The sequence below is a fragment of the Lactuca sativa genome, chromosome 5 (assembly GCF_002870075.4).
Source record: "Lactuca sativa cultivar Salinas chromosome 5, Lsat_Salinas_v11, whole genome shotgun sequence".
Classification (NCBI taxonomy): domain Eukaryota; kingdom Viridiplantae; phylum Streptophyta; class Magnoliopsida; order Asterales; family Asteraceae; genus Lactuca; species Lactuca sativa.
Window position 1 is genome coordinate 154815932 of NC_056627.2, and position 144179 is coordinate 154960110.

At 37.0% G+C, this 144179-nt stretch overlaps 4 protein-coding genes, 2 long non-coding RNA genes and 1 other non-coding gene across 8 annotated transcripts; 5 read left to right on the forward strand and 2 right to left on the reverse strand.

Annotated features, from left to right (window-relative positions):
* The first annotated feature begins 54607 nt into the window (after positions 1-54607).
* On the forward strand, positions 54608-55752 carry LOC111879187 (uncharacterized). 2 transcript variants are annotated; one of them, XR_008224006.1, is made up of 4 exons: positions 54616-54753; positions 54828-55093; positions 55565-55660; positions 55741-55752. It is a non-coding gene; the product is annotated as an uncharacterized LOC111879187 (long non-coding RNA). The 2 variants fall into 2 exon arrangements; XR_008224005.1 differs by having other exon boundaries at positions 54608-55093.
* A 465-nt stretch (positions 55753-56217) lies between these two features.
* LOC128126238 (protein translocase subunit SECA2, chloroplastic-like) lies at positions 56218-56780 on the forward strand. Its single transcript, XM_052763999.1, has 2 exons — positions 56218-56535; positions 56630-56780. Exons 1-2 carry the CDS (start codon positions 56254-56256, stop codon positions 56687-56689), a joined length of 342 nt encoding a protein of 113 aa, XP_052619959.1. The 5' UTR covers positions 56218-56253; the 3' UTR covers positions 56690-56780.
* Positions 56781-63238: 6458 nt separating this feature from the next.
* LOC111879184 (uncharacterized) lies at positions 63239-67823 on the forward strand. Its single transcript, XM_023875662.3, has 15 exons — positions 63239-63668; positions 63835-63983; positions 64089-64160; positions 64252-64365; positions 64685-64753; positions 64846-64902; positions 65105-65158; positions 65252-65314; positions 65475-65537; positions 65761-65925; positions 66065-66220; positions 66336-66416; positions 66970-67031; positions 67125-67257; positions 67595-67823. The coding sequence occupies exons 1-14, from the start codon at positions 63503-63505 to the stop codon at positions 67204-67206; spliced, it is 1353 nt and encodes a 450-aa protein (XP_023731430.1). The 5' UTR covers positions 63239-63502; the 3' UTR covers positions 67207-67257; positions 67595-67823.
* A 33352-nt stretch (positions 67824-101175) lies between these two features.
* On the reverse strand, positions 101176-103072 carry LOC111879186 (uncharacterized). The gene is made up of 2 exons (XM_042902033.1): positions 101738-103072; positions 101176-101676 (listed from the first exon to the last, which is right to left on the reverse strand). The coding sequence occupies exons 1-2, from the start codon at positions 103070-103072 to the stop codon at positions 101176-101178; spliced, it is 1836 nt and encodes a 611-aa protein (XP_042757967.1).
* A 581-nt stretch (positions 103073-103653) lies between these two features.
* Positions 103654-104857, forward strand: LOC111879180 (uncharacterized). Its single transcript, XR_008224373.1, has 3 exons — positions 103654-104060; positions 104271-104661; positions 104782-104857. It is a non-coding gene; the product is annotated as an uncharacterized LOC111879180 (transcript).
* A 92-nt stretch (positions 104858-104949) lies between these two features.
* Positions 104950-106488, forward strand: LOC128125918 (uncharacterized). The gene is made up of 2 exons (XR_008224372.1): positions 104950-105291; positions 106195-106488. It is a non-coding gene; the product is annotated as an uncharacterized LOC128125918 (long non-coding RNA).
* Positions 106489-107594: 1106 nt separating this feature from the next.
* Positions 107595-109644, reverse strand: LOC111879192 (transmembrane ascorbate ferrireductase 2). Its single transcript, XM_023875669.3, has 5 exons — positions 109294-109644; positions 108453-108602; positions 108302-108350; positions 108036-108235; positions 107595-107967 (listed from the first exon to the last, which is right to left on the reverse strand). The coding sequence occupies exons 2-5, from the start codon at positions 108576-108578 to the stop codon at positions 107788-107790; spliced, it is 555 nt and encodes a 184-aa protein (XP_023731437.1). The 5' UTR covers positions 108579-108602; positions 109294-109644; the 3' UTR covers positions 107595-107787.
* Positions 109645-144179: the final 34535 nt, after the last annotated feature.

The window sequence follows — 144179 nt, forward strand, 5'->3', positions numbered from 1 at the left end:
TTTGTGAATTATGGGCTATTTCATCTGTTATGGGCCATGGATACTTTGGTTGGGCCTTATTGAGCCAAGAGGCCCATTAATAATTTTAGACTTGGTTTTTGGGACCATTAACAAGGGAACGATAATTTGGCTTCATGGATAGGTTTGGATTTTGGGTTTCCTTTTGTCTAATTTAAGGTCCTAACATTGATTAATATTTTATTCAGCACGGGAGATTCAGACTGTTAGGAGAGAAACTTTTGTATTCAGCAGACAGAGGTGGGTCTTCTCACCATACCCATGGGTCTAAGGCACAAAGTGTTGGATTAATGTCTAAGTCCATAACTTTAATTGGTAAGACTTGACCCGACCCGGCATGGTCCATTTGGGTTGCATACCATCATGCACTTGGATAGACTATAATGAGAGAAATAAGACACTTATGGTTATTAATATATTATAAGTTCTAGTATATTAATAATAAGAATAATAATATTATTTAATTAGTATTGATCAAGAATTAATCTAGGATTAATTAAGTGATCAAAAGAAGACTAATTAAATATATGGGTTGATTGTGTAAATCATCCATACTTGTATAGTGGGCTAATGCTCCATGGATAATCAAGTTGGGCTAAAACCCATAGGATGGTCCATGGATGCTCCATGGTGTATTTGTACCCATGGATCATGGAAATGAAAGGCCATGTCAATTAGGGTTTACATGGTGTAACCCTAACTATATAAGCATCTTATTCTTGACCAAAATCGGTCACTAGTTTGTGAAAAGAAAGGGCTAGCCGATTTCATGTGTTGTAGAATTCTCTCAAGCTATTCTAGGTGTTTTGGTTATTGTGATTCCACTTGAGGCTTCCACACTATTGGGGCTAAGCTCTTAAAGCTTGAAGACATCAAGCTACATCAAAAGGTATGTATTCTATCTTGTTACATTAATTGATTTGTATGCTAGATTAGGATAATACCTTGGAAGTTCTTATTTGCATGTATAATAGAGAAAACATAGATCCAAGGTATTTAGGGTTGCATGTACACTTAGGAATGTTAGAATGCTCAAAACCCAACAATGGTATCAGAGCCTAGGCTTGTTTTCATGTTATACCTGCAATAGAAGCTGAAAAAACGAATTTTGGTGCTGTCTGATCATCTGACTCGGCGAGTCCATCAGGAGACTCAGCGAGTCCATGCCTAAAATGTGATCAATTCGATCCAACTCGCCGAGTTGGTTCATGCACTCGACGAGTTGGACCCCTAGACAGCATATTTTCGAGTTTTTTTTGGCTAGAAATGGACTAGGAACATTACCCTAAGTTGTTTTTGAACTTATAAACTTGTTTTGATGTGGTAATGTTCATGCTAATCCATTTTCAAAGATAATTGTCAATAGATTCATGTTTTGTATTAGTTTAAGGTTTAACTAATTACATGAAAAAAGTTTGATTTGAATTATCTTGTTGTTATGAGTTGCTTAGATTAATAGAAAAGTTAAGTGAAATTATTGTTTTCAATCCAAATTAATCTAAGAGTTGATTCTAAAATGTGTTTGTGTAACTTTTCCTCAAGTTATATGAAAAGTCACATTTAAGTTTCATAAAACTCATAAAAGTTGGCAATGGTTACAAAATGAAGAGTCTTGTGTCATTGAATAATTTTTTATGACTCCATAACTTGTCCTCAAGTTATGGAAGTTCAAGAGTCACTTCATTAAAGAAAAATATGTAACCATAATTAAATCCATAAGTTATAAAATAAAGAAAAAGTTAGTTCTTTTATTAGTTTAAAGTCTTCCATAACTTGTCCTCAAGTTATGGAACTTGAAGAGTTTTTGGATTAAAACTACTTTAAACACATAAGTTATGGAATTAATTAGTTTTCAATAGTTTCAAAACTTGCCCTCAAGTTTTGGAATTTGTAAAGTTTTCACTTATGAATACTTTAATTCCAAGTTAGCCCTTAGAATTTTAAAAGTTAAAAATTCAACCCTTATACTTAATAATATTATAAGTTAATAATATATATATGTATAAGAGTAAAGTCAGTCTTACCGCTAGTACGCCTCATTCACGAAGCCGGTCTATAAGGTGGGTATAAGGTTGTTGCCTATAAAATGGCAGCTTAATGGGTGTCCACTCTCACCCACCGTTTGCTTGACTGGTGGAGGGTCGTTAGCCGAACGGGTTTGACAGGACTAGAATTCTCCCTTCATTAAAAGTATTAATGATAATACTAAGTAACTAAACTCTTAATAATACCCAATCTTAGTTACTTAGGAAAAATGTGAATAAGGTGCTAACCCATGAAGTTACACTTTACACTTTGTCTAAGTCGTTAGTGGAGCGTGTGTGGTTAACCGGCACACTAACTTGGACTTAACAAGGTAGGTAAAGGGTGACTTAATATTTATCATAGTATCGATGGAGCGTGTGTGGTTAACCGGCACATCGATTGAGGGGTAATTTATTAAGGGTACCAAGTGATTTGCATGGTTACTTCACACCTTGTTTTGTGATCCTCGGCATCCCAGTCACAAAACCTGAAGGGCACACTCGAGATTGAAACATGCCTTTGAACAGTTCAATGAATCTCAAAGATCTAGGAGTTTAAAAACCAATTAGAACCTAATAATACATTTCGTTTATCTTGGTGGAAATTGGTGAATCGTCATTCACCTACCTTCAAATATTTTATAGCTTGGATTACGGCATACCTCTTCTAAGTTATAAAATAGTTTGTTGGGTCCTAGCCTTAATATTTCATATTGGTGTCATATTAAGGACTTTAAATCAACTATCTTGAATATCTCCCAAAAGATGTCTGGTTTAGACACCTATGATCTTCCCAAATCTCTTGAAACACGCTTTCCTAATGAAGATGATGTCCCATGGATATCATACTTCTTTCACCTCCTCCAATTATTCTCCCTAACCCACAAGTTCTTGAAAAGTTTAAGGTCACTCAAGCCCTATTGGCAAGGCAAGGTCTAGGTGTGGTCACATCTTGGAGATGTAGTCACATATTGACAAGCCGGGAGAGTTGGGTGTCAAAGTCTTGAGAAAGTTGGTGGTTCAATCACTTTCTAAGTCACATAGTGAGTTCCTTTGGGACACCTATGAAACAAACTATGACAAGACCCTTATGATCTTATCTATTTGTTAAGATCAACTTCCTTAAAACTTGATGGACATTGACAATAGTGACACAGGAAATCCGAAAAGCATTCTCTTCCCAGTGGAAAGGGATCGGCCATAGTCAACTCGGTTGACCAAATGGTAAAGAGAAAAGCTAAGTCTGTGATAGTCCCGTGTACCTTTATCAAAGGGTCCATATGTTTATATTGCCAAAGGAAGGGGCATTGGTTGCGAAGCTGCCAGATTTACCTAAGGATGTTAAAGTCAATAAGTTTGACTCTACTTCAGGTAAAGTCCACTATCTAACTCTGTTAAGTTTCTATTCTGAGATTCTTGATACATGATGTGACTGGGTCACATGGTGATGTTTTCAGAATCAAAGAAAAGTGAAGAAACTTAAAGAAGGAATATGCTGAATCTGATCGCATAGATGGATTTCTATCGCATAGTTTGAAGATCGGATTCTTGAGCTACTTCTTAGGAGTTATGAGATATTGCTTAGGAATAGATAACAACAAGTTTTCATATGGGTTGTAAGGATAAGTTTTTCCGTAAAGTTTTAAAATAAAAGAAAATTTTTTATTTTATTTATTTTAAAATATCCTTACAATGGCATTTGAGGAAAAATTGTTGCTTATATGATTCCATTAATAGCAAGAGTGGAAATATGAAATTGATTCTTTCATTTGTGGTAATGTTTAAATTTACCAAATAAGGAAAGATTCTCATCACCCAAGTTTCAATTGGACCAGAACTTGGAATCATGCAAGTTGTATAGCATGATGAATGAGAACTTTCAAGTTTTGGAAAAATTAAGACTAATTACTTGTTCACATGGATGTATGAGTCAAGTAAAGGACTAAAGGATCGAGTACACATTCTTGTGCACTGATTAAGTTCACCACAAAAGTTTGATAAGACTATTCATCATAGTTTACTAAAGCTCAGTAAATATGATTATACTTACATGCTTAAGTGTAATTCTGAGACATTGGAAAAAGGTTCCAATGTATGGCAGAGCGAATAAGAAGAATCAACTTAGGCAGAAGGATAAAAGTTTCTCAAATCTGAAAAGATGGGAGAGTACTTTAGTATCAGTTTTGTGACCATCTTAATGATTAAGAAACCATATCAAAATTATTTCTCAAAGGAAATCTTAGTGCATTCTTATGACTTAGAAGAGGAACTTGAATTGTTGAAATGGTTAAATCAAGAAGATGAGTCATACTTCGTTCCAATACAAGTCTTAGAGTCATACTCCAAGATTGTAACTTGAGTGACATGTATTAAAGAAGGTGTAAAACACTTGTCAAATGTAAGAGTAAAAGTTTCCTACTCTTGTACATTTGAAATTGGTAAGTTGTGATGTTTTGGATAAAACAAAGACCAACTTAGGCCAATGTTGCGAAGTGTTTGTCTTGATTAGAATCCGCACTATCTCTTGGATGTTTGACAAGGGAGTCTTATATGTCAAGAGGACAGTGGGAGTCTGAAAAGTCTTGAAAGTCTCAAGAACTAATCAAGAATGGAACCTGAAGTTCTTCACTAGCACACGACTTGAGGTTTATAACCTATCGTGTTGACATATCTGTGCCCATTCCAGTTAAATTTGGCTTTGCATATGAGTTCTTATAGTTCTCAATTTGTTGCACAACAACTTGGAAGCAATGGCAGGCCCTTGAGCTGCCAGGTGGCAAGAAATTAAGATTGAGTTCAATCCATATGGTTTTGGATTTGTCATTATCTTTGTCTTGTGATTACGGTTTTGACAAATTCATATGGGTAGGAACTCATACACCATATAAATCTAAGTGTCATAAGGTTTCTCTCCGATTCATGAAAATGATGGTGAGGAAACACTTTCACTAAGTAGAGTTTAGCTAGATAGCAATTGTGATATTTGCATTCTCAAAGTCGTTAGTGGAGCGTGTGTGGTTTACCGGCACACTAACCTGGACTTGTGAGAAGTGGCAAAAAGGTCTAACCATTATGATTACGGCATACCTCTTCATAATTGTTTAGACACACAAGTGTGCTATCTAAGGGAATGTGTATGATTTTGATAAAGTTTTATCAAAACAATCTAGTATCAGAAATCTGAACTTTGGTAAGAAAGTCAATGAAGTATTGATTTCTTGAAGTCCAGGTGATTTCTGAGAACATGTCAAAGCTAGTGGGAGCATAAGTGTTATGCTAATAATCATCATGTTAGTGGGAGCATGATAATTATGATAAGTATTGCAAGCTAGCAATGTTAATTATAGAAAACAAAAGGTTTCAATTGGGAAAAGGTTGTTTTGCTATAATTAAGGGAGAGGAAATTATACTTCATCTCAAATCTATAAGCTTAGATCGTGAGGTTTTAATCATTTAGTCAAGGATATATATATATGAATTTCATGTTGGAATGGCTCAACATAAGGAAATTCTGTATATGGGTCCATTATTTGCGTTCTAAAATTCGATTATGATTACGGCATCCCTTTTCATAATCTGAATTATGAGAACTTGGCAAATAGAAATGGAAATGTTATAGCAAAAGACTGGTTTAGTCTTTATGTGAGACATCATGAATCGTGTCCCATATGCTTCGGATATAGGATCGATTACATGTGATATATTCATCCTTTCTAAAATTTTCCAAATGCCTGGAGCATTAAGAAGGGAAAAGGTTTAGAACTGGATATGACTAAAAGGATTAAACAATTGTCGAGAACAATCTAAGGTTTTCCAAAGATTGGTTGCTCAAGGACAGTTAGGAAGTATAGTGATAATTCTGGAAGGACCATATTGACATAGTCTGTAAGGAGGCAACTCTTGTTCAGAAGTGATAGTCAAAATGGAATCTGGAAATGTTTCAAAGTTAGAAATTTCAATCTGTGTAAGATTAAGGAAACTTAATGCAAGAAGGATATTTCCAAGGAGTTGATCTCCTTTGGAATAATCTGTAATGATTGTTGCCAAGTCTTTGTGAGTTTGTGCATAATCCTTACAAGAGGATCAATGCATATAAGTTTAGAATCTAACAGATTTCAGTAAATGGCATGAATTTGGAATTCTTGCATTTGCAGTAAGGATTTGGGAGTGTGAAAAGAGAATCATTGAAGGTATGTTCAATTGATCTAGTTCACAAAGTAAAGATCATAGACAAACATAGTATGCATACTTGGTGTATGGCATGACTAGTGTTTAGAAAACATAGTGTACATGCTTGGAGCATGGGACAACTATTGTTTTAAATTCAAGAATAAAGTTGATAGCTGAAACAGTATACAATGAATAATGTGTAATCATATGGTGATAAATAAAAGGTGTTTTATTTATGTTCAAAGGGTTGATACCATATTGGATTCAATTATTATTGTGTTTCACTTTGCATGTTTTGACTTCCCGAATAAACTAGGTTATTCTTCCGGAATGACTAAGTTATTCAAACCATCCACAGTCGGTCATATGTTGGAAGTAGATATAAATTAAGACTGTCATGGGTTGGCTTGTAGAGGTCTAAGGTGTTGGACAAAGGGCTACAACACTCATGAGTGCTCATAAGTTCTGAGTATTGGATTCAACCCGCACTCATTGGAATCACTTCATGGATTTTATCACGAGTGATCATGAGACGATATTATCTTATATTCTTCAAACCTAGATATATGAGTTGTTACTATGAGTTGATAGTACATTGATTGCACGAAAACGCATACGGTAACTCGGTGTTATAAAACGTGCCTTTGTGTATGATTCAACAAGTAGTAGAACAAGCCATATGAGTCGAAGTTTATCCGTTCCTTTTACCTTCGGGATAAAAGCGATATCTGTGGGCCCCTCGATGATTTGATGATGACAAATGGAAGTGCTCGGCCGGGCCAGGACTGATTTGATTTGTTCAATTAGTCAGTCGTCATAAATCGCAAATCGGGAAACAACAAATGGACAGAGAGAATGATTATAATCCATGTCTCAGTCCATATGATATCTAGAATGGAGGAATATATGATCCCTTATCTAATGGACAAGTCATTGACAAAGGTCAGAGTTCATCTACAAGGTCAGAGTTCGACAGAAGCTTTTGAGAGCTACGATTGCCGGTTGGTTCCTGAAGTCATCCGCAATAATAGTTTTAGACTTATCCAAGTGGGAGACTGTTGGATTAATGTCTAAGTCCATAACTTTAATTGGTAAGACTTGACCCGACCCGGCATGGTCCATTTGGGTTGCATACCATCATGCACTTGGATAGACTATAATGAGAGAAATAAGACACTTATGGTTATTAATATATTATAAGTTCTAGTATATTAATAATAAGAATAATAAGATTATTTAATTAGTATTGATCAAGAATTAATCTAGGATTAATTAAGTGATCAAAAGAAGACTAATTAAATATATGGGTTGATTGTGTAAATCATCCATACTTGTATAGTGGGCTAATGCTCCATGGATAATCAAGTTGGGCTAAAACCCATAGGATGGTCCATGGATGATCCATGGTGTATTTGTACCCATGGATCATGGAAATGAAAGGCCATGTCAATAAGGGTTTACATGGTGTAACCCTAACTATATAAGCATCTTATTCTTGACCAAAATCGGCCACTAGTGTGTGGGGTAAAAGGGCTAGCCGATTTCATGAGTTGTAGAATTCTCTCAAGTTATTCTAAGTGTTTTGGTGATTGTGATTCCACTTGAGGCTTCCACACTATTGGGGCTAAGCTCTTAAAGCTTGAAGACATCAAGCTACATCAAAAGGTATGTATTCTATCTTGTTACATTAATTGATTTGTATGCTAGATTAGGATAATACCTTGGAAGTTCTTATTTGCATGTATAATAGAGAAAACATAGATCCAAGGTATTTAGGGTTGCATGTACACTTAGGAGTGTTAGAATGCTCAAAACCCAACACAAAGGTCGGCCCATTATGTGATTACATGATTATGATATATGTATTAGTCATTCTACGATTTGATATGATACGTGTTTGTGTGTTTTGCATGGAAGACCCCGGGGGGAGCCCGTGGCAATTGATGTAAGACCATGTAGAGTAGCCCATGACATTCCCAGGTGAAGACAATGTGGGGTAGCTCATGGTATTGGATGTAAGACCATAAGGGGTAGCCCATGGTAGTCCTAGGTAAAGAGCATGTAGGGTAGCCCATGGCATTCTTATAGGTGTTGTGTATGCATGGCTTATGTGATATGTATGTAGCTTTAATTAGCTAACAGAATATGTGTATGTGTAGTGTGTGGTATGCTCTAGGGAACTCACTAAGTATTTCACTTACAGGTTGTTGATTTGTTTCAGGTACATCTAAGCCCGAAGGCAAGGGCAAGGCGTGATGGCATGGCGTGCACTCTATCTCTCTCTCTTTCACTGTTAAGGTTTGGGGACACTCTGATGATTTGAATAGGTTGTAATGAATAGTTGACTTGAAAACAATTATGTTGGGATTTCATGGTTTATGCAATTAAGTTTTTTTAATTAAAAGTAAAAATTTTCTTTAAAATTTGGGTCGTTACAAGTTGGTATCAGAGCCTAGGTTTGAGGGATTCGGGCACACTCTCGGGTGTGTCAGGACTCAAACTAAGGAAATGGTAAAATTGTTTTCAAAAGTAATGTAAAAAGGGTTTCCAAAAGGAAATTAAAGATGAGAGTGCAACGTGCCTGATCAGCCGATCCAAGTAAGTATTTCCTTAATATGTTAGCCATGTTATACTGATATTTGAGCCTTGTTGAATATATGGAACTTGCTATGTGTATGTTCTAAAAATTGTATATGGTTAGCATTTTATAGCCTCAGAATGATCAATTTGGCCTTATTTCCCGTTCCTTGTTTGGTTGAGATCCTAGGGTAGAATCTTTAATTCAAAAGTCTTTTTGATCCTTTTTCTGTGTACAATTTGCATGCATAAGGGAAACCTGTCATGATTGGTTTGATTGATATGAGTAGAGAAAGTCTTAGTACATCTTGAGGTTGATGTTCTCGGTAATTTTGGGATATATTTTGGTTGTGGGACGAATTGGAGTTATCAGGTAGAGCGGTGGGGAAAGGTATAGGTGGGTGTGGAGGTTAGTATTAGGCCTATACTACTGGAAGCACAGGAACTGTACTCGAACCACTGTTAAATCTGATGACTTCAAGGAGGACCGGTGTAGGAAGATCCCTTATATGGAAATCCTAATCATTGTAATTTATGATATTTCAGTCCATCATGGTGGTGACATGATTTGGAGTAGGAGGATCAGGATCGGAATCTGGATCCAGGGAGGGATTAGGAGACACTACTGATGTCATCGATGAGAGGTTGCGCAAGCTCATTGCAGCCGAGGTTACCAGGGGCATCCTTGACGCGACCCCGGTCATTTTTGGGAAGGTCAAGGAGGGCATTATGGAGATTTTGGAGGAGAGACTCAGATCCTTTAGGGCTGAGATGGCGGCGGGTCAGCTCGGGGCCCGAACTCCCTCGTTTCAGGAGTTCAAGGCGTGCGGAGCGTCGGAGTTTTTTGGGGATAGGGACCCCATTGTCAACCGATGTTGGGTGGCAGATATCGAGAACGCCCAGCGCATGAGTTCCTGCCCAGATGTGGCAAAGGTTGGGTTTGCTTCTTGCATGCCGAGGGATATGGCCCAAATATTGGTGGGGCGAGGTTACTAGCCAGGTGGGGCCAGCCAGGGTAGCGGAGATGTCATGGACCGATTTTGTTCAGCTGTTTGATTCGGAGTTTGCACCACCTATTGAGGTGCAACATCTAGTGAGGGAGTTTCATGACTTGCAGTAGACCACCGAGACTGTGGAGGAGATCACCACCAGGTTTTGGGAACGAGCTTTGATGATCCCACATTCTGTTACTGATGAGAAAATGAGGAGGACCCGATATCATTCCATGTTGAGGGATGATATTAGGGAGTTTGTGAGTTTTATGGGGTGCGAAACCTTGAATGAGATGGCGGAGAAGGACCGTGAGAGGGAGATGGAGTTGGATACTCGCATAAAGCGGAAGACTGAGCAAGTACAGGCAGCAAGGGGTCAGGCTAAAAAGCCTAAGACCTCTGATTCTTCGGGTAGGGGCCAACAGGGTCGGGGCCGATGTGCAAAGTGCGGGAAGTTTCATAGTAGGGCGTGTCGAGCAACTGGGATATCGGGATGTTACTCTTGTGGTCAGCAGAGCCACATGAGCAGGGATTACCCCAAGAAGGGTCTGATATGTTTCCACTGCAACCAGACTGGCCATAAAAAGGCCAACTGTCCGAGGTTGCAAGGAGGGGGAGGAGCAGTGGCGGCACCTGCGTCCACCACACCGAGGATTACCGATGGCCGCCCTGTTATGGCGGAAGCCCCGGCGATGAAGAGTCACGTGTTTCAGCTGACTACCGAGGAGGCTCGGGCCACGCCAGATGTTGTGGTTGGTACGTGTTTTCTACCCTCTACTTTTTTTATTTTGTATGACTTATGTGGATTTACGTTTGTATAGAGACCTTTTTGGTCAATGGTATGACTGCTCATGTCTTGTTTGATTCGGTTTCTACCCAGTAATTTGTGTCTTTTACGCTTAGCAAGAAGTTTAGGGACGCGCCGAGGACCTTGGATTCCCCGCTCGAGGTAGAGATTGCTGATGACCGCACCGTTAGTGCGGCGAGGTTATATCGGGGATGTGTTCTGAATGTACTGGGCGAGCGGTTTCGTGTGGATCTAATTATGATACCGTTACGAGGATTAAAAGTGATTGCCGGAATGGACTGGTTGGGGGCCAAGAGGGCCATGGTTTATTGCGAGCGCCAGTTGGTCAGGGTTTGAACCCCAAGTGAGGGAGAGCTGGTTATTCATGGAGAGAGGGCCTCGCAGGGACCGACACTCTGTTCGGCTGCAAGGACAAGGAAGTTTTTACAGCAGGGTTGCTCAGGATTTCTAGATTATGTTTCAGATACGAGAATAGAGGCCATGACAGAAGTGGGCAGTGTGCCGGTTGTACAGGATTTTCGAGATGTGTTCCCCAAAGAGTTACCAGGAGTGCCTCCGGAGAGGTAAGTGGAGTTTCGCATTGACCTGGTGTCGGGTGTCGCCACGATAGCAAAGGCACCATATCGGTTGGTACCATCGAAGATGCAAGAGTTATCTGTGCAGCTTCAAGAGCTGCTGGACCAGGTGTTCATTCGTCCGAGTAGTTCCCCGTGGGGTGCACCGATTCTTTTCGTGAAGAAGAAGGATGGATCGTACAGAATGTGCATCGATTACAAGGAGCTGAACATACTAACGGTGAAGAACCATTATCCGTTGCCGAGGATCGATGATTTGTTTGATTAGCTTCAGGGTGTGTCTTGGTTTTCCAAGATTGACCTTCAGTTTGGGTATCATTATAGGAGGATTCGGGTTTGAGGATATACCGAAGACGGCTTTCAGGACTCGGTATGGGCACTATGAGTTGTATGGTGATGCCGTTCGGGCTCACCAATGCCCCAACAGCATTCATGGACCTCATGAACCGAGTGTGTAGGCCGATACTGGATCGGTCGGTGATTGTTTTTATCGATGATATTCTGGTCTACTCTAAGACCAGAGAGTAGCACGAGCAGCATTTGAGGGAGGTATTAGAGACCCTGAGGGCGGAGGAACTTTATGCGAAGTTCTCCACATGTGATTTCTGGCTGTGGGAAATACAGTTTTGGGGCATGTCATCAATCAAGAGGGTATTTCGGTTGATCCAGCCAAAGTCGGGGCTGTAATGCGGTGGGAAGTACCGAGGAGTGCATTAGAGATTCGTAGTTTCTTGGGCTTAGGGGACTTCTATCTGAGATTTATCCAGTATTTCTCCAAGATTGTCGTGCCATTGACCCGCTTGACCAAGAAAAGTGTGTGACTTTTTGGTGGGGACAGATCAGCAGATGGCGTTTGAGACCCTGAGATGGAGGTTATGTGAGGCTCCGACTCTAGTACTACCTGAGGGGTTAGATGATTTGGTGGTGTACTGTGACGCGTCAATCTCAGGGTTAGGCAAGGTACTGATGCAGAAGGGGCATGTGATAGCTTACGCCTCGAGGCAGTTGAAGCCTCATGAGGCCAATTACCCCACTCATGACTTGGAATTAGGGGCAGTAGTGTTTGCCCTCAAGAATTGGAGGCACTACTTGTATGGTGTGCGGTTCACTATATATACCGATCATAAGAGTCTGAAGTATCTGATGGATCAGCAGAACCTCAACATGCGACAGATGAGGTGGCTGGATGTGCTGAAGGATTATGATTGCGAGACTCTATACCACCTAGAGAAGGCCAACGTGGTGGCCGATGCTTTGAGTCACAAGACAGCAGGGTCCCTGATTAGGGACATTTATATGAGGATGACCATGATTTCGCCTTTGTTGGATATGATCAGGGAGGCCCAGGTCAAGGGGGAAAAGAAGGAGAATTGGAAGATAGAGAAAATTTGGGGGTTGTATCCTTTGTTTGTCAAAGATAGTCGCGACCTTTTGACGCAGTGTGGTCGGGTATGGGTACTAGTGACAAGGGGAGTGAGACAGAGGTTATTAGAGGAGGCGCACAAGTTCAAGTTCTCTATACACCCAGGAGCTACGAAAATGTATAGGGACTTGAGGCTGAGTTATTGGTGGCCCTGCATGAAGCAGGAGATTGTTGGGTTTGTGGAGCAGTGCTTGACCTGTAGGAAGGTCAAGGCTGCGCATCAGCGGCCTCATGGCACAATTCAGCCACTACCCATCCCCATGTGAAAGTGCGAGCAAATCACCATGGACTTCATTACGAAGTTGCCTAGAACGGCGAGGGGAGTGGACACTATATGGGTGATCGTAGAACGACTAACAAAGAGCGCCCACTTTATTTCAATCTCCGAGAGTATATCCACGGAGAAGTTGGCAGATATTTATGTTCGGGAGGTGGTGGCTAGACATGGGGTGCCCGTGTCTGTAGTCTCCGACAGGGATGTCCAGTTTACTTCCAGGTTTTGGAAGAAATTCCACGAGGAACTGGGCATTCAGCTGCATTTCTGTACGGCGTACCACCCTCAGACTGACGGTCAGAGTGAGAGGATGATCCAGACGCTGGAGGACATGCTTTGAGCATGCGTGTTGGACTTTGGAGGGAGCTAGGATACGTACCTCCCACTGGCAGAGTTTTCGTACAATAACAGTTATCATGACAGTATCGACCGGGCTCCATTTGAGATGTTATATGGACGGAGGTGCAGGACCCCGGTGTGTTGGGACGAGGTTGGGCATCGGGTCATGGGGAGCACTAAGGTCGTGCTCAAGACCACAAGGCTGATTCAGCAGGTGTGTGACCGGTTGCGAGTCGTGCAGAGCCGTCAGAAAAGTTATGCTGACCGGCGGTGTTCAGACCTCGAGTTTTAGGTGGGGGATTTGGTATTGCTGAAGGTGTCACCATAGAAAGGAATTATTAGGTTTCGAAAGAGGGGCAATTTAGGGCCCCGGTTGATAGGCCCGTTTAGGATCATGGCCCGAGTGGGCAAAGTGGCATATCGTTTAGAGCTTCCATAGGAGCTTAGTCAGATTCACAACACCTTCCATGTGTCACAGCTTCAGAAGTGTGTTGCTGACGAGTCTGCAATTGTTTCCTTGGATGACATTCTTGTGGATGGGAGCCTGAATTATGTCAAGAAGTCGGTCGCCATCATATATAGGAAGACGAAGGGTCTTCGCAACAAGGAAGTGAAGTTGGCAAAGGTACACTGGCAGCACCGGAAGCGCTTCGAATGGACTTGGAAGCTTGAGGAGGAGATACGGGAGAATTATCCCGATCTGTTTACAGCTACGGACTTCAAGGACGAAGTCTAGTTCAGGTAGGGGAGAGTTGTAACACCCTAAACCTGATACGTCATGAAACCCTCAAGAATTTGTGTTTTATATGAAACCTTTTATAGTAATTTTCTTTTTTGAAAAATGGTACCATAGCTTATTATATGCATTTAATAATCATGATATCACATGTTTTTTTTAAACTAGAATTAGAAAAACATTAAAGAACCCTAAAAAACCTCAAATCTATGCAAATGTATTTCAATAAAACTTGTACGTCTCTAGATACGCTAATGAAATAAATGATATCTAACCGCTTAGTGTTATCTTTGTTGAATCTATATGCCTAATAATCATTATGGAGTGATATTGCTAATAATATATAATCATATATAGTCACACATTTATCAAGTTGACACATTTTTAATATTTATTATTAATATGATTATTAATAAATAATATCAATTCTTGTATTTAATTAGGGAATAATTATTGTTTTGTGAAAATAATAATTATAAGAGAGTATAACTAGTATATTATTTCATATAGTATGAATTAATAAGTCATGCACTGTTACATCCCAAAAATCATAGAAATTTAAAATTTTCAAAAACAAACATTAACCATCATTATTTACAAAAAAGAACCATTATTTCAAAAGTAAAGTCACATCAGAGTGTTCCAAAAATCAATATTATGAAAATAGGAAAATGTGCAAGATCAAGCATTCGCTTTCCCATAATCCTCATAAGTACTTAAAACAATTAACTAAAACTATAAGTCAAGGCTTAATGAATTGCCCCTAATTACCACCACACATAACATATATCATATAACATTATATACTGGGCCCACAACTAAAAGACTAGATTACCCCTGAGCTAACAGTATGAGTTTGGCTTGCCCTCGGGGTCCACAGATCAAATCTGGCTTGATCCCGAGCCCACAACATAAGTCTGAATTGCCCTCCAGGCACACATCTTATGTCTGCTGGCTTGCTCCTGAGCCCACAACATAAGTCCGGTTTGCCCTCGGAGCCCACAGTTTATGTCTGGCTTGGTCCTGACTTTGTTGGCTATCGCACAAAGTCGTACAACCTCAACCCAACCATACTATCTTGACATGTACATAATAGATAACATGTATCCAACAAATAGAACCAGTCAAACAAACTGGCAGATCTACAGACCACCACTGCATAATAACATCCTATATCCCATAATATAGATATAACAGATCACTACATAACAACACCCGATATACCAGAATACAAAATCCACTGGGAAAACATTGGTACCTTCGACCCACAATTACAGTGAGGAACACTCAACTCTCAGTACGAGCACAAGCTGAATAAATCCCTGCTCCGAAAACCGGCTCTACCTGACACATATTATTCAAAATATTGCCCAACTTAAATTATACCAATTTACCCAAAATATCCTTTCATCAAAATTGGTAAGACTCAACAAACAAGCTGAGTCAACCCAGCCGAGTCGACCCAGCCTCGTACGCGGGTGTTCTCAATCGCTAACCAGAATACGGGAACTTGACAGTGTACACGCGGCGTACCATCTGGTATGCCCAACGTACGCAGCTGGATGCTTTCCCAACTCATTAAGTGCTTAATACTTAATTCGTAATTACAAATCCAAGCCCCAAATGTTGTCCTTGACCATAAAGATTCCAACCTTATGGTCTTGCATGGCCCTTATGTAACGCCCTAAACCTGGTACGTCTTGAAGCCCTCAAGAATTTGTGTTTTAGCATAATGGGTACCTTGAGTATGTTGGGCATACCTTTGAGTACGCTTAGCGTACTCTGCACGAATGATCGCGGAGGAGCCTCACATACACTGGGCGTACGAGAAGGTACGCCGGGCATACGCATCAGTGGGTCAAAACCCTAAATCCCAGACTTGTCCCCTATTTAAACGTTTCTTAGCCTCTTGGACCAAACCCTATCAGTCTCTTTAGCCCCAATTTCGTCTTCCTACAACTGAGTTAGTGTGTGAGTTAGAGTTGGAACCTAAGAAGAAGGTTGTGTGGCCATTTTGGAGTTCTTTCAAGAAGGAGAGTTGTTAAGCAAGCGTGGATCAGTTTGGTGCTTCAAGAATCTGCATTGGGGTCATCTTGCAAGCACCTTTCCATTTAAATCTTTAGATCTAGCTAGGGTTTTCTAGTTTTGTCCATTTGTTGGATTTTGGACCTCTTTTGGCGAGTTAAGCAACTCCATGAGAGGAGAATGGCAGATATGAGGTCCCTTGGTCGTTTTAAAGCATAAAAATGGAGCCTTGGTGGAAGTATAGGTCTCATGCATGGGTTATAGACCTTGGAAAGGTCTTAATGAAGGTTTTGGGTATATGTGAGTCATGTAAAGGCATAAAGTTGGCAACTTTATTCCTTAGGACGTATTAAACAACTCAGATCTAGCTTTTGGATGTAAAGGAATCGGGTATTAAGCATTTAATGGAGAAAGTGCTTGATCTGGAAGAATGTTGGGATTTGTGTAAATGAAAGGAAAAATCATTCACGGTAAAGGTACAACCTATGAATACGTCGTTAGTGCTCTCTGTATTTCCGTTAGCCATCTCGACGGTGAGCATTTCAGTTAGAGGTTGGGATTTGTGTTTGTGTAGGTGTTTAAATGCATGACTGACAAAACTCCTCACCGCACCACTGTCAAAAAGAATGCATGCATAAGAGTTGTCGAGGAGGAATGAACCTGTAACTACGGTGGGATCAGCGACTACCTCCTCCTGGACCATAGTTAGCACTCTCCCTGTGTTGCCAGCTGTCGTTGCTTTAGGGAAAACCCTCTTGAGGTGCCCGGTTTCACCATAATCATAGCAGGCTTGGCTTACGCCAGCTCCAGGAGCCTGATTGGGTGGTTGGACTTGTACTTTGCAAAAACAGGTTGTATGCCCCTTTCTGCCATAGTTTTTACATTGCATATCACGGCACGACTCGCGGGCAATATTCGGCGAGCATTAGATCCTTCATATCCTCCCAACTCATGGCATTAGCCACCAGAAGAGTTAGGAATTTGACTTGGCCATTCCACCAAGTTAGCACTCTGCCAGTGAATGTGCTTGCAGCAAACTTCACCTTGCTGGTCTCGGGGCATGCATATATTTCAAAAATTGATTCGGTCTTTTCGAACCACCGAGTTAAAGCAATGACACCTCTAGTGTCATCGAAAGACTGCGGTTTTGCGTTTTTGAAATCCTTGTACGTACACTCCTTTGTGTGACCATGACTGTCACCAGGATTGGATGTAGGGGCACCACTACCCGTCCTACTTGTGCCATTTTCATTGATTTGGGACATGATAACAGCCACAGCGGCTGTCACTGCTGCTTGAAAAACAATTGGATCGTACTGAGGAGGTGACGGCGATGGATCTGTCAGAGGGTTGTTGTTCTTTCGGTTGGGTCTCTTCTTCCTTTATGATTTAGATTCGGGTGATATTGAACAAGATATATCTCAACCCGATAGATAAAGTGTTCTACTAAGCGATCACAAAGGAAGTCTACTAATACTAGTAAGAAATCGCTAGAAAATAAATAGAAACACTTGGGATGAATGATCTACAATGTGTTTGGTTCTAGATAAAATACTCCTATTGTATTTTAGGTTATGTGTTCTATTATATTGTTCCCTTTTTGTATAGAGTTAGGTAAGTTTCAGACTTTCTGCAACACCACGGTCACTCCCAAATACATGTTGGTCGTATCTCAAATAAATATAGTAGATCAGGCTATATTTATTCCAGATATGATTACATAACTATCTAGGTTTAACTCAGTGTCCAACATCTAAATACTTTTGTTTTGTTCTCCTTGTGATATTGTTTTTGGTATGTATAGATACTTGTATACTTCTTATGAAATACTTAGATTTTTAAAGTATACTTTTAGTTTAGAGCACTTTGGCCCCTTAGTGTTTATAGTTGTATACCATGTAAGGTTTGATATACTTAGTTCACTATAAACAATGACTCTGATACCAATCTGTCAGACCCCCAAATTGAAACGGCAGAAACGTTCGTGGGTGGAGGACATCATGTATAGTATCACAACAATTTCATCATAGTAATTAAAGTAAACACAATCATTACATTGAATATATAAGGTATTTACATATGTTTGATACATAGTTTGTATACATCAAAAGTATACAAAAGAGTAAAAGACATGACTCTATGTGCTCTTTCTCCTCAAAAGCTCGTGGGATTACCTGTCTATTAATTTCCTAATAATACAAGGGATTTTGAAAGTGTATCAACATTTAAGTTGGTGAATTCATAAGAATGATTTTTGTAATGAAAATCCTACCATTGAATCTGTAAAAATGTTTGTATGTATCTCAAGAAAATCCAATATTTTCTTTAGTAATGAATGGTAGTCTTAAACCCTAAGACCAAAATGTTTGTTCGTTATTGTATTCTGTTGTAGTATATGAAAATGTTAGTTTGTATGCCTGGTTACCACCAATTGTACCGTATAACGTTTTTTTGGATGAAAAACCCTTGTATGAAAGCCTTGCCTCCCACCAGTATGTATAGTAGTTTTATTACTTAAAATAAAACTAATGAAGAATAAAATCCCGTAAACATATGGTTATTTTATACTGTTGTGAGTTTGGTATAACCATGCTTGATATGACCTAGTGACCTCTGCGACGTTCTTCAGGCGTCAGAATGGTATGATATTTGTCAACCCAGACATGCCTTCCTAACTGTAGCTAGCAATTTCGGTGTGGGATTGCCAGTCCTAAATAGATCTATTCACAAATATCACGCTCTCTCTCTCTCCAGGATAATCAGGTTATACTGTGGTAGGAATTAGTCCGCACCCCCGAAGGGTACAATTGAAGTGGTGCCTCACAACCATGTATTAACTAGTTTACGTGTAGTGTTGTAGTGTTCTCTTGTACTTGAAGTTGTATGCATACTTGTAGAGTAAAAATAATTATACTTAAATAATTATTTAGTGTTGTACTCTTGTGTTCAGCAAATAGTATCGTATGTCATAAGCTACATCTATCATAGTTCATATATTTGTTAATGTATAAGCTCTAGAATTGATAAAACCACGTGTTGGATCCCAAACTATAACTATTATAGTTTGCATGTATGTTATGTATTCGATTCACGTATTGTTCTGAAAACTTTGCAATTATGGTTGTAAGTTGAAAACTTCCCTTATGCTCAGCATGTTATAAAAGGGATAAAATATCTAAATATTTTATAAAAACGTAGTGATCTCTTGGTTGTATCAATTGCATAAGTTTTATAACAACACAAAATTTTCCATGTGTTTCGCTTGTATTCCTCCCCCCCCCCCCACTAAAAATGTTAAAAATAGTAAAAGTGTAGGGATATGAACTCATAGTTGATTATGTGCACGTGCTCGACATCAAAACCGGGAAGATGACCCTCGAGTTGGAGTACATGGAATTAATGGTATCCTAATGATAATTAAACACATAAATGAATTTTAATTAGCGAAACCATTAATTATAGTGTTAGAAAACACTTGTTTTTGGGCTATGAATGTTACCGAGACTTGTTAGAAGTAGGAAAAGAGGGTTTTCAGCCAAGGTTCACGGTTCAAGGCTATTTGCGGTTGGGATCCTGGGTTTGCGGCCTTGAACTAAGTTTGCGGCTTTGAACAGGTTTGCAGCCCTTGAAGATATGAAGGCTGTTCTTGGTGTTCTTGGTGAAAAACTTGAAGATTTAAAGGTGTGATCTTAAAGATGTGAATGTTCTTGGGAGGTTCTCGGGAGCAACTTGATAGAGTTTTTGGGAGAAAAAGATGACAAATGAAGAATCTCTCCGGGAAAAACCTTTATACCGGTCGGGTTTGCGTTCGGAATTGGGTTCTCGACAGTAAACAGGTTTATGGCCGTAAACGGATGGCTGAACGAATTTTGCTGATTTTTCGAGGGAAAACTTGATTTTTCGAGTGTTATTAGTACCGACACTTATATAAAATTTATTTACATATAATTTAAATGATCTTCCAACCCTTATGAACTTAACGGAATACGCAAAATTTGGAAATTTATTTAACGGAAACTTGACTTTTGTTGACCGAAAAGATTCGGGTTGTCACAGATCCGAACCCGCAACTACTATTTTTTTGTTTTTTTAATTTTCTATTGATTTTATTTAAATAGTGAACCATGTGGTTTTACGTTCTAGACTCGCCACTGTTTGGTGATATGTTATTTCCTCATTATTGAACCTTTTCTACCCGTGGTGATGGTTTATAAGTCTTATGTGACCAGTTTTTATTGCTATTTTCCCTTTGGAGTTTTGCTAGTGTTCTAGTTTCACTGAGTTATTCATATTTGGTGGGATATTACTAGCATCTCACCTTTGATGTCAATGTTGTTGTTGAAGCTTGTTAAAAGATGTAATCTTTTGATGCTTAATGACCTTATGTCCCTGAGTGTTGATGTTGCTGGAAGGAATGAGAATTTGGCCTAAAAACCTGAATCGAATTGAACCGAATTAGGCCCGAATAAGCAATTCGATTGGGGTTTTGGCTATCAATATTATGCTTATTCGGTTCTCGGGTTATTCAGTTTAGGCTACCCAAATAAGAGCTTATTCGGTTCTAAATACCCGACCAAAATAAGCATTCCTCGTCCTCTTTCTCTGATCGACAGAAATCAAAATCGTGATTCACACTTCTGTCATCATCGTTCATAACAGAAATAAAAACCCTACGCTCGTTCTCGTCATTTCAAAATCAACCTATCTTCTTACGTATTTCCAAACTCGAAATCACTTCTGTCGATCCTTCCTCTTGTTTTAGACTTTAAAAAATCGATCCTTTTTATTGTCTCTAAGGATTCACGAATTCCTACATTGTCTAATCATGGAAAATTAAGCTCCAACTCAAGAAACTCAAGCAAGAAATTATTTCTCTTTAGTTAATCTACTATGTAAATGTTATTCTTTCAATGTATTATTGTGTTATCTTATTCTTTGAATGCTTTATATTGATGTATAAAAGTAAATTGTTATTCTATTATTTGGGTTATAGAATCCTAATACGGTTTAATCATCTTGTACATGTTATTCAGGTTATTTGGGTTGTAAAATCTGTCACACCTCCAAACCAGAACGGCGGAAACGTTTGGGGGAGGAGGATGTCATATGTAGTATCACTACACATGCATCATAGTAATCAAAGTAACAAACAACCATTGCATTAATATTAAAGTGTTTACAATGTATGATTCAAAAAAGATTGACTCCAAAAGTAGATAACAAACCAAGAAATGAAGCTAATATACTCCACCTTTGGAATCCCAATGCGTGTACTTGTTTACTAGTTTCCTGAGAATACAAGTTATTTTGAAAGAGTAGATCAGCATTTAAGATGGTGAGTTCATAAGTATTTTAGTTATGAAAGTAAACTATAAGTTCTTGTGAAAAGTTCGTCTGTTCCTCTAGAAAATCTTATATTTTCTGATGTGATGAAAGATACTTAAAAATGACTCTACAATTCATTCTATGAGTACTAAATGGATACAAGTTATATACAAATTAAAGTAAACAGACAATCTATTATGTGAATCTACCTTAAGCCCACAACCAAACAAGGAACAGGAAATGAAGCGGAAGTCACACATCCCATTGTTTGTTAGATCATCATTGCATACAACCCTGACATATTCATTTGGTACTTACGGAGTTAACTGTAATAGTTCTTATATATTTGAAAAAAAAACATTTCTTAAGAAAATCATATATTTCCTTTAGTAAAATGGTAACCACAATAGTTCCTTCTATAATCACTTAGTTTATACTAGTTATATATAATCATATCGAACGAACAGTTAAATGAGTGAATCTGCCCTAAGCCCACAACCAAACAAAGAACATTACTTCATATTACTCCTCCGCTTACCTGATACCTGAGAATACAAGTTATTTTGGAAAAACGTCAACATATGAAATGTTGGTGAGTTCATAAGCAATGTTAGGATAAAAATGATTTGTATAGTTTTGTAAAAACCCAGAAAATCCGATATTTTCCGAAAAGACTTTTGTTTATCAAAGTGTGAAGATCCATAAGTTGATGCATAAATGATTTAAAAAAAACATATATATATATATATATATATATATATATATATATATATATATATATATATATATAAGAAGGGTATTTTGTATTATAGTTATAAGATTTCGAACGAGTAGTATTGAATTCCCCCGGAAACCCGATGTTTTCCGATATTGAAATGTATTCGTGATTATTGATTTTTGTATTGTCTTAACGAATGAATATTGCTTAATCCACATTGTAGATCGTCCTAATTATGTCTACTTTAATTTCTTGTAAGCCTTAGCGAACGAAGAAAAGGGGGCATTATGTCCCACTACTATCGTAAGTACCTTAGGCTATCGTGGATGCAAAAGACACGGTGGTCCAACTCGCATTTGATTACTGTGACCTTACTAGCTTTTCTAAGGGGACACTTTGGCCCACTAGCACATAAAGCTATTGAAAGTCCTTTTATAAAATATTGGGTCATTGAAGGCCTAATAACATATAAGCGTTGTCCCTTTGGGCCCAAAGATCATGTTGGTGGGCTTGCAAGGCCCAACAAGCGTGATTTGAAACTCATAAGCCCAAAGTTTGTAGGTTTATTCATTTTAGTCGTCACATAACTCATTTGGATAGTTTTTGATTTAATGATTATTGTTTTGTATTGATTCGAGACCGAATCAATTCGTTTATAACGATATTTGATATTGAGGTTGTATTTGTTTTCCGTTTTGTCACTAGTCGGACATCTTGTGTTTTGGTCTTATTGAGTTACTTTGTTTAGAAGTATTGACTTTGACCTTTTCACTACCTTTCTTTTATAAAATAACATTTTTAGTCCTTTATATAAAAGAATTTCATTCTTAGTCCTTAAAAACATTTTCTTGACACTTTTGTATCATAAACTTGTTGAAAAGACATTTTTAATCCAAATTGTATTTAGTAAATAGTTTTAGCCCTTCCAGAATGGTATTTCTCGGTTAGAACCCCAAATTTTGCAATTTTTACAGTTTTGGCCCAAAATACAAAAAGTTTACATTTTTTATCCTTTTTGGAGTTTAAAAGCATTTTTGACCTTAGAAATAGTTTTATTTCACTTCATGTCCCCTGTTTTACAGAATGTTACAATTCAGCCCCTTAAAAACTTCAATTTTCTCAATTTTGGGCTTGTTGGGCCGAAAAGCCCATATTTAGCCCAATAACTTAAATTTTTGCATTTTAAGTCCTTTGAAAATTCTAATATTCAGAAAAATGATTATAAAAACTGTTTTGACTCTTTTGACCCTCAAGAAACCGTGACTTAACAGTTTTTACCCCAAGTTTTGTATTTTTAACATTTTAAGTCCTAAAATGGGTTTTATGTTAAAGTATATTCCTCATAACCTTATAAGCTATTTTTCTTAACTAGCTTAGTGTAAAAGAACTTAGTTTTTGTTTGTTTATTTTCTCATGTCATAGATCTCGAATTATCACCCATTTTTGTTTTTTCACAAAAACACATAACATCACACACATACATGCATAAAATCACACATAGCATACACATACACATAGATATACACATTTTCTTGTATTCTCCCCCATAAAACATATGAAAACCGAAAATAGAGGGGTATGAAGCTCACCTTGAGTTGTAGTTTCGGTTTAGAAGAAGAATAGAAGAGGAAATTTTGATCCTAGCAAGTCTTCTTGGAGGATCTCGAACTTAGATGCTTCTAAGGTGCAAGATCACAAGATTGAATGGATTTAGAAGAGATTTTTGGATGAAATGAATTAGCTAGATCATGGATTTAACATCAACTTACCTTAGATGATGTGTTTGTGGGAAAAATCTCCTTTAAAGCTTCCTAGATCTCAAAATTTTAGAGAGGAGTGGAGAGAGTTTCTTTTGAGAGAGTTTGAGTAAAGTATGTGTGTGTGTGTGTGTTTGGGTTCGGACGAGAGGAAGAAAGAGAGGAGATAAGAGAGAGTGAGTGATGAGATAGGTGCATGGAAGTATGAGAGTATTCATGGAAGTCCACTAAATAAAAATGAGTTGGCACCACAAAGTCAACTCTTTCTTTCTTTGTGGGCTTGGGACAAGATTGGAGAGGGAAAAGAGAAAATTTGGGCTTTTGAGTGTTTAGCCCATATTATGACACACTTAGATGATGTTTGGGCCCAAATAAATCAAAGTGTAATTTTTATGACCTAATAGGGCCAAATTAATTTGGTTGTGACCCATTAAGGCCCAAAATATTATGTTTCATGTATATGGGTCCATTTAGGGCCCATTAGAGAGTTCTAGATTCAAGATGGATAATTTGGAAGTTTATTAGTCCATTAAGCCTAATAAGGAATCCTAGTCCAAAATGAATTCAAATTAGGATTTCAAAGGTTTCCAATTCTTTGTTGACCATTTGTAGGGCTAGAATGTAGTATTTGATGGAGTTTTGTTGTTATAGAATGAGCATCATGCATGCTTTCATGTTATTGATTCATAATTGTTATAAGTGTTGTAGTTACAAGGCACCAAAATTCCAAGTTGTGACATATAACTTGACCCATACCTGATACACCCTATGATTACTTGGTGTATACAAGATATATATATATATATATATATATATATAGCTAAGATCGAATAGATAGTAGACTGTATGAATCTACTCTAAGCCCACAGATCGAATAGATAGTAGACTGTATGAATCTACTCTAAGCCCACAACCAAACAAGGAACAGGAAATGAAGCGGAAAGCACACATCCTACTGTCTGTCAGATCCTACTAATATATATCCCTAATGTATCAACCAAGGAATCATAAAGTGTAACATTATAGGCCCCCTTATACTGAATTTTCATGTTACTAGGAAGTAGATTACATTACTCGATGTGAGAATATCACTATATGAATGTAATGGGAAAATGAAAGTGTACAGTAATGTTGTATAAAGTAACTACTGAAGCACTAACTACCTTAAAACAAATTTGTTAATTAAGGTTAAAATGTGATGTGGTTATAACCATGCTGATTGACTAGTATTTAACACGACGACCTGTTGGCGTCAAAACTGATGTGACATTTGTCACCCTTTGGCTTGCCGGCCAAACTGTAGCGAACAGTCGAGATGTAGGATTTTTAGTCCCGTATAGATCTATACACACAATGTCCGCTCTCCCTACAGAAGACTTTGGTTACAAAACGCGACATAAAAAGTATATTGCTATGCTGTGAAGTAGTGGTTTCACATTATTGTTATCTTGTTCTTATTATTGTATGTTCCTTTCTGTTCTTGTTATAGTATGTATTAACTGACTCGTCTAAGAACCGATTCATGTAAGTTTCATTTTTCTAGAAATAGGAATTAGTAATCCTCTAAACTATACCTATCATAGTTTTACTAATATGATTGTTTGAATTGTTACTGACTTGTAGAAAAGACTCAATCATCTACTGAGTTAAGCATGTACTTTTAAAAACGAAGTTTATAAACAACAATCTAACATCTTGAAAAAGAGTTTTTGAATTGATTTACTAACTTATAAAAGCATAAGAATTTTTTTAATGTGATGGCTATCACAGGTGAAATATTAACACAATAATATTGTGTTCAACTTGTATTCCCCCCCCCCTTAAAAGCATTTAAAAACATTTAAAATATTGATTATCGGGGTATGAACTCACCTTATGTGGGTGATTCACTGAAGATTCGAATAAGGATGATAAGTTCCACGAATGAAGTCCCGAGGCAAAAACGAGTCCTAAATGACATATACTAATACATATACACATGAAATTAGTGAATCTAACTATGAAGGTGCTTGGGAAACAACCTACAATGCAAGAATAACTCACCAAAAGAGTGTTAGAAGCAAGATAGGAGGCTGATAGAGTGTTCACGACCCAAAGGAAGGATGGTTCACGGCTGGGCTTGAATGGTTCACGGCCTAATGGAGTTTACGACCCAATTTGATGAACACATGATAGGTTCACGGCTCACTTGATGAACACATGAAGGTTTCATGGGCCACTTGATAAACACGGCCCAAAAGATGAAGAATTCTTGAAGATCTTGGTGTTTTGGTGGGTGTTTAAAGTTCCTAGTAAGCTTCTATGGAGTAGCAAAGAAAAGGGGTGTTTATGATTGAAAGATAGAGTTCTTGAACTCTGATACTTAAGAGAGAATGGAGTGATTGTGGCCAAGAGAAGAAGAAGTGAAGGAAAAGTGGCAAAAACTCATCTATATACAATGAGTTCAAGGCCTAAGAGGGGTTCACGGCCGTGAACATGGTCCTTGGCCGTGAAGCTCACTTGTTGAGGTTTTATGGCTCAAATGTTGTTCTAGGCTCTTGGTTCTTATGTGGTTCACTTCTTAACGCGCAACCCTTATGTATACTCAGTCTACAAGCCTATAAATGTGACCTTAAGTTGATGTGTTTGACCTAATCCAATAAAAAATTTCGGGTTGTGACATCATCCCCCCGTTAGATGGAATTTCGTCCCGAAATTAGCTTTCTCAACAGTAATATTGGGGTCTTGCTCCTCTGAATGGTAGAAATATCCACTCGTAGACATGGGCAACTTTACCCTGACGCTCATGATAAGATTCATACCTGTTCCATCTATCATCACCTCGTGTTTACAATTCGTATATAATTAAGATTAGTAAGACGGCCGGATGTGCGACTCTGCCCCAGGTGATAGGTTGGATGTATTCGTTCTTAGTCCCTGTGCTTGAACTTGATCTGTTGGACGAGTGCTTGAGTATACATCAAAAAGGTTTCGGTGGGCAAGGTACTCCTTGCATAAGTACTCCAGGGTCAAGAATATGAGGGAGACAATTCTTAGGTCTGGGCCAGACTGTCGTTACGAATGATGTAACATCCAAAAATTTTCAACCAATTTAAACTTTTCAAAAACAACCCATATTCATTAAAAAAAGGTTTTCAATTCATTTATTATCAGAGTAATTCCCAGAACCACAACATAAGTACGTAAAACATGAGGAGCGGTACGATCATGCCTTCGCCTTGCCACGATCTCCTGAAGAACCTGAAACAATACACTGAAAAATGTAACCCCGAAAGCTTAGTGAGTTACCCCCAAAATACCAACCACATATAACATATCATATCATAACATAACATCCATGCACTTCGGTTCTACTGTGTGACTGGTTCGCCGCACCGGGCCTTCAGTCCACCTGGTCCACCCACCGAGTCTAGCCATATACATCGAGTCTGCAGTGTGGTTGGTCCACCCGCACCGGGCCTTCAACCCACCTGGTCCACCCTTTGAGTCTACAGTATGACTAGTCTGCCCGCACCGGGCCTTCAGTCGACCTGGTCCACTCTCCGAGCCTCGGCACGTCTGGTCCGCCCTCGCGGGGCCTACAGCCTATCTGGACCGCTCGCTGGGCCTTCGGAATATCCGGTCCGCCTTGGGTATGTTGGCCTACAACACAAAGCAAGCCGCCTCAACCCAACCCCAGTCAACCAACCATGTGCACATAAACATATAATCATATAGCAATTTCATCACTAATCAACCGATCTAGCAGAACACATACATAGAACACTCTAACCAGGATACCGACCTAACCAGTCACTAGCATAATATCATCCTATATATACCAAGATTCCGACCCTAACTATGTCTCTAACATACACCATCCTAACTACCAAGATGTAAACATATAGCAAAGCAGTAACGTAACAACTACCCGGATTTCCATCCGATAAAGGGCCGGCCTTGGTGCCTTAGACCCTGTTGATATAGTGAGGATAACTCACCTCGCAATTGCTGACTGAAAAGATAAGATCATGCTGCTCCAACCTTCGAAACGAACTCCACCATTGATCAATACCAAATGACTGAACTCAATAAATACCAATTATTACCAAAATACCCTTGGAAGTCAACTGGTCAACTCTTGGTCAAAGTCAAAGTCCTCAGTCAAAGTCAACCTTCCAGACTAACTCTACTCGCCGAGTCAACCCGCTGACTCGTCGAGTCCCTATGCTTTGAAAACGTCCCATGACGCGACTCAACTCGCCGAGTCGCCCCAAGACTCACCGAGTCCAACACTCTGAATCCCTTCACGCTCAACTCACCGAGTCATCCCTCGACTCACCGATTCACCGATCAACTAGAAAAGGTTAGGACCCCACGACCAGACTCGCCGAGTCCAAGAACAAACTCACCGAGTCCAATGCACTCTTCCATAGACTCGCCGAGTTGTTCTTCCAACTCGTCGAGTCCATGCCCACCTTCATCCAACTCGCCGAGTTCACCCATGGAACTCGCCGAGTCTCTTCAGTTCTCATTCCATACAGAGGCTTTTCAAGCCATGCAGGGACTCAAATCTATAGATCCACTCTTCTACAACCTATCCCTCACATATAGTTGCAAACTTTACGTGAAACCAAGGAGATATAAGCTCACAACACTCTAGGGCTAAGGATAAGGACAAAAGGGCTTCACCAATAACTCTTAAACAGGAACTTTATGACATATAGGACCATCACAAGCTTAGATCTGAAGTAGCATCCTCAGATCCAAGCTTCTATCTCGATTTAGCTCTCATATCAATCACCATACATGAACCCATGAAGAAATAGCTTAAGGAAATGGTTCCTTACCCTTGAAATGAGCCCAACCAACTATAGATTTCTGATCTTCCCAAGCTTCCTGATACAAGCCTCCATACCTTCAAGCTTCAATACCAAGGATCCTCCTCCAAGCTCCAATTCACTCATAATGGGGTTTCCTCACGAATTAGGGTTTTCTGGATCTCAAATGGGCAGAAAAGAGGATGAGGGGAAAACATAAGGCTCTTTAAATAGGATGCAAACCTTGAAAATAGGGTTTCTCATTCCAGCACCGACTCGCCGAGTTGGTCACTAAGCACGTGACCAAAATCGCGACTCGACTCACCGAGTCTATCAATAGACTCGCCGAGTCGATCTTCCTTAATTACACCAAGAACCCTGAACTTGTACTTCTGAACTCGGGGTGTTACAAATGACGAGGGCTTCGTTAATCGGTCGGTTAAGGCGATGGAATTTCGAAACACATGAACTTGGTAAGGTGAAGAACACGCCAATTTATGACGAATGATGGCGACGAAATCTTTATAGAAAAAAAATGTTAGGCAGATTTGAAAGAAACGTTTGTTATACGATGGTGTATCCCGAGTGTGCTCGACAATGTATTCTGTGCAAAATTTCTAGTGCTTTTAGTTTTCTCCTTGATAACACCACTGCCACAAATCGTACCGTGATGAGCGAGTACTAACAGTGAAAGTGCTTTAATAACTAGTGTCGATAATTTATATTATGATCCTCCCCGGTACCTCTATGATCACCTGGCATATACAAGTTATGCATAATTAAGATGAACAAGACGGTCGACTGAGTGACTCTACCCTAAATTGTGACAACCCGAAATTTCCGTTTTGTACGAACATTAACTATTCAATAGAAGCTAGTCCAGTTTCAATGAACTTCAGACTTTTCCGAATAAGTTTGTGTACATTAGGGTTTACATTTAAGGAGATATCAGGAGAGTGGATGCTCATGGGTTTGTGAAACTTGAGCATTTCAACACTTCATCACGTTAGAGTCCAATTCCAGAATAAAATATTTTCTGCCAAAATATTTCAGGACTATAAATAGATTTCTGAACTAAATTATTCATTATTCACATTTCCAACTAGTGAAAAGCCAATTTCTCTCTCACAGATCTTCGGGTTTTCATCCCAAATCGTGAGTCTACTTTCCTAGTTGTGTTTTAATGCATGTTATATGCTTAATAACATAGTTTACATGTCAAATTTGTAAGATCCGGGAGTTTACCGCCCAAGAACGTTCTTGGGGAGTAAACTCCAAAACGAAGCCTAAAAGCTACCTAGACCCATTTCCTTGTTAGGTAACTAGTTAAAGACATTATGTATGATCTTTTAAGGCTAGAACACAATCAAGAACACTTAGCTTTTGGAGTTTACGGCCCAAGAGTTTCTTGGACCGTAAACACCATTTTTCAAGGGCTTAAAGTGCCCTAAACACCCCTTAAGGCTTTAGACAATAACCCTCTATTACTTGTAGCTTGAATGGGGAGTAAATCACATCAAAATCATCCCTAAAGGGGAGTTTATGGCCATGAAATACTCTTGGGCCGTAAACTCCAAGTGAAGGTACCAAAGTGTGCCTAAAGTCCCCTTTAGCCTTAACTGAAAGTCTAGAATTTATCCTTTGTGTGCAAGAGGCTTAAAAGAATTAAAAACACCCACCCCATAGGAGTTTACGGCCGTAAACTCTAGGGGATATGGTCTTTAGGCCGTAAACTCCTCAAAGGAGCATTCTAAGGCCCTAAACTACCTAAAGGATTAAACCACAAATGCTAGGCTTATTCTAGAATTCATTTAACACTTTAAAACACCCAAAACCACCAAGTCAAGAGTTCACGGCCGTAAACTCTAAAGGTGGGGTTTGTTGGGTGGTAAACTCATACACAAGGTCATTTGGTACATTAAACCCCTTTAGCCTTGTCCCGTAGCAACTTAGATGCAACCATTACGACCTATAACACTTATACAAAGTGTTTACATGTTCCTAAGAGTCCCAACTTATTTCATTAAGGTATTATTTGGCTAATTAGTTATATATATGCTTATTATATGATAACTAGGCTCGTGCGTGTGGACAAGTCTCCATTTGCCACCTAGCACGGTATCCGACACTACAATCCAAACCACTCACCACATGTGAGTTCATACCCCTTTAAATTAACCTTTGAAATACTTTAAATGTTTTAAATAATTTATGGGGGGGATACAAGTTCAATGCTTATAGTTATTGAAACCAATCACATGTGATTGCATTAATCACATGTGATTAATAACTAGAAAACCAATGATTTTATCACTGTTCAAACTATTTATCAAACTGCTTTACTTTGAAATGTTTTACAAACTCTTTTACTTACCAAATACTTTTATTTAAACTTTGTTATACTTCTTATAAATTGCATGCCCATATATGTATAGATATATAAGCAATGTTTAAAGGGCTTAGGAAGGTCGTCCGCCCTATTTCCTTTTTCTCGATTTGGATGTGGTCTGGTGGGATTTCGGGTGACCATCCGAAGGTCGTTTCAATATTAGTTATATATCAATTATACATATATAGACATAAAAGTACTTCCATATTCATGCGTACTATACACATTACTAGTAAGTTACCATCGGGGTAACACAGGATCATACTACTACAACTGTTAGATCAATGAGTCAGTTCATTCATGAGTTTATACATTACATTACTATGAGAACATATACAACTATACTAGGAGGAGAACATATACAACTATACTAGAAAGAGAACATATACAACTATACTAGGAGGAGAACATATACAACTATACTAGAACGAGAAACATTACATATACAAGAATATGATAACAATTGTGATCCATTGAATCGGAGCATGCCTTAAATGTCATGGCCCGAGTTGTAGCCAGAATTCTCTTGGAGGGAGAGCGTGAGTTTGCGTATAGATCTATACTGGATTGACTATCCTACACCTTGCTGCTAGCTACAACCGGACCTGCAGGTCTGCGGGTGCCAAACGTCATTTCGTTATTATGACCATTCGTATGTCGTTGTTACCAGTCGATAGTATGGTGCAATTATCACATTATACCTTAATATAAATTCGGTTTAAGGTAGTTAGTACAGCAGTAGTTCCTATAATACAAAACTACAATACTACAATGATTTACCCATGACATATTTTTAGTGATAACCTCACTTAAACATTAATGTACAAACTATATTTGATAAATGATAGTTACACTTGGGAAATTACACACTTTTACAACAAACGAGCATACAAAACAGTTAAGCCTTGGTAGAAGGCTACTTTAATAGAAAATATAGGTTTTTCTGAGAGATTCAAACTTTTACAAACACTTACCTACATTTTACAAACTTATACTTGAGACACGTTCAAACGTTTTGATAACAAACATCGACACTAAAATACTTATGAACTCACCAGCTAAATGCTGATAAACTCTATCAAAATAACTTGTATTCTCAGGTCATCAGTAGACAGGTACCGATGCCAGCTTTTGAGAAGATGGAGCGCCTTCAAGACTCATCATATTATTTTGATTTACATTATATTTTTGGTGTCTAAAACTGTACAGAACACGCTTGTATTAAAATTATATATTTAATGCAATGGATAATGTTGTTTGCTTATTTACATTTACTGTGTTGTGATACTATACATGACGTCCTCCGCCCCAGAACGTTTCCGCCGTTCTTGGTTTTGGGGTGTGACAGATTGGTATCAGAGCATTGTTTATAGTGAATCAAGTATATCAACCCATAAAAGATATACTAAACTATAAACCCATTAGGGATTAAAAACACTCTGACCCAGAGCCTATACTTTAAATATTAAAATATTTAATTAAGTATACTAGTCTGCATTCATACTAAAATCAGTGTCACTGACAAGAACAAAAGTATTACGATTGTTAAATATCACAAGTGAGCTCGGGGATGTATGGTCAGTTCTGGGAATGGCATAGCCTGATCAACTATGCTGGTCCGAGGAATGATTAGCATATGCCCTAGAATGGTTGTGATGTGTTAACAAGTCAAAAAAAAAACTTACCAACAATACCACAAGAAGATCAGTAGAACTTAAACTTAAAAATACTATAAGTGTATTTTGTACTACTAGTACATGTATACTATATTCTTATACCTCTCTTCTCGTGTAGATTTAAATGGATGGATTCCATCACGGCGACCCGTACTTTCCAAATGAAGGCAATGCCGGGTGGATCGAAGAAGAGCCCGAAGATGAGCATCCAATTCCTTTGGATGACCACCTCGCAGAAGGCTTTTCTGATAGATCTGACTCCGAGCCTGAAGTCAACAACCTACCGCTAGTAGGTCAAGCCTCGAACAACAACCCCCGACTAGCTTTTCCAGGTCCTACTCCCTTGTGGGGCAACCAACTTGAGTCGCTGGAGTGATGAACAGGGTCAACCCTTACCATACTTTGGGCACCGAAGCTTTTACAACGTCAGTGAAGGTGGCTCTGCTGACCGAGCTCTGCCCGTCGTTATCCGCAGAATAGCTCGTAATGTTGAGCAAGGTCGAGCAGCCATCGACCGGGTCATGGAGATTGATGCCAACTCTGGTGTCAACACAGTCCGCATCCGCCGTCTTGAAGAAGACATGGAACGGACCCGGAGGACCAATGAAACCCTGCAGCAACAGCTGGCTGCCTCCCGAGCTGAAGTCTTGGAACTTCGAGCCTGTCAGAGGGCTCAGGTGCGACACCTACAAGAGGTGTTTCGTCAAGTGTCCGACCTCAGGGCTCGCCCGAGGAATTCCCATCGCCGTTAGATGATGTCTAGTACATCTCTGTCTTTTGGTTAAGGAATAGCTTTTAACATCTGTGCTCTATGTAGCACTTGTCTGTAAAATATTCCTAACTTTCAGTGCGCTAATTAGGGATCTAAGAGTTGTCGACTTATCTGTATGGTATGATGTAAGACCTACTGTTAGGTCGATTTTCCTTGAACTTATTACATCAGTAATACCAGTATTATTGAAATCTATCTAATCTGTGGGAAAAATCTGTACACTTGTGTTTTCCTACTAATATTCCTTGTTGTGATTTCAAACACTCATTCAACTGTTGGGCTATGGTTAGTTAGTCCATGTGTCACTTTCATGTTGCTTACAAATTGATTCTTACCATCTTTCTTATCTTTATAAACTTATAGCTGAAAGATGCCTCCTCGCAAATCTCCCAGGAATAACCCTGCACCTCCTCCGCCTCCGGTCATCGATATTGCAGCCCTGAATGCTGCCGTAGCTGCAGCAGTGGCAACTGCCATGGCTCAGTATCACTCATCTGATGCCAGCAGAGGTGGAACCCCTATTGAATCAACCCCGGTTGAAACCCCTGTGCGCTCGAGAGAGTGCTCCTACAAGGATTTCACCAATTGCAAGCCGAAGCCTTTCTATGGCACCGGCGGAGTCATTGCCCTCTCGCAATGGTTCGAGAAGACTGAATCAGTCTTCGAAATCTGTTCATGCCCTGCGGCGAGTAAAGTCAAGTATGCCGCATGCACCTTTGAAGGAAAGGCCCTGACATGGTGGAACGGCCATGTTAAGGCATTAACCCTCGTCGTAGCCAACGACATAGGCTGGGAAACAATGAAAGACCTCATGATTGAGGAATACTGCCCGAGGGGCGAACTCCAGAAACTAGAGCAGGAACTTTGGAACCTGACTATGAAGGGCACCAATGTGGTCGCTTATACTTCCCGTTTCAGCGAGCTGGTGGCCCTCTACCCCAATATGGTTCCCACTGAAGGGAAAAAGATCAAAAGGTACATATAGGGGCTAGTGCCTCCTTATCAGGGGAATGTTCTAGCATCAAACCCCGCTACCTTCGACAGTGCCAAACGACTGGCACAGCGACTCATTGACCAGGGAGTCAAAACCCCTGCAACAACAACAACCCTAGCCATCCCGGAACCCTCCAACCCGCTGACACTAAGCGGAAATTCTGGGATGAAAAGAAGAAGCAACGGGCTGCCAAAAAGCAGCAAATTGTGGCAATTCATGCCGCAATAACCCCTGCTGCTGCTGCTACTACTGCTCCGGTGGGTCAGTATGCTGGAAGTTTGCCCAAGTGCAACAAATGCAACTACCACCACAACGGCCCCTGCCGTGAAATGCAATGCTCTAACTGCAACAGGAAAGGACACATAGTCCGATTCTGTAAGTTCCCGGCACAACCAATCACCCAGGTCCCTGGCTCTGGCGCGAGCCCGACCTGCTATGGATGTGGTGAAGCAGGCCACTTTAAGAGGGACTGCCCCAAAGCAAAGAATGCTGGTGGAGCAGGGAGAGTACTAGCTATAGGCCACGGGGAAGCAGTAGCTGACCCGATAGTGGTGACTGGTACATTCATCCTCGATAACTCCTATGCATGCATTCTATTCGATAGTGGAGCGGAGCGAAGCTTCGTAAACCATAAATTTTCTCGCATGCTTAAACAACCACCACACGCACTCAAAGAACTATTCACAGTAGAAATGGCTAATGGAAAAACTCAAGGTACGAATAGCATATACTTAGGTTGTACCCTAACTCTAGATAACCATTCATTCCCAATCGACCTCATGTCGGTCTCAATTAAAAGCTTCGACATTATCATCAGCATGGATTGGTTAAGTCTTCATCGCGCCGACATCATGTGCTTCGAGAAAGCAGTCCGTCTAAACCTTCCGTCTAACGAAACTCTTATAGTATACGGCGAGAAACCTGGTGCGAGTCTTCGTATAATATCCATATTCAAGCAAAAAAGTATCTGCGCAAAGGATACCATGCATTCCTTGCTCACGTCGTCGACACAAGCCTCAAAAAGAAAGAACTAAAGAACATCCCAGTAGTGAGCGACTTCCCCGAAATTTTCCCAGAAGAACTACCTGGGTTACCTCCGCAACGACAGGTCAAGTTCAGAATCGACTTAGTCCCAGGAGTTACCCCAGTAGCCAAGTCGCCCTACCGCTTAGCACCAGCTGAGATGCAGGAACTCTCTGGTCAACTTAACGAACTGCTCAGCAAGGGCTTTATAAGGCCGAACTTCTCACCTTGGGGAGCACCGGTTTTGGTCGTTAATAAGAAAGACGGATCATTCCGTATGTGTATTGACTACAGAGAACTCAACAAACTGACGGTCAAGAATCGTTACCCTCTGCCTCGAATAGATGATCTATTTGACCAACTGCAAGGGGCAAATTATTTTTCCAAAATTGATCTGAGATCCGGATATCACCAGTTACGAGTACTAGAGGAGGATGTGCCGAAGACAGCCTTCCGAACTCGTTACAGACATTACGAGTTCGTGGTGATGCCATTCGGATTGACCAATGCGCCCGCAGTCTTCATGGATCTGATGAATAGAGTATGCCGACCTTACTTGGATCAGTTCATCATTGTTTTCATTGACGACATCCTGATCTACTCCCAAAGTAAGGAAGAGCATGGTGATCACCTGCGACAAGTCCTAGGGACATTACAAAAGGAGAAACTTTATGCGAAGTTCTCGAAATGTGAATTTTGGATCCGAAGAGTCGAATTCTAAGGACACGTGGTAAGCGAAGAGGGAATCCACGTGGACCCATCCAAAATTAAAGCCATTGAGAACTGGTCAGCACCGAAGACGCCTACTGAAATTCGTCAATTTCTAGGTCTCGCTGGCTACTACCGTAGATTCATTCAGAACTTCTCCCGAATAGCGAAACCTCTTACAACCCTGACCCAGAAAGGCGTGGCCTTTGACTGGGAAGAGAAACAAGAAAGAGCGTTCCAAACGCTCAAATGAGCCTTGTGCACCGCGCCAATACTATCCCTTCCCAAAGGTATAGAAGACTTCGTAGTCTATTGCGATGCATCGAATCAAGGGCTCGGGTGTGTTCTGATGCAGCGAGGTAAGGTCATCGCCTACACCTCGAGACAGTTGAAGACACATGAGGTTAACTACACGACCCACGATCTTGAACTAGGAGCAGTGGTGTTTGCTCTGAAGATCTGGAGACATTACTTGTACGGAACAAAAAGCACTATCTTTACCGACCACAAGAGTTTACAACACATTTTCGATCAGAAGGAGCTCAACATGAGACAACGACGGTGGGTCGAGCTACTCAGTGACTATGAATGCGATATTCGTTATCATCCGGGTAAAGCCAACGTAGTAGCAGACGCCCTAAGTCGAAAGGAATATTCTGGTCGCAAGGTCAAGTCATTGTCAATAACCATCCATTCACACTTGTCTAGGCAAATTCAGGCGGCCCAACTTGAAGCCATGAAACTTGAAAATGTGACAAGTGAATCCCTTAGAGGAATGGACAAGAATTTAGAAGCCAAAGGTGACGGAGCCTTATATTTCATGAACCGGATCTGGACACCGAAACACGGTGGTTTCCGAGACTTGGTCATGACCGAGGCGCACAACACTCGGTATTCCGTCCACCCAGGTTCAGATAAGATGTATCTGGATCTTAAAAAGCTATACTGGTGGCCTAATATGAAAGCAGAGATTGCTACCTTCGTAAGTAAATGCCTTACTTGCGCAAAGGTTAAGGTCGAGTACCAGAAGCCCTCTGGTTTATTGCAACAACCAGAGATTCCAGAATGGAAGTGGGAGAGGATCACTATGGATTTCATAACCAAGTTGCCCAAGACAACGGGTGGACTTGATACCATATGGGTCATCGTCGACAGATTGACCAAGTCTGCGCACTTCCTGCCTATCAAAGAAACTGACAAGATAGAGAAACTTACGAGAACATACATTAGAGAAATCGTACGGCTTCATGGTGTACCTATGTCCATTATCTCCGATAGAGATAGTAGGTTCACCTCAAGATTCTGGCAATCACTACAACATTCCTTAGGAACAAGGCTGGACATGAGCATAGCCTACCATCCACAGACCGACGGACAGAGTGAGAGGACCATCGAAACACTGGAAGATATGTTGTGAGCCTGCGTGATTGACTTTGGGAAGGCATGGGATACTCATTTACCCCTTGTCGAGTTTTCCTATAATAACAGTTATCACACGAGCATCAAGGCTGCTCCATTTGAAGCTCTCTACGGCCGAAAGTGCAGATCTCCTCTGTGCAGAGCTAAGGTGGGTGATACCCAATTAGCCAGGGGGCAAGCTTCCGACAATACTCTCACCGGTCCGGAAATCATTCAGGAAACGACAGAGAAAATCGTTCAGATCCGTGAACGATTAAAAGCCTCTAGAGACCGACAGAAGAGCTACGCTGATAAACGAAGAAAACCTTTCGAGTTTCAGGTGGGAGACAGAGTCCTTCTCAAAGTCTCACCCTGGAAGGGCTTGATACGCTTCGGAAAGCGTGGGAAGCTTAATCCGAGGTACATAGGGCCTTTCGAGATTCTTGCAAGAGTCGGCCCCGTAGCTTACAAACTCGACCTACCCGACGCACTTCGTAACGTACATTCTACATTCCACGTATCTAACTTGAAAAAGTGTCTATCCGACGAGACTCTTGTAATCCCACTCGACGAGATCGAGATCAACGAGAGCCTCAACTTCGTGGAAGAACCTGTAGAGATCATGGACCGTGAGGTCAAGCATACAAAGCAAAACCGTATCCCTATCGTGAAGGTTCGCTGGAACGCAAAGTGAGGACCGGAATTCACTTGGGAACGCGAGGATCAGATGAAACTGAAATACCCTCATCTTTTCGCTTAATTATTTGTAACTTCTTGTTTGCTTAAATTCTAATTTCGAGACGAAATTCCTTCTAACGGGGGGATGATGTGACAACTCAAAATTTCCGTTTAATACGAACATTAACTATTCAATAAAAGCTAGTCCAGTTTCAATGAACTTCAGACTTTTCCGAATAAGTTTGTGTACATTAGGGTTTACATTTAAGGAGATATCAGGAGAGTGGATGCTCATGGGTTTGTGAAACTTGAGCATTTCAACACTTCATCACGTTAGAGTCCAATTCCAGAATAAAATATTTTCTGCCAAAATATTTCAGGACTATAAATAGATTTCTGAACTAAATTATTCATTATTCACATTTCCAACTAGAGAAAAGCCAATTTCTCTCTCACGGATCTTCGGGTTTTCATCCCAAATCGTGAGTCTACTTTCTTAGTTGTGTTTTAATGCATGTTATATGCTTAATAACATATTTTACATGTCAAATTTGTAAGATCCGGGAGTAAACCGCCCAAGAACGTTCTTGGGGAGTAAACTCCAAAACGAAGCCTAAAAGCTACCTAGTCCCATTTCCTTGTTAGGTAACTAGTTAAGGACATTATGTATTATCTTTTAAGGCTAGAACACAATCAAGAACACTTAGCTTTTGGAGTTTACGGCCCAAGAGTTTCTTGGACCGTAAACACCATTTTTCAAGGGCTTAAAGTGCCCTAAACACCCCTTAAGGCTTTAGACAATAACCCTCTATTACATGTAGCTTGAATGGGGAGTAAATCACATCAAAATCATCCCTAAAGGGGAGTTTACGGCCAAGAAATACTCTTGGGCCGTAAACTCCAAGTGAAGGCACCAAAGTGTGCCTAAAGTCCCCTTTAGCCTTAACCAAAAGTCTAGAATTTATCCTTTGTCTGCAAGAGGCTTAAAAGAATTAAAAACACCCACCACATAGGAGTTTACGGCCGTAAACTCTAGGGGATATGGTCTTTAGGCCGTAAACTCCTCAAAGGAGCATTCTAAGGCCCTAAACTACCTAAAGGATTAAACCACAAATGCTAGGCTTATTCTAGAATTCATTTAACACTTTAAAACACCCAAAACCACCAAGTCAAGAGTTCACGGCCGTAAACTCAAGGGTTTACGACCGTAAACTCCAAAGGTGGGGTTTGTTGGGTGGTAAACTCATATACAAGGTCATTTGGTACATTAAACCCCTTTAGCCTTGTCCCGTAGCAACTTAGATGCAACCATTAGGACCTATAACACTTATACAAAGTGTTTACATGTTCCTAAGAGTCCCAACTTATTTCATTAAGATATTATTTGGCTAATTAGTTATATATATATATATATATATATATATATATATATGCTTATTATATGATAACTAGGCTCGTGCGTGTGAACAAGTCTCCATTTGCCACCTAGCACGGTATCCGACACTATAATCCAAACCATTCACCACATGTGAGTTCATACCCCTTTAAATTAACCTTTGAAATACTTTAAATGTTTTAAATACTTTAGGGGGGGATACAAGTTCAATGCTTATAGTTATTGAAACCAATCACATGTGATTGCATTAATCACATGTGATTAATAACTGGAAAACCAATGATTTTATCACTGTTCAAACTGTTTATCAAACTGCTTTACTTTGAAATGTTTTACAAACTCTTTTACTTACCAAATACTTTTATTTAAACTTTGTTATACTTCTTATAAATTGCATGCCCATATATGTATAGATATATAAGCAATGTTTAAAGGGCTTAGGAAGGCCGTCCGCCCTATTTCCTTTTTCTCGATTTGGATGTGGTCTGGTGGGATTTCGGGTGACCATCTGAAGGTCGTTTCAATATTAGTTATATATCAATTATACATATATAGACATAAAAGTACTTCCATATTCATGCGTACTATACACATTACTAGTAAGTTACCATCGGGGTAACACAGGATCATACTACTACAACTGTTAGATCAATGAGTCAGTTCATTCATGAGTCTATACATTACATTACTATGAGAACATATACAACTATACTAGGAGGAGAACATATACAACTATACTAGAAAGAGAACATATACAACTATACTAGGAGGAGAACATATACAACTATACTAGAACGAGAAACATTACATATACAAGAATATGATAACAATTGTGATCCACTGAATCGGAGCATGCCTTAAATGTCATGGCCCGAGTTGTAGCCAGAATTCTCTTGGAGGGAGAGCGTGAGTTTGCGTATAGATCTATACTGGATTGACTATCCTACACCTTGCTGCTAGCTACAGCCGGACCTGCAGGTCTGCGGGTGCCAAACGTCATTTCGTTATTACTACCATTCATATGTCGTTGTTACCAGTCGATAGTATGGTGCAATTATCACATTATACCTTAATATAAATCCGGTTTAAGGTAGTTAGTACAGCAGTAGTTCCTATAATACAAAACTACAGTACTACAATGATTTACCCATGACATATTTTTAGTGATAACCTCACTTAAACATTAATGTACAAACTATATTTGATAAATGATAGTTACACTTGGGAAATTACACACTTTTACAACAAACGAGCATACAAAATAGTTAAGCCTTGGTAGAAGGCTACTTTAATAGAAAATATAGGTTTTTCTGAGAGATTCAAACTTTTACAAACACTTACATACATTTTACAAACTTATACTTGAGACACGTTTAAACGTTTTGATAACAAACATCGACACTAAAATACTTATGAACTCACCAGCTAAATGCTGATAAACTCTATCAAAATAACTTGTATTCTCAGGTCATCAGTAGACAGGTACCGATGCCAGCTTTTGAGAAAATGGAGCGCCTTCAAGACTCATCATATTATTTTGATTTACATTATATTTTTGGTGTCTAAAACTGTACAGAACACGCTTGTATTAAAATTATATATTTAATGCAATGGATGATGTTGTTTGCTTATTTACATTTACTGTGTTGTGATACTGTACATGACGTCCTCCGCCCCAGAACGTTTCCGTCGTTCTTAGTTTTGGGGTGTGACATAAATCAAAAACCAAACAAGGAACATGAATTAAGGCAGAATCACTCACTCTAAGCCTGCAAAATCTTAGCTATGTACTGTTGGATTAATGTCTAAGTCCATAACTATAATTGGTAAGACTTGACCCGACCCGGCATGGTCCATTTGGGTTGCATACCATCATGCACTTGGATAGACTATAATGAGAGAAATAAGACACTTATGGTTATTAATATATTATAAGTTCTAGTATATTAATAATAAGAATAATAAGATTATTTAATTAGTATTTATCAAGAATTAATCTAGGATTAATTAAGTGATCAAAAGAAGACTAATTAAATATATGGGTTGATTGTGTAAATCATCCATACTTGTATAGTGGGCTAATGCTCCTTGGATAATCAAGTTGGGCTAAACCCCATAGGATGGTCCATGGATGCTCCATGGTGTATTTGTACCCATGGATCATGGAAATGAAAGGCCATGTCAATTAGGGTTTACATGGTGTAACCCTAACTATATAAGCATCTTATTCTTGACCAAGATCGGCCACTAGTGTGTGGGGTAAAAGGGCTAGCCGATTTCATGAGTTGTAGAATTCTCTCAAGTTATTCTAAGTGTTTTGGTGATTGTGATTCCATTAGAGGCTTCCACACTATTGGGGCTAGGCACTCAAGCTTCATGAAGACTTTCTACATCAAAGAGGTATGTATTCTATCTTGTTACATTCATTGTTTTTGTATGCTAGATTAGGATAATACCTTGGATGTTCTTATTTGCATGTATAATAGAGAAAACATAGATCCAAGGTATTTAGGGTTGCATGTACACTTAGGAGTGTTAGAATGCTCAAAACCCAACAGTGGTATCAGATCCTAGGCTTGTTTTCATGTTATACCTGCAATAGAAGCTGAAAAAACAAATTTGCTGTTGTCTGATCATCTGACTCGGCGAGTCCATGCCTAAAATGTGATCAATTCGATCCAACTCGCCGAGTTGGTTCATGCACTCGACGAGTTGGACCCCCAGACAGCATAGTTTCGAGTTTTTTGGCTAGAAATGGACTAGGAACATTACCCTAAGATGTTTTTGAACTTATAAACTTGATTTTGATGTGGTAATGTTCATGCTAATCCATTTTCAAAGATAATTGTCAATAGATTCATGTTTTGTATTAGTTTAAGGTTTAGATTAATTACATGAAAAAGTTTGATTTGAATTATCTTGTACTTATGAGTTGCTTAGATTAATAGAAAAGTTAATTGAAATAGTTGTTTTCAATCCATTTTAATCTAAAAGTTGAGTATAAAATGTGTTTGTGTAACTTGTCCTAAAGTTACATGAAGAGTCACATTAAAGACTCATAAAATTCATAAAAGTTGGCAATGGTTACAAAATGAAGAGTCTTGTGTCATTGAATAATTTTTTATGACTCCATAACTTGTCCTCAAGTTATGGAAGTTCAAGAGTCACTTCATTAAAGAAAAATATGTAACCATAATTAAATCCATAAGTTATAAAATAATGAAAAAGTTAGTTCTTTTATTAGTTTAAAGTCTTCCACAACTTGTCCTCAAGTTATGGAACTTGAAGAGTTTTTGGATTAAAACTACTTTAAACACATAAGTTATGGAATTAATTAGTTTTGAATAATTTCAAAACTTGCCCTCAAGTTTTAGAATTTGAAAAGTTTTCCTTATGAATACTTTAATTCCAAGTTAGCCCTTAGAATTTTAAAAGTTAAAATTCAATCCTTATACTTTATAATATTATAAGTTAATAATAATAATAATATATATATATATATATATATATATATATATATATATATATATATGTATGTATAAGAGTAAAGTCAGTCTTATCGCTAGTACGCCTCATTCACGAAGCCGGTCTATAAGGTGGGTATAAGGTTGTTGCCTATAAAATGGCAACTTAATGGGTGTCCACTCTCACCCACCGCTTGCTTGACTGGTGGAGGGTCGTTAGCCGAACGGGTTTGACATGACTAGAATTCTCCCTTCATTAAAAGTATTAATGATAATACTAAGTAACTAAACTCTTAATAATACCCAATCTTAGTTACTTAGGAAAAATGTGAATAAGGTGCTAATCCAAGAAATTACACTTTGCACTTTGTTTAAGTCGGTTAGTGGAGCATGTGTGGTTAACCGGCACACTAACGCGTATTTAACAAGGTAGGCAAAGGGTAACTTAATGTTTATCATAGTATCGATGGAGCGTGTGTGGTTAACCAGCACATCGATTAAGGGGTAAACACTTAAGGGTACCAAGTAATTTGCATGGTTACTTCACACCTTGTTTTGTGATCCTCGGCATCCCAGTCACAAAACATGAAGGGCACACTCGAGATTGAAACATGCCTTTGAACAGTTCAATGAATCTCAAAGATCTAGGAGTTTCAAAACCAATTAAAACCTAATAATACATTTCGTTTATCTTGGTGGAAATTGGTGAATCATCATTCACCTACCTTCAAATATTTTATAGCTTGGATTACGGCATACCTCTTCTAAGTTATAAAATAGTTTGTTGGGTCCTAGCCTTAATATTTCATATTGGGTGTCATATTAAGGAATTTAAAAATCAACTTTCTTGAATATCTCCCAAAATCATGTTTGGTTTAGACATTTATGATCTTCCCAAATCTCTTGAAACAAGCTTTCCTAAATGAAGATGATGTCCCTTGGAAATCATACTTCATTCACCTTCTCCAATTATTCTCCCTAACCCACAAGTTCTTGGAAAAGTTTAAGGTCACTCAGGCCCTATTGGCAAGGCAAGGTCTAGGTGTGACCACATCTTGGAGATGTAGTCACATATTGACAAGCCGGGAGAGTTGGGTGTCAAAGTCTTGAGAAAGTTGGTGGTTCAATCACTTTCTAAGTCACATAGTGAGTTCCTTTGGGACACCTATGAAAAAGACTAGGACAAGACCCTTAATGATCTTATCTATTTGTTAAGATCAACTTCCTTAAAACTTTATGGATACTGACAATGATGACATTGGATATCTAGTAAAGCTCTCTCTTCCCATTGGAAAGGGATCAGCCATAGTCAACTCGGTTGACCAAATGGTAAAGAGAAAAGCTAAGTCTGTGATAGTCCCGTGCACCATTATCAAAGGGTCCATATGTTTATATTGCCAAAGAAAGGGGCGTTGGTTGCGAAGCTGCCAATTTTACCTAAGGATGTTAAAGTCAATAAGTTTGACTCTACTTCAGGTAAAGTCCACTATCTAACTCTCCTAAGTTTCCATTCTGAGATTCTTGATACATGATGTGACTGGGTCACATGTTGATGTTTAAGAATCAAAGAAAAAGTGAAGAAACTTAAAGAAAGAATATGTTGAATATGATCGTGTAGATGGATTTCTATCGCATAGTTTGAAAAATTGGATTCTTGAGCTACTTCTTAGGAGTTATGAGATATTGCTTAAGGAATAGATAACAACAAGTTTTCATATGGATTGTAAGCATAAGTTTTCCGCAAAGTTTAAAATAAAAGGAAATTTTTGATTTTATTTATTTTTAAAATATCCTTACAATGGCATTTGAGGAAAAATTGTTGCTTATATGATTCCATTAATAGCAAGAGTGGAAGTATGAAATTGATTCTTTCATTTGTGGTAATGTCTAGATTTACCAAATAAGGAAAGATTCTCATCACCCAAGTTTCAATTGGACCGGAACTTGGAATCATGCAAGTTGTATAGCATGATGAATGAGAACTTTCAAGTTTTGGAAAACTAAGACTAATTACTTGTTCACATGGATGTGTGAGTCAAGTAAAGGACTAAGGGATCGAGTACACATTCTTGTGCACTGGTCAAGTCCACCACAAAAGATTGATTAAACTATTCGTCATAGATTACAAAAGATCAGTAAATATGATTATACTTACAAGCTTAAGTGTAACTCTGAGACATTGGAAAATGGTTTCAATGTATGACAGAGCGAATAAGAAGAATCAAATTAGGCAGAAGGATAAAAGTTTCTCAAATCTGAAAAGATGGGAGAGTACTTTAGTATCGGTTTTTGTGATCATCTTAATGATTAAGAAACCATAGCACAATTAGTTCTCTGAGGAAGTCTTAGTGCATTCTTATGACTACGAAGAGGGATCTTGAATTGTTGAAATGGTTAAATTAAGAAGATGAGTCATACTTCGTTCCAATACAAGTCTTAGAGTCATACTCCAAGATTGTATTTTGAGTGACATGTCTTAAAGAAGGTTTAAAACACTTGTCAAATGTGAGAGTAAAAGTTTTCTACTCTTTTACATTTGAAATTGATAAGTTGTGATGTTTTGGATAAAACAAAGACCAACTAAGGCCAATTGTGTGAAGTGTTTGTCTTGATTAGAATCCGCACTATCTCTTGGATGTTTGACAAGGGAGTCTTATAGATCAAGAGGACAGTGGGAGTCTTAAAGGTCTTGAAAGTCTCAAGAACTAATCAAGAATAAACATGAAGTTCTTCACCAGCACACGACTTGAGGTTTATAACCTATCATGTTGACATATTCTATGCCCATTCCAGTTAAAGGTGGCTTTGCATATGAGTTCTTAGAGTTCTCAATGTGTTGCATAACAACTTGGAAGCAATGGTAGGCCCTTGAGCTGCCAGGTGGCAAGAAGTTAAGATTGAGTTCAATCCATATGAGTTTGGATTTGTCATTATCCTTGTCTTGTGACTATGGTTTTGACAATTCACATGGATAAGAACACATACACCATTAAATCTAAGTGTCCTAAGGTTTCTCTCCGATTCATGAAAATGATGGTGAGGAAACACTTTCACTAAGTAGATTTTAGCTAGATAGCAATTGTGATATTTGCATTCTCAAAGTCATTAGTGGAGCGTGTGTGGTTTACCGACACACTAACCTGGACTTGTGAGAAATGGCAAAAAGGTCTAACCATTATGATTACGGCATACCTCTTCATAATTGTTTAGACACACAAGTGTGCTATCTAAGGGAAGGTGTATGATTTTGATAAAGTTTTATCAAAACAATCTAGCATCAGAAATCTGAACTTTGGTAAGAAAGTCAATGAAGTATTGATTTCTAGAAGTCCAGCTGATTTCTGAGTACATGTCAAAGCTAGTGGGAGCATAAGTGATATGCTAATAATCATCATGTTAGTGGGCGCATGATAATTATGATAAGTATTGCAAGTTAGCAATGTTAATTATAGAAAATAAAAAGTTTCAATTCGTGAGGTTGCAGGGGTTGAAAAAGTTGTTTTGCTATAGATAAGGGAGAGGAAATTATACTTCATCTCAAATCTATAAGCTTAGATCATGAGGTTTTAATCATTTAGTCAAGGATATATATATGAATTTCATGTTGGAATGGCTCAACATAAGGAAATTTTGTATATGGGTCCATTATTTGCTTTCTAAAATTTGATTATGATTACGACATCCCTTTTCATAATCTGAATTATGAGAACTTGGCAAATAGAAATGGAAATGTTATAGCAAAAGACTGGTTTAGTCTTTATGTGAGACATCATGAATCGTGTCCCATATGATTTGGATATAGGATCGATTACATGTGCTATATTTATCCTTTCTAAAATTTTCCAAATGCCTAGGGCATTAAGAAGGGAAAAGGTTTAGAACTGGGTATGACTAAAAGGATTAAACAATTGTCGAGGACAATCTAAGGTTTACCAAAGATTGCTTGCTCAAGGACAGTTGGAAGTATAGTGATAATTCTGGAAGGACCATATTGACATAATCTATAAGGAGGCAACTCTTTTTCAGAAGTGATAGTCAAAATGGAATCTGGAAATGTTTCAAAGTTAGAATTTTCAATCTGTGTAAGATTAAGGAAACTTAATGCAAGAAGGATATTTCCAAGGAGTTGATCTCCTTTGGAATACTCTGTAATGATTGTTGCCAAGTCTTTGTGAGTTTGTGCATAATCATTACAAGAGGATCAATGCATATGAGTTTGGAATCTAACAGATTTTAGTAAATGGCATGAATTTGGAATTCTTGCATTTGCAGTAAGGATTTGGGAGTGTAAAAAGAGAATCATTGAAGTTATGTTCAATTGATCTAGTTCACAAAGTAAAGATCATAGACAAACATAGTATGCATACTTGGTGTATGGCATGACTAGTGTTTAAGAAAACATAGTGTACATGCTTGGAGCATGGGACAACTATTGTTTTAAATTCAAGAATAAAGTTGATAGCTGAAACAGTATACAATGAATAATGTGTAATCATATGGTGATAAATAAAAGGTGTTTTATTTATGTTCAAAGGGTTGATACCATATTGGATTCAATTATTATTGTGTTTCATTTTGCATGTTTTGACTTCCCGAATAAACTGGGTTATTCTTCCGGAATGACTAAGTTATTCAAACCATCCACAGTCGGTCATATGTTGGAAGTAGATATGAATTAAGACTGTCATGGGTTGGCTTGTAGAGGTCTAAGGTGTTGGACAAAGGGCTACAACACTCATGAGTGCTCATAAGTTCTGAGTATTGGATTCAACCCGCGCTCATTGGAATCACTTCATGGATTTTATCACGAGTGATCATGAGACGATAATATCTTATATTCTTCAAACCTAGAGATATAAGTTGTTACTATGAGTTGATAGTACATTGATTGCACGAAAATGCATTTGGTAACTCGGTGCTATAAAACGTGTCTTTGTGTATGATTCAACAAGTAGTAGAACAAGCCATATGAGTCGAAGTTTATCCATTCCTTTTATCTTCGGGATAAAAGCGATATCTGTGGGCCCCTCGATGATTTGATGATGACAAATGGAAGTGCTCGGCCGGGCCAGGACTGATTTGAATTGTTCAATTAGTCAGTCGTCATAAATCGAAAATCGGGAAACAACAAATGGACAGAGAGAATGATTATAATCCATGTCTCAGTCCATATGATATCTAGAATGGAGGAATATATGATCCCTTATCTAATGGACAAGTCATTGACAAAGGTCAGAGTTCATCTACAAGGTCAGAGTTCGACAGAAGCTTTTGAGAGCTACGATTGCCAGTTGGTTCCTGAAGTCATACGCAATAATAGTTTTAGACTTATCCAAGTGGGAGACTGTTGGATTAATGTCTAAGTCCATAACTATAATTGGTAAGACTTGACCCGACCCGGCATGGTCCATTTGGGTTGCATACCATCATGCACTTGGATAGACTATAATGAGAGAAATAAGACACTTATGGTTATTAATATATTATAAGTTCTAGTATATTAATAATAAGAATAATAAGATTATTTAATTAGTATTGATCAAGAATTAATCTAGGATTAATTAAGTGATCAAAAGAAGACTAATTAAATATATGGGTTGATTGTGTAAATCATCCATACTTGTATAGTGGGCTAATGCTCCATGGATAATCAAGTTGGGCTAAAACCCATAGGATGGTCCATGGATGCTCCATGGTGTATTTGTACCCATGGATCATGGAAAGGAAAGGCCATGTCAATTAGGGTTTACATGGTGTAACCCTAACTATATAAGCATCTTATTCTTGACCAAAATCGGCCACTAGTGTGTGGGGTAAAAGGGCTAGCCGATTTCATGAGTTGTAGAATTCTCTCAAGTTATTCTAAGTGTTTTGGTGATTGTGATTCCATTAGAGGCTTCCACACTATTGGGGTTAGGCACTCAAGCTTCATGAAGACTTTCTACATCAAAGTGGTATGTATTCTATCTTGTTACATTCATTGTTTTTGTATGCTAAATTAGGATAATACCTTGGATGTTCTTATTTGCATGTATAATAGAGAAAACATAGATCCAAGGTATTTAGGGTTGCATGTACACTTAGGAGTGTTAGAATGCTCAAAACCCAACATGTACAACCCTAATGTACATACTAAGCCATCATAGCTTACATGTACGGATCTTTAGTTCTCTTATGAATGTTGTGACTTGTGCGAACGAGTGAGTTATTATAATTACTTTTAATATCCCCCATTTTAATATTATGTTAAACATAAATTAAAAATTTTAAAGTAATTTTTATTTCGAAGACGTACCGTTGTCCGTTGGTGGCTCCGGAGCAGCTTCTATTATGGTGATCATCATCATTTGTCCATCCGCGCCTGAGTTCTTCGTTATCGGGCAGTCCCTCTTGTGGTGCTCAGTCTCGCCATAGCCATAGTAGGCCTGGTTTAATTCTACTCCTAGGACTTGAGAGATCGATTGTGTCGGCGCCCTGCAGAATCGAACAGTGTGCCCCTTCCTGTGACAATTCATACACTGTATTTCTCGACATACTCTGGTGTGGTGGTAGTTACACTTACCACACTTTGGGAGAGTTCTAGCATATCGACTGACAGATGCTGGAGTGGCAGGTGTTGTTGCGGCGTGTACAGTAACCGCTTGTTGCTCCTGTGGGGTTTCTTACATGGTTCGTTCTTTCCTCTTGTTCCCCAGCTTTCGTTTATAGTCCTCTCCCTTTGATGGCTCGAGAATGGGGACCACTATGCCATGGCGGACTCCATGATCAATGAGTCATTGGGTCAGGCGTTTGGTGTAACATCCCCATTTTCACGGCCAGAAAAGACCGATTTTGTTTATGCTTTATAAAAATCAGAGTATTTCTTTTAATAAAAATGTTGCAGAATTTGTTCCCAGTAAAAGATGATAAAAACGTTGTCAAAGCATTTCCGAAGAAATGTATTTTTATTCATTTAAAAACATTTGGGATGTCATCGTCAATATAGAAACATAAGCATAAACAGAACTTACTTTCATTTACACTAGTGATCTATTTCTCTTTATTCTCTCAGTGTATAGTAGTTTCGTATCAACACCTGTGATATAAATAAACTGAGTGGGTCAGGTTGGGAAACCTGGTGAGTACATAGGGTTTTCAACCCACACTAATATAATTATTATGTTTAAACATTTAAACAATCAACCCAATTACCCATCCCCGTTATCTTCTTTATTCTACCCTAAGAATTCAGCTATTCCTCGTTTATTTATTCCTAAGGGTTATCCTAACGAATAGGCACAAAATCCATCGTTGCCAAGGTTTACTCAACAGGCACTAAATCCATAGTTACCAAGGTTTATCTCGTTTACTGACAGTATCGTTTCCGAGACTCCTCTCGCAATACATGTCAATGGGTTTTATCTCGTTTATCGACAATATCATTTCCGAGAATCCACTCGCAATACATGTCGATGGGTTTTTAGAGTTCACCTGGTGAATACACAGTTCAAAACACCAACAAGTTGCAAGCCTGCTACTGTCCAGTGGACTGTCTAGAATAGTCTGTGGTTGTCATCCATACTCTGCTGGATGACGAGGCCAACACTTGGGTAAAAGGCTTCTCTCATGGTTCACCTCTCACCCTTACCTCATGGTCTATATCACCTCTTCATCATTTTATTTTTGTCACATAGAAACTAATTCGTCTACCCATGTTTTACCCAACACATTTTGTAGATATAAAATATGTATATAGTTTAAATAATTTAAAACATGTATAAAAATCTTTCACCCAGCACAGACAACAAGTATTCAGACAATAGACACACATAGAACATAGTTTATATAAAATACTTCATATCTATGTGTAAGATGAAAGTAACTATGCACTCACCTGATACGGTGGTGACTCGGTACTCAGACAGCACTTCGTTACTCTCAACACAATTTTCCTCAGACACAACCTAGTATCATTACCACTAGAGTTTAGTCTAATATTCACCAAGATTAACTAATAGTCTGGCTATTATTACTATTATATAAGCGTTAAACAATACTTATATAACCCATAATAATAGCCCAAGTACTTATTATAAGGTCCTAATAACATTACTATATTGAAACATAAGTTATACTAAAGATAGGGTAGGCATAGCTTACTTACAATGGGTTTTCTCGAAAACTGGGCTTCGCTGGAGCAGCGTTCCTGAGCCGAAAGGCTCTTTTCTCAAGGCTTCAGGAGCCTCGGGTCTACCTTCGGGTGCTAGGGGGTTTACCTAGACTTTAGGGGCCTTAAGGGAGGCTAGAGAGAGAGTTTAGAGAGAGAAAGTTGAAGGGGAGAGGTGTGGGAAATAAGAGAACCCAACACCTCTATTTATAGGGTGAAATCCTGATGGACTCGCCGAGTCGGTTCATGAACTCGCCGAGTCGGTGCCACGTGTCATCAGCTGATGGCTTTTCTTGGGGAGAAAGCCTTGGCCCATATTCAGCCACGTCACCCCTTTTGCAGTAGCACCCCGCCGACTTCTAAACCCCGTAACTTTCGCATACGAGCTCCATTTTCGACGTTCTTTTTTTTCCACGTGTAGGTAAAAACAAGGTCTACAACTTCCGTTTAGACTCCGTCGGCAAATTCTCGACCGATCTTCAGTTTAACAGTAGGAGGAGATTAGACTGTTAAATGACCATGAAGAATTTGTAACTCCTTCATACGGACTCCGTTTTCGTTTATCTTTTTACCGTTGAGTTCATATTAATGAGATCTTCAACTCTCATTAAGGTTGTGTAAGCCAAAAACCGCTCAAACTACAATTTGAGTTTCGGGTCGTGCACTACTTTGCCAAATCTTAGAAAAAATCATAACTTCCTCATATCACTACTAGAAAATAGACCTTTAATGATGCGCAATTTATGACACGCGGTGATTTATGATACGCAAAAGCACGTGACCTAAAAATAATGTCAGCTCTCTAGAAATTTTAAGGATTTAGAACGCGCAATTTTGCGTGCCCTAGAATTAAGTGTTAGAAAAAAAACACGGAGGGCACTAATTATAAAACATGCGTCATCTAAACATGTCGCTTTATATTTTTTAATGAAACGCACTCTTTAGTAATAAGCGGGAAAAAGAAAAACCCAAAAATTAGAAAAGCCCGCTTTCACTTCCCTCTTTACCTTAGCCCGCTTTCACTTCCCTCTTTACCCTAATCGGCGATACTTCTTTCCCCTTCCCACATCGACCGCTAACTACTTCCCCAATCATTGACATCGATCAAGGCTCACTTACTTCTACCCACTGGAACCACCATATCTTCCACTCGATGTTGAAATTTTCAGAAAAAGCCCTAATTCAGTATTATAGTCTCAAGTCTCAATATTAGGAATTCAAATCATGATTCTCGTTTGTTTTTGATTCCCCATAGATAAATAGAAAAACACACAGACGAAGAACCATAACTTTGCTCCATTAGCTTCCCGATTGTCATCACCTTTGAAACTTTTGTGTCAGAGATCCAGGTAATCAATTTATTGTTCGTTTCTTCACATACTTTTTTTTCTAGTTTTGAAGGATTTGGTGGTTCCTATGTAAAAATTGGGACCGTATCCTACAAAAAAATTGAACATGTTTGAATAGAAAGCGAATCTGAATCGCTTATTACTGCTTCTAAATTTGACTTCATGGATGTTTTCAAAACGAAATCATGGATGTTTTCAAAATGAAATCAATCTATCTCATGAATTCGTCGATTTCTATTTGGAGGATAGATTTCATTAATTTTCCCCCTTTTGATTCTCTGTTGCAAACCATAATTCAATTTAACAATCGGGAATCTCCGTTGTCGATCTTAAGAATTTTGAGCAGCAATTGGGAATCTCGTTAATTTTCCCCCTAACACGAAGACTTCTCTTCCCGTTCAGAGTTCTACATCTTCTTTGTGGAGTCGCTTACAAGAATCCATCTCCAAAAACTCATTTGACACTCCTCTCTATAGGGTATAACAATCATCGCTATCAATTTCGTTCAATTTTACTAAGTATCTTATTCAATTTGAGTAATTTTGCAGTTTAATATCCCAAATCTTCATGTTGGCACTCTGGATTCGCTTTTAACCCTAAACAATGACTTACTCAAGGTTAATATTATAATATTTTGTGAAAGCTTTATCCTTTACTTGAAATTGTATTCAGTTTGGAGCAACTTCAATTAAATAAGAATAACATAGAGTGTATTTGGTACCCCTCAGCTACAGATGAACCTGATATGCCTTTCCAAAATTTGCATTGCCTACTTATTGGTAGTTAATTGTATTTTTTTGGGATTATATTATATTACTTGAACAATTCCAAGTTATTGAAAATTTATGGTGTGTGTCCAGGAGGTAATAAAATCCAGGAGACATCTTCCATTGATGCCCTAAACTCTTATCCTGGCTTAATGGTAGGTAAGCTTATTTATCTTTATTTTTGCTCACAAATCTGATAACTATGGTTGCAGAAAGCAGTCAAACAATAACATTAACACTTAGGTAACAGGAATAATAACATTAACAAAAACAAAAACAGTGAAGGTAGAGTAACAATAGCAATAACAATAAACATAAATTATTACTGTATAATCATATGTAGCAGTCTCTGTATCCTGTAAGAACTCTGGTTTATTTATTTATTTTTCCTTATTTTTTTGCAGTCATCTGGCCCATGTTGTTTAACCATTCAACTGATGGATGTTGGGAATGCAAAGACTGATGTGGTTGCGGTTTCTGTGGATCATAATTTTTCAACTTATCTTCACAATGGTTTTCTTTCTGTTGTGCCTGGAAAAAAGGATTCTGGTATTATGTTGCAGAGGTAATAACTAATAAATATTAATACTTCTTATGACATTGAGTAAATAAGTATCTATTTATGTTCATATTTAATTTGTTTCCTAATTACATGCAGAAATAAATGCCAATTCTCAGGTATTGAGGAATCTTCTGCTATATCAGCTGTCATGGAAGGCATACATGTGGTGAATGGTTTGGAGTATAAGATGTATTGCAGCTCATCAAAGGTAATTATTATCGTATGTGATTTATTTTGCATATGATTAAACTGCACAAGTGCACCACTCTATGGAGGAAGTGACGACCTGCTTTCTGATGCCCCTTCATTTGACCTACCAGTTACATCATATGTGAGTTTCTTTACAATTCTTGCCTTTTTCTCTTTTCCTTTCTGCTAGATATTAAGTGAATGTATATATTGCTAAAACACTACATCAAATCCTTTGCTTCAGTTTGATGGATTTTAGAAGAATTCTATCCAAATGGTAAAACCAGCAAAGGGAACAACAACTTTGGCTTTTATTTTTAAGGAAGGTGTGATGGTTGCTGCAGATTCCCGAGCTAGCATGGGAGGCTATATATGTATGCATTTCTCCTTCTAAATTATAATATATCTTTACTTGATTAATAATTAATTATGAATCGAAAGCAACATGATTTGAAAGCATTAAATAGTCTTCAAAAACACTCGTTTAATTTTATTTTTTTATTTTTTTATTTATTATTTTTTTTTTTTGCAGTATCTCAATCTGTGAAAAAAAATCATTGAAATTAATCTGTATATGTTGGGCACAATGGCTGGAGGAGCTGCAGATTGTTAAAAATGGGAGTTTTATCGCCAAGATGTCCAGTACATTGTTAAAAATGGGAAAGCTCTTATAATAAACGAGGTATTAAAAACATCGTATTTTTATTTTAGGAGAAAAAACTAGTTATATTGCTGTAAATTAATGTTCATTTGAAGTTGACGGGGAGAGTGGAAGAAAAAAGACGATGGTCAGAGGGGATTCACCTGCCTGTGGAGGCAAAAGAAGGGTTACCAATCTAGGTATATATTGCGATTGCCTGCCACATCATCATTCTTTTTGACAACTCTTGTTTAAAGCTATTACCTTGTATTCCTCTTGGGCTTTGCAGGCTGATTCAGTTGTAGTGGCACAAATCACATACCAATCAATGTTTAAGCTTTATCCAAAGCTTTCAGGGATGACAGGAACTGCAAAAACTGAAGTAAGTATTCACTTTCTATATGGGCTAAAAATATAACAAGTAACAATAACTACTTGTTTTCATCTATTTGTGTGTTATAGCATCTTGCTTTCATTGCTTTCTACCATACTAGCATACTCTTTAAAAAAGATATCTTTCATAAGGCACTGTACTTTGAAAACTATACCACTTATGGTTATAGCTGTATACTTTCATTTTTTTTTTTCTTTTTAGGATGTTGTACTTTAAAAATTCTATCAAATTATAGCCGTGAAAAGTGCTGTTCATTTTGAAAGACATTGCTATTATTGTTTAGATTTTTCAAATCCATTGTTGTAATATGAAAAGGATGAAAGTAGGATTCTATTGTAAACAGATATATGAAAGTACGTTGTTATTTATTTCATTTATCCTCGAATTACATATTGTTCTCGAGCTGAATCAACTACAGGATATCTTTCTCGACTTATGATGCATTGTTAATATTTACAGGAAAAGGAGTTCTTGAAAATGTTCCAGATGCCTGTTATTGAAGTTCCCACAAATATGGCAAATATTCGTCATGATTTACCTATCCAAGCTTTTGCAGTAAGAAATTATTATTTTGTTCAATAACCATTCTACCCTTTTATCATCTTTAACAGTGCTTCTAATTGTTTTGCAAATAGAATGCTCGTGGATGGGAATATGTTCGTGCAGAAGTTGAAAGCATGTTCAGAGTTGGTCGTCCTGTTTTAGTGGGGACCACTAGGTACTACTACTTTAATGAAATTCATTCTTCACTTGTGATTTTGTGGTATTCATTCTGCATCTTTATGCATGCAACCAAGTGTGAAGATATTTTCTTATCTTTATTTATTTATTTATTGGTGCAGTGTCGAGAACTCAGAATATCTGTCTGCTTTGCTGAGGGCTAGCAAGATTCCCCACAATGTCCTCAATGCACGACCAAAGGTTTGTTGTCTACTTTTTGTAGGATTTATCAATGAAAATAGATAGGATTTTGGGTTAACCATGTATGTAACATGGCGACTTGATTATTGTTTTCAGTACAATGTCTTGATACGAAAAAAAACTGAGAGTAGGATGCTGGTAATTAGAAATAGGTAGCTATTCTTTCATTTGGCCCTAACGTTAATGTGAATGGTATATGGTTTTGGGTAAATAACGCAGCTAAATACATGGGCAAAAGTGAGAACAAGAGTTGGACATATGAGAAGGCAAAATCTATAATTTCAGAGTCAATTGAAATGAGCCAGTCAGTGGGTTTAGATGAACTGCAAAGGCTTGTGGAAGAACAGGCAGAGATGTACCCTCTTGGTCCTTGCATTTCAATTGCCTATTTATCGGTTCTAAAGGACTGTGAGATTCATTGCTTTCATGAAGGATTGGAAGTCAAACGACTTGGTGGTCTCCATGTCATTGGGACATCTTTGCATGAGTCCCGAAGAATTGATAATCAGGTAACTTTGCATCAGTATTGTGTTTTAAGGTTTTACATAAATTTAGCATATACTTTCAGACTCACTTTTTTAATTTATTTCTTGCTTTACAAAGCTTCGTGGCAGAGCAGGAAGGCAAGGAGATCCTGGATCAACACGCTTCATGGTCAGGTAAGTTCTGTTAAATGATTTTTATAAAGTTTAAAGTCAATCCTTTCATCTGGACAAAATTCTTCATGTTAAATTACGTAATAGTCCTTGGAGTAGTTGACATGAACAGTTTTTTTTTGTTAGAATAATTCCATATATATGTGCAAGCAAGCACATGCCTTGTGAAAAAGGGAAATCTATTCTAGTCATTCTCTTTAACAAGGCAACCTTAAAGTTGATTTTTTAAACCTGATGTTTAAAACTACATTGAGTGTGAGATAGAAGTTTATGCAGAGAAGGAAAAAGATAGAAGTTTTTGAGGATGTTGCTGATGAAAAAGATAGAAGTTCTTTAGGATGCTGCTAATGAAGTTTATGCAGAGAAGGAAAAAGATAGAAGTTGTTGGCACATAGTAAGCTAGATAATGCAATTGTATATAAATCAGTTCATTTTTTTATAACATTTACTCACTATTGGAATAATTATTTGTATTTGACATATTAGTGAAATGAATTATCTTTGTTATTTATGGTATTTTATTTATTATTATGAGATTTCTAATGTATTATTTAATATGAAAAATTAGTAAATCTATAAATAATATTTTTTTTAAACATTTAAAATTATGATACGCAAAAATGTGTGTCATCTTTATTTATGACATGGCGTTTCTTGACAGGGGCTTCCTTGATACGCATTGCGTGTCATAAACACGCGCGTCGTAAGGTTACGACACGCAAATGCGTGTCGTCTTCCTTTATGACAGGACCTTCCTTGATACGCATTGCGTGTCATAACCGCGCGTCGTAAATGCGCGTCGTCTCTCTTTATGACAGGGCCTTCCTTGACACGCATTTGCGCGTCGTCTGAGCGTTTTACGACGCGCAATGAGCGTCGTAAAAGGCCTTTTTTCTAGTAGTGTATGAAGTCAGATTTGGGCGTTCTTTTTTTGTATGTTCTCAGTTTAATGTATATTACAAATCTTGTTTAGATCACTAAGGCTAAAAAGTCCTCTATCTTAAATTCACTATTTACGTCTCCCAGTGTCGTGCCGGTTTTGCCGAAAAACTTCGACGCGCCATAACTTCTTCGTTATAACTCGGATTTCAGTGTTCTTTATATGTACTGAACCCTTGAGACATATTCTAAAACTTGGTTAAGATTATTTATTTTAAATAATCTTTTGTTGAAAAGTCGTTTTCGACCCCTATTATCTCTAAATTGACTAGCCCGGATCTGTGGGCGTTACATTTGCCGTTATCGAAGTTAGTTGGGTTAGAAGACAGTACATCCCCCCTGAATCGGGGAAGTCAAGCCCCAAATGTACTTTTATATCTTCTTACTCTTCGGGGCAACCATCCCGGGCATATCGTTGCCAGGTCGCTAAACCTGTCAGTGTAGGCTACTATGTCTGAGCCGACCATGGTATGCTCCCATAGTTCTTGCTCCAGATTTTGAATTTCACTCCTAGGGTAATATTTTTCCAACATCATCTCTTTCAGGTTCTCCCAACCCATCGAGTTAGCCACTGATAGGGTCAGTGACTTAACATGGCTATTCCACCATGTTAGGGCTCTGTCGGAGAAGGTGCAGGTAGCAAACTTCACTTTGCTCCCTTTTGGGCACAAACGAATTTCGAAAACCAAATTTGTTTTCTCGAACCGTCGCATTAAAGCAATGACTCCCCCATTTCCCATTAAAGGTTTTGGGTTTGTAGTTCATGAAGTCCTTATAAGAATACTCACGTGGATGTCCGTGGGTAACTCCGGGGTTAGATAGGTGGGTACCGCTACCAGATCCAATGGTACTACTTGCGCGGATCTAAGATATGGCAGCCGTTGTTGCAGGGTTACCGCTACTTGGAAAGCAGCAGGGTCGTATTGTGGTGGTGGATTCTCTGTTGTGCTATTGACTACACGCCTTACAGGTCTATCGCGCGACATGTTTTGCTAAAAAGAATACAAATATGAGATGGAAATAACTCTATAGCAGTGATTATAAGTCGAAAGCTGATAGACTAAGTTATCCTAGTTCTGAGTGTATCTGGTTCTGACTTTCATAGGGTTCTGAAAAACAATTCATAATGGGAGTCTATATAAAATAAACTTTATGAATTAGAAGTGGCTATCCTCAAATGAATTTCTGTGAATTGAATATCTGTTACTGGCTGTATGAAAAAGAAATAGTTCTAAAACATAGTGTGAGTAGTGTATTCACTAGCTCACAAAGTCATTTAAGGTTATTATTTATTAGTGTGGCGCATAGGATGTTTTTGGTTGATCCCTTCTTGGAAAAACTCTTCATGAACCCATACTTGTTCCTCCACGACTCCTCTGCTGACTGCTATGATGGAGTGGTTACATCTATCTGGGTTTGTCGTGCGAGAATGGAAGTGTCTAAAGAATCTATGAGATTAATTGAAACATTATGGGGTGATCCTTACCGGGTCCTCCAATAATTACGCAGTGTACACAAGTTGTATATAATTTAAGATTAAATAGACCTTCAAATAAGTGATCCTACTCTAAAACCACAACCAAATTAAAAAAGGAACGGGAAGTAGAGCATAGATCACCAATTCTAAGTCTATAAAATCTCAGTTATATAAAACTTTGGGAGTATACACTCCGGAATTATAGACCTACCAGAAAGGTCTTCAAATTATCACATAAGTTATTTATAGTGCCAAAAATACTCCTACAATATTTTATTGTAATGAACTTGGTAAGTTTTAAACTTGTTGTTATCTTATAGTATCATAAAATACTCCTATAGTATTTTAACTTTTATGTTCTGGTCTAGAAATCCTTTGTGTAAAGAGTAAGGTAAGTTTTAAGTCCGTTGTAACACCACATCACTCCCAAACACATGTTGGTCATATCTCAAATAAATATATTTGATCAGGCTATATTGATCCCATATATGATTACATGACTGTCCAGGTTTGACCGTAGTGTCCAACTTTTAAATACTTTTGTTTTGTTCTTCTTATGATACTTGTTCCAATATTTATTTATATATGCAGGTATGTATACTTTTATAAAATATTGTTATATTTTTAAAATATACTTTTAGTCAGAGCAATTCAGCCCCATTTCATTTATAGTTGTATATCTTTTATAGGTTGATATACTTAGTTCACTATAAACAATGCTCTGATACCAATCTGTCACACCCCCAAACCGGAACGGCAGAAACGTTTGGGGGCGGAGGATGTCATATGTAGTATCACAACACATGCATCATAGTAATTGAAGTAACAAACAACCATTGCATTAATATTAAAGTGTTTACACTATATGATTCAAAAAAGATTGACTCCAAAAGTAAATAACAAACCAAGACATGAAGCTAATATACTCCATCTTCGGAATCCCAATGCACATACTTGTCTACTAGTTTCCTGAGAATACAAGTTATTTTGAAAGAGTAGGTCAACATTTAAGCTGCTAAGTTCATAAGTATTTTAGTTATGAAAGTAAACTATAAGTTCTTTTGAAAAGTTCGCTTGTTCCTCCAGAAAATCTTATATTTTCTGATGTGATGAAAGATAAGTAAAAATGACTCTACAATTCCTTCTATGAGTACTAAATGGATACAAGCTATATACAAATTAGAGTAAACAGACAATCGATTCTGTGAATCTACCCTAAGCCCACAACCAAACAAGGAACAGGAAATGAAGCAGAAGTCGCACATCCCATTGTTTGTTAGATCTTCATTGTATACAACCCGGACGTATTCATTTGGTACTTACGAAGTTAACTGTAATAGTTCTTTTGTATTTGAGAAAACATTCCTTAAGAAAATCATATATTTCCTTTAGTAAAATGGTAACCACAATAGTTCCTTCTATAATCAATTAGTTTATACTATTTATATATAATCTCATATCGAACAGACAGTTAAATTTGTGAATCTGTCCTAAGCCCACAACCAAACAAGGAACAGGAAGTAAGGCGGAAAACACACATCCAACTGCCTGTCGGATATTAATTATATATAACCCTGATGTATAAACTAAGGTATTACAGAATTAACCACTAAAGGTCCTCTAAGTTATATTGGTTTAATAATGCAAATCAAACCTTTTATAGATAAGTTTCTAGTTTCACTTACTTAATGATTTATCCAAAAAGTATGTTCTTGTACTAGGAAGTGGTGTACTGAATTTGTATGTTATGACTTTACCCATACTTGATACACCCTATGATTACTTGGTGTACACAGGATATATATATATATATATATATATATATATATATATATATATATATATATATATATATATATATATATATATATAGCTAAGATCGAATAGATAGTAGACTGTGTGAATCTACTCTAAGCCCACAACCAAACAAGGAACAGGAAATGAAGCGGAAAGCACACATCCTACTGCCTGTCGGAACCTACTAATATATATACCTAATGTATCAACCAAGGAATCATAAAGTGTAACATTATAGGCCCCCTTCTACTGAATGTTCATGTTACTAGGAAGTAGATTACATTACTCAATGTGAGAACATCACTATATAAATGTAATGGGAAAATGAAAGTGTACAGTAATGTTGTATAAAGTAACTACTGAAGCACTAACTACCTACTGGCGTCGAAACTGATGTGACATTTGTCACCCCTTGGCTTACCGGCCAAACAGTAACGAATAGTTGGGATGTTGGATTGTCAGTCCCATATTGATCTATACACACAATGTCCGCTCTCCCTCAAGGAGACTCTGGTTACAAAACGCGACATAACAAGTATATTGCTATGCCATGAAGTAGTGGTTTCACATTATTGTTATCTTGTTCTTGTTATTGTATGTTCCTTTCTGTTCTTGTTATAGTATGTATTAACTGACTCGTGTATGAACTGAATCGTCTAAGAACTGATTCATGTAAGTTTCATTGTTCTAGAAATAGTAAGTAGTAATCATCTAAACTATACTTATTATAGTTTACTAGTATGATTGTTTGAATTGTTACTGACTTGTAGTAAAGATTCAATCATCTACTGAGTTAAGCATGTACTTTTAGAAACGGAGTTTTATAAACAACAAACTAACACCTTGTAAAAGAGTTTTTAAATTGATTTACTAACTTATAAAAGCATAAGAATTTCTTTAATGTGATGGCTATCACAGGTAAATAATTAACACAATACTATTGTGTTCAACTTGTATCCCCCCTTTAAAAGCATTTAAAAACATTTAAAAGATTGATTATAGGGGTATGAACTCACTTATGTGGGTGATTCACTGAAGATTCGAATAAGGATGATAAGTTCCACGAATTAAGTCCCGAGGCACAAACGAGTCCTAAATGACATATACTGATACATATAGGCAAGAAATTAGTGAACCTAACTACAAAGGTGATTGGGAAACAACCTAGGATGCAAGAATAACTCACCAAAAGAGTGCTAGAAAGCAATATAGGAGGCTAATAGGGTGTTCACGGCCCAAAGGAAGGATGGTTCACGGCTGGGCTTGAATGGTTCACGACCCAATGGAGTTCACGACCAAAATTGATGAACACATGAAGGGTTCATGGTCCACTTGATGAACACGGCCCAAAAGATGAAGAACTCTTGAAGATCTTGGTGTTTTGGTGGGTGTTTGAAGTTCCTAGTAAGCTTCTATGGAGTAGCAAAGGAAAGGGGGTGTTTAAGAGTGAAAGATGGTGTTCTTGAACTATGATACTTGAGAGAGAATGGAGTTATTGCGGCCAAGAGAAGAAGAAGTGAAGGAAAAGTGGCAAAAACTCATCTATATACCATGAGTTCACGGCCTAAGAGGGGTTCACGGCCGTGAACATGGTCCTTGGCTGTAAACCTCACTTGTTGAGGTTTTATGGCTCAAATGTTGTTCTAGGCTCTTGGTTCTTACGTGGTTCACTTCTTAACACGCAACCCTTACGTATACTCGGTCTAGAAGCCTATAAGTTTGACCTTAAGTTGATGTGTCTGACCTAATCCAATAAAAATTTCGGGTTGTGACAGAATCTTATTACGTCTTTAATTATCTTGTACATGTTATTCAGGTTATTTGGGTAATAACCGAACCAAACCCGTATTTGTTGATCGGTTCGGTTTTCGGTTCATGTAATTACTCTTATTCGGTTTTTGAGTTATTCGGGCTCAGGTCGACTCGGTCCGGTTTCGACCCGAGTAACATCCCTAGTTGTTGGTGTATTTCCCTTAGGACCTAATGTTTTCAAATGTCATACAAATTCGATTGCGTTTATTGTTAGTTCCTTTTGGTGCTTTGTTTAGCATGGTGTGTACATATATATTTGTTTGTCTTTATATTTATGATTACAAACTCTTTGTATTTTTGTCCAGCTCCACACTGACTTTTAATTTTATATATTTTTAATTGCGGATTCAAAAAATAAAAAATTACCATAGAAATCAAATGACATTTTTACCTTATTCCATTTTATGTTAAGATTTGATGTTCTTGTTTTCAACCAACCAAAAAAGGTTCATCAATGGTGGATAAGTAAACGTCGAGCTTCAGTTACATACAAACACAAAATCAACAAAGCCATATTCAAATCCCAAGGATCCAATCCAACACCAAATGTTTAATTACTAGTTTACTACTACCCCCCACCAGGCCACGTTTTCAACATTCAACATTCACCATCACCAAACCATTATATAGATTCAGTCAACAAAGCATCGCTGATTTCATTTTCATTCCTTCACTTGCCTCCACGTGAAATTCCCAACTACCCATTTATTGTCGACGGATTCTCCAACCAAAAAAACCCCAAATCTATTGATTTTCTACGTCCTTTGCTTCTGGGTCTGGGTCTAGATCGTATCCATGGCGATCTCCAAGCTCCATGCCCTCCTATTTCCATTCCTTTTTGCCCTAATTCTCACTCAGATTAGAGCCGATGACGTCGTTGATGGTGTGTCAGTCGGATCCGATGATTCTCATGCATTTCGGATCGAATTGGATAAGCTCACCTCAAAGATCCAATCACTTGGTTTGTCTTCTACCTTTCCCTCTTCTGAATTATCGTAATTTACTTCTTAGTGTTGGAATTAATGGAAAGCTATCGAGTAAAATTTGTTTGGTGAGTAATCTTGGATTGGATCAGATTACGATACCTGGTTAATTCGTTTGATTTACCTTAAAATGCTCTGTTGTAGAATCACTTGTTCACAAGAAGACTGAAGAATTAAAAAGCAAAGACGAGATCATTGCTGGGAAAGAAAAGGCAATCGCAGAGAAAGAACATACGATTAATGAGAAGACAGATAGCATTACTTCTTTGCGAAGTGAAGTGGCTTCTCTTAAGGTAGGCCTACTACTAATATACGACCAATTTCAGTTCGATTTTGTTTCATCCATGAATACATGCTTTCAGAATGATAAAATCGTTTCTGTTCTTGTGTTTGATTAGGTTAAAGGCTCTTCAGATGCTAAGGAGCAGATTGAAAAAGCTCATACACGATCCCAGGAGTTGGAGAAGCAGGTATATAATATATACAATGAATTAAATTTTATCAAATCATGTCATAATCTGCATTCCATGGTAGTTTATAGGTGTTTATTCCTTATTACAGGTGGAGAAACTGCAGTTTGAATTGGATCTCAAAACCAAGTTAAGAGAAGCTTTGGAAACTAGATCAAAAGAATTGGAGCAGAAGATGCTTGATATAAATCCAAAGCTTCAAGAAGTAAGATTTTCTGTTATTGTGTTTCTTATGCATTATCAGTAGACCAGAATTAGAATTCAATTCCATTTGTATAAATGACTGAAATACCCTTCTAAGTCATCTGAGTGTCTTCAATACCAAAGAATTGGAAGTATAATGACATCCTTAACATAAATATATTACTTTACTAAATGACAAATCATTGCTGTTTCTTTACATCATTTCTTACTCGATTTTGCCTTTCACAATCCTTTGACCAAAAAAGTCCTAATATCAATGATGAAGTAAGCTAAAGTCTATTGTCTTTTTCTATAATCTTTTATTTATTTTTTTGCTTCAGCTTCAACAAACTATTGAAGAACAAAAGACAAAGCTTATAAAAACTGAACGTGCCCTTAAAGTTGCTGAGGTATGCTCATGTGTTTTTTGGCATAAATATGAAGATATGAATATGATGTATTTTATATTTTTATATTTACATCTATAATCATATATATATAGGAGGAACTTATGAAGACTAAAAATGAAGCAGCAGTGAAAATCAGTGAATTGACAAAGGTAAAACCCAAAAAATTTAACAATATGTATTTGATTATAGTATCAAAGTACATTGCAACTATATATAAAGAAATGTTATATATATTTCTATTATTAGTAAAGAATGTGATTATGTTGTTATCATTACAACATTTCCTTTTTAAGGAACATATTCTATTCATATTTACCTTTTTGCTCTCAATAACCTTTGCTTCATATTCAGGCTCATTCTTCATGGCTACCACATTGGCTTGCAGCTCATTTGGCTTCAAGTCAGGTACTTCCCTTTTAAAATTTTCCACAAATATGTAAAAAAAAAAAAACATATTTTTGAATTTTTTTTTTTTATTTTTAAATCATTAATTATCAGTTGTATGCTGAGGCTAATTGGAATAAGCATGGAAAACCTGCTCTTGACACTCTTTCACTGAAGGTAATTATTATATAATATATATAAATATTATATCCCCTTTTTTGTGTCTCATTATTCTTTGTATATTTAACTTCAAATCATGTTATTGTTATTCATTTTTTTAACCTATTTTTTTCATCTTCATGAAAAAAAAAAACAATTTTTTTTTTCACTATGGCAGGCTTTGGAGAAGAAGGGACAAGCTGAAAAGTGGGCTGAACCTCATGTAGAAACAATCAAAACCGTAAGAAAAATTCTCCATTTTTATCAAATGACAATTCTACCTTTTTACCTAAAATTGGTGGATTTTAACTTAATGTTTACCTCCAACAATCCAACAAGTCAAATGAGTAAAATTTTTAAAGCCTCCTTTTTCAAATGCTTACAACTTCTAATTCACTTCAATTCAAAACATTTAGATTATTTATTTAAAATTTTTAATATTAAGAAATTAATTAATTATGCAGAAGTGGATCCCTGCTGCAAAGGAACAATGGGTGATGGTGATAACTACTGTTGAACCACATGTGCAATTATTGACCAAAAAGACCAAAGAGGTTTATAGTCAATCAAAAGAGGTTGTAATTCCTCATGTCATCAAAATAAAGGAAACTGTTCACCCTCATTTTCAGGTATATCTTTTATTTTCAATGATGAGGGTATTATCGTCTTTTGCACCTAAAATTCAACTTTTGTCCCATTGGTCTAATGCATATCAAACATAGTATAACTTGTCATGTCACTAAAGATGTGAAATTTGTATAAGGGCAGGTTGCAAAGAAGTTTTGCAAGCCATATGTTGACCAAATTGCCCTTGCAACAAAGCCTCACCTTGATATAGCACGGGAAACAATGAGGCCTTACACAAATGAGGCAGTGAAGGTTTATGCCAACTTTCTTGAATCTGCAACTGTATACCATAATCAGGTACTATTTTAAACTTTTTTTTTTTTGGAATATTTGATTGAAATTCACAATTATAATTCTGCCAGAATTTATTATTATGTTTAACCCTGTAAAAAAATTATGTTTATATGTGAAGGTTCAAGGCACTGTTGAAGAATCACTGAAAAAGCATGAAATTACAAAATCTCTTGCAACTAAGGAATTTATATGGTTTGCTGTATGTCTCTCTCTCTCTCTCTCTCTCTCTCTCTCTCTCTCTCTCTCTCTCTCTCTCTCTTATTTATTATTTTTTTTTTCCATTTTGTGTTGGTGTTAAGTAAAAAAGAAACACTCATATATAGTCTGCAATAATATTAAGCCATGTTCCCAATGAGTCCATTACATAAAGAGTAAAATTATATTTATGGTCCCTGAGTATAGATATTTTTTTCAATTCTTGTCCCAAAACTTCTTTTATTGCGATTTTGGTCCTTATTTGGGGTTCTTGTCATGTTTTTGGTCCCTATTCCAAGTAAAATGAATATAATTTAGGACCAAAATTGCAAAATTCGGGTATACTCAAGGACCAAAAATAGTCATTTACTTGTAACAAGGACCAAGAAAGTTACAAGAACCTCAGATAAGAAACCAAAATTGCAAGAGAAAACGTTTCGGGACCAAACTTGCAAAAACCAGATATACGCAGGGACCAAAAATGTAATTTAATCTTAGAAATAAATTGAGAAGAGTAGAAGAGAAATGATGAATTAATATTATGTTTTATCTTCCAGGCATCGGCTATATTGGCACTTCCAGTGATCATTTTGTTCAGATTTTTATCAGCAATGTTTTTGTAAGTGTTTATAATATTTAATTTGTCTGCTAATTTTGAATTTTTATTTGAATTATAGAATAATTTTTTTTTTACTTTGAAAATTTAATGTAGTGGAAAAGCTAAAAAGCCGATTAGAAATACCAAGCCAAGCCATTCACGTCGCAAGGCCAAACGAGGACATTCAGACAAATAGTCAGACAGACAGACACACGGAGCCGATTAGCTTATTTTACATCAATTTTAGGTATGCAAATTTTATTTAATTTAAGAAGAAACTATATAAACATTGAAGGTTTTTTTTTTTTTTTTTTTTTTTTTTAATATAATGTGATTCCTTACATTTTCTAATTTTCATTTATCTTATTTTTAATATAAGGTATAATCGGATACACTTTTATTCATAAAAAATATGTTTTCAATCATAATCAAATGTGAGTTTTAGTGAGTTTGTGTTATGTTTAATATTTTATTTTTAGAAATGATAATTCTATTATATTATGTATAAACTAGAGTTAAAACTATAGATGGCGTTCACATATAATATAAAAATTAATTTGAAAATTCATTCCATTTCCACGCAGCTTTTTTGAGTTCATCTGTGTTTTCATCTTTGCGGACATAGAAAGGAAAGGACGTCGTGGAGACCGAAAAAAAAAATGATGTTTAAGAAGTAGGTTAGTACGTACGTACGAACATGTGTGTATTACGGGTGTTTATGTAGTTTTTTTCATTTTTTTTTTGCTTGTAACTTATTATTATATTTATTTCGGATTCTTATCATTCGTGATTGATTTTGATTTTCGGTGATTATTGCCTTTGCATTTGACGGGGTTATCAGTAGGAATATCATTTTGTTGTACTGCATTTGACGTGCACTTGTACTGCATTGAGGTGAAGTTGGTATCCCCACCCAAAAAGTTGGAAATGGGTGGAATGGGATATGCTCGCGAAAGACATTGATATTAATATTTGTTGGAATATGATAGATCATTAAATGGAGCATTATAAAAACATAATCGAACAAACTAACAAGATCTCCCTTCTTGCTTTCTTGAGCACAAAAGCAAAACAAACAATTATGTGTGTTTTCAACAGAGTATAGAAATAGTGAAACTCATGAGAAGATTCAATCATTTAAGAGTCAAAGGCCTTTATCTCTTTTTTTAGTTCCATTTTTGTTTTTGAATTTCAAAAGTAGTAACTGAATATTAAGGAATTATTAGTTAATATATAGTAATTATCTAACCGTGTATTAATTATATAATAAGCCTTTTAACTTTTCTAATTTCTAATAAAGTCATCATATTTATAATGAATTAAGAAACTAGTCCCTTTTAAATTGTTGGTGTGGCTTTGAAATTTGATTTTATTTTGTGTTTCTACTAGACACATACTAATTTGTTGTATCAATAGTCTAATCTCCAACACTATTTATTCTCTCATCAATAAAAATAACCCTAGAATAATTTTGTCTTGCAGTGTATAGCAAACGAAACTAAAACTAGAGTGTGCAAGAGTCATTTTAAAAGGGTTTAATTGGGTTTAGTTATTTGAAATAAATGTTGTTGGGATCAAAAGCTTTGTGAGATACCAAATAGACCTCGAAAAAGGGGAAATTATTTCTTTTATACCATATTAGAAAAAACGCTAAAAAGATATGTCCACGTGAGCTTGTGAATAGGGCCATCGTTGCGGTGTGGAGTGGATATGTCTCTTCAGGTCTCCCTCCCTCCCTCTTTCTCTCTCTCTCTCTCTCTCTCTCTCACACACACACACACATAAATTTTATAGGTAAAAGTGGTGGGATGGAGTGGAAGGTATTTCCTAGGTATGTGGTGTGGAATATTACTAGAAACAAGATTCCTTAGTAAAGATTATGTGATGCTGAGATAACAATATTTTTCCAGAGTGAATGTGTTGTGGGTGAATTTGACGGTCTTAAATGAGAAAGCCACTTGACAACTAAGCATACATGTCAAAGCCCAAGACCATCTTCCAAACAAGTTATACTTCTACCTAGACATATACATTATTTTTAATCACGCATGCCTATGTAGGTATAACTTATTATCTATATCCACAAATAATGTATCTGTGAGTAAAAATCTATCTCTAAGTATATGAACCAACACATGATAACACTTATTTTATGTACGCATAAAGACGATTACTCATACATATATAGATTTACCCACACATTAAACACCTCAATTATTGTTGTATTACTTGTCTCTATTGGGCCAAAGTTTTACCTATATCATACTTTGTTATGAAATGACCAATATCCTTGTAAGTTCTTTATGGTAGTTTGATCATGTATGACACACTGATCCTGAATAATTGCCAACACATATAATGTTGCAAAATAACCAACTTGCATGTGGATGTTTTAGTTGGTAGCCTGACCATGCATAACATATTTTGCTATGTTAAAGAGTATATTGAATAATTTCTTCTTTGTTCAGGTTTTAATTAATTTTTTGGGGGAGACGAAGGTAAATCGAAGATTATTTATGTGATTAACCATTAACCGTTAGTGATTATGGTTAGACTAATACTCATTACCATTAGGGGTGTGAATTATTTGGTTCAGAACTGAAAAATTCGAAAACCAAATTGAATCGAAATCGATTTCAGACCAATCTATATTCAAATTCGGTTTTTGGTTTGGTCGGAGACCAAACGAATTATGAATTTGGTTTTTGGTTCGAGTTTCGGTCTCATGAAGTTTAAGCCACACTGAACTGAAAAAAAAAATGAATTTCATGAATTAATTAATTAAAAAACATATTTTATATTTTATATTTAATAAAAATATTAATTATAAAGTAAAAATCATTTTAGCCCATTTATTCTTTGTATCTTTTTGTATGAAACTTTATATTTTTTTGTTTGTAACTTTAAGTTTCTATTTTAAAAACATTTTAATTTATGTTTGAAAAAGTGCAATACTATTTTTTTTAAAAATTTAATATTTGGTTTCCTCGGTTTTCAAACCGAACCAAACCAAATTAGCATTCGGTTTTCGATTTGCTTTAGAGAATTTCAATTCAATTTCGTTCGGTTTTTGAATTAGACCAAAAAAAATTCAAAATGAGGAAACCGATTCGACTAAACTGAAAAACCCATAAACCTAAGTACCTAACCGATTCTCACCCCTAATTACAGTTTAGGTTAGGCCAAGAGCCCATGTAGTATTTCTATTTAATTATTTGTATGAGGTTAAAAATTTATTATAAGATATCAAAGCAATATATAAAATAACATGATATCACAACTTTAGATTAAAAACGCTACTATTAACCACAACCCACAACCATCGTCCTCACCTCCGATGACCTTTTCTAATAGTCGTTAGAGGCGTCTTTGTTATGCTTAATATTTTTTTTTCCTTTCTTCTTTCTCCTCTTCAATAATAATACAACCACTAACACCAAACCATAGTTCCTCCTCGGATGGTCCCTGCCTCCGAGCCTTCAGTCTCCTCCTTAAATCACACCTCTTATCAACTTGCCTCTTCTTCTCAGGATCACTTTTCGAGTTAGCATCTTCCAATGTTGATGTTGCCTCCCTCTGATGGCGCCTTCTTCGCTAGACAACCTCTGATCTACATCTATCTCTTTCTCTCTCTCTCTCTCTCTCTCTCTCTCTCTCTCTCTCTCTCTCTCTTGTTGGGTTTTAAGCACTATAACACTCATATGGTGCACATACAACCCTAGATGCTTTGGATCTATGTTTTCTCTAATTATACATGCATATTTTCAATTTTCCAAAGCATACATCCTAACTATCATACAAATTGAGAATTGAGCAATACAATTAGTTAGATAACTTACCTCTTAGAAGGACTTGTAGTTCTTGACCTTTGAAAGCTTGATCACCTCAAGTGTGATGCCTCTAATGTGTCGCAAACAACAAATACAAGAGGAGGCTTGAGAGAATAAGTTACTTAGCACAAAATCAATAGTAAGCTTCTTAGAATGATGGTGTAACCGACTTTGGTTCTAGGGGTGTGCTTTTATAGTGTGGCAAATGCTAGGGTTACACCTTGTAAACCTTAATGATCTTTCATATTACTTAGGCTCCATGAGTTAAACCTCCATGGACTATTTCATTGGTTTAGCCCATCCTAAATAACCATGGATCATTAGCCCACACTATAAGAATCATTGATTTACACAATCAATCCCCATATATTTAATTAGTTTCTTTTGATCACAAAATTAATTCTTGATTAATACTAATTAAATAATATTATTTCATATTAATACATTATACTTGTAATATATTAATAAATCATAAATAACCTTTTTCTCAAAAGTCCATCCTATCAAATTGCACTGGTGAAGGCAACCCAAAAGGACCATGCTACTATCGGGTCAAGCACATCCTAATTATAGTTATGGGCTTAGACACCTAATCCACTACTCTCCCACTTGGATACGTCTAATAACTATAACTGCCAATGCAACCTCAAAAATCCGATTAGCAATTGTAGCTCTCAAAAGCCAATGTCGAACTCTGACGCAGTCGGTGACGCTTCCTTTAGATAAGAGATCATATATTCCTCTGTTCTTATGATATTTATGCAGACAAATACATGGAACATAGTCATACTTATTTCTTGCAATTTGTTTCCCGATTTCTGATACGTCTGACATAGAACATAACTGAACACATCAATTTAGTTCTGACCGGGCCCGACACATAGTCAAAACAGAATCATCGAGGGGCCCAAGATATCGCTTTTAATCCTCTTAGGATAAAAGGAACAGATAAACTTTGACATCATATGCTTGTACTAACTACTCATCAAATCATGCACAACGACACGTTTTATAATATCAAGTTACTGATGCGTTTTCATGCCATCAATGCACAGCCAACTCATAGTCAAAAACTCATATATCTTGGTTTGAAGATTATATGATATTATCGTCTCACAATTACTCATGATAAATTTCATGAAGTAATCCAGGTGAGCGCGGGTTGAATCCAATACTCAAATCTTATTTCAGGAGTACTCATAAATGGTGTAGCAAACTTTTGCTATGTCTAACGCATTAGACAATCTACAAGCCAACTCATGACAGTCTAGTCTCATTACCTACTTCCAAGGTATGACCGACTGTGGATTGTTTGAATAATCTTATTATTTTGGAAGTCAAAACATGCAAAGTGAAACAATAGTAAATAATTAACATAAGACAGTAACTTTACTTATAAATAAAACTCCTTTTATTTGATCATCAAATGTTAATTACAATGTAGCTATTACAAGTTTCTATTTTTCTAAACACTAAAACTAATATCGTCTGTTAGCCCAATGCCTCTTGCATACTGCAAGTGCTTAACCCTAGTCAGTGCCTTCATAAGGAGATCTGTTGGGTTGTCCTCTGACGATATCCACTTCACCACGAGGTGTCCTTCTTCTACTTAATGTCTTATGAAGAGGTACTTTCTGTTAATATGTATGGATCTACCATGATCTCTCGATTCCTTGATTAAGGCAACCACCCCTTCATTATCACAGAAAATCTCCACAGGCTCCTTTATAGATGATATGAATCCAAGGTCTCTGATGAAGTTTTTCAACCATATCGCCTCCTTCGATGCTTCGCTTGCTTCTATGTACTCTGATTCACACGTTGAATCAGCTACAGTCTTATGCTTGGAACTTTTCCATGTTACTGCTCCTCCAATCAGGGTAAACACCCAGCCCGAATGAGAGCGGAAATTATCTCTGTCGGTTTGAAAGCTGGCATCACTATACCCTGTCACTGTCAAGTCATCACTCCCACCGAGGGTAAGGACCCAGTCCTTAGTCCTCTGCAGGTACTTAAGAATGTTCTTAACTATAGTCCAATGAGCTTTACAACGATTCCCTTGATATCTGCTGACCATGCTCAAAGCAAAGGCCACATCAGGGCGAGTATAAGTCATAACATACATGATTGAGCCAACTGTGGAAGCATATGGTATTTGACTCATCTCTGCTATCTCATCCTCTATACTCGGACTCTGAGTCTTACTCAGTTTGGCATTGCCTTGGATAGGTAAGTCACCTTTCTTGGAGTTCTCCATGCTGAAACGCTTCAACACCTTGTCCAAGTAGGTACTTTGACTAAGTCCTATTAGTCTTTTACTCATGTTTCTCAATATCCTTATCCCTAGGATGTAAGCAGCTTCCCCAAGGTCCTTCATAGCGAACCACTTCCCAAGCCAGGACTTAACCTCCTGCAAGGTTGGGATGTAGTTCCTATTAGCAGTATGTCATCTACATACAATACCAGAAAGCTCAATATACTCCTACTAGCTTTGGCATATACAGAGGACTCATCATCGCTTCTTGAAATCCAAAATCTTTGACTTTCTCATCAAAACAAAGATTCCATCTGTGAGATGCTTGTTTTAATCCATAGATGGATTTTTCAACCTTACACACTCTATTATGGTACTTTGCATTGGCAACTGTCACACCCCAAAACCGGAACGGCGGAAACATTCTGGGGTGGATGACGTCATGTCAAGTATCACAACACATGCATATAGTAATCGAAGTACAACAAAACATTGCATTAATAGTAATAATTTTTACATGGTTACATTACAATACATCAAAGTAATACAGAAAAATATAATAAGTACAGCAAGGTAATAAGCTATCTTCGTCAACTGCTCCTGGGATGTATCTGTCTAATGCTGACCTGAGAATACAAGTTATTTGAAAAGCGAGTATCAGCATTTTTACAAATGTTGGTGAGTTCATAAGCATTTAGTGACATTTTCATTCAAATAACTTTAATGAAAGTAGTAGTTTAAGAGATTTCAGTGTATTAGAGTCCTTTCCAGAAAATCCTATATTTTCTTTAATAATAGCAGCCTTCTACCAAGACTGGTCAGTGATGTGTGGTAAAAAGTAGTTTTCCCTAAGTTGCTATCATTATCAAAATACTGAATTTGATTATTGAGGAAAGCAAACGACATCAGGGAATATCATATGCCTCAGCAGTGAGGACTGCTGACTAAGGCAAGGAACCATAGACTCCAGGAAAGTATCAAACGAACGACACCCCTGGTTCAGTCTAACAAGTGGAGACACAGACCCCAGAAGGTACCAAATGAAAGGTACAACTAGTAAGGTCTAAAACAGTGAACGCAGCGAACACAGTGAATACAGTGGATACAGACCCCAGACAACATCAAATGAAAGATACGTCTAACAAGGTCTAAAACAGTGTGACTCTGAAAATGGGTTACTAGCATACAGTGTAAATAACTAGCGAAATACCGTTACCTTAAATCCATGAATTATAAGGTAACCCGGGATACTCGTAACCATACTAACTGACACTAGAGTACCAGACGCCCTACAAGAGTCTATATAATGTGACATTTGTCAACCCTTGGCTTGGTGAGCCGTGGACTGTAGCTAGCAGTCAAGGTGCGGGGGTGTCAATCCCGTATAGATCTATACACACAATGTCCGCTCTCCCTACAGGAGACTCTGGTTACCAACTAGACGACGGAGAAAACCGTGTCCCGAAGATGCATCCCAATTAGTGGGTAATGACTTCCAAATAGTGGGTAGTGGGTTTCTAATGTAAGTGTTGACCTAGAGGTAGAGACTCTTAACTGAATTGACTGAAGAAAACCCGTATGTCCATGCTTGTGTACATAATATATAACTAATGAATCAAACGACCTTTGGATGGACATCCGATCCCACCAGACCACATCTCAACGAAGAAAAGGAAATAGGGCGGACACGCCTTCCTAAGTCCTCCAACCATTATTTATATGCATCTATACAAGCACAGAGATACACCTAACTACGCTTGAGTGGGTATCAAGTAAAAGTGATTCTCGTGAAGTAGGAGTGTCTAACAAGTGAAGTAAGGGCGATCGCAAGTGAAGTAGGAGTGTCTAACAAGTGAAGTAGGAGTGGTCGCAAGTGAAGTAAGAGTGTCGAATAAGTATATGGGTATCACGAAGTAGAGACGACAATAAGTGAAGTAAGAGCGTATCAAGTATAAGTGAAGTAAAGGCGATATCAAGTATAAGTGAAGTAGAATCGTATCACTAAGTAAGAGTGTGAATAAGTATAAGCGTCCATCAGGTATAAGTGAATTCAAGTATAAGTGAAAGCGTTACAGAGTAGGAGTATAAAATAAGCATAAGCGAAGCAGCAATATTTAACAAGTAAAGTATACGTCGAGAAAGGGAATCTTTGATGAAAAACCTTTATATTTCCAGAGAAATTCACAAATTGTATTCTTTTGTAAAATATGTTTGAAAACCTTAGAAAATCTTTCATAAACCAGTTTAGAATGAATCTACTTAAAACAGTATAAGTAAGAGTTTTGAAACAATGGAAAACCATTATAGTGTCCTACTCGGTAAAACAGTGTACAATGGTAAAATCTTGTGCATGCGGGTTATCAATCACATGTGATTGATATGATAACCGGCATGTTTAACTTGTATTCCCCCCTATAAAACTTGTAAAAACATTTAAAAGGTTCATTCAGGGGTATGAACTCACCTGGTGTAAGTAGGTCCGACGAAGGTGCCGTTTGGGCGTTCGGTGTCACGCAAGGACTTGAACACACACAATGACCTATTTAACATATGATAACATATGTTCACATACAATTAGTATATTTAATACTAATTAATCAAATATACGCGCTCACAGGAGCGGAAAACACTTTGGTTAAGTGTTTGGGTGTCCCGGGTAACGTTTAAGGGTGTGTGTGACTAAGGAATGGAGCTTACTATCCAAGAGTAATCCCTTATTACATAGTTTACGGCCCAGGGACTACTCACCATGAGTTTACGGTCGTAAACTCATGGTGATGGGTTCTATGGTGTTTAAGTCTTCTAGCTTGCTCATGGAATTATTCTAAGTACTTTTCATAAAAGGCATGAGTGGTTTTGAGGCTTCTAAGGGCATTAATTTGGAGTTTACGGCCTAGGGACACTCCTAAGGGAGTTTATGGCCGTAAACTCTCACCCTTAGAGTTTTGTGAAGTTTCAAGCCCCTATTACCTTTCTAGCAATTTCTAATGGAGTGTGATGCTATTTTGGGGGAGTAAAACTATCATTTGGATGTGTTTTGGGGAGTTTACAGCCTAGATGCTTGCTTGGGCTGTAAACTCCTTTTAGTCCCTCCATTTCTTGTGTTTAAGCCCTTAAATCCTTCCTAGTATTTTATGGTAAATGTCTAAGGCCATTTGGGGAAGCAAAACCATACTTTGGGCATGATTTGGGGTGTTTACGGCCTTGGTATAGACCTGGGCCGTAAACTCCTTTTTATCCTTCATTTTGATGTGTTTAATTGATCCAAACCCCAAATACTAAGTCCCTAAATTATGTATGAAGCCTAAGGGTGGTTTGGGAGTGTTTTTGGGGCATTTTGACATGGTTTAGAGGGGTTTACGGCCTAAGCATGTGCTTGGGCCATAAACTCTCTTTTATGCCCTCAATCTTTGTGTTTTGATGTTTAAACACTCCTAGGCTAGATCCCTAATTAGTTTCCAAGCTTAAGGGCAAGTTTAAAGGCATGTTTGGCACCATTTTAGGGGTTTACGGCCCTAGAGTGTTCATGGGCCGTAAACTCCTTATCCCATGCCTTCTTGGATGGTTTTTGGGCTATAACTACAACTAGTAATGTTTAGAACAAGCTAGGGTAAGCGGACTTACAATTTGGAAGCGTTTGGTTGCGGATTCGGGGCGAAAACGGGTCTAGAGAGAGAGTATAGAGAGAGTGTGTAAAAAGTCTCCAATGGACTCCACTCAGCCTTATATAGGGTTCATAGTCGGGGCTCAGTGGAATTTTACCCAATACTGCCGTTAAACGGGGCTTTTGGTCGCACCCGATTTAATGGTCGTAATAATAAAACTTAACATTTTCCAAATAAATGGAAATGTGTGTCCTGTGTTTTTATTTCCTTTTATCACGACTTAACGGCATGTTAAATGTAACCAAATGGAATGTTTATTAAATTGACGCCCTCTAATTAATGGAACTTTTATACAGTGGAATATTCCGTTAACGGTAACAGGGAAATGTAACGGGACAACTTGGGTTGTCACAACAACCCTCTGGCTGACTCATGTAAACATCTTCAGCCAACTTTCCATTAAGGAAAGAGGTTTTGACATCTATTTTCCATATTTCATAGTCATGAAATGCAGCTATGGCTAGCATAACCCTTATAGATTTAATTTTCGCTACTGATGAGAAGGTCTCATCATAGTCAACTCCATGAGTTTGAGTAAATCCCTTCACAACCGGTCGCGACTTATATGTGTGTACTTTCCCATCCATGTCGGTTTTCTTCTTGAAGATCCATTTGCAGCCGACTGTCTTACGACCCGGTATATTGTCATCCAAGCTCCAAACTTGATTGTCATACATGGACTGAATCTCGCTGTCCATAGCCTCTTTCCATTTTCTAGATTCGGGGCCTGCCATGGCTTCCTTGAAGTTGTTAGGTTCATCCAGATTTACCAGTATGCTATCACTGATAAATGTATCACCTTCAGCTATTATATGAAAACCATATAACACAGGTGGAACACTAACTCTACCGGAACACCTCAAAGGTACGGACTCGTCAATTGGTTCAACCGGATTTTCCTCCTTGGGTTAAGTGCTAGTGTTTGGGGTTCCTTCCTCGCTTAACTCTTGAAGCTCTTCAAAGTCAATTTTCCTCCCACTGCCCTCTTGGTATATGAGTTCTCTCTCGCAAAAGACTCTCTCCTCGCAACGAAGACAACATTGTCACTCGGTCGATAGAAGAGATATCCAAAGGACTTCTGTGGGTATGAAAATACATCGCTCACTCCGAGGTTCAAGCTTTTCATAAGTCTCGCGTCTCACGAAAGCCTCGCAACCCCAAACTTTGATGTGGACTAATGACGAAACCTTCCCTGTCCACATCTCATGAGGTGTTTTGGAAGCCTTTTTGGTAGGGACTAGATTAAGGATATGGGCGGTAGTCTCTAAGGCATACCCCCATAATGAGATAGGCAACGAAGCTCGACTCATCATGGAACGAACCATGTCTAGCAAGGTTCGATTGTGCCTTTCAGCTATATCATTAAGCTGTGGTGTCCTAGGTCGCGTCAATTGCAAAATAATTCCACATTCCTTAAGATAGTTTAGGAACTCGATACTAAGATACTCTTTACCTCGATCGGATCGCATCATCTTTATCTTCCTGCCCAATTGATTCTCCACTTCTTGCTTAAACTCCTTGAACTTTTCAAAAGTTTCTGAATTATGCTTGATTAAGTAGATATAGTCATACCTACTGTAATCATCAGTGAAAGCCACATAGAAGCGGTTAGCATCCCTTGTGGCGGTTCTGAATGGTCCACACACATCAGTGTGTATGAGATCCAACAGACCTTTGCCCCTTTCACAAGTACTAGTGATGTCACACCCCCAAACCAGAACGGCGGAAACGTTCGGGGGCGGAGGACGTCATATTCAGTATCATAACAGTTCATAGAAAGGAAAATACACACCACCATACATATATTAAGGTTTTAAAAATGTTTACATAATTGTATTCATTACATGTTCAAAAGATAAATACATAAATATCTTTCAAAAGAAGTAATTAACGCCAGCGCGTTAATCCCCAAAAGTTGATTTCCAAACCTACTTAGCGGTTCCCTGAGAATACAAGTTATTTCAAAGAAAAAGTGTCAACAAAGTTGGTGAGTTCATAAGTGGTTTAGAAAAATTATATGCCATTCCAAAATGAGTGTATGTTTTCCAAGAAAATCCCTTATTTTCTTATAAAGGTATGAAATGCATGAGAATATTTGTATTGTAAAATGTAGATAGTTGAATCAAGAAAATCCCTTATTTTCCTATTAGTTGTTTGTTTTGTATACAGGAAAATCCCATATTTTCCTAAAGTAATAGTTAGTCTAATGTCCAAGACTAAAAACCGAAAGCAATTAACATGCTTAAGAAGATTGAAGCATAGATTTATATAATAAAACCTATAAGAAGATTGCAGTTGTTAGATGAAGAATAGTTTTAATAGCTACTCATTCATCAATCAGAAGTACTATAATAATTGTATATCCGATGAGTTTTATAACCATACTAAACATAATATGCCTGTAGCGACGTTCTTCAGGCGTCGTAGCATTATGACAAACTGTCACCCCAAAGGACGGACTGTAGCTAACAGTCAAGGTGCGGGATCATGACTTCCCGTATAGATCTATACATATTTGACACGTTCTCCGAACGGGAGACTCTGGTTATAGACAGGACTTGTAGTGGTACCTTTTAGCAATATGGTAGTATTTGAAGATGTACACGTCTCACGGATTCTCAACTAAGTCTGTATTAAATTTGTAGTTTTGTATACAAAGTTTATCCTTTTTCACCACGTTTGACAAAACATAAATCATAGGTCCTTTCAAATGCATAAAACAGTTTAACAATGAAGGATACTTTGGAAATACTAAATACTTTGTATAATTCTAGTGCATGCAAAGTATGACAAGAGTTTTCACATAGTAGTAATGAATCACAACTCACAAGTGATTCATTTGATAAAAACGAGTAAAGTGACACTTTATGAGATACACGATAATGAACGTATGTTTACTTGTATTCCCACCCTAAAAGAGTATAAAAGCATTTAAAAACGTATTTAAAGTGTGTTTGTAGGGGTATGAACTCACTTGATAGATTGAAGAAGGTGTGACGAAAACCGAGCAGAACTTTGACTTGAAAAAGCGGATTTTCTCGGGATTCTCGGGAATCTCGGGAGCGTAAAACTTCCTTCGGGGCTTGAGTATGAGAACCGGGGCTTCGGGATAATTATTGCACGGAAAACGAGGCAAAACGCAAGAAAAACGAGAGAAAATGAGCAAGTTTCCCCGGAACCCTCGCATCCCTTTTATAGGGGCTGAGAGGCCTCGGTACGCTGGGCGTATGAGGTTACGCAGGGCGTACTCGTGCATCACGCGTGACCGAGTCCTCGACTGCCTCGGTTCTTCGGATGGGACAGGGCATAGCCTCGCATAGGGGCGACGTGGACGAACCGAGGCCTAGTCCTCGAGTACGCTGGGCGTACGAGGGTGCCGGGCGTAACTCGGATGGGCGCAGTGACTCCCCCTTCGGATAATACCGATTTTTGAATTAAATTTATATTTTAATTATTTAGCAAACTTCAAAAATTCATATCTCCTTCATACGAACTCCGTTTTCGACGTTCTTTATATCCACGCGTAGGTGAGACTATGCTCTATAACTTTCGTTTAGATTCCGTCGACAAATTTCGAAATTATTTTTATTATTTATTTTTTTAAATGGTCGGGGTAAGAAAAGTTCGTTAATAATTCATAACTTTTTCATACGAAGTCAGATTTGGACGTTCTTTTTATGTGTGTTTGCAGTTTAATGATATCTATGACTTTCATTTAGACACCTAAGGTCAAAAAATATTTTATTGAAACTTCGGGTTTTTACGTATACCCTTATTGCCGGTTTTTGTCGGAAAACTTAGAATGGTCATAACTTCTTCGTTATAACTCGGATTTTAGTGTTCTTTATATGCTTGGAAACCTTAAGACGATATCTACTACATAGTGTACCCTAAACAGAGCTTTTGAATATTTCATTTTTCGATGATATTCTTATTACTTTACAAAGAGGTTACAAGACTCGATTCTAACGGGTTGTTACAAGTGAAGGGTGACTTGGTCATCTTTCCAAGTAAACAAGATTCACAAATGTTATTCGACTTCAAGTCGAATGACTCCAGGACTCCATCCTTTTGGAGTTGGGCTATGCGCTTTTTGTTGACATGTCAAAGACGACAATGCCACAAACATGACTTGTCCAAAACATTAGACAAATCAATATTCAACACATTATTTCCTAGGTTATCTACAACAATCACAGTTTCATATATACCATTACAAGGTAATGATTCAAAATAAAATACATCATTATAATAAGCATTAATACTACCAACTTCATTATTAAAAGAAAAGGTAAAACCTTGTTTATACAAACTATGAAAGGAAATAATGTTTCTCGCCATATCGGCCGAGTAACAACAATTATTCAAATTTAAATTTAAATCATTACTAAGCAATAAAGAATAAACTCCAATCTTGGTTACAGGCGACAATTTCCTATTTCCCATGATTAAGTTTATCTTCTTGTGCTCCACATCCCTACTTCTTTTTAGTTCTTGCAAATCAGAACAAATGTGAAATCCACAACCTGTATCAAGGACCCATGAATTAGCATGTAATGAGTTATTAGATTGAATAGTGTAAATACCTGCAAAGGAGGGCTTGATCTTGCCATCCTTTATGTCCTGCAAGTACTTGGGGCAGCTTCATTTCCAGTGCCCTTTTTCATGATAGTGGAAGCACTCTGCATCCTTCATATTGGAAAAGGGATTACCAGAACCAGCTTTGGTCCCACTGGAAGAGGATCCATCAAGAGACTTTCCCTTGTGGATTTTGTAGGGAGCCTTCCTCTTATTTCCCTTCCCATGTCCAATTGCCAAAACCGGGACAGAAGTAGTAGTAGTAGGAGTAGACACAACGACTTGACTTTCAAGTTGCTTTCTGCAGTTCTTAGAAGGCCTTGAAGCTTGCTAAGAGTGACCTCCTCCTTGTTCATATGATAAGTCATACTAAACTGATCATAACAAGAAGGTAAAGAGTGTAGAATAATATCTATGGCCAACTCTTCATCAAAATTGACATTCAATTTAAGCAAGCGATCCACATATCTCTGTATCTTTTACAAGTGAGCCGTGATGGGTTCTCCATCCTTCATCTTGGTTGTGATCATGGAGGCAATGATCTTGTAACAGCCCGGAATCTCAAGTATTGTTAAAATATTGTTTTTGGGGTGTTTTAAGAAGGGACTCGGCGAGTTGGAGCCTAGACTCGCCGAGTAGGATCGCAGACCTGGTCGCGGGTTCGCGACTGGACTCGACGAGTCCAGATATGGACTCGGCGAGTCTGCGCTGTTTAGCGAAAACCCTAACCGTTCAGGTTTGGGACATATATGAAGGACTTATTGGCCGTCATTGTTCACTTTAGCCTTCTGAGATGAACCCTAAATCGATTGTGTGCATCTGGAGCAAGGTTAAAGGCCATTGGTGATTTTGAAGGAGTTGTTGTGCAAGGAAGAGAAGGGCTTGGCTAAAGGAACAGCAAGGGAGTCACGTTCTGAGGATTGGGGACACAGAGAGTACATCATCCAGGTAAGAATTCGAGTTATACTCTGCTATGTTGATGTGTATATGGATTTAGGATTTATGGAACCCTTTTGTGACTAGATTGAATGTTACCCTAGTCCCCCAAACGATTGTAACCCTGTATTGGGACCTTTGGAGGTCCAGAATGTCCCATGCCTGAGCATTTCGGGAATTGATGGAGGTTTTGGATTAGAATCCTTATGCCTTAGGTCAAAATGTAAATTATGAGTCATGGGGTGTATTATGAGCACCGAAATGAGGACCTTACGTGATGAATCAGTTTAGAAAGGCCAGACCTATGAATGGTCGGAGCAGTTCTGACCTTAGAAGGCAGTTTGAGCGGTTGCATGGCATGGACTCGCCGAGTCCGATGAATAGACTCGGCGAGTAGCTTGAAGATTAACTGGGACTCGTCGAGTTGTTCTTCAGACTCGGCAAGTTGAGTCGGGGTGGTCCCGCGATTCTTCCAGGAGGAACTCGTCGAGTCAAAAAGGGGATACTCGACATGTAGAAAGGGAATCTTAAGGAATCGGTGAGCTAAGGGCGAGTGGACTCAGAGTGGTTGAACTCGGCGAGTCTTGGGGTGACTCGGCGAGTTAGGTCGCGGGTTGAGTGAAGTTCTGAGTATGGGGACTCGGCGAGTCATAGGGTTGACTCGGCGAGTAGGGTCAGTCAGGGGTTGACTTTGACCTTGTCTTTGACCAAGGATTGACCAGTGGTTCCAGGGGTATTTTGGTAATTGTTGTTTATTGTTTGAGTTCAGTGCATTGGTGACTGTCCAGAGGTGGAGATCGTATCAGTGATCGGAGCAGCTTGAGCTATCTGTTCAGTCGGCAGTTTTGAGGTGAGTTATCCTCACTATATCGCTAGGGTTTATGGCACCAAGGCCAACCTTTTTATCGGATGGAAATCCGGGTAGTTGTCAATCGTTATATGTTTCAGGCCGGAAGGCATTACATGTTATGGGCCGGAAGGCATTGCTATGCGGACCGGAAGGTCATGGCCTGGAAAGGCGTATGTGTGTATTTAGTATGTTGATTGATTCGTAGGGTGATGTTATGCTAGTGACCGGCTAGACCGGTATCTTGAATAGAGTAAGGTTATGTTATGTGGTCTGTTGATAGATGGCTGATTGTGAACTGTTATATGATTATGTGTTATGCGTATGATTGCTAGACCTGATGTGACCCGGTATGAAGGGTCGTTCTATGTTTTGTTATGATATGTATGCTAATATGTTATGGGCCGGAAGGCAATATGTTATGGGCAGGAATGCATTGTGTTATGGGCCGGAAGGCAATATGTTATGGGCAGGAATGCATTGCGTTATGGGCCGGAAGGCGATATGTTTTGGGACCGGAAGGTCGTGGCCTGGAAAGGCGTATATGTGGTTGGTATGTTGGGGGTATCTCACTAAGCTTTCGGGCTTACAGTTGTGGTTTTATGTTTCAGGTTCTCAGGAGTCTGTGGCAAGGCAAAGGCGTGATCGTACCGTTCCTCGCGTTGGTGTTTTATGAATTGAACCTGGGAAATACTCTGTTAAATAATGTATTGAAAACCTTTTTGTAACAACATTATTAAAATGAGTGGCTTTTGAAAAGTTTTAATTGTTTTGGAATTTTGGACGTTACAAGTTGGTATCAGAGCCTTGGTTTGAGTGAATTGGGGGGAACATTCGTGTGACTCCAGTCTCAAATCGAGGAGGATTTTAAAAAGAGAAATTAAAATGGTTTTCAAATTTAGTAAAAGGAGGACGCGGAGGTACGATCAGCCGGAGCCAGTAAGTAACCCCAAGATACCATACATGATATTTGCTTTATTGAGCTTGATAGAACAGCATGCTAGAGTTAGGCTAGGGATCTTCAGGAATTCATGATAATGTTGCCTGATTTGTGATGCCTGTAGCCTAGGGTCCCTTATGGGATATTCTCAGTGTTCCTCTAGTGGTGAGGGTTGATAGTTGTTATGCATGTCCTCTAGGGTATTGTGGTAGTACTTCATACAAATATGGGTAGGTGTGGAAGGTAGTATGGGCCCGTACTACTGAAAGCACAGGACCCATACGCGTATCAGGGAAACCATGATCTCTAGGGTAGGGTTGCGAGAGTTGGATCCCAGGATTGTGGGAAGTGTCTGAGATTGGTATGGTGTCTTCGGTATGGAGATTTCGAGGCATGATGATAGTGGATCCGGATCAGGATCGGGAGCTGGAGAGCGAGTCCCGGGTGGATCGGTGCTGTCGGAGGTTATCAATCGGACGAGCACGAGTGAGTTGGATGCGAGGATTCGCAAGATCCTACGTAATGGGGTTGCTGCATTATTTCGGGCTGAGTTGCCGGAATTGTTTAGGGTCGATCAAGACCGCCATGATGGAGTATTTTGATGAGCGATATGCGGCTCTCGCAGAGACGGCTGCCGCGGTGGCTACAGCGGCTGTAGCAGCGGCAAGGAGAGGAGCTAGTCGGAGTTTTCAGTATCGGGACTTCTATTATACGAAGCCTCCCACATTCGATGGAGTTCAGGACCCGATTGTTGCTATGAGATGGTTATCAGACGTGGAGGGGTGTTTCTCCACGAGTTTATGCCCTACTGATCAGAGAGTGAGGGGTGCTCTGAACCTATTGAGGCTCGGAGCGAAGGATTAGTGGAGATTGACTGCGAGGTCATTTTCCGACGCGCAGAGGGCTGCGATTTCAGGGGATCAGTTCAGAGAGATGTTCAGTACTCGCTATGTTCCGCGAGATGAGAGGGAGAGATTGGCTCGGGAGTTCCTTGAGCTGAAGCAGGATTCGGAGGCGGTGACGGAGATCACCAGGATGTTTATTGAGAGGGCGATGTTTTGCCCTGAGTTCGCTTCGGAGCAGGTTCAGATGTCCCGATATCTGAGTATGCTCAAGGGGGATATCAGACAGTTCGTGTCTGCACAGAGGAGCGAGACCTTGTTGGTGTTGTAGGAGGCCGCCATGCGGCGTGGGTTAGAGGTTGAGTTGCAGTTGCGTGAGCTGAGGCAGGCTCCGATGCAATCGCAGCCAGCGCCGAAACGGTCCAGTACCGTTGATGTTAGAATGGGGGATCGGAGCGGCCACACTTGTGGGAAGTGTGGGAGGGGTTACATCGGAGTTTGCTGGTCCGGTGGTGCATACCGCAAGTGCGGAAAGGAGGAGCACTATGCGCGTGATTGTCCGCAGTCAGTGCCGATTCGGGATTTGAGGATTTGTTATCATTGTCGGCAGGTTGGACATTTGAGGGTCAACTGTCCACAGCTTTCTGCAGGACCGGTGCAGGCTCTAGCACCGACCACCTTGAGGGGTTCAGGAGGAAGACAGGATGGAGCGGAGCCCCAAGGACTCAGGGTCGTCCTTATCGGCTCGCGGCAGAGGGAGACGGAGCGGTGCCGGAGGCAGCTGCGGGTATGATGCTTTCTTGATGTCTTGATTGTCTTGCGTTGATTGTGGCGTATTGTTTGTGCTGGTATCTTGTGTGGATTTCGATGCGGTATTCGTTGTTTCGCGGGTTTGGCATGGTTATGGATTGGTGTTTCAGGTTTTCGCTTTGGCATTCGTTGTTCCCTGATGGTTTGGTATGGTTATAGTTTGATGTTTTGGTGCCGGTAGCCTTGTGCGGTTTTCGATGCGGTATTCATCCTTTTGCAGGTCGTGGGTTTGGTTATGGGTTATTGTTTGGGAATTCCGTTGGTTATCGTTCGTGAGGGTTGATAGTGGAGATGCGGCACTGGGTTGAATGTCGGGTAGCATCTGCAGTCGTGGAGTGGGTAATTGAAAGACTGGATTCTTTTGAGCAGATTGATTAGGGAAGAGATGTGTTTTGCTGAGGGTTGCTTATGCTTGTGGGAAGCAGCCGGTGTGTAAATGTTCTCTTTGTGCAGGATGGTTCTGAAAGGTCGTTAATGGCGATCGGTGGCGGTTAGTCAGTGCTTTAAGTGGGGGGGGGGGGGGGGAATTGGAGAATTCTCCAGGAGATCGATGAGTATGTGAGAGAGCTTAGCTGTTGGGATTCAGCAATGTTCTGTCAGCTCAGAGTATAGGCTGACAAGAGCGAGTGTCGGGTATGCGGGGCAGGATACAGACCTAGGGAATTTGATTGTGGAGGCCTGGGAGCGGGCCGGGATCAAGTTTGAGTAAGTAACCGGGGTTATGTGATCAGAGTATTTGTATGCTTGATGTACGTGGTGGGTCGTACTGTATTAATCCCACGGGATTTATGTTGTGCATGTTTCTAGAGTTGGAACCGGAAGGTTCCCAGAGTTAGAACCTGAGGGTTCACAGAGTTTGGGTGTACGGACCCACATAGATATAGCCTCGAGTGGCTAGTGTGTGCTATGAGAGTCGGTTCAGCCATGCTGGGGACTCTGATGGTATTGTTGGAGCAGGTTGAGATTTCGGATTTTGTATATTGCGGTGTGATTACATTGGAAGGTCTGGACCCGGGTTAGTGATTTTGTTTAGTTGAGGTAGTGATTCTGTGGAGTGGAGAGGGTGCATAGGCTTGAGGGCCCCTGCAATGAGAGCCAGAGTATGTGGATAGCGGTTACGCAAAAAAGGTGGTGTCGCTTGGGGCGAGCACCGTGGCACTGGTTGGAGTAGCATTATGGCCAAGAGGGTTCCTTGGAAAAGGAAAAGAGGAAGGTGTGTAACTCCGAAGGGGAGTGCAAGTTCACGAAAGTGAAAGCTGCAGAGCAGAGTTATGGTTAGAGTATTCGAGTATGGTTTTGAGCATCGTGTGCGTGGCAGTGAAGTAGGAACCCATCCGGTTTGGGATGTCTGTTGAGGCTCAGAAGGGATGCAGGGGGAGAGAGAATCTTGAATTCTCAGTGTGAGTCTGATCAGGGTATAGGGTGGATATTAGTGGTTCATCCTGGGAGATGTTCGAGGATATCATCAGTGTATCGGGTCTTCCAACCTGCGGGTGTTGGGGCTAGTTCAGCATGGGTATGTGATTGCAAGAGGAGAACTCGTGAGAGTTGCTCTGAGAGTGAGAATGGGTCTCTCAGTCGGTCCGGTATGGACAAAGTGGGCTTGGGGTCGGGAATCCGGTGGTTTCTGGTTTCCTAACCCTTGTGGGTCGAGTGATTGTTGAGATTTAGAGCAGAGTTGCATCTTGGGTAATTCTCGGTTACAGAAAGTGATGGGTAGTACAGAGATCGTGCTTCAGTCGACAAAGCAGATTCAGCAGATGAGACAGAGGTTATTGACCGCCCAGAACCGACAAGAAAAGTTATGCAGACAGACGCCGGTCCGAGCTTGAGTTTCAGGTCGGCGACTTCATACTCCTGAAGGCCTCTTCTTGGAGAGGAGTGATTCGATTCAGGAAGAGGGGCAAGTTGGGGCCCCGGTATATTGGGTCTTTTCATGTGATCGCGGGGGTAGGCCGGGTGGCCTACCGTTTGGAGTTGCCCACGGATTTGAGACAAATCCACGACACTTTTCATGTGTCACAATTGAGGAAGTGCATAGCCGATGAGTCGGCAGTGGTTCCATTAGAGGATATTCAGGTGGATGCGAGCCTGAATTATGCCGAGAGACCAGTGGCCATCAGGGATCGGAAGATCAAGGTTCTGAGGAACAAGGAGGTACCTCTGGTGTTGGTTCAGTGGCAACACCGGAAGGGATCAGAAATGACTTGGGAGCCGGAACGTGAGATGCGGGAGCAGCATCCGGAACTATTTTCAGAGTGAGACTTCGAGGGCGGAATCTAATCCTAGTGGGGGAGAATTGTAACAGCCCGGAATCTCAGGTATTGTTAAAATATTGTTTTTGGGGTGTTTTAAGAAGGGACTTGGCGAGTTGGAGCCTAGACTCGCCGAGTAGGATCACAAACCTGGTCACGGGTTCGCGACTGGACTCGACGAGTCCAGATATGGACTCGGCGAGTCTGCGCTGTTTAGCGAAAACCCTAACCGTTCAGGTTTGGGACGTATATGAAGGACTTATTGGCCGTCATTGTTCACTTTAGCCTTCTGAGAGGAACCCTAAATCGATTGTGTGCATCTGGAGCAAGGTTAAAGGCCATTGGTGATTTTGAAGGAGTTGTTGTGCAAGGAAGAGAAGGGCTTGGCTAAAGGAACAGCAAGGGAGTCACGTTCTGAGGATTGGGGACACAGAGAGTACATCATCCAGGTAAGAATTCGAGTTATACTCTGCTATGTTGATGTGTATATGGATTTAGGGTTTATGGAACCCTTTTGTGACTAGATTGAATGTTACCCTAGTCCCCCAAACGATTATAACCCTGTATTGGGACCTTTGGAGGTCCATAATGTCCCATGCCTGAGCATTTTGGGAATTGATGGAGGTTTTGGATTGGAATCCTTATGCCTTAGGTCAAAATGTAAATTATGAGTCATGGGGTGTATTATGAGCACCGAAATGAGGACCTTACGTGGTGAATCAGTTTAGAAAGGCCAGACCTATGAATGGTCGGAGCGGTTCTGACCTTAGAAGGCAGTTTGAGCGGTTGCATGGCATGGACTCGCCGAGTCCGATGAATAGACTCGGCGAGTAGCTTGAAGATTAACTGGGACTCGTCGAGTTGTTCTTCAGACTCGGCGAGTTGAGTCGGGGTGGTCCCGCGATTCTTCCAGGAGGAACTCGTCGAGTCAAAAAGGGGATACTCGACGTGTAGAAAGGGAATCTTAAGGAATCGGTGAGCTAAGGGCGAGTGGACTCAGAGTGGTTGAACTCGGCGAGTCTTGGGGTGACTCGGCGAGTTAGGTCGCGGGTTGAGTGAAGTTCTAAGTATGGGGACTCGGCGAGTCATAGGGTTGACTCGGCGAGTAGGGTCAGTCAGGGGTTGACTTTGACCTTGTCTTTGACCAAGGATTGACCAGTGGTTCCAGAGGTATTTTGGTAATTGTTGTTTATTGTTTGAGTTCAGTGCATTGGTGACTGTCTAGAGGTGGAGATCATATCAGTGATCGGAGCAGCTTGAGCTATCTGTTCAGTCGGCAGTTTCGAGGTGAGTTATCCTCACTATATCGCTAGGGTTTATGGCACCAAGGCCAACCTTTTTATCGGATGGAAATCCGGGTAGTTGTCAATCGTTATATGTTTCAGGCCGGAAGGCATTACATGTTATGGGCCGGAAGGCATTGCTATGCGGACCGGAAGGTCATGGCCTGGAAAGGCGTATGTGTGTATTTAGTATGTTGATTGATTCGTAGGGTGATGTTATGCTAGTGACCGGCTAGACCGGTATCTTGAATAGAGTAAGGTTATGTTATGTGGTCTGTTGATAGATGGCTGATTGTGAACTGTTATATGATTATGTGTTATGCGTATGATTGCTAGACCTGATGTGACCCGGTATGAAGGGTCGTTCTATGTTTTGTTATGATATGTATGCTAATATGTTATGGGCCGGAAGGCAATATGTTATGGGCAGGAATGCATTGTGTTATGGGCCGGAAGGCAATATGTTATGGGCAGGAATGCATTGCGTTATGGGCCGGAAGGCGATATGTTTTGGGACCGGAAGGTCGTGGCCTGGAAAGGCGTATATGTGGTTGGTATGTTGGGGGTATCTCACTAAGCTTTCGGGCTTACAGTTGTGGTTTTATGTTTCAGGTTCTCAGGAGTCTGTGGCAAGGCAAAGGCGTGATCGTACCATTCCTCGCGTTGGTGTTTTATGAATTGAACCTGGGAAATACTCTGTTAAATAATGTATTGAAAACCTTTTTGTAACAACATTATTAAAATGAGTGGCTTTTGAAAAGTTTTAATTGTTTTGGAATTTTGGACGTTACAGATCTCATACCTCTCCTTCCGAGCACTTTGATGGTATCTTTCCATCAAGTCTTGATACATTTCAAAAGGATAGTAGTCCTCATAGGACTTCTATAGCTCAACAGTCATGGTAGCAATCATTAGACACGACACCTTTGTCGCTCCCTCTCATGAGTAGTATGTTCAATGATCTGTTCGGGAGTAGCAGTGGTTACATCAATCTCCTTAAGTTCTTTATCTAGGATATACTCTTTGTCCTCATAGTGAATAGCCATTCAGATGCTTCAAATCCAGTCATTGAAGTTCGAGCCATCGAAAATGACCCTCCCACATAGGTTCATGAAGGAGAAAGAGCCTGAAGGGATTGGGTTGGAAGCATTGTTTGGGATAGACATCTGAAAAAGAAGAAGAACAAAGTTTAGGTTAGATGATAATCCTTAATATTACACCCAAATGAAATATTAAGGCTAGGACCCAACACAATATTCTACAATTGCGAAAAGGGATGCCATAATCTAATTGTAAAATATTTGAAGGTAGGTAAAAGACGATTTACAATTTCCACCATGAAAAACGAAATAAATTATTAAGTTTTAATTGGATTGAAATTCCTAGATCCTTTGAGATTCATTGAACTTTTCAATGACATGTTTAAATCTCGATTGTGCCCTTCAAATTTGTGATTAGGATGCCGAGGATCACAAACAAGGTGTGAATAACCATGCAAGTTAGCTTGGTACACTCAATGTTACAAATCACCTAATCAATGTGCCGATTAACCACACACGATCCATTGATCTATGAGTAACATCAAGCTACCCTTTTCCACACATTGTCAGTCCCAGATTAGTGTGCCGGTTAACCACACACGCTCTACTAACGACTTAACAATGTACAAAGTGTGATTTCATGGATTAGTACCATTTTCACATTTTCCTAAAGTAACTAAGATTGAGAATTTAATAAATGTTTAGTTACTTCATATCTATCATTATACTTTTTAATGAGAATTAATGTTCTATCCTACGCATTCGGCTAACGACCCTCCACCAGTCAAGGAAGCGGTGGGTGAGAGTGGACAACCATTAAACCACCATTTTATAGACAATAACCTCATACCCCCTTATAGACCGGCTTCGTGAATGAGGCCTACTAACGGTAAGACTAACTTGTCTTATATATATATATATATATATATATATATATATATATATATATATATATATATATATATATATATATATATAACTTATAATATTAAAAAGTATAAGGGTTGAATTTTAACTTTTAAAACTCTAGGGTTTGGAATTAAAGTTTCATTAGTGAGACTTTACAAATTCCAAAACTTGAGGGCAAGTTTTGAAACTTGTCAAAACTCTTCATTTCTTTAACTTATGATTTTAATTGCATTTTAATGGATGCGACCTTTCATTTTCCATAACTTGAGGACAAATTATGAAGGTCATTAAAAGCATTAAGATCAACATTTTAACTAACAAAAATTATCAAGTAATTTATCTATGATCTACTAAACACATAAGTCAAGACAATTCATATCAACAATTTGCAAGAAATTAGCCTAATCTCTACCAATTCAAGAAAACAAATTTTATGTTTCAAAAAACAGTTTATGATAATGATACTAATCCAATTCTGGCCAAAAACTCAAAATTTTGCACCCAGAGACTTCAACTCGGTGAGTGCATGAACATGACTTGTCGAGTTGGTCATTTACTGAGTGGACTCATCAAGTCAGCCAGTGGACTCAGCGAGTTCATCAGTTAGTGGCCAGAAAACCGATTTTTCAACTTGGAAAAATAAAAAGCATCAAGTATAACAGAAAACAATCCTAGGCTCTGATACCACTATTGGGTTTTAAGCACTATAACACTCCTATGGTGCACATGCAACCCTAGATTCTTTGGATCTATGTTTTCTCTAATTATACATGCATATTTTCAATTTTCCAAAGCATACATCCCAACTAGCATACAAATTGACAATTGAGCAATACAACTAGTTAGATAACTTACCTCTTAGAAAGACTTGTAGTTCTTTAACTTTGAAAGCTTGAGCACCTTAAGTGTGATGCCTCTAATGTGTCACAAACACCAAATGTAGGAGGAGGCTTGAGATAATAAGTTACTGAGCACAAAATCAATATCAAACTTCTTAAAATGATGGTGTAACCGATTTTGGTTCTAGGGGTGTGCTTTTATAGTGTAGCAAATGCTAGGGTTACACCTTGTAAACCCTAATGACCTTTCATATTACTTAGACTCCATGTGTTAAACCTCCATGGACTATCCATTGACTATCTCATTGGTTTAGTTCATCCTAAATAACCATGGATCATTAGCCCACACTAAGAATCGTGGATTTGCATAATCAATCCCCATATATTTAATTAGTCTATTTTGATCACAAAATTAATTCCAAATTAACTTTTGATCAATACTAATTAAATAATATGATTTCACATTAATACATTATATTTGTAATATATTAATAAATCATTAAACCTTATTCTCAAAAGTCCATCCTATCAAATTGCACTGGTGAAGGCAACCCAAAAAGACCATGCTACTATCAGGTCAAGCACATTTCAATTATAGTTATGGGCTTAGACATCTAATCCAACATTGATCTCTGTGTGTGTGTGTGTATCAACATTGAAGTAATCGATTTCGCCGAAATTGGCTCCGTCCACCGCAACTCGAGTCTTCTTTCTTGCTCGTTGACTTTCTTCGGACTCCTCTGCCTCTAGTTCCATGACTGTCTCTACTGGCGCTCCTCTCTACTTCTACAACAGAGCCACGTCTGGTTGCCACTTCTTCTCCGACAAGTAGTCGTTGTTAGCCGTAATCGTCATAGCTATGTCACCGTTGTTGCCGCTGTCTTCATTTATGTTTTTATGTTTTGTTCTTTTGTTTTGTTTTTTTTTTTTTTTTTTTTAGTTTAACCGTCTTCTTCCGATCAAATTACAGGGATGTTAATAATTAGGATTAGACTAATAACCCTTAGAGTTTAGGTTAGACAAAAAGTTAACAATCTATAAAATAACATTAACTATTTTTTAGACTAGAAAACGTGAAATTTTCTTATCTTTCCTTGTTAATCTAGAAAGCGTCAAATTCTCTCATCCTTCTTTTATTAATTTCTTACGAATTATCAGATGATTGATTAGTTTTTGTAATGCTATATTTAAATATTAAATACAAAAACACATGTCTAATATTTTAATAAATAAATTATATTTTTATATATATTAAAAAGCTTTTATATCACTATTGCTATTATTATTGTTGTTTTGAATTAAACCATAGTCTAAAAAACACCACTTGTTTCACTTTTTTTTTTTTTTACCACCATTTTCTTAGCGTTCTTTTTCCTAAAGATTTTGAATGATCACATGGTTTTCTTCCAAAATAAATAAATAAATAAATAAATAAATAAAAATAAAAAATTCAATAACGCTGATCATCTTTGCTTCTCATATATCAAATATCTTTCTTCCAAAAATGGACCAAATAGCTCGGCGAGCTCTCTTCATATTCCCGTAATTTTCTTCCAAAAACTTCAAAGTGTGCATATCCGTTTTAATTTATTTGTGTTCCCTTAAATTTATAGTATACACTCCATGAGTTTTATAAATACTAAAATTAGTTTTCCACAATCAGAAATCTGTTTCATTTTATGAAAATCACTACTACAACCACATTATCAATATCAAATTACACCCGTTGTTAACGTAAGGGCAACATTGACATTGAACATTAGTGAGTAAATTATTTACCAAAATGCAATAGCATGTTATTTTTAGACCCTATACCTTTTGGGATTAAAAGAAAGTTATAGTAGTTGGGCCCACCTAGAGTTTCTTCACATTGAAAACTGATTTTGCTATTTTAGGTATTATTTTCAAATATACATAGTATGGGAAATTTGTTATCCTAAGGGCAACATTGACATTGAACATTAGTGAGTAAATTATTTACCAAAATGCAATAACATGTTATTTTTAGACCCTATACCTTTTGGGATTAAAAGAAAATTATAGTAGTTGGGCCCACCTAGAGTTTCTTCACATTGAAAACTGATTTTGCTATTTTAGGTATTATTTTCAAATATACCTAGTATGGGAAATTTGTTATCCTAAGGGCAACATTGACATTGAACATTAGTGAGTAAATTATTTACCAAAATGCAATAACATGTTATTTTTAGACCCTATAGCTTTTGGGATTAAAAGAAAGTTATAGTAGTTGGGCCCACCTACAGTTTCTTCACATTGAAAACTGATTTTGCTATTTTAGGTATTATTTTCAAATATACATTGTATGGGAAATATCAATTTAAAATACCATATTTATGAAAAAAATAATAATAATAACTCATTAAAATGCATGTTATATCACTTACACTACAAATATACACCCTATGCGTCTCACTATACTGACTACAAAATTACAAAACTTAACTTCAGTCAACTGTAGCCAATCAAATTGCCATCATCTATAGTTATATGTATGACTATGCACCAAAGTACAATTTTTTTGTTGCACAAAGCACAGAAAGCATCACGTTTTGTGTGTGTAAATTAAATTATAAGAGCAACAACCACAAGGTTTCACTCTATAGCCTTGGTTACTACAAAAAAGCTTATAGGACCCGGTTATTTCAATTAAATAACCCGGTTTTGAACCGGGTCCTAAAGCCAGCGAGACCTATGTGAAAAAACGAATAGAACCCGGTTTTAAAACCGGCTCCTATCCAACACAAAAGAAACCGGTTGTTCATAAAACCGGGACATATAAGTGGAACATAACGCCCAATCTTTGGTCAAATATGAAGATTAGGACACGGTCTAAGCATACAAAACCGGGTCATATATGGCTAAAAGAGCCCGGTTCCAATCCTCAAACCGGGTCATATAAAGATTAAATATGGACCGGTTCCATGAATATAACCGGGTCTTTTTTCAGCCTTGCAAAAACCGCCTACCCACAATACCACCAGAAAGCATGGTTATAAGGATTAAATTGTTGACAAATTTATTCAAATAACCATATAAAAAACACAAATTGATACTTGCATTCAAAGCACACATTCAAAACAAAACAAAAATTATGAATTGATGAACAAATTATATTAATATAAACATGCTAAATAACCAATCATTATGGTCATCGATAAAAACATGCTTAAGTGTTTCTAAAAACTCCATGATTTGGTCATTTCGAAGTACATCAAACTTACATAAATAAATTCAAAAATAAAATTGTTTTCCCATGCAGAGGTATTGTCCAATAATCAAATGTTGCAGCTATCCTCCAACCTCACTTAAAAGCAAAACACAACAGCTACCCTTCATCCTCACTAAAAAAACAAAACACAACAAATAATTAGTTTTTTTGTCTATCATTTTAACAGAGTTGAATTTAGCAAACAATCATTAAACTAAAAGTAGGATGTTATAAAGATTAACAACTAACCTTATATGCACTTTTAGACAACCACATCATTCATAAAATTTTTCAGAAATTCTCTGGCCCATGTAGCAACAGTTGTAACCAACGCCTTTTCCTCAAATGCAATTTTGTCATTCCAAAGGGTACCAAACTATATGAAAATAAAATTAAAACTACTAAATAATGAAACACTTTGTTTCTTGCTTTAAAAGAAAAGATTATTTTAGAATTACTTACTCTACTCGGAAATCCATGTTGTCTGTTCAACACGAAATCAAAGATCCAATTCATTACATAATGTCCACTTAGCTCACGTTCCAATACACCAGCTTGGTTGCACTAAAATTGTGATAAAAGGTAAACATAAATCACAAACGAAACTACATCTAACTAGTGGATACGTAATAAGATAAATTACCTCAGTGAGCTTCCATACAATTGGAATTGATGTGTTCTTTTCATACCTCTCAAAAGCCCTAAAAATAAACAAGCAGCAGAGTTGTATTCAAACTTATAGAAAGAATGTTATTTTCATGTCATATTAAAAAATTTCTTACTTTTCCAAAAGTTTGAGAAGGTAGTAGTTGTCAACCGGATTTTTCATAGGCTTCATCAGAGAATCCAAAATGTATACAATATGATTTGAAGGGCAAATCACCAAGAGGACCCAATGCATACTAGTAATGTTTTGAAATTTTAGTATAAAAACACACAAAAAAATAACTATTAATATAGATAGCAACATATGATACTTTTGCAGGTATGGTGCGATAAGAAACGATTTTCCATGATGAAGTTGCATCGCATCAACGAGATAATTGACGACATCAATCGGAGTTTCCTGACAGGCTTTCCCAAGAATCTTATACGGGTTTAGGAAAGCACACTTTCCCATACGTTTTTGAAGCATTAATTGTAAAAGGCTACAAACAATATTACAAAAAATTTCCAATCAAGTCATATCTTATAAGCAGCCTAAAAAGAAAATATCATGGAAACAAATAATAGTAAAATTTGAATGCACTTACATCTGCCAAGTTGTTATGATGGACAAATCAGCTGTTTGTTTTTTCAACAAACGATAATAATCTTCATATGTAACTGAAAAATCAAACGCCCCAGCTTCTAGATGTCCAGCATCGGCTACCACATGAACCACTAGGTTGGTCTTCAAAAGGTCACGAAGAGATTCTATTGGCCTTGGTTTGTTGATCTTTTGGTTAGGCATGTTTTTTTCCATAACAGCCTTTGCGGTTGATGGTCACGCACTTGTGGTGTGAATTTGTTGTTGTGATGACGCCTTGCTTTGTTGTTCCTATTAATAACTCATTTTAATTAGCGAGAATGTCGTATATGCCATTCTTAAACATCAAAATATTTTATTTTTCGGCCTAAATATAATAATTTTATGTTTAATAGGAGCATATAGGGAATTCTCTCATTTTCAGAAAATTTATATATGGTAGATAAAAAATTAAAGGATAATGAAGATGTACCTTACTAAGAACAATTGCGATCCGCGGCCATTGAATTACAGTGCCAACTGCATCTTCTGGGGTACCAACTTCATTTGTCATCACAGGAACAGGAATACCTTTATATCTTTCATCTATGTTGTCTATCATAACCTTCAAGTGATTTTCGCGTAAAGGAAGTGAGTGAATTAACCCATCATTATAAGGAAAGACCATCCCTCTGGCACATTTTTGGTTCATATCACCATAAGGTAACACCAAATCACAACAAGTAATAGTCTGCAATCATATAACATGTAGTGTATTTAATGTGTCAACATGTTAGAAAATTTGATATAAAATATAATTTGACATCAAAGATCAAAGTAAAATGATATCAAGAAATTCAAAAAACATAAGCCGAACACATTAAAATAGTAAAATATTCTAAATACAAAAGTTTGGAACTATTTTAGTATATTTTCTATCACACATGGACCATAATTGTACATTTGTATAACATAGTGACCAATTCTGCATTTCTATACACTTTTGGTTCATATCACCATAAGATAACACCAAATCACAATGAGTAATAGTCTGCAATCATATAGCATGTAGTGTATTTCATGTGTCAATATGTTAGAAAATACGATGTAAAACATAATTTGACAGCAAAGTTCAAAGTAATATGATATCAAGAAATTCAAAAAACATAAACCTAACACATTAAAACAATATATATGTTAAAGTTTGCATTTCTATACAATAGAGGTAAGTTTTTTGTAATTTTTTTCTGCTATATATATATATATATATATATATATATATATATATATATATATATATATATATATATATATATATATATATATGTGTGTGTGTGTGTGTGTGTGTGTGTGTGTGTTAAAGTTTGCATTTCTATACATTAGAGGTACGTTTTTTGTAATTTTTTCTGCAAAGTGCCTTCTTTTGTAAATTCAGGGATTCATAGTTGTTTCTTATAGGGACCGTTTCTGTAAAAAAAACTTATAGGGACCATTTCTGTAAAAAAAAACTTACAGGGACCATTTCTATAAAAAAAAACTTACAGGGACAATTTCTGTAGAAAAATTGTAGAAAAATTACAGGGACCATTTCTATAATTTTTGTAACATAAAGACCATTCTATAATTTTTACACAAGTTTTATTTATCTAGTTTTATTGTTTGATCAACAGATACATAACACATACATGGGAATATTTTATAGCTTTTTTGAAACACTTGGACATTATAAAAGACTATGATTGGTCATCAACTCTAACTCAAGTATGTATCTATTTTCATACTTTGTTTTGCCCGAAACAAGAAACAAGTGAATTTTATTACTATTTTCCCAACTTGTACCACATAATGATAATAAATTTATGTAATCAACTAGAATTAATGATAAAAATAAATAAACTGACTCATTGAGTTGTGGATTTTATTAATTATTAAAGGTTGATGATATAATAAAGAATTACCTTTATCGTATCTAAAGCATCCAATGTCGACGTCGAGCAAGAACTATTGTTTTGAACAGCGAAGCATACATTATTCGGGACTTGGTTCCTACACTCTTGTTTCGCAAGCATTGCTCTTAACTCTGCCAATTGGGTTTTTGTTTCATCTAACTGCGCCTGCATCTTACTAACAACATCTTTGTCCACGACTTTCCTCTTCTTTTTGTCAAGTCCTTGCATCCCCTTTCTTAAGCCAATATCATGCCCCACCGCCCTGGTACGACCAGGGTGCTCCGGTCCTATTGCCTTAGTCAACAAATCCTCTCCGGGACCCAGCAACAGATCACCTTCGAATATTTCTTTTTGGACATCTATCTGTTAATGCAAACAACATTACAATCATACAATTACTTGGACAAAAAAATTAAAAACAAAATCTTAAAAAACAAAATTAAGAGCAATCTTACAAGCTTTTTTACTATGGGTTCCATGTTAGGTGGTATTATTTTTGACCCTGACTCATTTTTAAATCTTCTCCCCAACACATAATCTAATGAACGCTCGCTTTTTATCTCATACAACTGTGACGGCAACTGACCCGATGCCTTCTCTTGTTCCCACTTAGCTTTGTTGCCCCGATAACCATGTGGGCCTACTCGGGCTGGATTCGTATTACACATTGAACTCATCCTTGCTTTCTCACTTATATCCTGCCGAAAAAAACAACAACCACAATTATAAAACTGGAACATAATGATTAATATTATCAAGAGACATTATATCCTACTAACCTGGAATTCCGTTGATGATATTCTTTCCTTAAACTTTTGCAATGCAGTCTTTTCCAGATATGAGTAGCTTTCAAGTGGATTTCTCTCATTCTCATTGACCAAGAAATTCTTTTTAAGCCTCTTTTTGTATGATCTCCACTTGTGGTTGCAAGTCATAAGCACATATGATTTGCGGTTTTCATCATGGATTTTCCAACGTTTTTGTTTTTGTTTTTTTTTTTAAAAAAAAAAGCTATTAGTAACATATATTAATTAAATGAAAGCACATGTAATGTGTATTAGATTAAAAACCTTGATGGTCAACCATAAGTTCTCCTTTTCATTTGCTGGCACTTTCTTCCAAGTCGGATATTCGATAGAAATTAACTTTCTCGTAACAACCCCGCAGTCATTGGCGAACTTATTTTGATTATTGCCACAATGCTAACCAAGACTGTTAAATTCAACTTCTTGTGGCTCTGTTATATCCCTTAGACGTGTGGCTGTTCTTTTTTTCCTCGGTTGTGGTTGTGGCACCGGTTGTTGTTGTGGCTGATCATTCATCATCTTTATTGTAGATGATTTGCAAATAGCTCAACCACCTACCTGAACAGATTACAAAAACAATTCACATGATATCACAATAGTTTTAGTTATTTTTGGCTGTTACCCTCATCTGAAACAATTCGACATCAAGCAAAGGCAAAATCTATGACTGCATCAAAAGGCAGCAAAATCACAAATTTACAAAAGAAAAACAAAATGGTTTGCTAATGCTAGGAAACTGTGATGACAAGATATTGTATCATTCAAGCATTTTGGGTACTCCGTACCTCATCACTTGGAAAGAAAATGAGTTACATTGTAATTTTGGATGTAAGATTGGTTATGTTTAAGCCTCAAACCTTTACCTGTACATGAAGTGATCCAAGACAAGCACTATTGACCTAAAATTTGCAGCAATCCAAATTTACTTACTGATTAGGGAAACATCCAAAAATTACTAACCCCAAACCAACAAATTAATCATCGGAATAAAATTACGATTCACCACAAAATTAAAATTGATTCAACCAAAAACCATTAGAAATACGTCTCACAACCTAAGAGGAAAGAATTGGTAATAATAATCAAATCGACAGAGATCATATTCATGAAAGGTTAAATTTGATACAGTATCTAACAGTAAAGAAGATCAATCGAACCATCTAGTTTTTGTATTTAGACGACACTGATAACGAAACTGCTAGAGATACAAAATACTATGATATTGTTACCTCGATCGAACCGAGAACGATGGTATCTGGAATCGGAATCACGACCCTCGCGACGAGATCAGGAGTTTGAAACGTCGGTTGCTTGATGCAGTGAAGAAGAACGGGAGGTGTAGGAGTAACAACGTGATTGGGTTTTGATTTTACCAAAATTTGTGGCGGGTTATGGCGGGATATCCAAAAAATTTACCAAAGGGAGCTGATAATGCCGCGGTTACTTTTGATTCATCCACATACTTTTAAAGACAATGGACAATTATGCCCTTCTAAGCAATTCTTTTGTAATAAATACAAAGCATAAATTAACTCGCTGCTTTCTTCTTTCCTTCCTTTTCTTCATATACGTCTTTTGCACCACCAAATGAATCGTTATTAGGAATCTATTGTTTCATATGAGTACTCAATAAGCTTCGATAATAATCAATAAGCTTTGCTGAATCGATAGAACATTGTATTTAACTGAATATTTGATGAGGGGCCAAAGACCTGGAATGAAGATGACGAATAGACCCTAGAAGGTGTAATAACCGGCAGTAGAAAACTCGAGGGTTGTGAAAGACTAAATCTAAAAAGTAAATGATTGATTTGTTTTCTATCGTATACATTTGATTTCATTACCTTAAATAGCTTGAAATTTTCAAGCTTAGTCCTTTATATTTGTATATAAGTTTCAATTAATACCTTTTGCTTATTGAACTTTTAATATATATCCTTAGCCGAATAGCCCGATGGAACCTTTACACCATGTAAGCATTTACAAAATTTTGTTTTCTCATCCTTTGACATGGTATAACAAACTACTGGCAGATACGTACGCTTTCCAGGATTCCTAATAGGAGCAAGCTCGGGGTGAATTCCCATTTCAATCATGTCTTCTCGAACATTAATCCCGTCTTTTGACTTTCCCTTGATGTTTAACAATAAGGCTATCAAGCTTTCACAAACATTTTTTTCAATATGCATAATGTCAAGACAATGGCGAACCTGCAAGTGTTTCCAGTATGGTAACTCCCAAAATATAGATCTTTTCTTCCAAATAATTTTGGGAGGAGTTATACCAGTACGTTTACGTTTACGTTTTCCTTTGCCATTACCTTTGAATTTTCCGAATGTAACGTTTAGATTTTCAACACGAGAAAATACAGTTTCTCCTCGTAATGGTTTCCTTGCTGTCCTCTCCTCGGTTTTACCATTGAACACCTTTTTTTTTCTTGCGATATGGGTGATTTTTTGGAAGATATCTTCGATGATCCATATATACATTTTTCTTGCAATTTGTCAACCAGAACGACTGTGTGTCATCTTCACAAATTGGACATGCATTTGCTCCTTTTGTGCTATATCCAGACAAATTCCCATATGCTGGAAAATCATTTATCGTGCAATAAATCATGGCCCGAAGTTGGAAATTTTCCCCACTATATGCATCATACACTTCGACACCCGGACTCCACAAATTTTTCATGTCCTCAATTAATGGAGCTAAATAAACATCGATATCATTTCCCGGTTGTTTTGGACCTTGAATTAGTAACGACATCATGATGTATCTTCTTTTCATGCATAACCAAGGCGGAAGATTGTAGATGCAAAGAAGAACTGGCCATGTACTATGGCGACTGCTTAAGCTTCCAAATGGATTAATGCCGTCAGAACTAAGTCCAAACCTAATATTTCTAATATCCTGACCAAACTCTTCAAAATTAGAATTGATATTTCTCCATTGAGGAGAATCTGCAACATGCCTTATTTTGTTGTCTATTGTACGCTCAGCATGCCATCGCATTAACTTTGCATCTTTAGCGTTTGCAAATAACCGTTTTAATCTTGGAATGATAGGCAAATACCATAAGACTTTAGCAGGCGGTCCACTCGCTCTCATATTATTGTTTTCTTCTGTAGGATTTTTCCTTTTGTATCGTGATGTACCACATGTAATACAACTATGTAGATCTGCATATTCGTTTCGATACAACATACAATCATTTGGGCAAGCATGTATTCTTTCAATTTCCATTCCCATTGGACACATCAATTTTTTTGCTTGGTAAGTGGACATAGGTAACTCGTTATCATCCGGAAGCATCTCATGCAAAATCTTTAGAAGACTTGTGAAGCTTGTATCACTCCAACCATTGTTTGCTTTTAAGTTAATCAATTTCAACACAGCGGATAGTTTGGTAAACTTTGTACACCCAATGTATAACGGTTTTTCTGATTCATCAAATAATTGTTGAAATTTTTCATAATCATCTTCAGCAACACTGTCTTCACAATCATGTAACATTCCAGATAAGTTATCATAGTTGTTATCGTTTGTATCATCAATATCATCGTTATACTCAGAAGGGGCTACATTATGATCAACCAATATCTCACCATGTCGTGACCAACACGTATAATCTCTCATAAACCCACGAATTATCAAATGCTCTTCTATTTTGGCAGAATCAGTGTACATACAACAATTCTGACAATCTACACAAGGACACCATATATAGTTTTCTCCTTTATTCACCCGATTCTCCTCTGCAACTTTAAGAAAACCACTCAAACACGCCAAATATTCATCGCATGAACGTTTAATTCCATACATCTAGTAACTACGATCCATCTGTCATTACACGCAGTATATATTAGTAGCATGCATGTAGGACAACCAATGGATCCAAAGGCATATGTAACATACCTAATACAATATTCCTGTTAAAAAATAGTATCGAGTGCTTGTCAGTAATAAAAATATATTATTTCCTAAGTTAGATTAATATTCTTGTAATGTTAAAACGAACAATAAATCAAGTAATATAACAAATTAGATAGTAAAATAAATTATTATTATCATTATTATTGGATTAAATATGATGATAAAAAAACACGATTAATCAATTAACATAAATAAGATAATTAAACAACTTGTTACTATTTATTATTTCGATTTAGTTTTAATAATAAAACAAATTATTTACTCATATTTTTGGTATGTTAGACTTAATAATAATTCATAAAAATTGATAGAGAGATAAAAATACCTTTAGAAAATAGAATGCATATAAATAAAAAAATACCCTTAAAAAATAGAATGCATAAATAAAAAATAAAATATTTAGCGGGAATACTTTCTTTGTTTTCCCGCGTCTTTCTCATCTCTGTTAAATGTCTTTTTTTTATCAGGCATACGAAACAAACACATATCTCATCTTCATCTTCAGATCTCTTCCCCAACTTCAAAACCTCCCACAGTAATGATCTCGTGGGGGATTTTTCCCCCAAAACAGCCGATTCCCTGTTACTTTATATAACTAGAACTTAACCTATTCATATTTACTACTTTTCCTCCTCAAACAAAAACAAAAGTGTGGGAAAATTAGAGCGTGAGAGGGGAGGCCGCCATTGCTGAAGAGATCTCGACCTTGGGGAGAGAAATAACAACTATCTCTCTTTGTTTTTTGTTTCCTATCAGCTGATTTATGTTTTGTTGTATGTATGCGTGTAAAATCAGTATTCCAGCCGACCCAGGCGAGTCAAAGATGTTGCTCACCAAGATGTTCCGAGTCCTCACCAAGACGCTCGAGACCGCAAATGTAAAAGCCGCTTGTATTATTCAAAAAATATTTTTAGTGTTTTCTATTTCAATTTCGAGAGAATTTTCGATCTATCTATCCATGACTTTCAAACGTGGTCATTTCAACTCGAAATTGATATTAGTTTTCTCATCTATTGCGCTATTGAAACTAAAAATCCAAGATTTTTCATGATCTCTGTTATTGAGTTGAGTTGATTTGTTGGTGCAGTGTCCACACATGCTTTTTAATGACATACCTGGAACCGGCAAAACTACCACTGCCCTCGCCATTGTTAAGCAGCACTATATATTTGAACTTTTTTTTTTGTTTGTTTTAGTTTCTTTCTGGTAATTTTCTTGTTAGCTAGTTTGACTGATGAACATTAGTAAAAGAATGTCATGAAAAAATCCGCCCTAAATTTAATAAGATCTGCTTGGGAATTTTAGGTATTGTTAATTGTCATTTAGTGCTGTTTATTTGGTTTTACAGTCAGGAACTGTACAAATGCAGGGTTCTTGAGCTGAATGATAGTTATGAGTGTGGAATCAGTGTATACAATATCTAAAATTAAGAATTTTGTTGCAGTTGCTGTTGGTTCTGGGCATCAAGGGTATACAAGGTGTAACTCAAATATAGTTTACCTTCTTTTATTACTTTCTGAGTACCTCTCTCATATGAGTTTTATTTGACTTTTATTCTATCATATCATAGCCACAGTTTGATTAATATTGTGATGCAGGTGTTATGGTTATCCTTGCCCACCTTTTAAGATTATCATCCTTGATGATGCAAATTCAATGACTGAAGATGCACAGGCAACTCTCTCTCCCTATTTTTTTTTTAATTTTATAATTATTTGGCAGTGATATACAAGTAGTAATATAAGTATCTTGTTTTTGTGTTGCAGAATGCCTTGTGTCATACAATGAAAACCTACTCTGATACAGATGGGAAATACTAGCACAAAAAGTTCCCAAACCAAGAGTAATGCGGGTATACTCAAGCCACTTTTGGAAGAAAATATGAACACTATAGTGTAATGCATATCTGCAATCTTAACTTCGGACTCAGAGTTCACTATGAATCTTTTGGTTTCTAATGTTGTTAAAGTAGCTTCTTGAATTAGTATTATGTACATGTTCTTATCTGTATTTGTTGTGTGATTGGTTATATTATAGGCTCTCTTAACCTTAAGTTCCATATCACAAGGAGATTTTCGTCCTACTATCATACTATCACCTTTTTGCAGGTAATAAGGATTACTACTTTTTTTGCTTCCCTTTACTTCTCATAAATTTATGTTTATTGAAAACAATATTTATATTTCCAAAACCAACTAATCACATATTATACAGAAAATGGTAAAGCTAATAAAAGCAAACAATAGGATTACGAATACATACCAAGACTTAAAAAAAGAATAGTAATTGTATCGTAGTTTACACTTTCCCACCATTCATGATCTGAGGTCTCAACTTTTCTGCATACATAAACAAATTTTTATTTTTGTGTCCAAATATGCTATTTTTAATTCATTGGAATTTCAACAAATCAACAAATGTAAAGCTGTTGATAAACACTACAATTAGAAATACGTACCAATAACTAAGGAATAAGAATACTTCTGTTGTAGCTTACAATCCCCTTCTCGTTTATGTGGCTTGTCTTGTTTTTCTACCTGTTATAAGTTAACAATAAAATCTGTGTCAACATATGTCATCTTTAATGTAGTGGAATTGCAGATGAAGTGTAATACTATTAAAAGTAACAGATACATACAAAACAGATTCTAGTTTCTTCTCGTCCTCTGAGCTTCTTTATGGGTGTATGGGTTCATGGTGGAATAACTATGATATATAGCAATAAACTAACCAATTCCCTAAAGTAATGAAAATTATGTTATCATTATTTGATAAAGTTAAAAAATATAGATTTTGTTTCATGATTTGTCTAACGTGATAATCTTGTTTGTTATTTTTATTATTATCTTTTTCAGAAAGTGGTTTTCATCTGATAATCTTATTTGCTTTTTAGTGATAATCTTAAAAGTTAGCTTTAAAATTAATATATGATCGATAGTTTTATCTGGTTTTTACCTGTTTGATAAGGTTTAACCTTTAAATCTCCTAATTAATTTTCTTTGGTGTTGCAGATAAGGAATAGGTTCAAAAGGTGCCAAGTTTTGCTAAGCTAAAAAAAAACCCGGTTGCTGAAAAACGGGTTTAGATTTTTTAGTTTCACAATAGATCCCGGTTTCTTAATGAAAAACGGGTCTTATAAAGTTTATCCTTTTAATTCCGGTTTTTGTATTTTAGAACCCGGTTTTTTAAACAACCGGATCTTATGGTGTGCCTTCGCGCTCATTTGTAATAGCGAACATATAACCCGGTTCTTTACTATAAACCGTGACATACCATGATTTTCAATATAAAGCCCGGTTTTTGCACTATATAACCCGGTTTTTTCAAAAACCGGGTCCTATATGGCGAGTCTTATGTGCTGTTTTGTAGTAGTGAAATTAAAATCCTATAACTTACCAATGTTTGCATATAGGTGTTTCTCTCTGGAATATTTACATAAGATGAGTTATGAACTCTAAGATATTGTAATTATTTCTATAAAATATATATTTTTTATAGGTAAAATGTCAAACGTATCAGGAAAAATAGGTTGTGCCTCAAATAGAAAATTGTATTTATAACGCTTCAGAAAGTTATAAACACATATCACATTCTTTTACTTGCAACAAGTATATATGAATTTAAATATTTGTATAAATTTAAAACCAATATAGTTTTAATGTAACACCTGTAAATTGAAGTTAAACGTTTTGACATTTTAAACATAAGAATGATGTTTTTATGATACCATAAGGGGTTTAGTGAATTTAATTAATAGAAGTGATATTTTTGTAATTCAATAAAAGTGATCAATGTCAAGGTTTATTTAAAGTATTGAAGTTATATTTTTAATAAATTTTATAGAATTGATGGTATTTAAATCTTTTAAACTAAAAGAATCCTAAGAAATATGAAACTTAGGCATTTTGGTATTGAGAATTATGGCATAATATTGGGTTATATTTTGATAAGATGATTGTATAGATGTTATTAAACTTTATTCAATTAATTTACGACTAAGGGTTGTGTATAGTCCTTTAGCATTTAGTAAAGCCTCAGTAATTATTTCCATATATCAAACCAAAATTATAATTACTTATATGACGCTAAGATTAACTTTATCTTTTTATGTCATAGCCTAATTTCATCTACCAAACAAATTATACGTATTGATTTAAACACACATCTATCCCCACAAATAAGCGCATAACATATAGTAACATTTTTTTATGTGTTTGTAAAGACAATTACTCCCACATATCGTACACCCCAATCTATTCTAATTGTATTAGTTGTATCTATTGGTCCAAAGTCTTACCCATAAGGTACATTATACTTTCTTATGAAATGACCAAGGTGTCCTAAATTGTGTGGCACATTACATATTGATTCAATTAGAATTAATTAACATGATTTTGAAATAGGAATAATATTTATCTTGCTAAATCATACTACGCACATACATTTAAAATCACCAAATTACATTTGGATGTCTTAATTAGTCGGTAGTCTAGTCTAACCATGCAGTATTACAAGTTTACAACCACACTAATGATCAATATAAATATCGACTCATAACTAGGGTTACAGAAACCCCAAGGAGTGCTACTAATACTCCTATAACATTAAACCACATTCGTTTCCACTTGACCAGGGTACAAGTGTAGAATGTCAGATTTCTTCATCAATCCAGTCCCAGCACTCAGTATCGCCAACCAAAATATCAGCAGGCCAGCTAAACCATGGGATCGCCCAATTCCTGACTCATTCCCCGGGTACACAAAATCATCAACCCCTAACATGAACTAGGGAAAAAAATAATAATGTGTTATTAGTTGATTTTGCTTCGTATATATATGTAGAGAATGATTACCTGAAGACAAAATAACCAGATGGTTGAATAACCATACCACGAATGTAACGTGTACAAATGTGGTACTTGGAGTTGATAGTGATATTTGCATGCTGCATAAACACCACAAAGCCCAGTGACAAGTGCGATCGAATGCAATGTTAGGTGAACTCGTTTAAGTGATTGTCTTGTTCCTCGAATCGCCTTGTATGCAATCATTGCTGATTCAAAGTAATAAATATAATAATATAGCTAGACTCAAGCAGTAATTAATTGGATTTTTTTACCTTCGGCTGAAAAGATGATGAATCCGAGTATCATGAGAAGCGGATGCCACTGCAAATTAAATACAATAGTATATGAAAACTAGACTTAGAATAATGAAAATCTATATTAATTAAGTTTGATAACGGGATCACTTTTAGTGTTGAAACTTACGTTGAACATGAGATCTGTTGAAGGGTTGAAGAGACCGAAGCCATTTCTGAAGGTTATGAGCCAATAGATAACAAGGGAAGCGAGTGATATTGCTAACAAATGCGTAAGCAAACTCAAATAGCTCATTTTGATCGTGACTCTAGTGGAAACCTTGCAAAAGAAAGATTCGTGAGTTGTTGTCGTTAACCATGGAAGATGTTGAACTCATATTTAATTAACTTGAGAGTGGAGATTTGCATTAATTGATCAAACTAGGGGGCGGAAATCAAAGCTAAAAAAAATCTTAAAAACAGATTACATTTTTGAATCAAATTTATTACATATCAAAATTATGAACAAGGAGATTAATATGATATATTCTTACATCATTCTCCGAAATAGAACTTATTAACCTCTTGAATATTTGAAGTTGATTGTTTTTCCATTTTAATACATCATATACAAAAATTAACAAACGGTAATGAAAAAGATAAAAAAAAAAAATAGAATTTGATTAAAACAAAAAAATACAACTAAAATTATGAAGTTATTTACATTAAATATAATAACAAAATAAAAGTAAATCATTAACCCTACAAAACAAATAGAAACAATAATATAACAAGAACCAAATAAAAAAAAAAAAAAAGCTGCATTCATAGATTGTACTATAGAGTTTCTTTTTAAAGAATAGAAATCCTCCTTTTCGTTTCATAGACACGGACACAGCTAGAACATACATATACACAGTGTATTACCTACTTCTTTTAATAAGTACCCTAAAGAAAATCTAAACCTCTGATAATATAAGGAACGAAAATAGTTTACGAAATTGAAGAAGAAAGAACAAATCTGGACTTACTAAGTAACAGACACTGCAGAGGTGGAATACTGAAAGAAAATGGCCGAAGCCCGGAGGTGCTGAGGCTGTAGGAGTTGTGGAGGCCGAAAAAACAGTTCAGGCTGAGATCCCGACTCCACGACAGCGAGAAGAAGAAGCGCCGATAAAGGGATGCCAGGCCTCTCCCTTCTCTGGCGACATGGTTCCTGTTCGAGTTTTTCCGGCGATTTGACAATGTTTGACGGTGGTGCTGGGGCGATCGGTGAGAAGAAGTTGTTGCTCGATGGAGTACGACTACGAGAGGTGACAGGAAACTGGGAAAGTGAAAGGAAGAAATGAAAGAAGAGAATGAGGAGGTTAGGGTAAAAAAGTTGGGTATTACCTTTATGAATATATAAATAAATAGTAAATAATACAATTAAAATTAAAAAAAAATTAGATAAGAATATATTAATCTTTTTAATTTGACAAGTGACCCGCACATAACAAATCTAAATTGTAGTATCCACAACAATAAAAAATAATTAAATTTTAAATATCCACAACAACCAAAAAATAATTAACTTTTAAATACTTTTCAACCGATTGTGTTTCTTCTTCATGATTATTTTCATCAAATTGTTTTTTCTAACAATACGAACGTTTTGATAGAAATGTAGACTCTACACCCATATCAAGTGCAATAGTTTTAGCAAGTGCAATAGTTTTGATAGAAATGTAGACTCTACACCCATATCAAGTGCAATAGTTTTAGCAATATCCATGATGTAAAACCTTCATTTTTATAATTTTCAAACAACTTCATAATAATTTCTATTTGGTTAACAGGAGTATCAATACAAATAGATTTAGATCGTAACTTTTTACTTACAATATTAATTGCAAATAAAATTTCATACCAACTAAAAATTCAAATTTCCCAAAAGATTTAAGTAAGCTTTCACTTTTTGACTTCGGGTTATCACGTGTTTTACTTAATGTTAGCAAAACAACTTTTATTTGAAGAGCTTGAAATCTAATTGCTTTTATACTTTTAATCATATTTTCCAACGAGTATTAAATAATGATTGTAATGTTAAAGCTGTAACATTATCTAATAATATTTTCCATCTTTTAGTAAAACTAGAAAATAATGTATAAAGGCGTTGCACAATTCCAAAAAATAAAACAACTTTTTCAAAAGAAAGTGGTGTATTACTAACCGTAAGGCGTTGCACAATTCCAAAAAATGAAACAACTTTTAATCCTACTTCCCTTCTACCTTCCTTAGTCTCGTTCCTATTACTTCAGCGACATCAAGATTGAAGCGGCCCATTTTATTAATTTGTTTGGGTAATTGGGTTAATGTGATTTTGGACTAACTTTGGGTCCCTAATTATATATATATATATATATATATATATATATATATATATATTCTAGAATTTTTGGGCCCCTCGAGTTGTAGGCTCTGAGCGGTCGTCCGAGTCGCTCACCGTTTGGACCGGCACTGACCAAATTACATTTGGATGTCTTAATTAGTTGGTAGTCTAGTCTAACCATGCAGTATTACAAGTTTACAACCACACTGATGATCAATATAAATATCTACTCATAACAAGGGTTACAGAAACCCCAAGGAGTGCTAATAATATTCCTATAACATTGACCACATTTGTTTCCACTTAACTAGGGTATAAGTGTAGAATGTCAGACTTCTTCATCAATCCCGTCTCAGCACTCAGTATCGCCAACCAAAATATCAACAGACCAGCTAAACCAGGGGATCAGCCAATTCTTGCTCTCATTATAGTTGACTCAATCCCTGGGTACACAAAACCATCAAACCCTTTCATGAACTAGGGAAAAAATGTGTTAGTGAAACAATTTGATTGATTAATTAATTGATTTTGCTTCGTATATATGTAGAGAATGATTACTTAACGACAAAACAACCAGATGGTTGAATAACCACACCACAAATGTAACGTGTATAGATTTAGTATTTGTAGTTGATAGTGATATTTGTACGCTACATAAACACCAAAAAGTGTAAAAAAGATAAGAATTGACTATTTAGCTATCATATATGATTTAATGTATAGATATAGATGAGATTCATTATCTTAGGATCTAATATTGTTGTAATCATCTCTATGTATATATAACGATATCAATACCTAAGGGTAATTCACGACAAAATACTTTTGTTAACTTGGTATCAGAGCTGTGATCCCTACATCTCAAAAACCCTCTTCCAACATTTACTCTCTGACCTTCTGTCAAAGAATATCTCCCACCATTGGCTAGTTTAAAAATGCCTTCCTTCATGGTCATCTTCAGGAGACTATCAACATGCATCAACCTTCGGGGTTTCATGACATGTCACATCCCAATCATGTTTTTTTTACTTAAAAATTCACTTTATAGACTCAAACAGGCGTCGCGGGCTTGGTATCACCATTTTGCTCAGTTCATCACATGCCACGGTTTTTCTAGCAGTCGCTATGATTCTTCTTTATTTATTTATAGACAGGGTGATCAGCTTGCATATCTTCTTTTATATGTCGATAATATTGTCTTGACATCCTCCTCTACGGGTCTCCTCCAACATATCATTTCTACTTTACGCTCAAAGTTTGCCATGTCAAATTTGGGTTCTCTGAATTATTTTTTAGGCATTGCCGTATCACGAGATCGTCAAGGAATGTTTTTATTTCAACAAAAATATGCTACTAAGATTCTAGAGCATGCTCACATGCTTAATTGCAAGCCGGCCCGTACTCTTGCAGATACATCAGCTAAACTTGAAGACACTGGCCCACTAGTTAATGACCTGCACACAACCGCAGTCTCGTATGAGCACTTCAATATTTGACCTTGACTCGCCCGGACATTAAATATGCAGTTCAACAAGTGTGTTTGTTTATGCATGATCCTCAGGAAACTCACTTCTCGGCTCTTAAACGCATTCTAAGGTATATTCGGGGCACTCTTGATAATGGTTTGTTGTTATATGCATCTCTTTCTTGAGGTTTGGTTGCATATTCTGCTGCTGCTTAGCCGGTTTCTCCAGAACCTGACGATCCACATCTGGATACTGTGTTTTTATTGGACCTAATCTTCTTTCTTGGTCGTCTAAGAGACATAGTACAACTTCTCGGTCCAGTGCCAAAGCTGAGTACATAGGTGTTGCTAATGCGATGGTTGAGACTAGCTGACTTCGAATCTCTTACGTGAACTTTTATATCCTCCTCTCAGCCACACTTGTTTACTGTGATAATGTGAGTGTTGTCTATCTCTCTTCGATCATCAACGTACATGTGCCATCCTCCTTTTAGTATGCAGATGTTTTCACCAAAGGGCTTCCATCTCCGTTATTTCTTGACTTCAGATCCAATCTAAACATCCGATCATGAACTCCCGTTCCAACTGCTGGGGGCTGTTAGACATATAATCTTCTACTTATTGTATTTATTTTAATCTTATTTGACCCATTGTATGTAGCCTGCAATGTTTTAGCGTAGCCCAATTCTTATATCATATATATATATTTGGTGATGGAATACAATTATCGTTCATGGGAAAATATGGTGTCTAGTTGATATGACATCAAAATGTTAAACAAAACAATTAATATGAAATATTTTATATCACTCATCAAAGTGGAACTCGTCGACCTTTTGTGTCTATGAACTTTTGCACAATTGCCTATAAGCTGATATTTTCGGCAAGTTCCCTTTTGTAGTATAAAACCAATTAGTCATTTAAAAACTTATTAACATTGATGATGTAAATGAGTTGAGCAAATTGAGATTGACTTGTTGAATGACTCGAGATCGGCTCGTTTAATGAGTCAAAGATGATGCTTGAGCTTAAGCTTTAAATAATGACCTCAATCAACATTTAAATATCAATAGTTACCTTCGTCAATTACCCTTAACTCGCATCATAAAAACATAGAAGACTTCAAGTGTTCAAAGTTCCAATTATTACAATGTATTTGACTACTTTTTTCTAATATCAAAATTAAATATCTTGTTGATACTAGTTTCTCTATTATTACGTAAAAAATGTAGTTGGGAATTTTTGTATGCTTTTAACAAATCGATTTGGATACAAGGAAAGTGTCTAATATATACTCTATAAATCCCACATAGGTGGTGAGATAAAAAAATGGAAGCATGGTTTTGGAAAAATAAGGTGGAAAGTAGGACCACTTCGCTTAAATGTAGTAAATATACAATTTCCTAGCTCTAAAGGCTAAACACATGCAGCGTACCCCAAAATAGTCTGGGAAATCTGGTAATTCCATAGCAACAGGAGCACCTTAAAAAACTCTATGCTGCACCAATTTATATCAGGACCACACACATGCAATAAACAATATACAATACATAATGTACTCTAAACTTGAAGATTCGGTATGTTTACACTATAAGAAACTAGCAACACATACTAATGACAGCAAGGCCTAAAACAATTCAATACACTTTGTTTATTTATTTACACGATACCGCCTATTCACATGCAGCGAAAACCTATGAGAATTCAATATCACTTTCGTCTACGTCACATTGAGTATAGTAACCAAAACCCATTAAGGACCATATCATACACAGTCGCGTATACACATAATGTTACATATTAATTTGAATTCTAGCTAGAAAAATATTATATCTAATAATTAGAATATGTTTTTTATGAATATATATATATATATATATATATATATATATATATATATATATATATATATATATATATATATATATATATATATATATATATATATATATATATATATATATATATATATATATATATATATCCACGGCAGAGACAGTAAGCGAGATGTTGAGCAACTAATAAGGGAAAATGAGTTGCAAGGTAATTACCTTTTCGTCTTGTTCACATTTAAACAACTTCATTTTTTTACATATTTAACCATATAATTGTTAAATGGTCAAATGTGTACAAAAAAAATGTCTAGAACAATCTTTTTTTAAAACAAATTTCTTAAGATTTTTTATATTTTCCTATAATTTTTTTATAGGTTTTCTTAATACAATGTTTTAAACTTTGATTATAATTTCTTTTTAAACATTTTTATATGTTCATATAATTTTAATACAAGTGCTTTTAAACTAAAAAATTTATAAACATTTTTTTTTTATATTTTCATACAATTTTTTTTATAACTTTCATACATTTATTTCTAAACTTTATTTTATAACATTTTTAAAGTGTTTCACAAATTTTGTATGATAATTTATAATTTTTTTATAACATTTTAAAATATTTTCGTTAAATACTAGTTTAAAACGTTGTATTAAAAAAATATTAAAAGTTTATAAACTTCTAATAAAAAAACTTGGAATAATTTTAAAACATTTACATTATATATATTTTTTGTTGTTTATTTGCTAAGTAATATTTTCTTTTTCTTTTTCTTAAAAGACCCTCCATACTTATTGTTACACATTTAATTTAATTAATTTTATTGTAGATACTATTTACTTTAAAAATACTGTATATGCTTAAAAACAAAAGAAAAAAATAATAATAAGAGGCTATATAAAGTATTTTACAAAACAAAAGCATATTTATTAATTAAAAATTAAAGATTAAAATTGATTAATATTTAATTAATATTTAGGAAGTTATAGATATTTTAAAAATAACATTTAAAAAAAACTAGGGAAGATTCTCGCGTTACGGGTGATAGAGTTAGAAAGTGTTCCCAGAAATATATAGTGTACAATTCAAAGAATAATTTTTTTGTTTGGTACATTACAAATAATGTAATTGTGATGGATCAAAAGTTTTATTAAACAGTAAAATAAGGGTATATGAAAAATCATTACAAAGATATGAAAATGGGCCATTTCAACAAATATAAAGAAAATAGCAATATACCACCTAGGACTTGGAAAAATTATGACATCAACTTTCTTGAAGATCTCCAAGTGGTAGTACATAATCTTGTGATTGATATTTATAAATACATGGTTAAAGCGAAAAATAGGTATATACTTCCATTCAGCCAAATCATGGACTTTAAAAAAAATAAGAATTTGCATTTAACCTAAACATGGGCTTTATAAAAGCAAAAATGCCTATTTTGGACATTTTTGCCTTTTTGTCCCATTTTGATAACTTATTGCAAATACTCCAAACACATGATGTGGTTCCTGATATTGTCACCATGAGTAAAGTAAATTTTAAATCATGAAAACATTTAGTTTTTACTTAATGGACATGATATAAACAAATTGGCTTAAGGGAATAAGTTAGATGACTGTGTCTTTATCCATTAACACCTCATAAACAATTTGCAGGGATTTAAAGTTATTGTTGATCACATTTATGTAGCATGAAATAAATATCAAAAATGAAAAAAAAAACAAAACAAAAAAGAAAGTTATTTATAGATTAATCTTAATCTGTGAACAAAATACACAATGATAATTTAAGGGAAAAACTCACATGTATCTGGCCGATCACTGTTGTGAGGCTGCAATCATGCAAATTACAAAATTAAATATCACAATAGAGAGAAATAATAATTAAATAGAATATATAGGATAGGAAATCGATATTTCCCAAAGGAAAGTTAATATTTATCAAAAGATTATATTTAAAAGTAATTAACAAAATAACTAACTTTTACTATTTACCTTGACCACCCATTGACCCCATCTAGGTAATCAGACCAGTTGACAGATGGTATGATTTCATTGACATAGGCAATCAACATATTTTTTCGTGACCTATAAATACGAAAATCATATGAAAATTTTGAGTAAACTTAAGGGGAAACTGATACGAAATCTAACAATATTTTTTAAACTTTCCACTATGGGTGGTACCTCAAATTCAAGATTCTGGATAAGTCACATGGAATACCTGATAGCTACAATTGCATCATTTACTGGGAGGAAATCATCGAGTCTGACAATTTTTATCTTGTTCTTCTTGTTTGTATCATGTTAATTTAGGGAATGTAAAGCCAAACTACAACATATAACAAAAAAGAGCTTCATACGAAAATTTCAACAATCATCAGGGTATCACATCTGGTCGCATCCTTGGGCAACACTAGTCTGATACTCACTTACAACTCTACCACATGTGTTAAACGCAGACTCGGACGCCACACTTGAGATTTATATCACCATTATATCTAACAACAAAAGAATTAAATTGTAATGACATTAATTTATAAAGAAACCATGTAAGACTAATAAAAATTAATGAAATCATCTGGAAGGTCCAGAAAACGGCTTGCTTGGAGAGCAAGGCGTCTCCCTAGGGTTACTATAGGGCTGACCATGAGGTGACTATTTATTGCCTTCTAGGGTTTAGCTACCTATAAATACAACGCTCTGGGAGCATATTCTACACATGAATTTCGAAGCTATCTCTCTCTCTCTCTCTCTCTCTCTCTCTCTCTCTCTCTCTTTCTTTCTCTCTCTGATTTCTTCTGTATTCTCAGTATTCACTTTACGTTTATTGTTTTCAATTGTTATAGGAAACTCGGTAAAACTGCATTAAATCACGGGGTTTTACTATGTTGCTTACATGCAATAGAAATGAATTTATAACATCGCAAAAATCATAAAAATTTAAAATTTTCAAAAACAACCCATTTTAACCATAAAGTGTTTACAAAACCATTATTTCAAAAGTATAAACACAATCAGACTTTTTCCCAAGTTCCAATATCATAACAGTAGGGAGATATGCACGATCACGTCTTTGCTTTTCCACGATCATCAGAAGTACTTGAAACAGTAATCTGGAACTGTAAGCCAAAGCTTAGTGAGTTCCCCCAAAGTACCAACACACACAATCATATAACAACAATAGTGGGCCCATAACTAACAAACTAGATTACCCCTCAGCCTATAGTATGAGTCTGGCTTGCCTTTTAATCCCACAAAACATATATGGTTTCCACTCGAGCCCACAACATAAGTCTGGCTTGCCCTTCAGGCCCACAACTTATGTCTGGCTTGCTCTCGGGTTTGTTAGCTACTGTACAAAGCAGTACCACCTCAACCCAACCATACTATGTCGACATATATATAACATATAACATATATCCAGCAAACAAGTAAACATTTAACCAATTATCAAACAACAGACAAGTCTACAGTTCACTACCACATACTACATCTTATTTACTAGGATACCGATCTAACAGATCCCTATAACATATCATCATCCTCTATACTAGGATAAATAATCTAGTGGGCCAGCATTGATGCATTTGACCCACAAGTATAGTGAGGAAACTCACCTCTCAGCCCAAAGAAGATCGTTTAACAGAACACAACTCTAAATATCAGCTCAGATGGTAACATATTCATACATAATGACCAGAATCAATTACCATTCAAAATACCCAATATACCCTTAAGTCAAACTTAGTCAAATCTTGATCAAAGCAAATAACCAGCTGAGTCTGTACGCAGGGCGTACTCCTTTTGACCAGGAAGTCGAGGGTTTGGTCGCGTACGTATAACGTACCATTTGGTACGTCCATCGTATGCACCTGATCACTCAAATACTTATTAAGAGCTTAATACATCAAGTCCTTATGTCCAGATCTAATTTAAGCCCAAAATAACATTATAAGTCATAACGTTTTCAACTTCTTAATCCATTAGGACATCCTAACACATGCATGCGAAGAACTAAGAACCAAGATCATATTTTTATGCTTCTAGACATCTCAAAATGTTTGAAAGGACTACTTATACGAGCTAGAGTATGCTATACTCAGAAAGGTCAAAACTTGGGATCAAAATGCTTTAAGAATCATGAACTAACAGGATCTAAAGAAATGCAAGCCAAGTTCAAAACTTTATACCTCCTAGAGGTTACTAGATAGATGAGGATTCCAGATCCAAATCCTCTTCAAGCTTCCAAGATGATTATACTTCCTTCCTTCTCCTTCAAGGTCACAAATTTCACACCAAAGGTCAAGAGTGCTCAAACAAGGGACTAGGGTTTGCTAGGGTCGATTGAAGTGATGGAGGCTGATGAGAGAAGAGACTTGGAAGCCATAATGATGTTTAAATAAGGTCTAAACCCTAAAAATTAGGGTTTAGGATCCTGCCACGTACACCCATCGTATAATGTGTACGCCCAACTTACATGACCCACGCCTAATATTTACAAAAATGCCACTATGGGCCATTTTGCAACATTTCTCATACACAAGGGCTAAAATGCAATAATCTTCATACTTAAGTTTCAAATTTAGACTTACCTAAACATTAGGATGTTAGGAAAGAAAACCTTTAAGGACAAGAGTTCGATCCGTGCAATTATTACACATTCAAGATCAACCGTTAACATGTCGATTTACTTTATTATTGTGCGTTTATTTTCGTCCAATAACCGGTCAGTCTTCTCCTTTATTATAATCAGATCTAATCGAGAAGGATTGATCTGGTTTCCGGGCTAAACTTGGTAATTATATTAATACTAATTGGATATGTTTTTCACAATTAATCGACATATAATTTTCAATATTATTTATCAGTTTCCTTGTCTGTCTATTAGATATGATATTCAACATTCCATCAAGTTCATTTGCACAATATGTATTGATGTTGTTTCAATGGTATTGAATAGATAAAGAGAATCATTTGTAAAAAGTACAATTGATGAACTGGTAGTCAACTGTATGATGAAAAATCAGATTAACGGTTGAAGAATAAGTATTGAAGAAAGGTTGTTGAAGATGACTATTGAAGGAAACGTTGTTGAAGAACCATCTCTAGGTATGTTATGGCTTAACAGTTTTTATCACACATTTCAATCAAGTTTGGTTTATGATTAGCTCTTCAATATGTTTGTAATTCTATGTGCACATAACCACTTTGATGATGACAGTTGACATCAAACATAATTAAAAGTTAAAATTACATCTTTTTGGTAAATATTATTGAAATTATACCTATTTGATAAATAAAATTTTTAAAAACACCTATATTTAGTCAAAAACTCTTAGAAAATGGAAATATTTCTTGGTTAAATCATATTCTATTTGGTGCGTGTTCTTCAAATCATCAAACACTATTAGGTTTTGTTGTTTTGGTCGTTTGAATTGATAATTTTTAAATCTATCGATCACATTAAGTGGATGTGATATTTTGAATGGGTTTTACTTTGTTTATTTATTTATTTATCTTCTAAATTTTCAAGAGAATACAACAATATTAAATGTTAATTTTAAAATTTTCATGTATTTGAATTAGATGACTTAAAAGCCACACTATTAATTTGCAAGGGACCCACTCACACTATTGAATAGTATTCGTAATTCAATCGATCAGTTGTCATTATGGACTTTTTTTTTTTTTTTTTTTTTTTTTTTTTTTTTTTTTTCAATTCTATTCGTTAATTTATTGGATGACTCTTTGATGAACATAAACATGGACCACAAAATCTTTTAGTTTAGTTTCCTCTCTCACTTGTTGACCATTGGTTGAGAAGTGAGAACGCACATGCATGTTTAATTTTGGGTTCACACACTGACACACACACATTCTCATTGAAGAAAAAGAAAAGATTCCTTTGTCTCGTTTTCGTCTTTGCATTTAATTTGCCACCCTAGCACTAGCAGCTTCACGTTATCTTTCTTTAAATTGTTAGCATTGCAGACATTAATCTTTGTTTTCAGCTTTGAGACATTCATGAACATGTTAGACTGAACCAGAGAACTGCAAAGCTTATTAGCAATGGAACAGTAACACAACGAAAAACAGAGTATATAGCTTAAAGCTTGAACTTCATTAAAATGATAAACTAATTAGAGGTCATACCTCAACTTACAGACTCGACAACTATTTAAGCAAAATAAAGTGCGATTAATTAGCAACTACCTCAACTAAGCATAAGACTCGGTACTACAGCCAACATGGCTTTGATTTATTCAGCTACTCAATTAAACGTGCATAATTAAATAAACTAAGGAATTCTGAATTATTTCAACATTTTCCCCTCTAATTCAGAATTCATACCTTCTTAACTCCAACGAGCTTTCGCATCTCTTCAAACTTCAATCTCCCAAGTGGTTTGGTTAGAATATCAGCCTTCTGTTCCTTACTATCCACATGAGTAACAATGATGTCTCCATTTTCTACACACTCACGAATGAAATGAAAACGGATATCAATGTGTTTACTCCTTTTATGGAATACTGGATTTTTCATTAGCTCCAATGCAGATTTGTTATCCACAAGTAGTTTTACTGGTGGTACTTTTTGACCTGTTATCTCACTTGTTAACCTTCTCAACCAGATTCCCTGACAGGCTGCTAAAGTAGTTGCCATGAACTCTGCTTTGCACGAAGAGAGTGCAACACATCTCTGTTTCTGCGATGCCCATGTAATCAAATTGTTGTTGATATAGAACACCATTCCTCCAGTGCTTTTCCTTTCATCCACATCGTTTCCCATGTCACTATCTGAATAGCCAGTGAGAGTTACCTTTTCTTTCCCCTTTGTGTATTCCAAACCAAAATTTACAGTGCCCTTCACATATCTGAGTATGCACTTTACTGCTTGAAGGTGTTCCAGCATTGGTTTTTCCATAAATCTACTGACTACTGCAAAAGAAATATCTGGACGAGTATGTGTTAAGTACCTTAGTGCACCCACTATACTTCGATACTCTGTAGGGTTGACCAGCTCTCCTGCTTCTTTCTTTCGCAGTTTTAGCTTGTTTTCCATTGGTGCCCTTGTGGAATTGCAAGCTTTCATACGTGTTTTGTCTAGGAGAGCTTTTGCATAGGCTTCTTGCTTCAAGGAAACTCCTTCTTCATGTTGATTCACTTCGATTCCTAGATAATAGGTCAAGAGTCCAAGATCACTCATTTCAAACTTAGTACTCATGTCTTTTTTGAACATCTTCACGGTATTTGGGCAGCTTCCTGTGACTAAAAGGTCGTCGACATGGACACCGACAATCAATGTGTTCCCTTTTTCCTTCTTCGTGTAAACTGAGTATTCATAGGCACATCTTTTGAAGCCTAGATTTTTCAAGTGTTGATCTAAGCAGGCATTCCAAGCCCTAGGAGCCTGCTTGAGACCGTAGAGGGCTTTAGATAATTTTAGTACCTTGTGTTCTTCCCCTTTCTTCTGGTACCCATCTGGCTGTGAAACATACACTTCTTCCTTCAAATTTCCGTTCAAAAACGCCGACTTGACATCTAAGTGATGTATTTTCCACCCGTTTGACCCAGCTAGAGCTAAAATCAGTCTAATTGTTTTAATTCTTGCCACCGGTGCAAAGACTTCTTCGAAATCAACCCCATACCTCTGTACATATCCCTTTGCTACTAGTCGGGCTTTGTGCTTCACGATTCTTCCTTCTGGATCTCTTTTTAGTTTGAATACCCATTTCAGTCCAATGGGTTTTCGATTCTTGGGTAGATCTACTAAACTCCACGTATTGTTCTTCTCGATCGAGGTCAGTTCTTCATTCATCGCCTGTACCCACGCATCTTTCTTGCTTGCTTCTGTGAGCAGTCGGTAACGTCGTGGAGCTTCTTCAGAGCTTTCGGTGTTCGACGAATTTGGGGAACTGGGTGATACAGGTGTACTCGGTGGGCTAGGTAAATCATCGTCAATCGGGTCGGGTAGTGGGTTACTGGGCTGACTAGTTTCAACGACCCGGTCTTCATTTTGTGTTGACCTCGGAGCCTGATCCGGTGTGTCGGCAACCCATGCTCCTTCTCCGTCCCATTCATCATCATCTTCATAGTACCCATCTTCAAAATCAACACCTTCCACTATGAAACTCATTCCAGGTGGTGATTTAATTTTTAGACTATCATTCCAATCCCAGCTTCGTTGTTCTTCGAAGATGACATCACGACTTACATACATTTTTCCGGTGCTTGGATCCAGTAATCTATATGCCTTTGATCCCTTCTCCACTCCTAGATGAACTAGACGAAGGCTTCTATCTTCTAGCTTCTTTAAATGCCCTTTTGCTATCTTCATATGCGCGACACACCCAAACACCCTGACATGATCAATGTTCGGCCTTTTACCAGTCGACATTTCATAAGGAGTCGAATTTTTTAAAGCTTTTGAATGAGCTCTGTTTAACACGTAAACATAGTGTGTCACCGCTTCACCCCACAAGACATCCGACATCTCCATGGTTTTTAAGTTGCATCGTACCATCTCTAGCACAGTTCTATTTCGCCTTTCCACCACCCCGTTTTGCTATGGGGAGTATGGAGCTATGTAGTGTCTTTCAAGCCCTGTTCATTTGCAATAATTTCAGAATTCATTTGACATAAACTCTCCACCACAGTCTGATCTGAAGACCTTGACTTTATCACCGGTTTCAGTTTCAACTTTTTCCCTGAAATCCTTGAACATTTGGAATGCTTCATCTTTTGCCTTCATCAAATAGACCCACATTACTCTGCTAAAATCATCAGTTAGTAGCATAAAGTATCTATTACCAGAAGGAGTAGGAGGAGTGATGGGACCACATAAATCGCCATGGACAAGCTCAAGCTTCTTCTTTGCTCTATAGTTTGCATGATGTGGGAATGGATTTCTTGTCTGTTTTCCAACCAGGCAGCCCTCACACGGTTATGAAGGAATTTTCACATTCATTATTCCTTCTACAAGTTTCTTATCCACCATCTGTTCTAGTGTGTTGAAGTTGATGTGGCCCATTCGTTTGTGCCATAGCCATGACTGATCCTCTACCTGAGCAGTCAAGCACATGTTTCGAGTTTCTTCAAGCTCAATTTTGTACAAACGATTTGATGACCTTCCCACTTTCATTAGCAGCTTTCCCTTTGCATCTCTGACCCATAAGAATGAGCCTTTGATTTGTATTTCATCTCCTCCTTCAGCCAACTACTGTCCCAGACTTATAATGTTATTGCAAAGGTCTAGAATGTAATAGACTTCGTTCATCTTCCGTTGCTCACCATTCTTGCATCTGAACACGATTGAGCCCTTTCCTTCGATTCGAACTTTGGATTCATTCCCAAATTTCACGAAGCCTTGTATCGTGTTATTCAAAGTTGCGAATTTTGATTTGTCACCAGTCATATGATTGCTGGCTCCCGTATCTAAATACCATATACTAGATTGGTTTTGAGAATTACCGTGTGTTTTCAATTTTGGACTGAGATTCTCTTCATTTAGATACACTTCTCCGTTTTCTTCATATGCTGCAAGCAACAGTGCAGGTTCATCTTCTTCTCGTATCAAATTGTTTTCGTAATTCCGTTCTTTTCGTGGGTTCTTGCATTCAGCAGTGTAATGTCCAAATTCTTGGCAATTATAACATTGAATGCCACTTTTGTCATGACTGCTCGATGTGGATTGGTTCCCAACCTTCTGATTATATGATCCACCTTTGCTACGACCTCCTCGACCACCGCCATTCCTTCCTCTCCCTCTTCCACGACCTCGTGAATTACTGAAGCCACCACGATTTGCTTTTGATTTCGATTCTCCATCTTTCTTCTTGTTTCTATCGGACCATTCCTTGTGAGTCAACAACAACTTCCGATCATCATTATCGACAAAGCCTTTCATACGTTCTTCATAGGCCTTAAGCCTTCCAATGACTTCTTTGACGGACATCTCATCCAAATCTCCAAATTGCTCGAGAGTTGATGCAATCGGGACGAATTTGGATGACACAGCTCTATGTAACTTTTTTACTACCTGAGCTTCTTCGATCTTATCTCCTAGCGTACGTAGAATACTTACAATGTTGGTCACTTTTCCTGTGAAATCATCAACACAGTCCGTCTCCTTCATGCTCAATGTTTCGAATTCAGCCTTCAACGTCTGAATTCTGGCCACCTTCACTCTATCAGCTCCCATATACATTATTTTTAGGGCTTCCCAGGCTTCTTTGGCAGTCTTCTTCTCCGCCAAGACCATTAACAGATCTTCCGGTATACCCTGATAAATGGCAGCCAATGCCATGTTGTCTTTCTTCGATTCAACGAGGGTATTCGAGGTTTTGGGTTCTACTGCATCCCAGACACCTTGGGCCAACATGTATACCCGCATTTTGATTGCCCACGCTCCATAATTCGTCTTCGTCAACATGGGATAATGGAGTGTTACTTGGCCTTCTTTTCCACCATTGCTACTCTCTCCCGTCATATCCTTTGGCTGATATTTGGGCATGCACCATATTCGCTCTGATACCAAATGTTAGACTGAACCAGAGAACTGCAAAGCTTATTAGCAATGGAACAGTAACACAACGAAAAACAGAGTATATAGCTTAAAGCTTGAACTTCATTAAAATGATAAACTAATTAGAGGTCATACCTCAACTTACAGACTCGACAACTATTTAAGCAAAATAAAGTGCGATTAATTAGCAACTACCTCAACTAAGCATAAGACTCGGTACTACAGCCAACATGGCTTTGATTTATTCAGCTACTCAATTAAACGTGTATAATTAAATAAACTAAGGAATTCTGAATTATTTCAACAGAACATCCAAAAGAAAAGAAAGAAAAATGATCACAACGATCAACTGTGGCTGATTTCCCTACTTCCATCGGAAAATTGCAAATACCGGTGAGCCACCGCCGTTCAGTCTAACCACCGGCCACCGATCACCACCAGCAGCTCCGGGTTTCATTCTTGTTTCTTCTGTAATTTGATTTTCAATGTCTTTTGTGGTTGTATCATGTATACTAAATTTACTTAGCCATTTCTTCTAAAACTAAGAAATGTTAACGCCTACGCCTACTACCTCTCACCTTCACCCCTACGCCACCCCAACCCATTGAAAGTCGACAGTCCTCTCCAACCTCTTCGGTCATCTTCTCCATCAATCTCTTCCTCTTGAATGCAACTGTTTCATCAGTATCATAGCCATATGAAATGCCTTTTTCGTTATCAGCAAGTTAATTTCAGGTCTGTTATTGATTGCATCATGTAATTAATACCTGTAAATAGTATGCATTCTCGATCGCAAAACGTCTATGCCAACATAACCTTAATAAAGTAAAACGATTTAGTATGTTTGAAACTATATAAGAATAGACACTTAGAATTAGAACTTGATTTAGGGTTTGATTGGTTGTTTGGCTTTATTTTAGTTACCTCAAAATTAATTTAAACAAAGCAACAATGATCATTTCCTTGTTATGAATAATTCTGGTAGATGTCAGAGTTTAGTGTTATTTTGTTGTTCTTTTGTTAAGATAAATAAAGCATGGTTGTTGTTTAAAGATGTTATTTTTCACAGGTAGTTGTTAAGTTTTATGGTTAGTTCAGTCAATACACACTGTTATGTTTGTTGGCTCAAATAATCTTCTTGAGAGTTCCATCTTTCTCTGAATAATTACACATTAAATTTACAAGTATTGGATTATCAGCAATAACATTTAATATTTGATTATTTCAATCTATTTCTGAGTATATCACCAAGAAAATATTTTTCTCCTTTCTTATCTCAATTTCTCTGTTTATCTTTCATAACGTTTTATGTGAAACTTGTGCATTTCCATGGCTTTTTATAATTTGCTTATTAGCAATAAAAAGTAGCAGTAAATATTTTATGTGATCTGTTTTGCACCTTGCTTGTATTATGGGCTAAATGCTTTCAACATCAGATAAGAGAATCCAACTACATATGAACTATATTTAATAACCATTCCTCAGTTATGATTGTAATGGAATGGAATGAACCATTCCATTCCTTCCCATATATGATTGTAAATTGAATAATGTTATAACTTTGGATAACATATGTAGCATAACAGCTTTTGCTCTTTCCTTTTGTATCAGTCATTTTCTTGTTTCAAACTTGGATATTTTTAATCATCTAAACGATGATTCATAGAGTGAGTATGTTTATTAGTAAGATATTGGATTTCTTATAAAGGCAAAGTTATTATTTGAAAGTTGAAACAGCTAAAATGGGTGTGCTAGTGTGGTGTTTGTTTTCTTTTAAGTGATGAAGTTTGAAATATGGAAATCATTCTAACAGTGTTAATATTGTGTTCTCAATTACAGATATCGATAATGTGAAGGTAATGATAGGTTTGGAGAGAAATGTGAACTGGGGTCTAGGGTAGCGATTGGTTAGCAAAATGTTTTCGAACGAACTAGTATAATATGTTAATTAATATGGAAGGAATTAGTCTGTTAAATAAATGAAACATGGTAACGATTGAAAATGGTGCTTCTTTAACATGGAAGGAATTATGATCTGTGAAATAAATGAAACATGGTTACATCTGAAAATGGTACTTCAGTTTTTTATTCATTTTGTCGCTTTTTTTTTTTTGATTGCACAAATAAGTCATTTACCTGTTAAAGTTGTATCCATCAGTACATCTTAATTATTAGTTATTACATGAATAGTAGGTTTTTCAGTTTATTATTATTATTTTTGTGTAAATTACACAGATTGTCTCTATGGTTTAGGTAATTTGTATGTTTGGTTTCTAACAATTTTTTTAAACTCGGACCGTTGTTGTTTTATATTTTTGTTGCGTGCTTGGTATTTACCAGATTTGAAAAAGACTATGTTGCCATTATTTTGTTTTTTTTAAAAATTGTTATTTATTTATTAATTTATAATTTAATTAAACAATAAAATAAAGAAATTAAAATAACCCAACACTCACCATCAACCTACCCACTTCTAAACCTAATACGATTTGATGTATTCTCTATTTTATCTCCTTCTTCCTTCTTTAAACCAATGTAAGTTTATTTGAGTTTATAATAAATTATGAACAAACATATAAATCAATTAAAAAGCTGAAATCAGTGAACTAATAAATTGTTTTAATTTAATGGTAAGGTTTAATAATAAAAATTATAAAATATAAAGGTTTAAAATAAAACTTTGATATGTACTAAGGGTTAATATGTAAATAAACTAATCAAATATAATTATAGACGTTTGAAAGCTTTGAGTTTTGTATCTTTTGTGACACCTTTTATTATGCATATATCATCTTTTGTGTTCGTTAATTGAGATATTAAAAAGAAAGAAAAAAACCATTATTCGTGTTTATTTGTTTAGTTACACCAACAAAAATCATGTTTTGATTCGATCATTTATTAAATAAATAAAAATAAATAATTTTTTTTGTCAAACTAAATGTTTGGATATGCGCTGGATTTGTTTACCTTTAAATTTTTATAATAACTCTAAATTTTAAAATATAAAATATTAAATGACATTAAATAAAACTTTTTTTTAGATATTACAAAATGTTTTATTTGTATTTTATTTTAATATAAATTGAATAAAAATCATTGGAAATAAATAATTATTAAGTTTATAATAAATTGTTTTTAATTTAATGGTAAGGTTTAATAATAAAAATTATAAAATATAAAGGTTTAAAATAAAACTTCGATATGTATTAGGGGGTTAATATATAAATAAACTAATCAAATATGATAGACGTTTGAAAGCTTTGAGTTTTGTGTCAGTCTCTTCACAAATAATTATTTTGACTTATAGGCTTCCTAGGTGGTGCGCTTAAAATCCCCCAACTAGTAGGCTACCGAAAAACACCATTCCTCCGCTGTCAGAAAACACCACTCCATCGGAAAACACCGTACGTCATTGATTTGCAGTCTACAGTCGGCGATTTGCAATCTCAAGTCGTAGATCTACACTATCAACCATCTGCATCATCGGTATCGATCATTTTCTAATGTCGTCGGAAATCGTCAGACGCCATCGATCTACCCTTTAACTCCGTCGATCTTCACCATCATAGATCTGCTCTATCTATCTTCACTACCGAATGTCAACTCCATCAAGCTAAGCTGTCAATCTACTCTCAAACGTCGTCGATCTGCCCTTTAACCGTGTTCATATCCGTCATCGTTGGTTTGGATCTACACCACCGTCGACTTGTACCATCACACCCACGAACACTTTGTCCTTTCTCGAAGATGGTGTTTTACTTCGTGCATCGCCATCGTCGTTGGTTCGGATCTGCACCTCCACCGTCGTTGGTTAGGATTTCTCGATGGAGTTTTTTTTCCGGTGGAAAAGATGGTGTTTTACTTCGTTCTTTTTTCCGATCAAAAGGACCTGTGTATTTTTTTTTCCATATGCATTTTCTGTGTCTTTCTAGCCATGATTTGGGTAGAGCACATTTTTGCATCTTCTGGTGAGAGAGGTTTGCAATTTTCCGGTGATAGAAATGTAATTCTTCGAAGACCGAAGACACGGAGGAGTTAAGTGGTGTTAGTTCTTAATCAAACCAGTATATATTTAAGTAATACATTTTTCATCATTTTATTAATATTTTTTAATTAACCGATAGTTTTAAAAAGATAAAAGAAATCAGGGTAAATTAGTCTTTTTAAAACGGTAAGGGACGAAGGCGTGTAACAAAAATATAAACTAAGAACGATCCAAGTTAAAAAAAAAAATTGTTTCGCAGATTACCCTAAACCATAGGGACCATCTGTGTAAGTTACCCTTATTTTTTTTAATGAATTTGCCTTAAGTTCTAATTTTATTATGAATTGTGCTTTTAACGTTTTTTACACATTTATCCTAACTTTCTTTTATGTTATTATTATTTTTATTTTTACAATTTCATTTTTACATATCTTTTTACAACTCTTCTAATTTTACAACTTCGTTTTGATATGCCTATTAATTCATTTTTACAGCTTTATTTTGCTTTATTTAGTCACATCTTATTTTCATATGTTTTTTTTTACAACTTTCATTTTATATGGTTTTTTACTTAGTTGTAAGATTTTTTCCCAAGGTTAGGTAATAATTTGTCAATGTAAAAAACAAAGTTTTCAATCATTTGAAAATATGGTTTATTTTATAGATGCATATCATAATAATTTCATCAAAAAGATTCCACACTTATGAACTAAAAATTTAAGAATCACATGATAGTTTTTCCTTGAGTTTTAGATAACTTTCAACGGATAGCACGATGCTAAAATGCAAAGAATTAAACACCATAACCCAAATGAATACTTTAAAAAACACATAAAACCCTAAAATTATAATATTATAAAACACTAACCGTATCAAGAAAATAATTTCTGAAAGAAACTATTCACACCCGTTGTTTGGAGCGGATAAATTGCTTGTGTGTGTATATATATATATATATATCGAGGACCCTAAATTGCTAAATCGTTGGATTTAAAATAAATAAATATGACTTGTATTATAACAAAGTTCGTAAATACTATTTTAATAGGTTAATATGATCAATAAAACACTAATCATTTCTCAAATCGTTTCTATTAAGATAACACCTCTTCAAAGTGGTAAAATTTCATCGTTTTCTACTGGTTCACTCATTGAGTATGCATGAATTAATCGCTAGGAGCCTTGTAGTCGATAGAGTAGCGTCGGGACCTAGTTGAGATTTTTACACACACACACACACACACACACACACACACATATATATATATATATAAATATATGTGTGTGTGTGTGCATGTGCATGTGCGTATGCGTGTATACAATGTCGCTGGTAAGCAATTGTAATATTGTGGATGTCTTTGGTCTGTCCTTCGGTTTTTCCTGAATGCATATATATGAGATATCAATAATCCTCGACGCTTCATCATCACTATCATCATCTTGCAATAATGGATTCTTCAACTTTACTTTTTCTTTTTTCTCCAATAAGTGTCATGCCTAAAACTCTTTTAAAGTTTCAATCAGTTGAGATACTCGAGCATCTGAGGTTAGATACATTATTTTTCTAATATAATGGATGTATAAAAGTTATATGTCAATTAAACTTACATTTCACACTATTGACTCGCTGTCCGAAAATGATGTGCACACAACACTTATTCTGCTCACAATTTCGAGCATTAAGATTCCAAAGCTGAAGATATGAGAGTGTTTGTTTTGCTTTATATTCTGAAGTCATGTATGAACTGCATGTTATATCCACATATATTCGATATAGTTGTTAAGCTTAAAAGCAATGATACCCCACCCCTATGGATGGTGTAAGAGATAGTTTGGATATTTGTCTTATATCCAATATAACTTCCGTTAAGGACAAGTGAAAGAACCATGTGACCGTATGCCAATAAAACTAACTTTTATGGACACAGATCTAGAAAAAAAATAGATGGTGTTCTTTCTATGTCTCGTCCATTGTTTTTTTCGATGTCATGATATCATTTGGACTTAAGAACTTGGCCAAGCCAAAATTAGAGATATTCACATTCATATTTTCATCTAACAATATATTATTGGCCTTAAGATCTCTATGATAGACTTGCTTATTCAAGTCCTCCTGAAGGTCTATTAATCCATTGGCAACCATTTGAATGTTGTTTTTATTTTTCAACCACTTTAGTTCCATCCTCTTAACTTCATTTACATAAAGGTTTTAGCAACCTAGAAAAACATAGAGTTGTAATGAATTATAACGTATCATATACACTTTTTTTAATATTTGTTCTTACCATTGAGTTGGTAATCCAATATCATGTTCTTCATGAATTCATACACTAACATCTACTCAGATCCATGAATACAACAACCTCGAACCTCCAAAAGGCATATATGTTTGGCGGTTACGATAGCTATTATTTTGGTCTTGAATTCCTAAGACTTTGACGTGATGTTGGTTTAATGTTTTTCACAGTCATTTCTTCACCATCAAATGTTCCCTTTTCCATAAAGACAAAATTCCTTGTTTTGTCAGATTGTTGGTAAAACCATTATAACAATTGGAAAAAGCAACCCACATACAAAATTTTATTTTACCTTATACATAGGTTTGAAATCACCTTGCCCAACCTTTTTTCGACTAAAAAGAAGATTGTTGTGACCAAGATAGCATCATAGTTAAACAATTTAAGATTGTTTGCCTTCAGAACTAGCTCCTTTGTCCAAATATCTTGTGTCTCCATTTCAATTTCTTGTCTCTCCTATTGAGTCCAAATCATGGATTAGAGAGTGAAATGCATATAAAAATAGAAGCATACCAAATGAACGGTTAAAGTGACATACCTTCTTGTCTAAATTTTCGTTTTTAATAATACATATAGTAGAAGATAATGAGAAGAAAAATGACAACAATAGTAATAAGTAGTACCCATTAAAAATTTTTAGCAGTATGTCATGTGTGCAATATCATATGTCATATTTTGAGGTCATAATCCTTGTTATCAATAAATTAGCTACTACTACTTCATACTAGGTGGAGTAATTAAATGAAAATAGGTATACCACAAAACAATTCCATTAATTTTGTTAATCAAGTATAGATAACCGTTGTCTTCAAGAATTTCAATCACATTTGGGTTTGGCCCACTCTAAACGTCGACAATAATCCATAAAGTCATCTCACACAGTGATGATCAAGTCTCCAATGTTGTGTTGGGATCGATGGAGAGATCATGAGCACTTGGGGTAGAGACAAATAACTCTGATAGATCAGCTACCAACACCTTCTTTTCATCTTTATTATACCAAATCCCTAAAAACTCATTCTTTTCACCATAGAAACCTAATGTGATAGCTCCATTGTTAGAGATAAGTCTGCCCATAGACATGAGTTCACCACCAAGTTCGATCGTTGAAAATGTTCTGACGACAGGCCCAAACGTGACGCGGTCATCTGCACCTTCACATGTAAATATATTTGTTGTATAATTAGTATTATACATGAGGGTGTGAGATCTTGGGTACACCTTTGCAAAAGCACTAGCATATCTTGTCGGCTTAAATGTCGAAGGCGTAGAGAACTCTTGGCCGCAACAATACTTTGGTGAGTTGAAGGCGTTACAAGTGCTACGTCACCATTCTCCATGATGCCCCATTGTAAGTTATTGTGGAAACTAATTTTTCACTTGTCTAATACGGCTTCCTTTGCACAATTATAAATAATGGATCCTGACTCACCAATCGCATTCACAGATACTATCTGATAAGTTGAAGTCATCAATGGTGTCAACATAATGCATATTGATTCCATTGATTTGGAATTTGAATATCACCATCGTTGCATGCATATATGCATTGGTGTAATTAGGTTTATTAGAACCATTATCTGATTGGCAGTTGATATAGCCACTAAAAAAACATCTAAATGAGTCAGGCTTATGACAAAGTGTGAAGTACCCTTTGGTAGCTCAAATTTAGAAGTAGTAAAATTTTCAAGATCAAGAAACAAAGGCTAAATTGTAAAGGGGCAGTAGTTCACTATGGATATTTTATGTGATGATGCTCCTACAAATTAGTACAAACTTCCATTAGACAACGTAAGTACAAAAAGATTTCTCAAGATACCAAAATCCGCGTGTATATATCATGTGTGTATTTGTGCCTTTTATTTATAAAGATGTCATTCCTTTATCACTATTATTGTGAACCTTACTGAAAATCATTTTTTTATTTATCAGTTAGAAAACATATGTGTCAAAGATATGAAAGAAATCTCTTTTATGAAGACGTGGTAGCCCTACATTTCCATCAAGGGTTACTCTATTATGCTTAAATTGTTTGATGGAATTTTCCTATTCAGAATTAATATACTTTTATGTTTAAACTTTTTGAAAAATAAACATTTTATCTATTTTATAACTAGCTTGAAGACTTTTCTTTACATCTTTTATCTATGGGTTACAAAAATAAACTTGTTCATATTTTTGGTCTATAGAATTTAAATTATTTGAAAGTATTTTTTGCTTTTGGGATGTATATATTTGCTAACGATTATGATTGTCAACACCCATCATCAACATAAAATTTTGACCAAAGTATAATAGTTTTGAAGACTCTACTTTATATATATATATATATATATATATATATATATATATATATATATATATATATATATATATATATATATATATATATATATATATATATATATATATATATATATATATATATATATATATATATATATATATATATGAAGAAATAGTTCAAAAATAATTTAGAATAAACTATCAAGTACCGATTTCTAAATAAATGTTGAACAATTTCTTCATATATAAAGTAGATTCTTCAAAACTATCATGTTTTATAGATATTTTAGTCAAAAATTTATGTTAAGTTAGGATGAGTGTTGACAATCATAATCGTTAGCAAATATACAAGTCTCAAAAGCATAAAGAAAAAAAAAAATACTTTCAAAGAATTTAAATTAGATAGAATGAAAATATGACAAACTTTATTTCTTTAACCAATAGATAAACGATGTTAGCAAAAGTCTTCAAACTAGTTATACAATAGATAAAAAATTTATTTGTCAAAAAGTTTAAACATAATAGACTATAAATTCTAAATAGAAAAATTTTGTCAAATATTTTAAACATAATAAAGTTACCCATGATGGAAATATATGGCTACCACTTCTTCATAAATGAGATTTATATCATGTCTTGATACATATGTTTTGTAACTGATAAATAAAAAACTTGAGTTTCATTAAAAAAATGAGTTTCATTGACGTTCAAAATAATAATAATAAAAGTATCATGTCTTCATAAATAAAATGCACAAATACATACATGATACACACATACGTGTATGTGAATTTTGATAACTCGAGAAATCTTTTTTTCATTTCATTTCCTAATGGAAATGTTTACTAATTTGCAGGAGCGTCATCATAAAATTAGTGAACGACCGTCCCTTCACAATTTGGCCTTTGTTCATAGACATTGAAATTTTAATTATTGTCGAATTTGAGCTACCAAAGGGTAGTTCACACTTTGTCATAAGCATGACTCATTTGAATGTTTTTTACTGGTAAGATCAAATGCCAATCTGATGATGATTCTAATAAACCTAATTGCACCAATGCACATATGCCCGCAACTATGGTGGTATTCAAGTTCCAAATCAAATGAACCGATAAGTATTATGTTGACAACACCGATGGATTCAACCTAGCAGTACCTGTAGACGCGATTGGAGGGTCAGGATCTGCTATATTTATAGTTATGCAAAGGCGATTTGTATTGGACAAATGAAGAGTTGGTGACCATAAGAGCTTAGTGCGGGATATGATGGAGAAGGGTGTCGTAGCACTTGTCAGGCCTTCAAATCGCTATAGTATTGTTGTAGTCAAGACTTCTCTATACCTACAATATGTAAGCCGAAAAGATATGCTAGTGATTTTCCCTAGGTGTGCCTAATATCACACACTCTCCTGTATAGTACTGATTATACAACTAGTATATTTACACGTGAATGTGTGGATTATTGCGTCACATTGTGGCCTGCCGCCAGGAGATTTCCAATAATCAAATCTGGTCGCCAACTTAAATCTACGGACATACTTTTCTCCAACAATGGAACATTCATTTTGTGGTAGACTTATTAGCATCTAATTACTCCACTTCATATGAAGTTGTAGTAGCCGATTTATTAATAACAAAGATTATTGCCTCAAAATCTGACACAATATCATATTGTTGTTGGACATACTACTAAATTTTTTTGTGGGTACTACTTGTACTTGTTGTAATTCTTATTTTCATTATCATTTGCAACAAGTATTATAAGAAAAGAAAATTTTGACAAGAAGGTTTGCCATTTTAATCGTTCATTTGGTATGCTTATGCTTTTTATACGCATTTCACTCTTTAATCCATGATTTGGATTTCAATGGGGGAGATAAGAGATTAAAATGTAGAGATACTATATTTGGATGAAAAATATAGTTTTAAAGGTAAAAAATATTAAATTGTTTGACTATGATGCTTTATTGGTTGCAAAAGCTTCTTTTCAGATGAGAATAAGCTCGTACAAGTTGGTTTCGGTCCTGTCTAAAAGGTAAATTATTTTTAAATGGGTGTTATTTTTTTGCAATTGCTAATGGTTTTTCCCAACGATCTGACAAAACATGATATTTTGTGCTTGTGGAAAAGGGAACATTTAATAGTGAAGAAATGGCTGTGAAAAAAACCTAAACCAACATCATGTCTAGGGTTTCAGGAATTCGACATCGAATTAACAACTATCGTAATTGGAAAACATAATGCCTTATGGACGTTCGAGATTGTTGTATTCATAGATCTGAGTTCATGTTAGTGTATGAATTCATGAAAAACAAGAGTTTAGATTACCATCTCTATGGTAAGAAAAAATATTAAACGTGTATAGGATAAGTTACATTTCGATACAACTCTACTGTTTTCTAAGTTGCTAAAACATTTGTGTAGATGAAACCAAGAGGATGGAGCTAAGGTAGCTCGCACGAAAGAACATCATTCCAATGGATGTCAAGGGATTAGTAGACCTTCACGATGACTTAAATAAGAAAGTCCTCCGTAAAAATCTTAAATCCAATAATATTTTGTTAGATCAAAAGATGAATGCGAAGATATTTGATTTTGGATTGGCCAAGTTTTTAGGTCGAAATTAGATTGTGACATCGGAAAAAATGGATGGAACATAGTAAGAACACTCTCTGTTTTTTCTAGATCTGTTTGAATGCCCATAAAAGTTGGGATACTAACATATGACCACATGATTCTATCGCTTGTCCTTAAAGGAATGTATATTGGATATAAGATAAATATCCAAACTATATCTTACACCATCCATAGAGATGGGGCATATTGCTTTTATGAATATATCCTGACAACACCGAGTCAATAGTGGGATATGTAAGTTTAGTTGACATATGTTTTTATACATCCGTTATATTAGAAAGATAATGCATCTAATCTTACAAGCTCAAGTACATCTACTGATTGAGACATTGAAATGGTTTTAGGCATGGGATCTATGGGAGTAGAGAGAAAAATAAAAATTTGAAGGATCAATTACTGCAAGATGACGAAGTCGATGATTATTGATGTCTCATATCTATGCATTCAGTAAAAATGGGAGGATAGACCGAACACATCCATAATATTACAATTACTTACTAAGGACGTGCTAGTTCAAGAACTAATCTTCCCATGTTGTTTGGGATGCACAACTACATGATCCAACTAAAACCGCTCCTTACATCTGTCAATACATAGAAAACAAGTTTCGTGTCCAATAACATTCTAAATATATTGAAGATTAGTGTATGAAATCGTTGATAGTACTGCTATCTTGAGCGAGGATTAGGTATCTATTGCTCTAATTATAATGGCATTTTTTATGTTTTCTAACTTTATTTACTGCTGGAAAACCGAATATAGAGTACATTTATATATGAAAAAAGAATACAAAATGTGAATCATATTCTATGGGGTAGTATTATATTTGATGATGTAATAGAGTACGGTTAAACAACCTTACCCCGTCTCCAACATATAATACATTTATACACCGTACATTAAACGTACCATATTCAATGTGATTTATTCAACAATATTAATTGCACTCTTTATATTTTAAAGGGATAGTATCAATCACTGTTTTTTTAACAAAGCATCGTTGTTAAAAAAATATTTGAAAATGTGTAACAACCATTTTTTCTTTAAAAAATACCATTAAAATAATGGTATTTTGTGAACACAAAGTTCTAGTTGCTTACCAATATCAATTTTTCTAAATCAATGGTGTTTGTGAAAACAAAAACAAATCAGTCATTACCCGTTTATGACATTAACCGTATTTTAAAATCCTATTTTACAATACATCAATGATATACACAACAACTGAAATAATCAATCTAACATAACTAATATTGTTAACTAGGCATCTATTTCTTTTATGAGAAAGTGTTATATTATAACCAAAAAATAAGGAAAGGTAAGACAACTTGATGAGTCGGTATTCTAGTTTTCAAGATTGTACATTCGATACTTAGTATAGAATTAGATGTCTTGAATATAAATTAAATAGTAAATGAATAGAATGAGTAGGGATTGAATATACGGTGAGTGGAAAAATGTATCTATCAAGATTGTATATTTGATACCATACTATTTCTAATTATTCTCATAATATCTTAATAAATTATTTATTTTGATTTCTAATTAACTTATCAACCATACAATAAATTATAATTAGTCTCTCTATCTCAATGTCTGTCTGTTTCTCTCTCTCTCTCTCTCTCTCTCTCTCTCTCTCTCTCCCTCCCTCCCTCCCTCCCTCCCTCTCTCTCTCGCTCGCTCTATTCCTATTTCTCTCTAAAAAGCAATCCATTCAATTACTAGGTTCGATCAGATATTTTTCCTTTAGATAAGTGATAAAATATTCCCCCATTCTTGTAGATATCATATGGACATGACAGATGGATTAGAATCAATTGCATTGTACAAAATTTTGTTTCCCAATTTCCTGATTCGTGATGACATCATAAGACTTCTAATTGAACACATCAATTTACTTCTGGCTGTGACCAACACTATAAGTCAACACCAAATCACTGAGGGGCTCAAAGATATTTCTTTCCCGTTAGGGCATAAGGAACAAATAAACTTTGACTTATATGCTTATATCTTTTATTCACCAAATCGTAAATGACACTACGTTTTATAACATCAAATTACTGATGCGTTTTCGTAATACTAATGTACAACTGAGTTGTAAATTACAACTCATATATCTCCATTTTAAGAATATAAGATGTTATCATCACATAATTACTCGTGATATATTCCATGAAGTAATTCTCTAAGTGTGAATTTATCTAATCCTCAAATCTCCATTTTCTAAGTACTCATGAAAGTTGTAGCAACACAATTTCTATGTCTAAACTCCTTAGACAATCTAAAATCCAATTCATGACAGTCTTCATTCACTACCTGGAAGGGTACGAGATTCAGGGATATCGAGCACGTGAGTTACTAGACATCATACGAGGTGAGTCCTCTCACTATACTGTACCTGGAAGGGTACCTATGTATGACCGGAAGGTCATGTATGCCATGAGATGTATGTGCTATATGCTGTTATGTGATATGTATGTGTTATGTATGTTATGTATGATATGGACCGGAAGGTCGGGAGGTTACGGAACGGAAGGTCGATACGGGTAGGACAGGCAGGTCTACCGGGATTCGGGACGGAAGTCCCCTGAGACACTTGGATTGGAAGATCCCATAGAGTTATGGCCTGGAAAGGCGTATGTGTGGTATGTGGTATTTTGGGGAACTCACTAAGCATTTATGCTTACAGTTGTTGCGTTATGTGTTTCAGGTACTACCGAGGATCGCGGGAAGGCGCTGGCTTGATCAGTACACACACATGAGGAGTTCTACTTATTATGATCTTGCGATGTGATGTGATGAGTTGTTATGTGATACAATGACCTTTTTATAACAATTATGAATGAAAGTGTGTTTTTAAAATATGAAAAATTATTTTGAAATTTACGTCGTTACAAGTTGGTATCAGAGCTTTGGTTTGAGGGATTCAGGTACACCTTCGGGGGTATCTGAACTCAAACTGAGGATTTGAGAGATTTCAAAATTAAAAAAAACTTTCACAGAAATGTTTCCAAGAGAAAAAGGTTTTTGAAAAAGCAGAGCAGAGGAGTGTGTACGGTCAGCCAGCACCCGAACGGTGATTTCCCAAAAGACCCTTACGTTATGTGTTATGAGACATGATATGATATGTTATGCATGCTAGAGTATGCCAGGTATTCATATTAGGACTAGAGTGGCCTGACTTGTGATGCCTTAGCCTAGGAGATTTCTACTGCTATGAGATGCCTTGAGAGTGAGTAGGTAGCAGTGAGGAGCTTATGAGAGGTCTACTGGAGGGTAGCCAGAGTAAAGTACTTATGATCTGGGATCCAAGGAGGAGGACTTGGGGTGAATATTGATGCGGTGTGGTCGGTAGTATAGGGTCCGTACTACTGAAGACACCGGGTCAGTGAGCAGTCCAAGTAAGAATCCTTAGGGTACTAGGGGACAAGTAAGGTTGCGTTATCATGTGCGAGTATGATCGAACGAGTCTCTGATGTTTTTTTGTTTTATTTCAGACACACCATGGTTGGGACATGACACACACCTGAGAGCAGCGGTGTCAGCGACGAGGAGATTCGTCAGTTGATTCGTGAGAAGGTGGCTGCGGCTATACGAGCTGAGATGCTGGAGATGTTCGGGTCTATCAAGACCACATTGATTGAGACCTTTGATGAGCGGTACGCGACAGTGACTGAGGCTGCGGCTGCTGCAGCTACTACCGCTATTGTTGCTACCAGGCCTCACGGAGGTGACTCGTTGTTGTTTCGGGAGTTCAGCAACACGAAGCCACCAGAGTTTGATGGAACGCAGGACCCGATCGCTGCAATGAGATGGATTTTTGATAATCAAGGGATTTTTCTACACGTGTTCTTGTCCAGAGCATTTGAGGGTATGGTTCGCGCTGAACCAGCTTCGTTTGGGAGCGAAGGATTGGTGGAAGTTCGTGACGGCGAGCTTCACTCTTGCAGAGATTTCTGAGGTGACCTGGGAGAGGTTCACCACCATGTTCAGAGACGAGTATGTTCCAGTTGACAGCAGAGGAGGTTCGTGCAATGCCCGATGTCTTGGCTGGTATGTATTCTTTCATTTATTTATGTTGAGATTGAGGTGTTGTGCTTATATTATGATATGCATAGGTACTTTTCTTGTAAATTATGTACCTGCTTTGGTGTTATTTTACTCGGGTGCGAGTCGGTCATTTGTTTCCTTGGCATTTAGTCAGCACATCAGTATCCGACGAGAGGCGTTGAGTCGACCTCTGTGAGTTTCTATAGCTAATGAGCGAGCGGTGTATGCTACGGAGGTGATCCGAGGATGTATACTCGAGATCTTCGGTGTGGAGTTCCCGATAGATCTGGTCCCGATTGCGATGGGGGACGTATGTGTTATAGTGGGCATGGGATGGTTGAGCCGATTTGGAGCTGTTATAGACTGCGAGCGTCAGTTTGTGACGATACGAGACCCTAGTGGGGGAGTACTTACGGTGTACGGCGAGGGTACCTGATGCGGGACAACGTTTTGTTCGGCTGCCAGAGCAAGACAGAGTTTGCAGCAGGGCTGCAGCGGGTTTGTAGCCTATGTGATGGACACACGAGTGGCTGCTAGGAGGCCACGTTCGATCGATGAGGTTCCGATAGTGTGTGAGTTTCCGGATGTTTTTCCCGAGGAATTGTCGGGTGTGCCTCCCGAGAGGCAAGTAGAGTTCCGTATCAATTTGGTTCCAGGGGTGGCAGCTATCGCCAAGGCGCCATATCGCCTTGTGCCGCCAGAGATGCAGGAGTTATCCTCGCAGCTTCAGGAGCTGCTGGGGAAAGGGTTTATTAGACCGAGTAGCTCACCTTGGGGAGCGCCGATCCTTTTTATCAAGAAAAAGGATGGTTCACATCGGATGTGCATTGATTACTGTGAGTTGAACAAGTTGACGCTCAAGAACCGTTATCCATTACCGAGGATCGATGACCTGTTCGATTAGTTGCAGGCGGCGTCTTGGTTCTCCAAGATAGACTCGAGGTCGGGATATTATCAGATGAGGGTTCGGGATGAAGATATGCAGAAGAAGGCGTTCAGAACTTGTTATGGGCATTACGAGTTCGTGGTGATGCCTTTTGGGCTCACCAATGCACCAGCAGCGTTCTTGGATATCATGAACAGGGTGTGCAGGCCGATGCTGGATTGGTCGGTGATCGTGTTCATTGATGATATTTTGGTGTACTCGAGATCTAGAGAGCAGCACGAGGAGCATTTAAGGGAGATTATCGGGGTATTGAGATCGGAGAGGCTTTTCGCCAAATTCGACAAGTGTGATTTTTGGTTACGAGAGGTCCAGTTCTTGGGACACCTCGTTAACCAGGATGAGATATTGGTCGATCCGGCCAAGATTGAGGCGGTTATGAGATGGGAGGTGCCGAGATCACCCACTGGGATTAGAAGTTTCCTAGGATTGGCCGGATATTATCGGAGATTTATCAGGGATTTCTCCAAGATCGCCATGCTTCTCACCAGGTTAACCTGGAAGGGTGTTGTTTTTTCATGGGGTCCGGATTAGCAGACCTCATTTGAGACACTTCGTCAGAGATTGTGCGAAGCCCCGGTGCTAGCACTCCCGGAAGGGATGGAGGATTTTGTGGTGTATTGTGATGCATCGATATCGGGGTTGGGTGCAGTGTTTATGCAGAGAGGGCATGTGATAGCGTATGCATCGTGGTAGCTGAAGCCTCATGAGACGAGATATCCCACCCACGACCTAGAGTTGGGGGAAGTGGTGTTTGCCCTCAAGATCTGTCGTCACTATATGTATGGGGTTCGGTGTACCATATACACGGACCACAAGAGTTTGAAGTATTTGATGGATTAGCCCAACCTGAATATGCGTCATAGGAGATGGTTGGATGTGGTGAAGGATTGCGATTGCAAGATCCTGTACCACCCGGGCAAAGCTAAGATTGTATCAGATCTGGACATACATTTCACTTCCACGTTCTGGAAGAAATTTCACGAGGAATTGGGTATGAGGCTACATTTCAGTACTGCCTACCACCCCCAGACGGACGGACTGAGTGAGCGGACGATTCAGACGCTCGAGGACATGCTTCGAGCATGTGTGTTGGACTTCGGAGGAAGTTGGGACACGTACTTACCGTTGGCTGAGTTTTCCTACAACAACATCCACCATTCTAGTATTGGTATGCCTCCTTTTGAGCTGTTGTATGGGAGGAGGTGTCGGACTCCCATTTGTTGGGGAGAGGTAGGGCAGCGAGTGATGGGCAGCACTGAGATAATGCTTCAGACGACAGAGCAGATACAGCAGGTTAGACAGAGGTTACTGACGACTCAGATTCGTCAGAAGAGTTATGCGGATCGGCGAAGATCCGAGCTGGAGTTTCAGGTGGAAGACTTCCTACTCCTGAAAGTATCTCCTTGGAAAGGAGTGATCCAATTCAGGAGGAGGGGCAAGCTGGGGCCCCAATACATCGGTCCATTCAGGGTGACCGCGAGGGTGGGCAAGGTAGCCTATCGGCTGGAGCTACCTGCGGAGTTGAGTCAGATTCATGATACCTTCCACGTGTCTCAGTTGAGGAAGTGTATAGCCGACGAGTCGACAGTGGTACCGTTAGAGGATATTCAGGTGGATGCAAGCCTGAATTACGCTGAGAGACCAATCGCGATCCGGGATCGGGAGATCAAGGTTCTGAGGAATAAGGAAGTGCCTCTGGTGCAAGTCCAGTGGTAACACCAGAAGGGTTCCGAGCTGACCTAGGAGCCGGAGTTGGAGATGTGGGAGTAGCATCCTGAGTAGTTTGTCGAGCAGGACTTCGAGGGAGAAGTCTGATTCGAGTGGGGGAGAATTGTAACATCCGGATTCCCAGGTATCTCATTTTAAGTATTTATATTGAATGTTAGAGAGGGACTTGGTGAGTAGGCGCTCAGATTCGCCGAGTGGGATCGCGCATGTGTTGGTCTGATTTAATGGATGACTCGAGAAGTCCATACGTGGGCTCGGCGAGTCCACACTGTTTAATGAAACCCTAATTTCTCGGGTTTGGAACCTATTTAAGGACCCTTATAGCCACCATTTGCGGCTACCAGACCCTTGAGAGAAACCTTAATAGTGCTTGAGCGTTTGTGAGAGAGAAGAAGCCATTATTAGACCTTTGTGGGTTTGTTTTGCAAGAAGAAGTTGATTCCAGCTTAGAGGATGCCAAAGAGGTTGCTTATTCATGGATTGCAAGCAAAGGACATCATCCTTAAGGTAGCATATCAATCCTTTCTCTGTTTTCTTAAAGAATCCATGGACCTAGGGTTTTCTATACCCTTTATTGGGTTGATGTGTTGGGAATATGGTCCCTTATCATGTTTAGCTATCAGATCTGGACCCATAGTGGTCCAGAGGACTTATTATATCCTGTTTTATGAGGAGTTATGGAAGAAATGGACTTAGGGTGTTGTATTTGGGGCTAAATCATCAAGTAGAATCATTTGGACGTTGCATGAGTATCAAGTTCGAACCTTTACATGTTTATTGAGCTTGGGAAGGACAGATCTATGGATTAGAGGAACAGATCTGACCTCAGGGGGTCATTTGTGTGTGAGCATGGAATGAACTTGCCGAGTCCATGAGCGGACTCGTCAAGTCCAGTCGGGGTTGCCTCGCGATTCGTTTCAGGTGTAACTCGTCGAGTGGAAGAAAGACTCAACGAGCCAAGAGAGATTGAAAGGATTCAGAGGACCCGCACGTACTTGCCGAGTCACCTTTGTGCAGTCAACGAGTCGAGTCAAATTTTACCATTGACTTTCGTTGACTTTTAGGGGTTTGGTCAACATTTGGACTTTTGGGTCAAGGAGGGGTAAAATGGTCTTTTACCCTTCTATGGATTTGTAGAAAGGGATGTAGTCTAGCCTTGGGAGCCGTTAATGATTTGAAATAATTACTTTATGTGATTAGGCGGGGCTAGGTCGTTGTTTCGAGATTTAGGGATATCGAGCACATGAGTTACTAGACATCATACGAGGTGAGTCTTCTTACTATACTGTACCTGGAAGGGTACCTATGTGTGACCGGAAGGTCTTGTATGCCATGAGATGTATGTGCTATATGCTGTTATGTATGTTATGTATGATATGAACCAGAAGGTCGGGAGGTTACGGACCAGAAGGTCGATACGGGTAGGACCGGAAGGTCTACCGGGATACGGGACAGAAGTCCCCTGAGACACTTGGATTGGAAGATCCCACAGAGTTATGGCCTGGAAAGGCGTATGTGTGGTATGTGGTATTTTGGGGAACTCACTAAGCATTTATGCTTACAGTTGTTGTGTTATGTGTTTCATGTACTAGCGAGGATCGCGGGAAGGGGCCGACTTGATCAGTACACACGCATGAGGAGTTTTACATATTATGATCTTGGGATGTGATGTTATGAGTTGTTATGTGATACAGTGACATTTTTATAACAATTATGAATGAAAGTGTGTTTTTAAAATGTGAAAAATTGTTTTGAAATTTACGTCGTTACAGAGTGCACTCGACGAG

What these genes read in the sequence shown, in the direction of transcription:
- LOC128126238 (XM_052763999.1), top strand. Translation starts at nt 56,254, where the DNA reads ATGGGCAAAAGTGAGAACAAGAGTTGGACATATGAGAAGGCAAAATCT. An exon ending in CCCGAAGAATTGATAATCAG is followed by an intron (nt 56,536 to 56,629) that starts GTAACTTTGCAT and finishes TGCTTTACAAAG; the next exon opens with CTTCGTGGCAGAGCAGGAAG.
- LOC111879184 (XM_023875662.3), top strand. Translation starts at nt 63,503, where the DNA reads ATGGCGATCTCCAAGCTCCATGCCCTCCTATTTCCATTCCTTTTTGCC. An exon ending in CTCAAAGATCCAATCACTTG is followed by an intron (nt 63,669 to 63,834) that starts GTTTGTCTTCTA and finishes GCTCTGTTGTAG; the next exon opens with AATCACTTGTTCACAAGAAG. An exon ending in AAATCAGTGAATTGACAAAG is followed by an intron (nt 64,903 to 65,104) that starts GTAAAACCCAAA and finishes CTTCATATTCAG; the next exon opens with GCTCATTCTTCATGGCTACC.
- LOC111879186 (XM_042902033.1), bottom strand. Translation starts at nt 103,072, where the DNA reads ATGTATGGAATTAAACGTTCATGCGATGAATATTTGGCGTGTTTGAGT. An exon ending in TGACAAATTGCAAGAAAAAT is followed by an intron (nt 101,677 to 101,737) that starts GTATATATGGAT and finishes AGAAAAAAAAAG; the next exon opens with GTGTTCAATGGTAAAACCGA.
- LOC111879192 (XM_023875669.3), bottom strand. Translation starts at nt 108,578, where the DNA reads ATGAGCTATTTGAGTTTGCTTACGCATTTGTTAGCAATATCACTCGCT. An exon ending in CAACAGATCTCATGTTCAAC is followed by an intron (nt 108,351 to 108,452) that starts GTAAGTTTCAAC and finishes TTTAATTTGCAG; the next exon opens with TGGCATCCGCTTCTCATGAT. An exon ending in TCTGGTTATTTTGTCTTCAG is followed by an intron (nt 107,968 to 108,035) that starts GTAATCATTCTC and finishes TTTTTTCCCTAG; the next exon opens with TTCATGTTAGGGGTTGATGA.